The sequence below is a fragment of the Musca domestica genome, unplaced genomic scaffold (assembly GCF_030504385.1).
Source record: "Musca domestica strain aabys unplaced genomic scaffold, Musca_domestica.polishedcontigs.V.1.1 4, whole genome shotgun sequence".
Classification (NCBI taxonomy): domain Eukaryota; kingdom Metazoa; phylum Arthropoda; class Insecta; order Diptera; family Muscidae; genus Musca; species Musca domestica.
Genome location: NW_026712328.1, coordinates 2242576 through 2386754, shown reverse-complemented (window position 1 = coordinate 2386754; position 144179 = coordinate 2242576). Strand labels below are relative to the sequence as shown.

The window sequence follows — 144179 nt, the reverse complement described above, 5'->3', positions numbered from 1 at the left end:
GAAAGGATTTTCCGGGACATCATCAAAGCTGCAGCCGCTCGCTATATACCTGCTGGTCGAATACCCGAAGTAAGACCAAATTTCCCAGCAGAGGCAGCGGGATTAGCGAATGAGCGTGATGAGCTCCGACGTACCAACCCTACTGATCCCAGAGTCAGTGAACTGACAGTGGAAGTCAACCGGTTGGTACAGGATCATAAGCGGAAAAAGTGGCTAGACCATCTGAAGTGTTGCAACATTGGAACCGATTTGAGTAAACTGTAACGGTAAAGTCACTCTCGAACCCTGGAAAAAAGGATGATAGGACAGCAGTCACATTTAACGACGTAACTGTGACTGATCCGAAGAGGTGCGCTGGCTGTTTTAACCGCCAATTTGTCGAGCACCCCGAGAGTGATAGGGCGAGGCGAAGAGTACTACGTCGTATAAGAGCTCTTCCCGCCGAGGATGTACCTCCACAGTTTAGGATGGGTGATGTTGCGAATGTCATCCGAAACGCTAAGTCATCTAAAGCGTTGGGCTCGGACGGAATATCAATGGTAATGTTGAAGCAACTGGATACGCCGGGAGTTGAGTATTTAACCAAAGTCCTTAACTTGTCGTTAGCCACCCACATAGTTCCCGAAGCCTGGAAAATGGGCAGGGTGGTCCCGCTACTGAAGACTGGCAAGGATGCCAGCAAAGGCGAATCATACAGGCCAATTTCGCTTTTGTCGCCAGTAGCAAAGACTCTCGAGGCCTTACTCCTCCTCAGTATCAGAGGAAGCTATTCAGTTGCTAACCATCAATACGGTTTCCGTCCACTACATAGCACTACAACAGCATTGCACGCCATATCCACACATATCAGTCGAGGACTCAACCAGAACAGGCCGTGCCACAGAACAGTAGTGGTGGCTCTCGACCTATCAAAGGCCTTTGATACGGTCAACCATGCCACGCTGTTCGAGGACGTTGAGAACACTACCCTCCGGCCAAGTTTGAAACGTTGGATAGTCAACTATATATGTGGACGCCAGTCGTACGTGGAATTCCGGAATAAGAAGTCCAAGCCTCGTAGAGTGAAACAGGGAGTTCCCCAAGGTGGGGTGATATCTCCGGAACTGTTTAACCTCTACCTTTCCGGAATTCCGCGCCCTCCAGACGGCATCGAGATCGTAACTTATGCGGATGATTGTACGATCATGGCGTCGGGTCCTGTAGTTGATGACATATGTGTCAGGGTGAATAACTATCTCGCGGAGCTTGCCGCCTTCTTCCACGCGAGGAATGTGAAAATATCCGCCACTAAATCGACGGCCACACTATTTACCACATGGACTGCGGAGATGAGAACACAGCTGAATGTGCAGGTCGAGGGGCATATAATTCCGACCACAAATAAAAGGGGATGTTGAATAGTGTGTCATACAAAAATGTTCTACCAAAAAATAACAACAACAATGAAACAATTGCAAACGAAAAAGACAATAAAAGCAAAGCGCAATCGGTACCTGTTTTTCCGATATATGAAAAAATACATTTTTTGTAATAAAGTATTTTGGAATACTAACATATTTCAGGTACTTCTAATGGTCCACCCAAAATTATCACATATCGTGATTATTGACGAAACAATCCAAATTGTCAATTTTTATCAAAAATACCTGTTAAATTTCCTTAATAAAAAAACGGTTTTTGCCTCCAGTACTGAGGTGTAAATGAAAGTGAGAGCTACTTTAATTCACGTAAACAAAACTATATACTTCCATTGTTCTATTCTGTGAATATTATGTTATTGAATGAGTCATATCTGCCCGAATCTAATAATAATAAGAACATTTTTAATTATTGGTTTGGTATTCAATTTTATATTTACGCGGTGTTTGTTACTTCAAAATTGCAGCACACACAAAAACACATCCTCACCGTCGAAAGTAACACACACACACACTCAATTTAAGCACACGTGCACAAATGACACACAATTATGACGACGACATGGTTGGATGTCATCGTCAACACCCTGCATTTATGGAGAACACCATGGAAATATTCGGGTCAGCCATGCCACGATCGAACCTTAGGCAATGGCACACATGAATCAAAATGGGGGAAGTTGTTGGTTGTCATTGCCTATCAAATGTATAGCGCACGATTGAGTAGCCAAAGTCAGTGTGTCGAAAAAAGCATAATTCATACAACTGTGCTGGCCTTTAATTTCGAATTAGCATGGATTGCTCGAATAAAAGTTGCAAAATTACTAATTTTAAAGAACGTTTAGTAACATGTTGGCTATAAATGAAAATTTAAAATGTGCAGGTATCGTGAAAAATATGGTTTACGTTGGGCATGTATTGATTGTAGGCCCTTAGAAATTAATTTTTATACTCATTTCAAGGAGTCTAAAATTAAAGTAGCAGCTTTGAAGAAGGTTTTCGACGAAGCATTTTTAAGCGTCAAAATTTCGAAAAACAGTTTAATAATTTTTAATACATAGATGGATCTCCGAATCAAAAGAAATCCTCAGTTTTTGTACCTGGTGATGATTTGATCCGTTAAAATTCATCAGCTGTGGCTCAGCCCCTGAATGCTGCCAAATCTTTTGGCTCGGACATCCCACCCTCAATTGATTATAAGACTATTGAAATTATTGCAGGATATGCTCCGGTCGAAATGCAATCTTCTAAAACCACCGTATCTATAGCTTCTCAATTTTTAGCGCCTGCAATTGTTGTTAACTCGTCCAGTACAATAGCTTATACCATTCCTCTAATTTCTACCGAAAAGAGAAGGTCCTCTGTCAGCTCAGCCGATTACCAAGCGATCTGTCAATTAAATTTAAATTCGCTGCAACCAAAACAAGCTTCAAAAACATGGTATCATATAAAAAATATATAAAAAACTACTTTAAACAAATTTACATATTAATGTTCCCAAGCGTTGATGCGTGTACCTGTATTCTTTTATCATGCAGCAGAGCTATTTAACATACATTTTCCAATCAAGTTGTCAAAAAATTTATAAAAAAAACATATTCGCCACAAAAGTATTCCTTCAAAGCGAAAATATTTATTTTCGCCTTAAGAATGAATTTTGACATTTCATCTGATAAAATAAATGCTGTTTTTAAATTAATTCGCTCGAAGGAAGCCCTTGGGCCAGCTTGGAACCAAGAAGATCGTCTTGATTGTCAATAATAAATAACTTAATTAAAACCTAATAAAAGTGACCGTATTTGTCCATAGTTTAAAAGTGTTCTGTTTATTTATTCTTGTGTGTCTATTTAATTTTCACCACGTAAATAATTTTTGTATACTTGTGATGTCCTTTCCTGTATTTGCTGTTTTGTTTAAGTTGTTGCATTTAACACCAACAAAAATTTTCAAGGCTCTAAATTACGTCGTAACCAAAGAACAGATCCTTCGTCCATCTATGAAACTGTACATGGTCCTTCGAGCCTTTAAAAAAAAAAATTAGCCGCCTAAATTTGGCATTAATTAAAAAACTACATTATATTTTCATTTTTGTTGAATTCAACCTGCAACAACAAAGTCCAACACAGACATTTGAAACTATTTATGTAAAACTCATTTGTCTTTTATAACGTAATATATTTATTCAGTATATGAAACAAAAAATTAATTTGGGAACACAAACACACCATAAATCAATACATCATTTTGTTTTTATTACTTTTCCAAATAATTTCCGGAAAATAAAGTATTAAAAAACAAATAAATTTAGTAACAATATACTATCAAAGTTAAAAAAACATTTGCTGAGTATAGATGATTAAGCTGTTGCGAAATTGAAGAAAGTAGAAAAATATGAGAATAGGTGGAAAGAATAAAAAGGACCAAATATGAAGTGACAATAATTTGTATTTAACCATTGAAAATTGAAATCTGTAAGCCGCCAATAAAAGGGGATGTTGAATAGTGTGTCATACAAAAATGTTCTACCAGAAAATAACAACAACAATGAAACAATTGCAAACGAAAAAGACAATGAAAGCAAAGCGCAATCGGTACCTGTTTTTCCGATATATGAAAAAATACATTTTTTGTAATAAAGTATTTTGGAATACTAACATATTTCAGGTACTTCTAATGGTCCACCCAAAATTATCACATATCGTGGTTATTGACGAAACAAACCCAATTGTCAATCTTTTTTAAAAATACCTGTTAAATTTTCTTAATAAAAACACGGTTTTTGCCTCCAGTACTGAGGTGTAAATGAAAATGAGAGCTACTTTAATGCACGTAAACAAAACTATATACTTCCATTGTTCTATTCTGTGAATATTATGTTATTGAATGAGTCATATCTGCCCTCATCTAATAATAATAAGAGCATTTTTAATTATTGGTTTGGTATTCAATTTTATATTTACGCGGTGTTTGTTACTTCAAAATTGCAGCACACACAAAACCCCATCCTCACCGTCGAAAGTAACACACACACACACTCTCTCAATTCAAGCACACGTACACAAATGACACACAATTATGATGACGAATTATGATTTCGAATTAACATGGATTGCGCGAATAAAAGTTGCAAAATTACTTATTTTAAAGAACGTTTACTAACATGTTAGCTATGAATGAAAATTTAAAATGTGCAGGTATCGTGAAAAATATGGTTTACGTTGGGCATGTATTGATTGTAGGCCCTTAGAAATTAATTTTTATACTCATTTCAAGGAGTCTAAAATTAAAGTAGCAGCTTTGAAGAAGGTTTTCGACGAAGCATTTTTAAGCGTCAAAATTTCGAAAAACAGTTTAATAATTTTTAATACATAGATGGATCTCCGAATCAAAAGAAATCCTAAGTTTTTGTACCTGGTGATGATTTGATCCGTTAAAATTCATCAGCTGTGGCTCAGCCACTGAATGCTGCCAAATCTTTTGGCTCGGACATCCCACCCTCAATTGAAATTATTGCAGGAAATGCTCCGGTCGAAATGCAATCTTCTAAAACCACCGTACCTATAGCTTCTCAATTCTAAGCGCCTGCAATTGTTAACTCGTCCAGTACAATAGCTTATACCATTCCTCTAATTTCTACCGAAAAGAGAAGGTCCTCTGTCAGCTCAGCCGATTACCAAGCGATCTGTAAATTAAATTTAAATTCGCTGCAACCAAAACAAACTTCAAAAACATGGTATCATATACAAAATATATAAAAATCTGCTTTAAACAAATTTACATATCAATGTTCTATGCGTTGATGCGTTTACCTGTATTCTTTTATCATGCAGCAGCGCTATTTAACATACATTTTCGAATCAAGTTGTTAAAAAATTGATAAAACAAGTAAAAAAGCAGTAAGTTCGGCCGGGCCGAATTTTGAATACCCTCCACCATTTGGAACGAATTAGAAAATTTTCAAAAAAATAAAATCCAATAAAAATTGTTTAAAAATCTTTAAAGTACCTAATATAGGAAGGTGCCGATATATGGGGGGATATACGATATTGTGGACCTATAAAGACAAATCTATGTCTGCGTGTAAAGTACTCACAAGGAACACCTTGTATGGATTTTCAGATAATTCCGTTGAAAAATGTGGGTAAAATCATCAAAATACCGAATATCGGGGGGTACCGTTATATGGGGGCTATACGATACTGTGGACCTATATAGATAATTCTCTGCCGAGGTATAAAGTACCCACAAGGAACTCCTTGTGTGGATTTTCAGCCAATTCCGTTGAAAAATGTGGGTAAAATCATCAAAATACCGAATATCAGGGGGTACCGTTACATGAGGGCTATACGATATCGTGGACCTATATAGATAATTCTCTGCCGTGGTATAAAGTACCCACAAGGAACTCCTTTTGTGGATTTTCATACAATTCCGTTGAAAAGTGTGGGTAAAATCATCAAAATACCGAATATCGGGAGGTACCGTTATATGGGGGATATACGATATCGTGGACCTATATAGACAATTCTTTTTGAGGGGGTAAAATGCCCACAAGGGACTCCTTTTGTGGAATTTCAGACAATTTCATTGAAAAATGTGGATAAAACAATCAAAATACCAAATATCGGGGGTACCGTATACGATATCGTGGATCTATATAGATAATTCTCTGGCGAGGTATAAAGTACCCACAAGGAACTCCTTGTGTGGATTTTCAGACAATTCCGTTCAAAAATGTGGGTAAAATCATCAAAATACCGAATATCGGGGGTACCGTTACATGGGGGCTATACGATATTGTGGACCTATATAGATAATTCTCTTCAGACAATTCCGTTCAAAAATGTGGATAAAATCATCAAAATACCGAATATCGGGGGGTACCGTTATATGGTGGCTATACTATATTGTGGTCCTATATAAATAATTCTCTGCCGAGGTATAAAGTACCCACAAGGAACTCCTTGTGTGGATTTTCAGACAATTCCGTTTAAAAATGTGGGTAAAATCATCAAAATACCGAATATCGGGGGTACCGTTACATGGGGGCTATATGATATCGTGGACCTATATAGACAATTCTCTGCCGAGGTATAAAGTACCAACAAGGAACTCCTTGTGTGGATTTTCTGACAATTCCGTTGAAAATGTGGGTAAAATCATCAAAATACCGAATATCGGGGGGTACCGTTATATGTGGGCTATACGATATCGTGGACCTATATGGACAATTCTCTGCCGAGGTATAAAGTACCCACAAGGAACTCCTTGTGTGGATTTTCAGACAATTCCGTTGAAAAATGTGGGTAAAATCATCAAAATACCGAATATCGGGGGGTACCGTTATATGGGGGCTATACGATATTGTGGACCTATATAGATAATTCTCTGCCGAGGTATAAAGTACTTACAAGGAACACCTTGTGTGGATTTTCAGACAATTCCGTTTAAAAATGTGGGTAAAATCATCAAAATACCGAATATCGAGGGGTACCGTTACATGGGGGCTATACGATATCGTGGACCTATATAGACAATTCTCTGCCGAGGTATAAAGTACCAACAAGGAACTCCTTGTGTGGATTTTCTGACAAATCCGTTGAAAAAAGTGGGTAAAATCATCAAAATACCGAATATCGGGGGGTACCGTTATATGGGGGCTATACGATATCGTGGACCGATATAGCCCATCTTCGAACTTGACCTGCCTGCAGACAAAAGAGAGATCTGTGCAAAATTTTAGCTTCCTATCTTAATTCGTTTAGACTGTGGCGTGATTACAACAGACGGACTGACGGACGGACAGGGCTAAATCGCTGATCAAGAATATATATACTCTGTTGGGTCTAAAATGATTATTTCGATGAGTTACAAACGGAATGTCGAACTTAATATACCCTCCATACCTTTTTTGGTGGAGGGTATAAAAACATATTCGCCACAAAAGTATTCTGTCAAAGCGAAAATATTTATTTTCGTAAGAATGAATTTTGACATTTCCTCTGATAAAATAAATGCTGTTTTTAAATAATTTCGCTCGAAGGAAGCCCTTGGGCCATGTTTGGAACCAAGAAGATCGTCTTGATTGTCAATAATAATTAACTTAATTAAAAACTATAAAAGTGACCGTATTTGTCCATAGTTTAAAAGTGTGCTGTTTATTTATTCTTGTGTGTCTATTTAATTTTCACCACGTAAATAATTTTTGTATACTTGTGGTGTTCTTTCCTGTATTTGCTGTTTTGTTTAAGTTGTTGCATTTAACACCAACAAAAATTTTCAAGGCTCTAAATTACGTCGTAATTAAAAAAACAGATGCTTCGTCCATCTATGAAACTGTACATGGTCCTTCGAGCCTTTAAAAAAAAAATTAGCCTCCTAAATTTGCCATTAATTAAAAAACTACATTATATTTTCATTTTTGTTGAATTCAACCTGCAACAACAAAGTCCAACACAGACATTTGTAAACTATTTATGTAAAACTCATTTTTCTTCTATAACGTAATATATTTATTAAGTGTATGAAACAAAAAATTAATTTGGGAACACAAAAACACCATAATTCAATCTATCATTTTGTTTTTATTACTTTTCCAAATAATTTCCGGACCGACGACTTGTTTTTTTTGATATTAGTGTTGATAAATTAAACAAAAGAATAAAATAAAGTATTAAAAAACAAATAAATTTAGTAATAATATACTATCAAAGTTAAAAAAAACATTTGCTGAGTATAGATGATTAAGCTGTAGATGAGGTGTACAAAACATGGACAAAGAAAAAGTTTAAAACCGCTCGGGATCGATATCAAACAACGAAAGCCAATCTAATGGAAATTTCATAGTTCGGTCATGTATCCACCAACTACGACATTTGATTTGTCTGAGGTGTGCATTAAAGTACCACCATGTCATACGAAAGTCTTCTATGGAAATTACGAACAATGACCCACTTTTAGGGACACGTTTATGGTCATATACGACAATCATCCTAGGTTGACATAAGCGTAGAAATTATACCATCTAAAAAACCAAAGTAAAGGTGAAGCCGGTAGAATCGTTGATTGATTTCCCTTATCAGATCTCAACTTTAATTTAGCATGGGATGCGTTAAAAAAAATTGACGAAAATAAGCGAATGCTACTGGATAATTGTTGTATATGTAAACTCGATATTTACATCACTTTTTTTTATCTGCCAGATGGCAATCCTATTTTCACTAACATTCTCAATTCCGTATTCTTTGGTTATTAGTTCATAGCATGATCCAAGTATAAGGCCCCCCTTCCAGCTCAGCTGATTACCAAACGATCTGTCAATTAAATTTGAATTCGCTGCAACCAATACAAACTTCAAAACTATAGTAGAAGAATACAGGTAGTCGCATCGTATAGCTGCTGGGACAATGAAATGTCAAACCAATTTTTAAATTGAAAATTTTAAATAAAAAGTTAATCAAACTTCCAAAAATTGTTGAAAACTACATATCAACAACCTACGATTGGTGTCGTATAAGAAAATTTATAAAATGTACTTATTTTTGAAAAAAAAAAAAAAACATTTAAAAAAATTTTACAGTATAGCTTTTATACCATGGTAGAAGAATATAGGTAGATGCATTAACGCTTGGGAACATTGATATGTCAAAATTGTTAAAATGTTTTTTTTTTTTTTAATAAGTACATTTTATAAGTTTTCTTATACGGCACCAATCGGAGGTTGTTATGATATGTATTTTTCAACAATTTTTACAAATATCAAAAATTTTTCATTCAACATTTTTAATTTCAAAGTCAGTTTGTCAGTTCATTGTCCAGAAACTGCTTCAATGCGTCAACCTGTATTTTTCCACCATGTGTTATACATACAAAAAATTGACAGCAAACGTATTCGTCACAAAATTCTTCTGTCAAGCATGAGTTTTAATTTAATTCAGTTTATTTCACTAGGAAATCATTAGCCCTTGGGCCATGTTTGGAACCAAGAAGATCGTCTTGATTGTCAATAATAATTAACTTAATTAAAAACTATAAAAAGTGACCGTATTTGTCCATAGTTTAAAAGTGTTCTGTTTATTTATTCTTGTGTGTCTATTTAATTTTCACCACGTAAATAATTTTTGTATACTTGTGGTGTTCTTTCCTGTATTTGCTGTTTTGTTTAAGTTGTTGCATTTAACGCCAACAAAAATTTTCAAGGCTCTAAATTACGTCGTAATTAAAAAAAACATATGCTTCGTCCATCTATGAAACTGTACATGGTCCTTCGAGCCTTTAAAAAAAAAATTAGCCGCCTAAATTTGCCATTAATTAAAAAACTACATTATATTTTCATTTTTGTTGAATTCAACCTGCAACAACAAAGTCCAACACAGACATTTGTAAACTATTTATGTAAAACTCATTTGTCTTCTATAACGTAATATATTTATTAAGTGTATGAAACAAAAAATTAATTTGGGAACACAAAAACACCATAATTCAATCTATCATTTTGTTTTTATTACTTTTCCAAATAATTTCCGGACCGACGACTTGTTTTTTTTGATATTAGTGTTGATAAATTAAACAAAAGAATAAAATATTTATAAGTTTTCTTATACGGCACCAATCGGAGGTTGTTATGATATGTATTTTTCAACAATTTTTACAAATATCAAAAATTTTTCATTCAACATTTTTAATTTCAAAGTCAGTTTGTCAGTTCATTGTCCAGAAACTGCTTCGATGCGTCAACCTGTATTTTTCCACCATGTGTTATACATACAAAAAATTGACAGCAAACGTATTCGTCACAAAATTCTTCTGTCAAGCATGAGTTTTAATTTAATTCAGTTTATTTCACTAGGAAATCATTAATTTTGACATTTCATCTAGTAAACTAACAGCTGTTTTTTGATTAATTCGCTCGAAGGAAGGCCTTATAATTGGGCCATGGTTCATAGTTTACTCTTATACATCACAATCCTTCCTAATTAAATAAACTTAATTAAATTAAAAACTCCAGACTTTGAGTATACAACATTGGTGTCAGAAGGGGACAGGCACGATGAACCGGGAGCAGTTGAATGCAGTTTTTGCTTCCTTGGCGGATGCGATTCGTGCGGCTGTGACGGAGGCTGTTCAAACATCGCGGCCGCAGTCTGTGGCGTCAGAAGACATAAATACAACAAGATCACCACGATTTGCAATAAGCGAATACAAAAGATGGCAGATGGCTCAACGGTTAAAGACTATTTTGACAGATTCGATTGGGCGTTGACATTGAGCAAGATTGCTCAAGAGGATTATCATAATTATGTGCGCGTACATATGGTTGCTGAGCTAAATACGGCTCTCAAAATTCTAATTAGTCCTAGAAGAAATGAAATATGAAGAAATCAAAACAACATTGATAAATCATTTCACCCGAGGGAAAAATATTTATGCGGAAAGTTTCAGATTTCGACAGATACGCCAAGATGTAGGGAAATCGTTGGCAAATTTTTCACTGCGCTTGAAACAAGCTGCGGCTTAGTATGACTATGGGGCATTACTGGATAGGATGCTGATTGAGCAGATGATATTTGGAGTGGAATCCCGCAATATTTGTGACGAAATTATTACCAAGCAACCAAAAAGTTTTGCGGAGGCATATGAGTGTGCCACGGCAAAGGAGTTAACTCAAGTATCAACGGCTGTAGTAACTACAGGTGAGAATATTACTACAGAACTGACATGCAAATTGGGATTTATACCTGTCAAGACGAAAAATCGTGTAAAGCAGAAGTCGAATAAAACTACAGAGGTGAGATGTTATGGTTGCCGTGGTCGACACGTACGGAATGATTGTAAATTCAAGAACGCAAATTGCTTTTCATGCGGCAAGGCAGGCCACATAAGTAAAGTGTGCAAGTCAAATGCAAAGCAGATAGAGGAGTCGTTGTTGTCAGATGAGTGTGAGGAGGCACATACGTCTCAGATTGCAAAAGGGCCATTCAATCGGAAAATGGTCACAATGAAAATAGACGGCCAGAAAGTGACTATGGAACTGGATACCGGTGCTCCTTGCAGTATTATTAGCTTGAAGAATTTAAAGAACATAAAGCAGTCACCAGTGTTAAAGAAAGCGGACCGGCGATTTTCAAGTTATACGGGACACAATATTACAGGCATAGGACGTACCGTGGTGAATTTATCTTTTCGCAGAACCAGTCGTAGGCTGGACTTATACGTAGTTAATGGCGATTTTGACACAATATATGGCCGTGAGCGGATCGCACATTTAGTTTGAGAAATAAATTTTGCCGAATTGTCTCAAGACCCAATAGAAGCATTAACGGGGACGGAGTTGTCAGCAGCTGCAGGAGAGAAGATAACATCTATAGCAGTAAAAAAACCATACTGTCTGAACATCAACGGCAACGGTTACAACTGCTATTAGCCAAACATTAAGATATATTCAGTGATGTTGGGGGTAAGTTCAAAGTTCCTCCTATTAAGGTGCAATTAAAGGTATGCGCTAAGATTGCGGCGGGCTTTTACGAAAGAGTAGAGTATTCAGAATGGGCATCTACTACACATGACGAAGAAGAATAGAGGTATACGTATTACGGGTAACTACAAACCAACCGATAATCCGCAAATTGTAATGGACGAACACCCAATTCCGAAAGCGGAGGATATTTTCAATACGATGGAGAACTCAACGGTGTTTGCCCAATTGGATATTACTGACGCGCATTCACACTTGGTCCTTGATGAGGAATTTGCCCATGTCCTGACGCTGAATACTCCAACACATGGACTAATACGTCCAACTCGAGCAGTTAATGGAGCCGCCAACATTCCGGTCATTTGGCAAAGAACGATAGAAATGACTATACATGTTATTCCTAATAATCGACGATATTCTGGTGTTTGCAACAGATGTTGATGATCTGTTGACAGGTCTTAATATTGCTTTATGCAAGTTGAAGGAATTTGAATTTAAGTTAAACAAAAAGTTAATCACTGAAGCCATTATGCGTGCAACAAAACCAAGCCCGTTGGAGGAGTGACAATTATGGAACAAATCCTACATCCGAGTAAGTCGCTGCCTGTTTTCTGCATATCCCGTATGGCAAACTACGCAGATTTTCTTTCTAATGATTGGCCAAATTAATAAATTACCGGTAAATGCTGAACGAATTGCGCTGGAAACGAGAAAGGATCCACATCTTGGTAAGATTACAAATTTGTTGGAAAGCGGACAGTGTTTGTCAAACGCTGGTTAGAAATCACCTGAAATAAACTACAAAGTGTCGTCAGGTTGCACAGATCATCATTGGGAGTATCCCAAGGCTCCATGGGATAGAGTGCACATAGATTGTGCGGCTCCCTTTGAGGGAATGATGTTACTCATCATTAGCGATGCCTTCTCTAAATGATTGGAGGTAAAGGTTGCCAAGTCAATGACCGCAGCTGCGACGATTACATTGCTGAATGAAGTGTTTGCTACATACGGAGTACCATTAATAGTAGTTTCCGATAATGGAACGATTTTTTCTTCGGCTGAATTCAAGAATTTTATACAGAGAATTGGCGTTAAGTACCACAAATTTAAACAGTTCATGAAGAGCAGCTGTAAATACAGGGAATTGAAAAAGGATCAAAATGTATACTTTCTGTCCCGAAATCCACGCATTAGCAAATGGCTTAAAGGCAAAGTGACCAAACGTTTAGTAGATGTCCACTATCAAATTCTGTTCCAGGGGAAGTATTATAGAAGACATATTCATCAACTTCGTGGTACAGATCAAATTGATATTGACACATGCAGTCGTCGCACACCAGTCAACAATAAGGAAAACTCTGTGAATCGTCCGAATAGCTACAGAGCTGGTTCGAGCATCGTCACCGACGAACAACAAAAATCGGTAATCGAACAACATGAAGAGGACGTGGAGACAACTATCTCAGAGATTGAGCTAGAGCAGACCGAACAATTTTCAACTCCACCCGTCTCAACACATGGGTATGAGGACACCCAAGCTTCTTCGACATCTACTCTATTGCTAGGATTCCCGGAATCGTCCGCATCATCATCTGCTACAAATGTCGAAGAACGGGGACAAGGATTGCGACGATCAACAAGGGTTCGAAGGCCCAGAGCCATATTCTCTCCTTAGAGGGGAAAGATGTTGTATATGTAAACTCGATATTGACATCACTTTTATTTTATCTGCCAGATGGCAACCATATTTTAACTAATATTCTCAATTCCGTATTCTTTAGTTGTTAGTTCATAGTTTACTCTTGTAACTTGTACATCACAATCTTTCCTAATAAAATAAACTGAATTAAATTAAATTGAATCCAGACTTTGAATATACAACAATAATCAAGTTAAACTTCTATTCGAAATTGTGGATGATATCAAAAGGATCCAGTTAACTATAAGCGATCGACTTGCTATTATCAAAACAAACGACATCGGCGTGAATGAGTGGGATCCGATATTAATTTATTTATGTTCTAGTAAGCTCCCGGTCGAAACTCTGACTGTGTGAATAATTAAGTATTGGAACGATTTAATCGCCTAAAAAGTCAATCTGTGCGTCAACATTCCCGATATGATTACAGAACTGCGATGCTTCTCCAGTTCAATTTTAGATACAAATACTTAGACACACATTACTTTAAGTAGTGATTATGTTATGTTGCCAACAGTGGTAGTACATATCAAACATCGAGGACAAATGTCAAATGTAAGAGTTCTTTTAGACTCTGGTTCAAAATGATCATTTTTTACCTTTTTATCAAGGACATGTCGCACCAAAAAAAAATACTTATTTTCTAGAAATAATTTAGAATAAGACATTAAATTACCAGAATTTGAAATGAGAATCAAGATTCAAATTTACTAAAGAAATTAAAAAGTATCAGTCGGGTTCGCCGACAGATGTATACCCTCAGCCAATGTTCAATTATTTAAATGACTGCTGTTATGATTATTCAAATTGTTGACCATCTATGGAGTGTCGGATCTAAAAAATATGATATAAATATTACTACGTGCCAGGTTTGGGGTATATCAGTTACTTCCTTTACTTTATATGACATATGTGATAATTTTTAGGAAATGTAAAAAGGTACCAGATATAGTCGACCGAAATATTTCATTATCATACTACTTCTAATACAGATAAAAATATTGGTATGGTAAAGAAGAAATTTATACCCAATTGTATGTGAAATCATAAATTCCATATTTATCTCAGGTTTTTTGTTGAGTGAAATATTTAGATGTAGCAAGTTGTAAAGAGTCGTTGATTGAATGGCAGTTTCGCAAGTATTGACAATTGTGACTCTGTGTGGGCAATGTTGCCAAATTGTAGGGATTTTTTTGCCAAAATATGGGAAAAAGTACAGATATTTGAATTTTATTGATATGTAGGGACATCTGTATATAATATAAGAAATGGGATCTAAAATGTATATTTACTACGAAGAATAAGATTTAAATTAGCTATTGTTATTTTTTCTCGTTAACTTCACTCCTTTTCTACCCACACTGAGTTCACTCATGCCAAGACTATGAAGAGAGACAGTCGTTGAAAGTAATGTGCCCCTTTGTTTACAAACGATACGTGCAAATTCGTTTCATTTGATGTTTGCATAGTGATTTACGTTAGCCAGAAGGTTACAACCTAATCTTCATTCCCGTCTACGAACTGGCACTAATCTTAACGGCTATGGCTTGCTCATTCGCGCTAAGAAAAATAGTGTTTTTCATTACAAGTGCTTTTTACGAAATCTTCCGCAAAAAAAGCTATCTGTTTTTTATGTTTTAATCTATAAGTTTATCAATTTTTATGGAATTTGAATAACGTGTAAGTATAAATAAAAAGCACGATTCTTAATATATAGAATACAAGTTTTAATGCTTATGTTATCATAGGAAAATGTCTTTATCAGACTTGTCAGACAATGATTCCGAGAACAAAAAATATCGTAAGCAACGATTCCGTCCAAGCTGGCTTCAAATTGCTGATTTTAAGTGCTGGCTCGAAAGAGTCGAAAATTACGTTTTTAAATACAAATGTAAAGCATGTAATAAGATTCTTAAGTGTGGAAAATCAGACTTATTAAAACATGCTGCCACTAGTAACCATAAGGAAAAAGTTGGGGCTGCAAAGATCTCCAAACCATTGTCTTCTTTTTTCGAGAAACCAATTTCTAAAGATACGGAAAATTTTGAAGTTCGTATGAGTATGTTTTTTGCGGAGCATAATGTTGCAATATACCTTATAGATCATTTGATTCTATTACTACTAGAGATTGTACCGGACTCAGAAATAATCAAAAACTGTCAATTAGGACGAACCAAATGCACCCGAATAATAGAAAATATTTTAGCGAAAGTAGAAAAAGAGAAATTGGTTGAGAAACTAAAACACAAAAGATTTTCTGTGCTGAAAGCACTGATATTTCAACTTAAAAACTATGTGTGTCCTCGTGCGTTTTTTTTTTGATGAGATGCAAGAGAGAAGCATCGTACAGTTATTGGATTTGTTGCCTGTAGGAAGCGGTAGTATTTATAAAATATTTAAGCCTTGTATGCTCGGTTACGAAATTCCACTAAGTAACATTACCGGCCTTTACACTGATGGTGCTAATACAATGGTAGGCCAGCACAATTCATTTTTTATCCATACTGTTAGAGGACGTTCCTAATGTGATCACTATTAAATGCATGTGCCATTCAGCAGCCATAATAGCCAATAGTGCGTGCGTAATGCTACCTACAGATCCTCAAGAGTTAATCAGACAAATAGCAATATGTATATCAGGAAGCTCTAAAAGATGTTCCCAGCTTGGAGATTTTCAGAAAATGCTTTATGAAGAAAAGCGAAAGATTTTGAGGCATTTGGACACCAGATGGCTATCATGCCAAAATGTATAGAGAAAATTTTGATAAATTGGAATGCTCTCTCGGAATATTTTAAATTTGCTTTAAATCAGGATAAGTTAAAATCCGCAGAACTTATCTATAATGAACTTTCAAATGATTGCGCTGAGGCATATCTTCTGTTTTTATACCCTCCACCATACTATGGAGAATATATTAATTTTGTCATTCCGTTTGCAACTCCTCGAAATACTCATGTCAGACCCAACAAAGTATATGTATTCTTGATCAGCGTAAAATTCTAAATCTGTCTGTCTGTTGTAATCACGCTATCTTTCGAACGAATTGAGATAGAAGGCTAAAGTTTTGCACACATGTATATTTTGCCAGTAGTTAAGTTCGCAAATGGGTCATGTAGGTCCACGTTATCATATAGCCCACATATAACGGTACCTTGAAGTTCGTAATGGATACTACAGCCTAAGACAGAAAATTGTCTATGCAGGTTCAGATCTTCGTATAGGCCCCATATACCAATACCTCCCTATATTCGGTATTTTGACGAGTTAATGTACAATACCAGCCGAAATTGTTTGAGAGGTCGTATTTGAAGTTAGTAATGGATACTACAGCCTAAGACAGAAAATTGTCTGTGCGATATTTTGATGATTGAATTTGAATATGGTAATGACTTATGACAAACAATGCCTATATAGGTCCACGTCGTACATACACCAATATAACGGCTCTATTCGGTATTTTTGAAATGTTAACAGATTTTTTTAAAGATTTTATTTCCAAATTCGTTCCAAATGATGGGGGGTATTCAAAGTTCGGCCCAGCCGAACTTACTGCTTTTTAACTTTTTTTAACATGTACCTTAAGTAAATGTAAATTTTTTATTTTTTGTTATAAAAAAGAAATGTATTAAATTAAAAAAAACTATTCGGGTCGTTATTTTTATATATGTGGGGTCGAAAATAGGGGATTTAATGTTTTATGTAGGGAAAAATAGAGTTTTTTTTAATAAAGTGGGGATTTATATTTTTTTCGTGTCAACACTGTTGAGGGTGAGGTACCAAACGGGGTTTGCAGATATATATCACCATCAAAACATATCTTGTGTTAGCAAAAATGTTTGGATATAAAAAATTGGAGAGAGTTGAATGCTTTAAGCGTTTTGTTTTCCAAAATCTAGAACCCTATGTGGAGGTGGTACCAGAAGGAATGCTTCAATCTTTACCATCTATATATGGATGCACCAAGTCTGAATGGAGTCGGATGTTAATTTCGCATTTTATCAGTTTCGTTGAAGGAGAAGGAGTGCACTGATATATCCCATCCTTACAGCAAATCTCGTTAGTAAAAATAATGTATGAGAAATATGAAGAGACCCGTATGCTTATTTCGGATTTTATAATCGTTTTGTTTATTCAAACATTGACCCTTTGTGGTGGAGGGACCAGAAAGAATGGGAATGGAAAAAATGGAATGGAATCTACCATCTTTTTGACAATCTTGTGTTGATGGAAATATTGGGATGTACCAAGTCTGAATGGAATCGGATGTTAATTTCCCGGGTATTCGAAATTATGGCCCATTGTGGGGGAGGTACCAGAAGAAGTGGACCGATATACTCTATCTTTACACCAGACTTTGGTTTAATAAAAATATTGTGATGTGCGTAATTTGAAGACAATCACATTATTTTTCACATTTTATAAGAGTTATAATTATTCCAAATTTTTTTACTTGGAGTGGGCCGATATTGTCTATTTTCTTACCTAACCTAGCATTGATCCAAATATTAGGATCATCCATTCTCTGTCTGTTTATATATTTTTTTTAAATTTCGACCTTTTGTAGGGGAGGTACCAGAAGGAGTGGACTGATATTGTCCATCTCCGAACTCTATCTAAATGTGATAATAATATTACGATGTACCAAGTTTGGACCAAATCGGATGCTCCCTTCGAGAGTTATTGTACGGACATCGCTATATCGACTCCAAATGACCTGAAACGGAATCAAAAGACCGTTATTTCGATGAGGCATGTTTTGGCTGCATCTTCGAAAACAAAACACGAAAATGAAAACATATTGCTGCTATTCGATCAGAATCTCAAGAAATCAATAAACAATTTTACAATGGGACATCATACCATCTAACGGATGGAAGGCAAAGAATTAAATTTTACTTTCAAAAAGAAAAATGTTTCAACGAAGATATTAGGCTTAGTACTACAATCGTGCTTACTTTAAACGAGTATATTACAATGCTACGTATCGCTCGAGGTATACCACACTGGAATTACATTAATCCAAACAAAGGAAAATAAATTAATTTCATTGTCATTAAAAATAAATCTTCACAAAAATGATATCTTTTTTTCAAAAATTATTACGCGCATTTGATATTTCGTATCAGAATTTTTTTTATTGAAAGAATAATGACGATTCTATTAAATACTATGGAAATTTAATATGTGGTGTTGTGCTGTGAGTTATTTTTGGCAATAAAAACGTTATTGCAGGTGACCATAGTGTAGTGTGTTGGTCACACTCATCCATAGTTGGTCACATTATTCCAACTATTTAAAATAACAATTTGATTCCTCCAAAATAAAATGTGCAAGCTTAACTCAAGAACGTAAACAACCAATTGCACTGACATACATATTGTATCGTCAAGAATTTGGAAGGAATCAGGTTGCACAAAATTGAATTTGCTGATTTGAAGTTTTGCGATCACACATTTCATAATAACAAATAATATCTATGTACATATATTGTAAGCATAATTATGAATAAAATTTTAGTATAAATAGCGGTAAGAATTGTTGAATAAAATTAGAATCTTTCTTGCAACCAACAAAAGAGTATTCTCATTATTCTAACTGAGCACCTAACAGTGCTTAGAAGAATTAAAACGTGCTGTGGCTAAGCGCAGCATTATAAATCCCTTAGCATCCTGCTTTTACTAAAAATCATACATTATATGGCGATCCTGCCAAACATTCGGTAGACTTTGAAAACTAAAAAACCTGACTTTTTCTTGAACTGACTTTCCGAGTCTCATTTATGGAAGGAAGTCCTTCAAAGGAACAGATAGACACAATTTTTGCGAAATATTACAGTGAGGAGTACATCCCACTGCACCAGTCAACTGCGGCCCAAGCCAATCAGTATAGAAGAATACAAAAGGAGAACACAAAAAAGGACAGAGGTACCAAAAGTAGAAACAAAGAAAAAATCAAAAAGGGGTGGAAAAAAGAAACAACTAAAAAAGAAGAGACAGGAAATAATAAGATTAATAGGATTAACAGAAGAGAAAACTATACCTTGAGCTAAAATCCCTAAATGGGAAATCAAAAATCGAAAACAGAGGAGGTCATCAATATCAACAACAATAGCCCAGAACGAAGTATGGACTTCGGAACAACCATAAAAATAGATGCCTTTTGCATATTATGTCTAGGTGTAATAATATTTTTAGTTTTTAAATTAAATAAATATTTTAAGAGCTATGTACAGAAAAAAGCTGTTGTACAAGTATAAATATAAATAATAATAAACAAAAAATCCCTTTTATCAAGTACCTATAAATTAATATTCTATGGAATCAGCAATAAATAGGTTAGAAAAAATCCTAATAAATTTCAAGAAATCAGGATCAAGGGGATATCAGGAAACAACACTGATAAGTAAGTTAGAAGAAATAGATTTATTAAAGACAGAATTTTATGACGCTATAAATAAAACGTTAAAAAGAGAAGACACAGAAATAAAAACAGAACTATTTGAGAAATATTACAATAGAGCGAAAATTCTTTTCGAACAAGCCCTTTTAACACCCAATGATCAACAACAAAATTTAGTAAGTATGGCAACTTTCAATTTAGAGACCGCTATAAAAATTATTCCTGAATTCAAAGGAAATTATAAAGACTTACAATCATTCCTAACAATAGTGGAACTAATAGAAAAAACTTTAGATAATGCAAATAAAGCAATACTTATATCCTTTGTCTATAATGCTAAACTATCAAACCTAGTACGCACTGCAATAGAAGTGTCTGAACCAAAAACGTTCCAAGAACTGAAAGAATCTTTAATAAATAGATATAGGTCGAAAAGGACTGTTTCTCAAATCCAAACACTGTTAAGCACATTTACCCAGAAGACAATGACTGTGAACACTTATCATGAGAAATTATTAGAACTGGTAACTGAATTGAATGAATTGCGGATTAAAAATATAAAAAATTGCAGTGAAATCCAGGCTGCAACGGTAAAACAAATCAACGATGATTACTCCCTGAACGTATTTAAGAACGGTTTAAAAGGAGAACTTAAACCTACAGTATTTGCATCAAGACCTGAAAACCTAAATGAGGCATTACAATTGGCCTTAGAGCTGGAAAAAGAATTCGTCACTAACACGGAACAAGTTTTGTATTTCTTGATAATGGAAACCGGGGAAATAACCAAAGAAATTTGAACAATAGATATAACAATTTTTTTTAATAATAATAGAAGAAATAATTTTGGTCCTAACAGTTACAGAAATAATTGCAGCACTAATAGGACAAATTACAATAATAATGGGTCAAATAATAAAAACAAATTTAACAATAGTGGTAATAATACTAATACTAGAAATAATAGACCAACAAACTATAGCAACCATTATTCTGGTAATAATTATAATAACCAAAATGGTGTTAGATATAATAATTGTAATAATAATAGTCGAAATCACAATAACGGAAACGTGCACTACGTACAGGAAAACTACGAGGACCCGGACGTGGGACTAAGAACTATACAAACCCACTATCCGGAGGACCAATAATACGATTAAATAATGTTTTCCAAATGTCAAATAACATTACAAATTTCATTGAATTAAACTTAGGCAAAAATTTAAAACTTACATTTTTAATAGACACTGGAGCAGATATCTTTTTGTGTAAAATCAATAAATTAAATGAAGATTCCATACATATCGACAAAGAAAGATCAATTAGCTTTACAGGTATCACTACAGAAAAAATTAAATCTATAGGAACTTCAGAATTAAATTTCACCATAAATGATTTCACCGAACAATATAAATTTCACATCGTTGACGAAGAATTTCCAATACCAACGGACGGAATTTTAGGAAGGGATTTCTTTTCAAGATTCTTATGCAAAATTGACTATGAAACTTTTACGATAACACTTACTTTGGGGAATGAAGAGATTACTGTACCTATGAAATCATGGATAAATAAAAATTATTGCATGAAGGTAGAAAGACGATCTGAAAGTATTCATCCTATAAATTTGGATATATGTGAGGACAGCATTATTCTTAATAAGGAAATCAAACCAGGTATATTTGTAAGTAATACAATAGTACCAGGAAAAGGAAATCACCATGTCAAAATACTGAATACAACAGATAACGACATAATTTTAGAAAACATTGATTTTGAGATACAGTGGTTTCTATTTACCTGCATCAACATTAGCTGCGCATTGGCCTTTGCAGACCAAAAAACTTTTGTTATGCCATATTTTCTGAATTCCTTTATTTGAATTGTATTTAAGTGCCCAATCGATAGCTGCACATTGGACATTCCTGCCTCGAAAATTTGGTATTTTTTTTTTAATTTGGTTACAAAAGTTGTATTTATCTGCACAAGGAAAATTTTTGCAAACTCAAAAAGACACTAAAAACTACCACTTCGTTTTTGTTTTTGTATTCGCGAACACAATAACAACACAAGAAAAGAGCATGCATTAAAAACATATTCTCGCTTCCTCTCCCACACTAAAAGATGGTTATGCTGGATAAAACACCACTGATGCTCAAATACATACGAATAGAAAATTAAAGATACCTGCACTTTTTGTGCACGTAAGTAAAATTAAAGATACCTGCTTCATTGTGCAGATAAGTGCAATGAAGCTACCTGCATTTTGGGCATTGCTGCACAAGATGTCGTGCAATTTTTGATTGTGCAGGTAAGCAAAAAATACTGTAGAACCTCTACGAAACTACACAATAGTACAAAGTACACATAGACCAAGAGAAACAAATTTCAGCAAAGACAGGTTCAGCAAACTAATAGATACTATAAAAATGGACGTTAAGGATGAAAAAGCAAGAACAGAATTGATACAGATTTTCAAGGACTATGAAGACATTTTTCACTTGAAAGGAGAGACATTAACTTCTAATAATTTTTATACACAAAATTTAAAAATCACAGACAATACACCAGTTTATATAAAGAATTATAGATTACCACATACACAACATGATGAAATTAATGATCAAGTACAACAATTATTGGATGAAGACATCATTGAACCATCAACTAGTGCATATAATTCACCATTATTGGTAGTGCCGAAAAAAAGCGAGAGTGGAAAAGAAAAGTGGAGACTAGTCGTAGACTTCCGACAACTCAACAAAAAGATAGTAAATGATAAATTCCCATTAACAAGACTAGAGGATGTATTAGACCGTTTAGGAAGAGCAAAATATTTTTCAACTCTAGATATGACCAGCTCATTTCATCAAATAAATCTAGACGAGGATTCTAGACATCTAACGGCATTTTCAACTAGGAATGGTCATTATCAATTTAAACGTTTACCATTTGGTTTGAAGATTTCTTCCAATAGTTTTCAAAGGATGTTAACAGTAGCATTAAGTGGCTTAGACTCCAAAGCATTTTTATACGTTGACGATATTATTGTATTTGGATGTAGTTTAAAACATCAAAACGAAAACTTGGTGAGAGTATTCGAACGTTTGTCAAAATATAACTTAAAATTAAATGCATCAAAATGTGTATTTTTGAAATCCGAAGTGATTTATTTAGGACATCAAATAACGAAAGACGGTATACGAACAGACCCTTCAAAACATAAAGTAATAGAACAATACCCGATTCCAAAAGACAAAGAAGAAGTTAAGAGATTCGTAGCATTCTGTAATTATTATAGACGTTTCATAAAAAATTTCGCTGAAATTACAAAATGTTTAAATGACCAAACCAAAAAGGGTAAGGAATTTGAATGGACAGAAAATTGTCAACAGGCTTTTGACTTATTGCAGACAAAATTGATCAGTGCACCGATATTAAGGTATCCAGATTTCGAACAACCCTTTATATTGACTACTGATGCATCGAATTATGCATTAGGAGCTGTCTTATCACAGGGGAAAATAGGAGAAGATTTGCCAATTTCTTATGCAAGCAAAACCTTAGGAAAGCATGATTTAAATAAACCAGTGATTGAGAAAGAACTACTCGCGATCCACTGGGGTATACAATTCTTCAGACCATATTTGTATGGTAGAAAGTTTATTGTCGTAACGGATCACAGACCACTTGTTTCACTTTTTTCACATAAAAACCCTTCATCTAAATTGACTCGAATACGAATAGATTTGTCGGATTATGATTTTGAAATTGTTTATAAAAAAGGAAAAATAAATACAAACGCAGACGCTTTGTCAAGAATAAAATTAGATTCTGAGATGTTAAGGAATATGATACCTGTAGAAGAACACAGAAGCAAACCATCAAAAATTTTAGTAACAACACGTGGAATGAAAGCAAAGGAAAATAATGAAAATGTGGAAATAAATAATAAGAATGACATATCCCTTGGCCAACATAAGAATCATATGTGGCAATGTACATCTTTACAAGATATAAAGAATATTCATGAATTAAAATTTAATATTATAAAAACCGGTATAGAAAATATGAAGAATAGACCCAAGGATGGTACCATAGAAAATAAAGATAATAGCTTTGTAATGAATGTTAATGAAGATCTAGCAAAATACGTTTTGTCACTAGAGCAGTTAATGATTTATATGCATAAGCAAAATATAAAAAATCTCGCTTTATCATGCGAAGATAATATTTTTGAGCTCATATCAGATAGATATTTGAACATAATTTATAATGAGGTATACCAGAAATTATTGAAATCGAACAAATATAGAAACTTTGAATTAAATATTATATTATATAAACCTTTGCAACACATTACGAACAAAAGAACGCAAATGAAAATTATAGAAGAATTCCACAATTCGCCAATATCAGGACATTTTGGTATAAGAAAAACAGTCCTAAAATTAAAACAACGTTACGTATGGAAAAATATGAGAAAGATGGTTAGAGATTATATTAACAAGTGCGATAAAAGTTTAAGAAATAAACAAACAAAGCATATTAAAAAAGAAATGATCATAACAGAAAGTCCTAACACTGGTTTCGAGACAATAGAAATAGATACTGTTTGACCTTTAAGAATATCTAATGGTTACAGGTATATATTAACCATGCAATGTGAATTAACGAAATATGTAATAGCACACCCAATTGAAACAAAAGATGCTAAAAATATTGCTAAAGCATTGGTTGAACAGTTTATTCTAAGGTATGGATGTTTTAAAAATCTAAAATCTGATAGAGGTACTGAATTTAATAACGAATTGTTGAAAGAAATTTGTAACCTATTAAATATTAACCAAAAATTTTCAGCACCTTATCACCATCAGTCAATAGGTTCTATAGAGCGAAACCATCGTGTATTAAATGAATATTTGTTAAATTTTGTTGATGATCATGAATGGGAAAAATGGATACCATACTTTACATTTGCTTATAACACGACACCACATATTGACACTCACTATTCACCTTACGAATTGATTTACGGTAGACTAGCAGCATTACCAACAGACAAAATACAAAACACAAGTAAATGCTATGACATAGAAAATTACGCAAATGAAATAAAAATAAGATTAAACAGATCATTGGAAAATGCTAAAAAATTAATAGATATAGCAAAACAAAAATCAAAAGAAATGTATGACAAAAATACAAACATTAGTAATTTTAATACAGGAGATTTGGTATTAATAAAATTGGAATCTCGAAAAAAGAATCAGAGCCCATACAAGGGACCATATAAAATAATAAAAAGGTTGGGAATGAATTCATTACTAAAGGTTGATAAAAAAAAAATTTACCATAATAATATCCTTAAATTGTATAAACGTAAGCAATTAAAAGACAATTTATAATAGTTTCTAGAGCAATCAAAAATTATTTATATTAACTATTTCAAATTTAAATACACATATTGCTAAATGTAATATTACATACATTATATGGAATTTTAAAACTAATTTATTTATTATGTTTTAAACATATTTTTAAATTTAATTCACTTCATTTCAATCATGAATTCAATCTTGAGGATGGAGGTGTAGTGTGTTGGTCACACTCATCCATAGTTGGTCACATTATTCCAACTATTTAAAATAACAATTTGATTCCTCCAAAATAAAATGTGCAAGCTTAACTCAAGAACGTAAACAACCAATTGCACTGACATACATATTGTATCGTCAAGAATTTGGAAGGAATCAGGTTGCACAAAATTGAATTTGCTGATTTGAAGTTTTGCGATCACACATTTCATAATAACAAATAATATCTATGTACATATATTGTAAGCATAATTATGAATAAAATTTTAGTATAAATAGCTGTAAGAATTGTTGAATAAAATTAGAATCTTTCTTGCAACCAACAAAAGAGTATTCTCATTATTCTAATTGAGCACCTAACAGTGCTTAGAAGAATTAAAACGTGCTGTGGCTAAGCGCAGCATTATAAATCCCTTAGCATCCTGCTTTTACTAAAAATCATACATTACAATAGAATGGAAAATTGATCGGCCGCCAGCAGCAAATATAAATCGGAAAGGTATATATGTTAATGACACTCTAGCAGACGGTCAAACTATATATTTATTGCTAAAGGCGCTAAAATGTATAATAAAAATGAGCCAATCAAACGGATTTCCGTTGAAGAAAACAATTTTTAGTTTTTTATATCAGTACTCCTTGCATAAGGAATTGGCTTACAAGGTATTTACGGGGAAATCGTACGGATTTCCGTTGAAGAAATGAAAGGTCAATTTGGTGCTTAACATATATAGTATTTTCAAATTAAATGCACCCTCTTGCAAGTGAAATGAAACCTTTTGCAGTGGAAATGAAAACTTTTGCATTTGAAATGAAACCTTTTGCAACCAAAATGATAATTTTTGCAAACCAAATGAAACCTTTATGTTTAAAGAAAGGAACATAACAAAATATTTTAATTTGTAGTAGCTTTAACATGAAATCAACAATTATAGCTAATATATTGTGCATATAGTGTCAAATAGACTTTTAAATATGCAACAGTTGGTTTTGCTTATTTTTCATTTTTTAACAAAATTCTTATATTGGGGAAAATCCGCGAAAGAAGAATGGAATTTTTGGGTTGTTCCACAAGATGGAATCTAAGATAGTAGGACGAAGAATATGTTTAAAGATACTTACAAAGTTAGTCAATAGAATGTACTATTATTTTAAAATCCGATTCCATTGATTTTTTTTTCGATTTTTTCCCGATTTGAGAATTTTTGCAATGAGATCTCTTTTTCGTGATTTTTTAGCTATTTTGGAAAAGAAATTATATTCTAACTTTGGTGTGACCGCGTTAACTTATTCCGATAACATCTATTCCGCTTCGCCACCATATTCGGTACAAAAAACAGTAAACACTAAAAAACACAAAATACACTACAAGTGTACATTAGAAAAAAGTAAGTCAAAATATTTATAATATATATATATATATATATATATATATATATATATATATATATATATATATATATATATATATATATATATATATATATATATATATATATATATATATATGTTTTATTTTGCATGTTTTTTTTTCATTTTGACTATATGATATTTATATATATATATGATAGAAAGTTGTGTTAGTTACTATGCTAATAACTTAAGAACCCCTGGACTCATTTTAACGATACATACAAAATCGCGTAAAAATGTGATATATTAACATTTTCATTTTGACTTTTGAAATGTACAATAGTAATGTTTTATTTTCCATGATTTTTTCCATTTTGATTTATTTTTTTCTAATGTACAGCTCCAATTTAACAGCACCTCCTTATATACGATATTTTGGTGATTTTAGCTACATTATTCACCGTTTATTTCACACAGCTCCAATTTAACGGCACCTCCTTATATACGATATTTTGGTGATTTTAGCTACATTATTCACCGTTTATTTTAAGTTTCGAATTTCAATATGGTAATGGCTTATGACGAACAATGCCTATGTATGTCCACGTCGTATAGACCCCAATATAATGGCTATATTCCGTATTTTTAAAATTTTAACAAAATTTTTTAAGGATTTTATTTTTTGAAAATTTCCAAATTCGTTGCATATGTTGGAGGGTATTAAAAGTTCGGCCGGGCCGAACTTACTGCTTTTTAACTTGTTATATTTTATTTTTGAATTCGAATATTAATACCAATTTATTTAATTGACTTGATTTCTTGAGAACTGAATTTGATGGCGGGTTACATGGAAGTGTAGTACCGAATGTGGTGGCGAAACGGAATAGATGATATCGAAATAAGTTAACGCGGTCACACCAAAGTTAAAAGAAAATTTCTTTTTCAAAATCGCTAAAAAATCACGAAAAACAGATCTCATTGCAAAAATTCTCAAATCGGGAAAAAATCGATTCCATTGATTTTAAAATAATAGTACATTCTATTGACAAACTCTGTAAGGATCTTTAAACATGTGCTGTCAAAAATCAGCGAACAAGTTGAAGATTTTTTCAATTTGTTATTCTACTTTTGTCAATTTATTTCAATTTGTATTATCATGTTGAATTCAAACACAAAATAAAGAATAATTTTTCACTATATACAGTTTTTCACCAAAAAAATTAAATAAGTGCGAAATAGGATGTTACTGACATCTACCTTTCAACTCCAGGGACTCATTTCAAATCCGTCCAATGAGAGCTCGAAATGCAACATTCTTTGGGAGTACAATCAGTAAAATACCAAATTTAAAGAATGCAAAATAGTAGAGCGAATGGGACTTTTAGTAAGAAAAGAATTTCTATCCTTACAGAAATTCTTCCCAAACATTCAAGATACTTTAAATCGCTTTTGCAGATCATGATATCGATCATTACTCACGGATAAGGGTACAACCCGATTTCATATTTATATAACCATCGTATGATTTAAGTTATTTTTGGAGTCTTGGCCACTTTTTCATATTTTGGCCCTTATTTGGCATCTTTGTTTCTAAGGGTGTAGAGAACTTCTTCGCATAAAAGGCGAAATTTTCAGAGTAGGACCCGTTTTGGTCTTGACCACATTCATCAATTGATTTGGCTAAAAATTGTATTTATGCCACCCTGGGGTAGGGAACCATCCTACATATAATTGCCACATAGGAATTCATTTAAGTAAAGTCCTCACAGTGAAGTATGCCCAAGTCTACTTTCACATCTAATGTGTGGTCAGAAAAGAAAATTTTGTATTCTATTGAATTTGTAACCTCCAAGAGAGTATTGGTTGGGCCACGTTTTTGTATAACCCTCGAATGAATGTATCCCTGATTTCAGCTATGACCGTGGTCTTGGCCACATTTTTCAACTGATTTGGCCATTATTTGACATCTTGGCTTTTCGATTTCGAGGGTCTTTACCACATTTTCCAGTCGATTTGCTTTATTTAGGCTACTATGTGAGTAGAGAACTATCTTACAGAAAAATGTCAAATATAAATAAAATATTATTATTATATATTTTGGTACAGTCCCCATATATTCCCCAGGGCCGCCGATCTATGGCAATTTGAGGTGCTAAGGTAATGGGTGTAAAAGCCTATTCAGAAATTATTTTGCCCGTCTTCCATTGGTATTTATTTCTATTTAGTTGGATCAATATTTATATTAAAGACTAAAAGTACGTGCCGGCAACGTGGAGCAGGCCAGCTAATATATATATATATATATATATATATATGCCGGCGGCCATTTCAAATGCAAAAGCTTTCATTTTCACTGCAAAAGGTTTCATTTCCACTGCCAAAGGTTTCATTTCAGTTGCAAAAAGTTTCATTTCACTTGCAAGAGGGTTCTTTTAATTTGAAAATGCTATATATGTTAAGCACCAAATTGACCTTTCATTTCATCAACGGAAATCCGTACGATTTCCCCGTTAATACCTTGTAAGCCAATTCCTTATGCAAGGAGTACTGATATAAAAAAACTGAAAATTGTTTTCTTCAACGGAAATCCGTTTGATCGCCTCATTTATGTTATACATTTTAGCGCCTTTAGCAATAAATATATAGTTTGACCGTCTGCTAGAGTGTCATTAACATACATATATACCTTTCCGATTTATATTTGCTGCTGGCGGCCGATCAATTTTCCATTCTATGGAACAACACCACATATTAAATTTGCATAGTATTTAATAGAATCGTCATTATTCTTTCGATCAAAAAAAATTCTGATACGAAATATCAGATCCGCGTTATAATTTTTGACAAAAACATATAATTTTTGTGAAGATTTATTTTTAATGATAATGAAATCCATTTATTTTCCTTTGTTTGGTTTAATGTATACTGCAATATACTCGTTTAAAGTAAGCACGATTGCAGTACTGAGGCTAATATCTTCGTTGAAACATTTTTCTTTTTGAAAGTAAAATTTAATTCTTTGCCTTTCATCCGTTAGATGGTATGATGTCCCATTGTAAAATCGTTTACTGATTTCTTGAGATTCTGATCGAATAGCAACAATTTGTTTTAATTTTCGTGTTTTGTTTTCGAAGATGTATTAACTGGCCCCAAGTATCTACTTTCGTATGTTATTGGTCTGTAAATATACCAACCATAAATCGAACTTTGTGCTATCACATTTCCCAGAACAATTAGCATGTCTATTTGCGCTAATACCGCAAATCCTGGATCAGCAAAGTGTATATCACTCACATCATATCACTTAAATCTGAAGTCGTAAGTGATCTTGTTTGTGTCATACTATTCAGATTTTGAATTAGTAGAACAAATCGATTTCAAAGTTTTTTTCTTATTTATGTCGGCACACATTGTTTCCTTACATGAGCGAAATACTTGGAGCTCAGCCTTTTTATACCCTCAGCCATTTGACTGATGCAGCCAAAACGTGCCTCATCGAAATAACGGTCTTTTGACTCCGTTTCAGGTCATTTGGAGTCGATATAGCGATGTCCGTACAATAACTCTAGAAGGGAGCATCCGATTTGGTCCAAACTTGGTACATCGTAATATTATTATCACACTTAGATCGAGTTCGGAGATGGACAATATCGGTCCACTCCTTCTGTTAACCCCCCCCCCCCCTTCCAAAAAAGTTGAAATTTAAAAAAAAATTAGACAGACAGATAATGGATGATCCTAATATTTGCATCAACGCTAGGCTAGGTACAAAAATGGACAATATCGGGCCACTGCATCAAGTACCTTCCCCACAACGAGTCAAAGTTTGGAATAATTATAATTCTTATAAAATGTGAAAAAGGAATGTGATTGATTTCAAATTACGCACATCACAATATTTTTATTAAACCAAAGTCTGATGTGCAGATAGAATATATCGGTCCACTTCTTGTGGTACCTTCCCCACAATGGGCCATAATTTCGAATACCCATGAAGCTCATAAAACGGGAAATTAACATCCGATTCCATTCAGACTTGGTACATCCCAATATTTCCATCAACACAAGATTGTCAAAAAGATGGTAGAGATCGGACCATTCTTTCTGGTACATCCCCCACAAAGGATCTAAGTTTTGAATAAACAAAACGATTGTAAAATCCGAAATAAGCATCCGGGTCTCTTCATATTTTTCATACATTATTTTTACTAACACAAGATCTGCTGTGAAGATAGGATATATCAGTGCACTCCTTTTAGCACCTCCCCTACAGAGGGTTTTTTTATACCCTCCACCATACTATGGAGGGTATATTAACTTTGTCATTCCGTTTGTAACTCCTCGAAATACTCATGTCAGACCCAACAAAGTATATATATTCTTGATCAGCGTAAAATTCTAAGTCGATTTAGCGATGTCCGTCTGCCTGTTCGTCTGTCTGTCTGTCCGTCTGTCTGTTGTAATCACGCTATCTTTCGAATGAATTGAGATAGATGGCTAAAATTTTGCACACATGTTTATTTTTCCAGTAGGCAGGTTAAGTTCGTAAATGGGCCATGTAGGTCCACGTTTTCATATAGCCCCCATATAACGGTACCTCCCTATATTCGGTATTTTGATGATTTTAACGACATTATTCACGCGAATTGTTTCAAATTTGGTATTTGAAGTTCGTTATAGGAACTACAGTCTGTGCCAGAAAATTGTCTGTGCGGGTCCAGGTCTTCGTATAGGCCCCGTATATCAGTACCTCCCTATATTCGGTATTTTGATGATTTTAACGACATTATTCACCGGAATTGTTTCAAAATTGGTATTTGAAGTTCGTAATGAATACTACAGTCTAAGATAGAAAATTGTCTGTGCAAGTCCATGTCTTCGTATAGCCCCCATACAACGGTACCTCCCGATATTCGGTATTTTGATGATTTTAACGACATTATTCACGGGAATTGTTTCAAAATTGGTATTTGAAGTTCGTAATGAATACTACAGTCTAAGATAGAAAATTGTCTGTGCAAGTCCATTTTTTCGTATAGCCCCCATATAACGGTACCTCCTGATATTCGGTATTTTGGTGATTTTAACGACATTATTCACGGGAATTGTTTCAAATTTGGTACTTGAAGCTCAAAATGGATACTACAACCTAAGACAGAAAATTGTCTGTGCAGGTCTACGTCTTCGTATAGCCCCCCTATAACGGTACCTCCCTATATTCGGTATTTTGATGATTTTAGCGACATTATTCACCGGAATTGTTTGAAAATTGGTATTTGAAGTTCGTAATGAAAACTACAGTCTGTGACAGAAAATTGTCTGTGCGGGTCCAGGTCTTCGTATAGGCCCCATATATCAGTACCTCCCCATATTCGGTATTTTGACGATTTTAGGTACAATACCCACCGAAATTGTTTGAAATGTGGTATTTGAAGTTCGTAATGGATGCTACAGCCTGTGACAGAAAACTGTCTATGCTGGTCCAGGTCTTTGCACAGCTCCAATTTAACGGCACCTCCTTATATACGATATTTTGATGATTTTAGCTACATTATTTACCGTTTATTTCAAGTTTCCAATTTGAATATGGTAATGGCTTATGACAAGCAATGCCTATGTATGTCCACGTCGTATAGACCCCAATATGACGGCTATATTCGGTATTTTTAAAATTTTAACAGAAGTTTTTAAGGATTTTATTTTTTAAAAATTTCCAAAATCGTTGCAAATGGTGGAGGGTATTAAAAGTTCGGCCCGGCCGAACTTAGTGCTTTTTAACTTGTTCTTATTTATGTCGGCACATATTGTTACCTTACACGTTTCGTTAGCGTTTGCAACTACTGGGCCACATAAGAAAAATACTTGGAGCACAGCCTTTTTATACCCTCAGCCATTTGACTCATACTGCCAAAACGTGCCTCATCGAAATAACGGTCTTTTGACTCCGTTTCAGGACATTTGGAGTCGATATAGCGATATAGTCTCGAAGGTAGCATCGTAATATTATTATCACACTTAGATCGAGTTCGGAGATGGACAATATCGGTCCACAGACAGATAATGGATGATCCTAACATTTCCATCAATGCTAGGTTAGGTACAAAAATGGACAATATCGGCCCACTGCATCAAGTACATTCCTCACAACGAGTCAAAATTTGGAATAATTATAACTCTTATAAAATGTGAAAAAGAATGTGATTGTCTTCAAATTACACACATCACAATATTTTTATTAAATCAAAGTCTGGTGAGAAGATAGAATATATCGGTCCACTTCTTCTGGTACCTCCTCCAGAATGGGCCATAATGGAAAATGGACAATATCGGCCCACTGCATCAAGTACCTTCCCCACAACGAGTCAAAGTTTGGAATAATTATAACTCTTATAAAATGTGAAAAAGAATGTGATTGTCTTCAAATTACACATATCACAATATTTTTATTAAACCACAGTCTGGTGAGAAGATAGAATATATCGGTCCACTTCTTCTGGTACCTCCCCCACAATGGGCCATAATTTCGGATACCCATGAAGCTCATAAAACGGGAAATTAACATCCGATTCCATTCAGACTTGGTACATCCCAATATTTCCATCAACACAAGATTGTCAAAAAGATGGTAGAGATCGGACCATTCTTTCTGGTACATCCCCCACAAAGGGTCAAAATTTTGAATAAAAAAAACGCTTGTAAAATCCGAAATAAGCATCCGGGTCTCTTCATATTTCTCATACATTATTCTTACTAACACAAGATCTGCTGGATATATCAGTGCACTCCTTCTGGTACCTCGCCCACAAAGGATAAACATTTTTGAATATCAACGAACCTGATAAAACGCGAAATTATCATTCGATTCCATTCAGATTTGCTGCATCTCAATATTTCAAGCAACACAAGATCTGTTATATATATGGTAGAGATTGAAGCAATTCTTCAGGTACATCCCCAAAAAAGGGTCAATGTTTGAATAAACAAAACGGTTATAAAATCCGAAGTAGGCGTAGGGGCCTCTTCGTATTTCTCATACATTAATTTTACAAACAAGATCTGCTGTAAAGATGGGATATATAAGTGCACTCCTTCTGGCACCTCCCCTACAGAGGGGTTTTTTTCGTTTCGTTAGCGTTTGCAACTACTGGGCCACATAAGCCAAATACATGGAGCACAGCCTTTTTATACCCTCAGCCATTTGACTCATACAGCCAAAACGTGCCTCATCGAAATAACGGTCTTTTGACTCCGTTTCAGGTCATTTGGAGTCGATATAGCGATGTCCGCACAATAACTCTCGAAGGTAGCATCCGATTTGGTACAAACTTGGCAAATCGTAATATTATTATCACACTTAGATCGAGTTCGGAGATGGACAATATCGGTCCACTCCTTCTGGTACTTCCCCCACAATAGGTCGAAATTTAAAAAAAAATGTAGACAGACAGATAATGGATGATCCTAATATTTGTATCAATGCTAGGTTAGGTACAAAAATGGACAATATCGGTCCACTGCATCAAGTACCTTCCTCACAACGAGTCAAAATTTGGAATAATTATGACTCTTATAAAATGTGAAAAAGAATGTGATTGTCTTCAAATTACACACATCACAATATTTTTATTAAATCAAAGTCTGGTGAGAAGATAGAATATATCGGTCCACTTCTTCTGGTACCTCGCCCACAATGTACCATAATGCTAGGTTAGGTACGAAAATGGACAATATCGGCCCACTGCATCAAGTACCTTCCCCACAACGAGTCAAAATTTGGAATAATTATAATTCTTATAAAATTTGAAAAGGGAATGTGATTGTTTTCAAATTACGCATATCACAATTTTTTTATTAAACCAAAGTCTGGTGTGAAGATAGAATATATCGGTCCACTTCTTCTGGTACCTCCCCCACAATGGGCCATAATTTCGAATACCCATGAAGCTCATAAAACGGGAAATTAACATCCGATTCCATTCAGACTTGGTACATCCCAATATTTCCATCAACACAAGATTGTCAAAAAGATGGTAGAGATCGGACCATTCTTTCTGGTACATCCCCCACAAAGGGTCAAAGTTTTGAATAAACAAAACGATTGTAAAATCCGAAATAAGCATCCGGGTTTCTTCACATTTCTCATACATTATTTTTACTAACACAAGATCTGCTGTGAAGATAGGATATATCAGTGCACTCCTTCTGGTACCTCGCCCACAAAGGGTAAACATTTTTGAATATCAACGAACCTGATAAAACGCGAAATTATCATTCGATTCCATTCAGTCTTGCTGCATCTAAATATTTCAAGCATCTAAATAACACAAGATCTGTTATATAGATGGTAGAGATTGAAGCAATTCTTCTGGAACCTCCCCAAAAAAGGGTCAATGTATATATATATATATATATATATATATATATATATATATATATATATATATATATATATATATTTATTAATGTAAAAATAAACAATATAAAAATAATGCAAAAGTTCTTTCATAAATGTAAAATTAACAAAATTGTTCATTAATGCAATGGCATTTCTTCATTAATACAATGAAAGATATTCATTACAATGAAAAACATTCGTTCATGAAATGAAAAACTTTCATTAATACACTGTAACTTCTACGTTAATGACATGATACGCTTTCATTAGTGCAGTGAGATATCTGCTGAAATGAAACTTCTTCATTAATGGAATAAAACTATTCCTGAAAGCAATGAAAAAAGTTCACAGATTCTAAAAAAGTTCATACAAATTTCTACTTTGGGGAATAAAAACGTTTTTTTTTTCAAATACTTTATTTTATTATTATCAATGTAATGTGTAATTAAAATCTTATTAATTAAAAATTTTGAATTCAGTACATATATCATATAGTTTTTATTTATTTTATATATTGTTATATAACTTTAAATTAAATGTTTCAAAAAAAAATAAATAAAATATTTGAGTAGAAACGCTTTTGAAACGCTTTTCAAATGCATATATATATATATATATATATATATATATATATATATATGCATTTGAAATACAAACTAATTTCTATTCAATTATTTTAAAAATTTGTTTAATAACATATATAACTTATATAACTATTTCATTTCAAATACAAATTAATACTTATGTTATAAAGCTTTTGAAATTAAAGTGTATATATCCTTTTTATAATTAAAATTTGTTATAATTTTATTTATTTTATTATATTTAATTGTATTGTTAATACTTATTATAAATAAAAGATATTGTTCATAAAAATATGAACATGAATCTTTCTTTTATCTTGTCTAGCTTAGAAGAAGTAATAAAATGATTAAGTGTCTTAGTTAAAAAATTGTAATATAGATCTGTCATTAATGTTATTGCTTATTTGCTATGAATTTTATGTACTTAAGATAGAATTTTCAATGTTATCAATTTCCAAGAAGTCATTAAATCCATATGTGAGTTTCCCAGCCATTAAATCCATATGTGTAACCTTCATTGATCATGTACACTGGTGCATACGATAAGTTGTATGATAATAAAGGTTGTGACCCACGCACGCACTTATCTATGCACACAGTAGGTAGAGAAGATCACTGGATTAAGAAGGAAGAGATAAGAATTATTATTAGGTTGCATTAGGCTAAGTTCGAATAACATATGTAGCTCTTAAGGACAATATTTTTTTTAAATAAAATTAGTACTCAACCAACATCCAAGCCGGCAACATCTTTTATTAATACGCGCGTAAACAGTGGTCCTTCGAAAGAGAAAAAAGAATCAGTGACCGGAAAAGTGTGCACATCAAAAAAAAAAATCTAATTTAAGAAAGAATTCTATTTGAAAAAATAATTGTGAAAGTCACATTGAAAAGAATATTATCCAAAAAAAAAAAGAATATATAATTTAAGAATGAATTCTATTTGAAAAAAATAATTGTGAAAGTTACAGTGAAAAGAATATTATACAAAAAAAACAGAGAAAATAGTGAAGAATTAAGAAACAAGGCTATTATCCAATAGAAAAAAAATATTATAGTGAAAAAAAAATCATAAAATTAAAAAGCCAAAGAGGCTAAGAAATTAGAATATAGCGGAAAATTGGAAACAGAAGAGATTTAATCAATAAAGGTAAAACTATTAAAGAATAATAAACTGTAGAAAGAGAAATTAGTCAAAAAGACTTTAAGACGAAATAAATTTAAGAAATCCGAGAGGCCTAAAGGCAAATATTAAAGTAAACCAATTATTAATCCAAAGAAGCAAATAAAAATGTCAGCAGAAAGATATACCTTATATAAAAGCCAAAATCAAATCCTCAAGGAAATATTAGAGATTTCAGAGAAGCTGAAATCGGGAACGACTAGGAAGGTTGCTTTAGAAGCAAATTCAAAGTCGCTGGAGAACAAAATGCAGGAAGCCAGGACAAATCAAGCGAAATTAGAATTATATGAACAAAAAGATGAGCCATATTTTAAAGAGAACATATGGGGCAGAATTGAGAGCTATTACGATGGGAATAGTGGAACAGGGCCGTCGGAAAGTAGAAGCGCTCGAAAATCTTGGGGCAGTAAAGAACCCCGAGAATAACAATGAGGCAATGGAGCAACAATTTCGAGCGTTACAGGAGAGTATGCTAAGCCAGTTTAAATTGCAGCAGGATCAATGGCAAAAACAACAAGAGCAAATGAAGATACAACAGGAACAAATGCAGAAATCTATACAAGAGCAAATGAGGCAGATGCTGCAGTTTCAACATCCATATGGAAATAATAAAGAAGGCGAAGAAGGAGATGGAAAACTAACCATTGTAACCACTCATGCTAGCAGTGATAAGAAAAATGCAGTGCTTTCCCAATTCAGAAGAAAGATCCTGAAGCTTTCAGACTCCATAGAAGAAGATATTTCAGGAGTAAGTAAATATGCTCTGGAAAATATGAAGGTTTCATGGGAAAAGCAATTCGACGACATAAAACGACTGCATTTAGAATTAACAACAGAACATGGAATGGAAGAAGTGGATGATGAATTGGAAGATATTGAAAGGAAAATGAATACGAAAATAAATAATATTATTTTAAAGATAGGTGGCCTAAAAGAAGAATCTCAGGCAGTGGAGTTAAAAAGAATACAGATTCCATGTTTCAATAGAAATATGGAGGAATGGAGTTCCTTCCACGATTTATTTAAGAAATTGGTTGATAGGAACGCTCAACTATCCGAGGTACAAAAGTTATACTACCTCAAAACTAATCTGAGAGGAGAGGCGTTTCGTTTGGTGCAACATTTGCAAGTGACAGAGGCAAACTACAGAGCAGCGTGGGAACTATTAGAAAAACGCTATGACAACAAACGAATTTTATTCACGAAATTGATTGATAAAATTTTGGATCACCCGAATATAAACAGCCTATCTGCAGCAAGCATACGAAATTTGGTAGATAGCGTTAACGAAAGCATACATGCGTTGAGAGCAATGGGTATACCGTTGGAACATGCGGACCCTATAATAGCCAGAATAATAATAAGGAAATTGGATAAAGATGGACTCATTCAATATGAGCACAACGTCAAAAAATCAAAGGAGATCCAAAAACTTGAAGATGTAATGGACTTCTTAGAACAGCAATACCAGGCCTTGGAAGCATCAACGAGCAAAAAATATGCTGTTTCAGCAACGTATTAAAATCAAGATAAATCCGGAGGGTTGGAAAAGAGGCAATGCAGGTTTTGTAAGCTGATTGGACATGAAGTTGCGGCTTGTAGAAAATTTGCGGCACAACCGGCAAACGATAGATTTAGTTGGGTGAAAGCAGCCCAAATGTGCCTCAGATGTATTAAGCACTCGAAAGACAAAAGATGCCTGAGTGATTCCAAATGCCAGAAGTGTGGATTACAGCATAACACATTAGTCCACTTGGAAAAAACAAGCAACACAAAATCCATGACCACACATGCAACAACAAATGTTCTTCTTGCTACAGCTCAAGTTCGAGTCAAATCTTGGTATGGAGAATATATCACTTTAAGAGCCTTGATAGATCAAGGATCACAGATAACTTCTGTATCCGAAGATGCGGCGCAGTTGCTACAATTACCAAGATCAAGGACTGAGGTGAGATTTTTCAGCAACAATAAAATTATAACGGAAGCACTAGTCTTGTCGAAATTAGCATCAGCTCATACCGACAACAATTTCCATTACGACTTGGAGAAATGGAAAAACATAACTCTAGCAGATCCAAATTTTTATAATTCTGAAAGAATCGATCTGGTAATTGGCGCGGACATTTTCCAACAAATATTGGAAGAAGGTGTTCGCCATGAAGAGAAGATAGTGGCACAAAATACAAAACTAGGATGGATTCTTTCCGGAACAATTCAGATGAAATCCGGAGGAAATAACGTGAGATCAGCTGCGACGACGACAATAGAACGGTTTTGGGAAATAGAAGAGATTGAAGATGAAGAAACGATAGCAGAAGATGATTACTGTCTAAAACTATATGAGGAAACAACACGAGTCGATCAAGCGGGAAGATTTGTAGTGCGATTGCCATTTGCTGAAGACAGACGTTTGGGAGAATCATATAAAAGATTAGAAGGATGTCCGAAATTGAAAGCAGAATACATAAAAACAATAGATGATCTAATTACAACTAAACACATGGTGAAAGTAGAAGAGAGAAAACAAGGAAAATATTATATGCCGCATCAAGCAATGATACGTGAAACCAGCTTAACCACAAAAGTAAGAGTGGTGTTTGATGCATCGTCGAAAACATCAAATGGAAAGTCGCTGAATGACATTATGCATACAGGTCCAAAGTTGCAAAAGGACATATTTGATATTATTACCAAATGGAGAACTTGGAGATTTGTCATATCAGCCGATGTAGAAAAAATGTTTAGACAAATAAACATAGACAAAGAAGATCAAGAATACCAATATGTCCTGTGGAGAAATAACAAGAGCGAGCCAGTGCAACAATTCAAACTCACCACAGTGACATTTGGCTGTAAGGACGCTGATAGAAATTGCAAATCGATGCGAGAATCAAGATATAGCCAAAAGAATAAAAGAAGATTTCTACATGGACGATTTACTTACAGGAGCGAATTCAAAACTAGAATGTATGGAAGTACAAGAGAATATAGCTCAGCAACTGGAAATGTATGGGTTCCATTTAAGAAAATGGATAGCAAATTCTTCGGATATATTGAGAGCTGTAAATCGGGCTGAAGAAAATGAAGTATTGCAAATTCAAGAAGATAACTGCTTGAAAACGCTAGGATTGCAATGGAGTCCACTGATGGATTGCTTTACATTCAGTATGGAAGTAAAACAGGACGACAAGGTGACCAAACGAATGGCGTTATCAAGTCTAGCGAAAATATTTGATCCACTGGGTTGGCTGACACCAGTAACCATAACAGCAAAACTATTTATTCAGCAGTTATGGATCCAGCAATTAGATTGGGATATACCGTTGAATGGAAAATTGAGTGATGACTGGAAGAAATTTGCGTATAGTCTCCACGTAATAAAGAACGTGAAGATACCAAGATGGTTTCAAATAGCACCAGTCAGTGGAGTAGAGCTACACGGGTTTGCTGATGCGTCCGAAAAGGCATATGCGGCAGTAGTTTATCTAAAGGTGGATTCTCTAATTGCAATCGTGGCTGCGAAGAGTCAAAGTCAATCCTATTAAAAATACCAAGACCCTCCCAAAATTGGAACTAAGTGCTGCCCACCTCTTGGCGAAACTACTACAAAAAATAAAAAAAGTATTATCATCAGCGGCGGCAATTTATGCTTGGAGTGATTCCATGATTACGTTGGCATGGATAAACAACCCAAAAAATAAAGATAAATTTATTAGAAACAGAGTAGTGGAAATTATGGAACGAATCCCTAAAGCGAAATGGGCTTACGTTAGATCAAAAGAAAATCCAGCAGACTTAGGCTCCAGAAGCGTTGCTCCTGAGATTTTGACCAACTGTCAATTATGGTGGAAAGGGCCGGAATGGCTGATAAAAAATGAAAATGAATGGCCCAAGTTAAATCCGACAGTAGTGGCAGCAGCGACAAGAATTGCGGCAGTAGAAAAAAGCGTCTATGAGCAACTTATGAAGTTGTCATCATTTAAGAAGCAGTTACGAGTCATGGCTTATATACTACGATTTATTAAAAAACTGAGAGGAAATAAGGTAAAAGGTGAGCACTTAACTGCGGAAGAAATAGAAGAGGCCGAAATTGCTTTAATCAAAATGCACCAAGAAATTGAATGGCCGGCGGAAATTAGTCAGCTAAAAACTTCAGGAGCAATAAATCATCTAAGCAATATAGCATCATTGCATCCGCAGCTCGACGAATATGGGGTTATGCGAGTAGGAGGAAGACTGGGTTGGTCAGAGCTAACCTATAACGAAAAGCATCCAATACTGATTCAAAAATCACGATTAGCTGCGAATATTATAAGGAGAGCTCATATGAAAACATTGCATGGAGGAAATCGGCTGATGGAAAATGTTTTAAGGCGCAAATATTGGATAATCGGAGCCAAAAATAGAATAAAACTCTGCGTCAGGTGCTGTCCACGATGTACGCGCTATAGGGGAGAAGTACAAAATCAGTTAATGGGAAATCTACCAATGAGTAGAGTGAATATAAGTCAACCCTTTCAACATTGCGGAATAGACTACGCGGGTCCGTTTCAAATACGATGTTCGAAAACGAGAGGAACCAAGTCTATGAAGGGTTACGTAGCAGTATTTGTGTGCATGGTGACGAAAGCGGTGCATTTAGAGGCAGTTAGCGAGCTTACGGCAGAAGCATTTTTAGCAGCGCTGAGAAGATTCTTCGCAAGGAGAGGAAAATCAAGCGATTTATATTCCGACAACGGAACGAACTTTGTCGGGGCATCAAGGCAGCTAGATAAAGATTATATAGAGGCGATAAAAAGCAACAATACGTTAGCGCCAAATCTGGAGAATGAACAAATAAAATGGCATTTTATCCCCCCGGCAGCTCCTCACTTCGGAGGAATTTGGGAAGCTGCAGTTAAGTCAATGAAATACCATCTTAAAAGAATCATTGGCGAGATAAAATTAACATATGAAGAGATAAGCACGGTTCTAGCTCAAATTGAAGCAGTTTTAAACTCAAGGCCGTTGCATGATCTTGGAAGCGGCACAGACTATATCGACACCTTAACGCCAGGGCATTTCATAGTTGGACGCCCGTTATTAGAAGCTCCGGCGAAGATCGATGAAGGAAGTTTAGCATGTGTGAGCAGGTGGAAACTGCTGCTACGAATAAAAACCCACTTTTGGAGAAAGTGGAAAGAAGAATATTTGACTACTTTGCAAAATCGCCCAAAATGGAGAAAAGAAGATCGCAATCTGGAAGTGGGACAGATCGTGCTGATCAGAAATGAAGAGACTCACCCAGCTCGTTGGCCATTGGCGCGAGTGACTGAGGTACAACCGGGCAAAGATGGAATAGTGAGAGTTGTTACGTTGAAAACACAAAATGGAGAAATAAAAAGACCAGTACATAAATTATGCCCATTAGAGCACGAAGATGAGAGACCTGAAGAGGAAAAGGTAGAAGATACGCAGAAAAAGGAGGTCGAAGTGAACTCAACAAAGAAGTTACCAAGATTAACAGCAAATTCCTTTATGATATGGACTATGATGATAAATCTTTGTCTGATTATGACGACTAAGGCCTCATCAGTAAAAGAATTAAATAGTTCGACGGCAATATATCTTGATCCAATCTCTCAAATCCACATGGCCTCGTCTTCATGGAACATGATTGTATATTTTGAAATGAAAACGTACTTAGAAACACTGGATCTTGCATCCACATTGCTCAACGCCTCTAAAGAAATATGTCCAAGGCTCCAAACATTTGAAGACCAGTGCTGGTCGGTAATAAACAATATGGAATATAAAGTAAATAAAATCAAGGCGAATAATCGGCTTTTCATGAGGGATGATAAACGGCAAAGAAGAGGAGCCCCATTGAAGTTCATAGGGTCTTTTCAACATTGGGCATTTGGTGTGATGGACGACGATGATCGTGTGGCGATGGAAAATAATATGAGAAATCTGTTAGCCAACCAGTACGACTTAAAAGAATTGTCAAAAAAGCAGATATCGATAGTTGATTCCACGGTCAATCTGCTAAAAAGAACAACGGAGGAAGTCAATTCGCACTTTGTGGAGGTAAAGTGCAAAATTGATAACATAACCGCCACCATGAACGAAAATTACTTCGTTTATAGAGAATCTATTCGTTTCTTTATTATAACTAAAGAAATCCATGAATACATAGACGAATGTGACGAGGTGCTAAAGGAAGTCATTAACCTGTTACTGGACATCAATAATGGTCATATACACCCTGTGCTCATAAGTCCGGAGAAATTGCAGTCGGAAATATTTAAAATTCGAAATGAGCTGCCCACGAACTATGTTTTACCCGGAAAATCTTCTGGTACAGAACTTAAGGAGGTTTTACATTTGATGAGGGGACGTGGAATGTACATCGGCACACAATTGGTGATCGACTTGAAGATACCTCTTTTCAACAGACAGTCATCGCAGTTCTATAGAGTAATCCAGATTCCATTTGAACATGACGGTGCGGTATTGATAGCAAGGATAAGGTCGCCATACATCGTGTACAATTTTGAATTGAATTCGTTCCACTATCTGACACAAGTCATGTTGAACGAATGTAAAAACACATTGGGAGATAAAATTGTATGCGAAGAAAATTTTCCCTGGCGAGATGCGTCGACCAACAATTGCGAACTGTCACCCCTGAGGCCGCGCATCGAGATAAACTGCAGGTACGATGAAGTTGAAAACAGTCCCTATTGGATACAGCTGAGGCAAAAGGGAAATTGGCTTTTTAAGACGTTTAAGAATGCAACGGCTCATATTAAGTGTTCCGAAAAGCAGCAATCCATCATAGAACTTCCACAACAAGGTATTCTAGACCTTGATACAGATTGCACGGCTAGAATTGACAAAGTGACTCTAGTGGCGGTCCATCGGGTAAGAAATGAAATGTCAACTCAATTTCACTCTATTCTTTTAAAGGACGTAAGTGAAGCCGACAAAGAAGCCATAAAACCCCTTGGAAACGTATTGGTGAAACATCACAATGAGATCAGCCAGCTAAAGACGCTCGTGGACGATTTGAAGAAGCAGAAACTAAATTTAAGAGGTTTAGAATTTAATAATTGGTCTGGTCACATGTCATTTATTTTAGTTACCATAGTAGTTATAATGTTGCTAACTCAGTTTATAAGGAAAATAATAATAAGGAGACGGATAGCAGCAATTCAGTTCCAAGGAAGGCCGAATGTTTAATAAAGTATCTGCCGGCCGGGAGAAGGTTAATAAAAATATGAACATGAATCTTTCTTTTATCTTGTCTAGCTTAGAAGAAGTAATAAAATAATTAAGTGTCTTAGATAATAAATTGTAATGTAGATCTGTCATAAATGTTATTGCTTATTTGCTATGAATTTTATGTACTTAAGATAGAATTTTCAATGTTATCAATTTCCAAGAAGTCATTAAATCCATATGTGAGTTTCCCAGCCATTAAATCCATATGTGAGTTTCCCAGCCATTAAATCCATATGTGTAACCTTCATTGATCATGTACACTGGTGCATACGATAAGTTTTATGATAATAAAGGTTGTGACCCACGCACGCACTTATCTATGCACACAGTAGGTAGAGAAGATCACTGGATTAAGAAGGAAGAGATAAGAATTATTATTAGGTTGCATTAGGCTAAGTTCGAATAACATATGTAGCTCTTAAGAACAATATTTTTTAAATAAAATTAGTACTCAACCAACATCCAAGCCGGCAACATCTTTTATTAATACGCGCGTAAACAGATATCTCACCGATTTTCTCACCGATAAAGGTATTTTTTAAAATCATGGTTACAAAATGTTTAATAATATTCCTTTCAACAGATGAAAACATTAGCATGACAGTTTTAAAGTTAATGTCTCATGAAGATTTATATGACCTACTTCCGAAATTGAAATTTGGGGATAGAGTCATCTTTAAACACAATTTTCAAAAATGGAGAGATGAAATTGAATCTCCAATAAGCAGTTCCAGAATTGAATCGATTTCGCAATCCGCACCGATATCTATTCCAAGTAAATCGCCATCAGATTGTACAGAAAACATTATAATTTCATTTATTTTATTAATTTGTCATTCCACTCAATTAAGGATGATCCGTATTTATTAAGTCGATGTCAACCTGAAGAGAAAAAAAAAACAATATAAAGCTATATCAGCGCACCTTCTATTTATACAAATGAAAATGTTAGCTTACCAATTGACAGCCGTCCGGCATTTATATTGTGACCACTTTTTTAAAATATCAGCTATATTTTTACTTTCATCTATAATTTGCCTCAATTTGAACTTCGATGAAACTCTCCACGCTTTGTTAAATTGCTCAGGCGTTAAATTGTCATATTTGACACTTGTTATGTAAGCAAAAACGGTTTCATCTGCAAATAGAAAGGATGTTTTTTTTTTACAATTTATTTAACATATTAAGCTGTATTCTTAGTACATACCTTCATCTTCTTGTGGTGTATTAGTTGTTTCTGGTACTTAGGGGAATGGACAATTTTGATGTAATTTGTATAGCTGTTTTTTTTAGATAAATTTTTCGACGCTTGTCTGTCCGATAGTATTCCATTTTTCTGTGGGAAAAAATGTATAATTTCCTTTTCGAGCCGGTAACTATCTTGTAAAGTCATATTCAATTGTTTGCTGTGGAAATTATGAACTATTAAGTCAATAATAATAGTTCTTTCCTTGTCGGATATTTGTTCCGTTTTCCTATAATTTTTCATAATGCTGTCACCGACTTTATGATCCTTCAATATGTCCAGTACAGTGGTTTGTATAATGTTTTCTGTACAATCTGATGGCGATTTACTTGGAATAGATCTCGGTGCGGATTGCGAAAACGATTCAATTCTGGAACTGCTTATTGGAGATTCAATTTCATCTCTCCATTTTCGAAAATTGTGTTTAAAGATGACTCTATACCCAAATTTCTTTCATTATCTTTAAAACTGCCATGCTAATATTTTCATCTGTTGGAAAGAATATTATTAAACATTTTGTAATCATGATTTTAAAAAATACCTTTATAAAAATCGGTGAGATGTACTAAATTTCAAAAATTTAATAGATCGTGGATTGAACTATTAGTGGCTGGTACATCTATAAAAGAAAAAAATAAAAAAAATGTTCATGCAGTTAGCGCGTTTCTTGTACACGAAGCATAAATTTTGCTCGTGCTGTTTTCAAAGGGGTTATTGGAGGCCCTACTAATGAATCCGTAGTAAGTACGTGAAAGTCTCCCAGGTCACTAGGATCAATTTGAAATGCAGTATAATGCTTTAAATATTTAAAATTGTTAACTATTTGAACAAATAACGCTATAGAATTGTCAAATACAATAATATTAACGATTTTAAATAATTCATAATCAAAATTTCTGGTGGCTACAAAAAAAAATATTTTTTGAATAAATTTTTTATACAATACTTTTTCATACAAGGACAATAAATGACATATAATTTTTGAAGCTATTAGTTGTGGAAATATCATTTTTAGAGCATTGAATATTTGGACTTTCAGTTTGTGAAAGCAAATAATTGGCAAAATAAAGGTTGTATTTTTTGCTATTGAAATGCTTAAATTCCGCCTGGAAGTAGTTGCATGAGTATATAGTTTGATAATACGGTGTTTGGCTTCATAATGCAAGCTCCAAAATTTACGAACCGGACTGCATGCAGCCATTACTTCAGGGAAATGAGTTAGCATATGAAATTTAGGCTTTAAATTATCTTTGAAGAGACGTAGGTACCTTTTGTTATGTTCTTCGATATCAGTTTTAAATGACTCGATAGATAATTCGCATATTTCGAAAAGTAATATTGAATCTATTATATTTATAAGTTTATGAATAAATTGCCAAACTTCGTCATCTTCAGGGACCATATCAACGACCATTATTGGAAAATAAAGAACAAACATTAACATTTCACGAGCAGATATTCGTAACCGATTTCGTTTTAAGTGATTTATGGATATATCTTGAAAAATGTTCCCTATTTCTACTTCACCATATTCAAACTTTTTTTTTATATTGTTTCAAATTTCGAATGTAAAGTATTTCTTTTCATTTATAAAATACAAAATAGATTTACACATATCGTAGTGACAAATACCTTCTAGAAAATCGTGCATAGCATCGACGCTTAAATTATCGATCACGTTGAACGAACGTATTCGATTGAAAAAACATTTCTGCACAATACCAGTTTCTTTGGGATTTTCTTGGTCAAGTTGTTCATTGTAATTATCCTTGGTACGACGCAATAAAAGTAAATCTGTGGGTGAAGTTTCACTTAAAGTTTTACTTATTGAACAAAAACGGCAAAATGTCCAATTAAATGTCGTATTACATCCCATCAAACTGTTAAGATTATCTCCCAAAATTAGAACAGGAATGAAATGGGGGTTATATTTTTGACCGTCAGATAAATTAATTTCCAATCCATTAACTTCTAATGTAATCATCTGATTAATAATTGGTGCTAAACACGCCTTTTTTCTTGTTTTCAGGTCATCAGTTTTTATTGCAAAGATTAAGAAAATATTTTGCAATTGGGTGTCGTTAGATAAGCATGGAAAATAATAGTAAAACTTACAAATAAGATTTGAAGAGTTACATTGGTTAAATGTTGAAGGTGTTGTTCGTTTTCCATGAAACTAATCATTTCTAAAGCTTCGTACCATAAATGAATTCCTACGTTCCGTCAATGAAATTTGTTATTGATTTTGAACCAATGTAGAGATTTATTAAATAAATGAAAAAATGTTCATTGAGTTTCATTAATGTAAAATTAACAAAATTGTTCATTAATATAATGAAAATTCTTTATTGATTTAGTGAAACAAATTCATTAATGCAATGGCATTTCTTCATTAATATAATGAAAGATATTCATTAATGCAGCGAAAAACATCCATTAACAAAATGAAAAACTTTCGTATTGCAATGAAAAACATTCGTTCATGAAATGAAAAACTTTCATGAATACAGTGAAACTTCAACATTACTGACATTACACGCTTTCATTAGTGCAGTGAAATATCTGCTTAAATGAAATGAAACTTCTTCATTAATGGAATAAAACTATTCCTGAAAGCAATGATTCTCACAGATTCTAAAAATGTTCATACAAATTTCTAGTTTGGGGATTAAAAAACCTTTTTTTTTTCAAATACTTTATTTTATTATTAGTATAAATGTAATGTGTGATTAAAATCTTATTAATTAAAAATTTTGAATTCAGTACATATATGGTATAGTTTTTATTTATTTTATATATTGTTATATAACTTTAAATTAAATGTTTCAATTAAAAAAATCCTTAAAAATAATTAAATAGAAACGAATTTGCTTTTCAAATGCATATAAATATAAATATATATATATATATATATATATATATATATATTTATATATATATATATATATATATATATATATATATATATATATATATATATATATATATATATATATATATATATATATATATATATATATATATATATATATATATATATATATATATATATATATATATATATATGTATATATATATATATATATATATATATAAATCAATAAAGAATTTTCATTATATTAATGAACAATTTTGTTAATTTTACAATAATGAAACTCAATGAAAATTTTTTCATTTATTTAATAAATCTCTACGTTGGTTCAAAATCAATAACAAATGAAACCTTTTGCAACTGAAGTGAAATTTTTGCAGCGGAAATCAAAACTTTTGCAGTGGGAATGATACGTTTTGCAACCGAAATTAAACCTTTTACAACCGAAATGAAACTTTAAGATTTGTAGAACGAAAAATAACAAACCATTTATATTTGTTAGTAGGTTTAAAATTACATCAATGTGAGGATGATTTTTTATTGTTTATTAGACTCTATGTTTTTATAATATAATTTCTTAAATTTTCAGCTTCCATAAAACGCAAGTGTAGATGCAGAAAGATAAAAAAAGTTTTTCAAGGTTCAATTTGAAATGAAACTGCAGCGGAAATGAAAACTTTTGCAGTGGAAATGAAACCTCTTGCAGTGGAAATGAAACCTTTTGCAGCGAAAATGAAACCTTTTGCAAAGCTGAAAATTTAAGAAATAATATATATAGATATTAATAAGCGATAAAAATTCCACTTTAACTATATATTAATTATAATTAGTTGAATGACTTTAACTATATATTAATTATAATTAGTTGATTTAATTTTAAACCTACTAAAAATAAAACTGTTTTGTAATTTTTCCTTCAATAAATGTAAAAGTTTCATTTGATTTGTTTCATGTTATATGAATATATATATATATATATATATATATATATATATATATATATATATATATATATATATATATATATATATATATATATATATATATATATATATATATATATATATAACAGTGCTATGGGAAAACATGTTTGACACATGTTCACATTCATAAAATATATTTTCCCCATGAAATTGTTTAATCAAACTCTGAGGAAACATAAGTTTATTTGGCCGAGAGAAATAGACAGAGAGAGTGGAAGAGAGACATAAATAAAAAGAGTTTCGGGTGTAATTTATTTTGGAGAAGGGAAACAAAAGACCGGCTGTTGTGAAATAAATGCCTTGCCAGAACAACTTTTTTTTGCATTTTTGTATATTTATATGCACGCGTATAAGTATGCATATAAATCATGGTGCATAAAATTCATAGTAGAGTAGTATGCTGTTGTGTTCAATTATTGGGCTATTCCAGAACCTGCAAGAATCGACTAGTTTTGCAATTTTCTTCGATATCATAAAGGCAAAATCGGTTGTCGTAGTAAAAATATTTACATTCATGCAATTCTGGAACAACCATATATTAACATTTTATATATAAATATATATAGATATAGAAAATTATTCTGAGAAGAAATCTGGACCTACTACTCACTTTGGTGGGCTTTGTTAATTAATTCAAAAATACCAAACCAACAAAACTACTTATTGCATTTGTTTGTCATTATATTCATTAAACATCATGTTACAAATGCTTCTTTTCTTAAAGAAAAATGGTGCGACAATGTTTTAAACCGATATTTTTCCTTGTTTGACCTTACAAAACATTTGCAACGTCAAATAAATGTTTGACAAAAAATGAGGAAAATAATTGTAATTAATAATAATGGACACACTGGTCAAATTTTTGTTTCCCGGCAAATAACTTTGTTTTCCCAAAATCAGCTGTTTTTGTATTTGCCGTCAAATAATATTTGTTGGTCAGATTGTGACAAAGAAATATTTGACATTTTTCGTCAAATATTTGCCCAATGTGACCTTACCTTAAAATGCAGCGCACAAAAGAAATATAAAGTTGTTTACAAACTAATGGATCCAAGAATTCTTTACTCCAAACTTTTTTATGCTTTATTAATAGTCAAAGAAATATGCTCTCGGAAGTCAAGTCTATGATCCAAATAGATTCCAAAATCATTCATACATGTTACAGAGTCGATTAGACAATTATTAAAATAGTAACTCGACGCGATCTTCTTAACTCTAAAAAATGACACATGTTTGCATTTTTTAATGTTTAATTCCAAAAGATTATCTATACACCACTGGTAAAAGTTGTTGAGATCGGACTGTAAAAGCTGTTGATTCGATTCAGCACTAAATGGAAGAAATATTTCTACGTCATCCGCATACATTAGGACTTTAGAATGGCATATTACGTTAGGTAAGTCGTTTATAAATAGTGTAAAGAGAACAGCTTCCCTGTGGTACACCAGAACTTAAATTAATTTTATTCGAAATTATGTTGCCATATTTCACCCTTTGTGGTCTTCCTGTTAAATAAGATTTTATCCAATCTAATAATGAGGCACTAAAACCCATGTTATGCAACTTAAATAACAATAAATTATGGTTTACTTTATCGAATGCCTTACTGAAATCAGTATAAACACAGTCTGTTTGGCATTTCATTCAAATCCTTCATTTACAACAGTAGTAAGTTCCAAAATGTTTGTAACAGTTGAGCGATGCTTTCTAAAACCATGCTAAAATTTTGATACAATAGACGATACTTGAAATTATATTATATCAGTAACTAACTTTTCAAAAAGTTTTAGTATGGCATTAAGCTTTGCAATACCTCAGTAATTTGTGACATCAATTCTATTACCTGATTCAAAAGGGCACAATATAGGATTCCTTCCACAATTCAAGAAAATAACTAGAACCTAACGATTTATTAAACAACATACAGAGAGGCAATGCTAAATTTTCGGCACAAGTTTTTAGTATACATGCTGGAATTCCATCAGGGCCGGGAACAGTCGTACTTTTGAGCACCTTTAAGTTATTTAACACAGTCTGTACTTTGAAACTGGGAACATGAATTGATGAAAATTCTGAAACTAAGTAATGTATAGGAAATTATCGTTGTGCGATTTCGTGGAATATGTAGTTTCAAAAAAAGGTGCCAAAATATTTGAGATTTCAATATCATCCTCTGCAATGTGACAAAATTTTAACGTTTTTGGAAATCCATTATATCGGCGCTTATTATTTATAAAACCGTAGGAGGATTTGGGATTTGAAAGCATTTCATTCCACGGAGGACCAACATTCTTAAAAGCTGCGGTTTTTGGAATATTTTGTGATATAGATGATTCTAAGTTATGATAAAACATGGTCCCATCTAAAGACCTAAGTGAAAACAACGTAGGCCAATCTAATAATGTGAATTTAGGTGTACATAATTCGTCTTTGAGAAGCAAAAGGTTTCATTTCCGCTGCAAAAATTGTTATAGTTAAAGAGGAATTTTAATTGATTACTAATATCTATATTGCTATAAAAACGCTATAAAACGCAAGTGTAGATTCGGAAGGAAAAATTATATATATATATATATATATATATATATATATATATATATATATATATATATATATATATATATATATATATATATATATATATATATATATATGATATATATATATATGAAATGAACAAACCAAATGAAACTTTTACATTTATTGAAGGAAAAATTACAAAACATTTTTATTTTAGTGTTTGATTTCTCTTTCGAGACGAGCTTAATGATCTGAAATTCGCAGTGAAAAGGTTTAAAATTAAATCAACTAATTATAATTAATATATAGTTAAAGTCATTTAACTAATTATAATTAATATATAGTTAAAGTGAAATTTTTTATCGCTTATTAATATCTATGTTTTTATAATATTATTTCTTACATTTTCAGCTTTGCAAAAGGTTTCATTTTCGCTGCAAAAGGTTTCATTTCCACTGCAAGAGGTTTCATTTCCGCTGCAAAAATTTTCATTTCAAATTGAACCTTGAAAAACTTTTTTTATCTTTCTGCATCTACACTTGCGTTCAATGGAAGCTGAAAATTTAAGAAATAATATTATAAAAACATAGAGACTAATAAACAATAAAAAATCCTCCCTAATTATACATTAGTTATAACTAACTGATGTAATTTTAAACCTACTAAAAAATAAAAATGGTTTGTTATTTTTCGTTCTACAAATCTTAAAGTTTCATTTCGGTTGTAAAATGTTTAATTTCGGTTGCAAAACGTTTAATTTCCGCTGCAAAAGGTTTCATTTCCCCTCCAAAGGTTTCATTCCCACTGCAAAAGGTTTGATTTCCGCTGCAAAAATTTCACTTCAGTTGCAAAAGGTTTCATTTAATCAGAAAATGCTATAGTTAAAGAGGAATTTTAATTGATTACTAATATCTATATTTTTATAATAATATTTCTTTAATTTGCAGTGTATCACACGATGCTATAAAACGCAAGTGTAGATTCGGAAAAATTAAAAGAATGTTTATTCAAGGTCTTTTCTCCTAAAGACCCGAATTTTATACCTTGTTATAACCTCCTTTATGAAAAGGCGGGTATATTAAATTTGTCATTCCGTTTGTAACACCTCTAAATATTCATCATAGATCCCAAAATGTATGTACAATCATGATCTAAGTTGATTTAATAATGTTCAGCTGTCTGTTTGTCGTATTTACGATATTTATATGAAATTTGATGTATAGATTTGAAATTTGGCACAATATTGTATTGTGTCTAAAATGTTTGGTATTGAATATGATATCGGGATTTTCAACAGGGTGTTACATTGTGTACGTGATGAAGCGAACCATCCAATAGCCCACATAACAAGACTGCTCTATCTCCATAATGGATCTGCTGTTAAAAGTCAAACAAGTTGCGAATCGGGAATCCTTTAGGTGAGATTATTAAAATATGTATAACTGTAAAACTTTATAGTAATGCTTAAATTTACATTTCAGTCCTGCCCATACAATTTAGTAATAAAGGCCAACATTTGTTTCAATTTCTCTTCTTAACGTTAAGTATTAAGAATATATAATATGGAAATATTTTATATCAAATCAATAAAGGGCAATTTGTAATTACAATAATTGAAAATTTCAGAAATAATAAAAGATATAGATTTTTATTATCAATAAAAATTCCTCATTAACTCTATATTAGTTATAATTACTTGATTTAATTTAGAACCTACTAAAAATAAAAAAGGTTTGTTATATTTATTTCTATAAATCTAAAAGTTTCATTTGATTTGCAAAAAGTTTCATTTCGGTTACAAACGGTTTCACATAAAATGCAAAAGGTTTCATTTCCGTTGCAAAAGGTAATGAAACCTTTTGCAAATCAAATGAAACAATTATATTTATAGAAAGAAACATAACAATACATTTCTATTTTTAGTAGGTATTAAATTAAATCAACTAATCATTAATAATATATAGTTAAAGAGGAATTGTTATAGATTATTAACATCTATATTTTCGTAATATTATTTCTTAAATTTTCAATTAATGTAATAGTAAATTGCTCTTTATTGATTTGATATAAAATATTTCTATATTAATATGCCAAATACTTAACACCAAAAAGTGAAATTGAAATAAATTTTGGCCTTTATTACTATAAATTGTGTGAGCAGGACTGAAGTACGAAATGAAGATTTACTATAATGTTCAATAGTTAAAGTACCACCCTGGAAAGGGGGCATATTTAATGTGTCATTTCGTATGTAACACCTCTAAGTATTCGTCGTAGACCCCATAAAGTATATCCAACCATGATCAAAGTTGATTCAATGATGTCTAGCTGTCTGTCTACCGAAGTCACAATATTGAGATGGGACGGGACGTTTCAACAAGGCATTAAATTGTGCACGTGATAAAGCCATTCAATAGCCTACAAAACTAGACTGCTCTATCTCTATAATGGATCTGCTGTTAAAAATTAAACAAGCTGCAAAGCGTTAATCCTTTAGGTAAGATTAATAGGTTTGTTATGTTCCATCTATAAAAATAAAAGTTTCTATTGATTTGAAAAAGTTTCACTTCGGTCGCAAATGGTTTCACTTCAAATGCAAATAGTTTCATTTCCACTGCAAAATGTTTCATTTCTATTGCAAAAAATTTCATTTCATTGAAATTAAACTTTTTGCAACAGATATGAATTCTTTTGCAGTGGAAATGAAAATAAAGCCTGTTTGATTTCAAACTTAATTTTCATTGAATTGCGTTATTACATATTTGTAACACGGGTGAATTTTCTCCTTTTTGGTAATGTCTACTACCTCCTAATACGACTTTGCACTTCGTACATAATGTCAAAGGTAATGACATTTCCTAAGGAGTGACGTCTTGTAATATTCTACCGACTCTACTAGTACTAACATGCATAGGATTACGTCCTACAACCAAAAACCCTTTGAACAGTCCACTGCTCAGAGGGAAAAAATATTACTTGATTGTGTTTTTATTTTTTTCCATTTCTTTTATTTTCTTTTTGCTCCGCAAACATTGGTCCTTCGAGCCGGATTTGCGATCTGTCTTCTTCCTTCACGAGGAAAAACAATAGAGAAACGACTGTTTCACAACAAAACCTTGGATTCTACGACCCGTCTCTTTGCTCACTGAGGATACAACGACAACGTCGTCAACAACAACGGGATTATCGATCACCACCATCACATCTAATTAATTATTTTACATTTTAATTAGCCGCGACAACAGAGGTATGTATACTGTGAATTACGTTTAAAGTGACATACAAAACATAGTTATTGTTGTGTTAATAAAACAAAACAAAGCCTTGGGTCGTTTTCTACAAGTTTTTTTGTCCGTCTGTCTCCTATGTAAACCTTTTGCAAATCAAATGAAACAATTTTATTTATAAAAAGACACATAACAATACATTTCTATTTTTAGTAGGTATTAAATTAAATCAACTAATCATTAATAATATACAGTTAAAGAGGAATTGTTATAGATTATTAACATCCATATTTTCGTAATATTCTTTCTTAAATTTTCAATTAATGTAATAGTAAATTGCTCTTTATTGATTTGATATAAAATATTTCTATATTAATATGCCAAATATTTAACACCAAAAAGTGAAATTGGAACAAATTTTGGCCTTTATTAATATAAATTGTGGGAGCAGGACTGAAGTACTAAATGAAGATTTACTATAATGTTCAATAGTTAAAGTACCACCATGGAAATGGTATATCCAACCATGATCAAAGTTGATTCAATGATGTCACAATATCCATCTCAATATTGTGACATCATTGAATTGACGGGACGTTTCAACAAGGCATTAAATTGTGCACGTGATAAAGCCATTCAATAGCCTACAAAACTAGACTGCTCTATCTCTATAATGGATCTGCTGTTAAAAATTAAACAAGCTGCAAAGCGTTAATCCTTTAGGTAAGATTAATAGTTTTGTTATGTTCCATCTATAAAAATAAAAGTTTCATTTGATTTGAAGAAGTTTCACTTCGGTCGCAAAAGGTTTCACTTCAAATGCAAATAGTTTCATTTCCACTGCAAAATGTTTCATTTCAATTGCAAAAATTTTCATTTCATTGAAATGAAACTTTTTGCAACAGAAATGAATTCTTTTGCAGTGGAAATGAAAATAAAGCCTGTTTAATTTCAAACTTAATTTTCATTGAATTGCGTTATTACATATTTGTCACACGGGTGAATTTTTTCCTCCTTAGGTAATGTCTACTACCTCTTAATACGACTTTGTACTTCGTACATAATGTCACAGGTAATGACATTTCCTAAGGATTGACGTCTTGTAATTATCGCCATTACAGTATTCTACCGACTGTACTAGTACTAACATACATATGATTACGTCCTACTGTCAAAAACCCTTTGAGCAGTCCACTGCTCAGAGGGAAAAATATTACTTAATTGTGTTTTTATTTTTTTCCATTTCTTTTATTTTCTTTTTGCTCCGCAAACATTGGTCCTTCGAGCAGGATTTTGCGATCTGTCTTCTTCCTTCACGAGGAAAACCAATAGAGAAACGACTGTTTCACAACAAAGCTTTGGATTCTACGACACGTCTCTTTGCTCACTGAGGATACAACGACAACGTCGTCAACAACAACGGGATTATCGATCACCACCATCACATCTAATTAATTATTTTACATTTTAATTAGCCGCGACAACAGAGGCATGTATACTGTGTATTACGTTTAAAGTGACATACAAAACATAGTTATTGTTGTGTTAATTAAACAAAACAAAGCCTTGGGTCGTTTTCAACAAGTTTTTTTGTCCGTCCGTCTCCTATGTAAACCTTTTGCAAATCAAATGAAACAATTTTATTTATAAAAAGACACATAACAATACATTTCTATTTTAGTAGGTATTAAATTAAATCAACTAATCATTAATAATATATAGTTAAAGAGGAATTGTTATAGATTATTAACATCCATATTTTCGTAATATTCTTTCTTAAATTTTCAATTAATGTAATAGTAAATTGCTCTTTATTGATTTGATATAAAATATTTCTATATTAATATGCCAAATATTTAACACCAAAAAGTGAAATTGGAACAAATTTTGGCATTTATTAATATAAATTGTGGGAGCAGGACTGAAGTACGAAATGAAGATTTACTATAATGTTCAATAGTTAAAGTACCAATGGGGCATATTTAATGTGTCATTTCGTGTGTAACACCTCTAAGTATTCGTCGTAGACCCCTTAAAGTATATCCAACCATGATCAAAGTTGATTCAATGATGTCACAATATTGAGATGGGACGGGACGTTTCAACAAGGCATTAAATTGTGCACGTGATAAAGCCATTCAATAGCCTACAAAACTAGACTGCTCTATCTCTATAATGGATCTGCTGTTAAAAATTAAACAAGCTGCAAAGCGTTAATCCTTTAGGTAAGATTAATAGTTTTGTTATGTTCCATCTATAAAAATAAAAGTTTCATTTGATTTGAAGAAGTTTCACTTCGGTCGCAAAAGGTTTCACTTCAAATGCAAATAGTTTCATTTCCACTGCAAAATGTTTCATTTCAATTGCAAAAATTTTCATTTCATTGAAATAAAAACTTTTTGCAACAGAAATGAATTCTTTTGCAGTGGAAATGAAAATAAAGCCTGTTTAATTTCAAACTTAATTTTCATTGAATTGCGTTATTACATATTTGTCACACGGGTGAATTTTTTCCTCCTTAGGTAATGTCTACTACCTCTTAATACGACTTTGTACTTCGTACATAATGTCACAGGTAATGACATTTCCTAAGGATTGACGTCTTGTGATTATCGCCATTACAGTATTCTACCGACTGTACAAGTACTAACATACATAGGATTACGTCCTACTTCCAAAAACCCTTTGAACAGTCCACTGCTCAGAGGGAAAAAATATTACTTGATTGTGTTTTTATTTTTTTCCATTTCTTTTATTTTCTTTTTGCTCCGCAAACATTGGTCCTTCGAGCCGGATTTGCGATCTGTCTTCTTCCTTCACGAGGAAACACAATAGAGAAACGACTGTTTCACAGCAAAACTTTGGATTCTACGATCCGTCTCTTTGCTCACTGAGGATACAACGACTACGTCGTCAACAACAACGGGATTATCGATCACCACCATCACATCTAATTAATTATTTTACATTTTAATTAGCCGCCACAACAGAGGTATGTATACTGTGAATTACGTTTGAACATAGTTATTGTTGTGTTAATAAAACAAAACAAAGCCTTGGGTCGTTTTCAACAAGTGTTTATGTCCGTCCGTCTCCTATGGGATTGCGGTCGGCATTTATCGCAACAACAAAATAGTGTCAAAGTGATTTTTGTTTCCAACAAAATACACTCACGACCACAATCACAGAATTGCATACTTTCTCATTGCCTATTTATATTTTTGGCATAGTTCTTTATATTTCTAATTTCTTTTCTCGTTGCGCTTTTTGTGTTTTACATCTTCATGTAAGTAGTAAAACATAACAACAATAACAGAAAGGAATATTTGTTGTCATCGCCGCTGATTGTTGGTTCCGCTTTGTATACATATTCGTGTAAATTACAATAGTGACACTCACTGTTAAATGATAGACAATCACATACAATAGGTGTGTTCACGACCATTTATCAAAATTTTATTTATTGAAAAATTGAAAGTGCCAACTTCAATTAAATTTTTTGTTGTTTCTATTGGATATCAACTACTGTTAATGAATTTCACAGTCTCCGACATTATCACCCTACATTCGGTATACACATACATATATGTGCGTGGTAATATTTTATTAAATAACGTTTAATACAAATATTGCTATTTATTTCTGCGAACTCTTTCTAGAAAACTGTTTTGTTTCTTGTTTTACGCTGAACGACATACGATTTGTGCACCCTACAATCGGCTTTATTGATTTATCATATTTTTGGGTTTTTCGACTCTATTACAATTGTTGTTTGAAAATTCTTGTCGGCAAGTGTTACTTACGATACATTGCGACAAATTACGTGTATTTTACGATACATTGTACATAACTTTCAGAATTTTTTAAATACACTGTGAGAAAAGTTTGAACAATTTCTTCATTTATATTTTTTTCTTGTGGTTTAATCACGTTTAATCTCAACTGACACTGCGAGGAGTCCATGACTATCTACAATCAGTGTATTTTCATTAAATAAACATTGATTTCATTGACATTACGTGTCTTATTAAAAATATTTCAAGTATTTTCGTGCAAATTTCATTACAATTTCACTAATTTCTTATTTCATTTTCTTCGACTGCATTTGTTTTCCAAACAAGACATTACGTGTCATAAAAAACATTATTAATTTGTTTTGCTTCCGATTTGCATTTAAAATGCCACTCACTCCTTTGGATTTATTCATCCGAGCTACTAAAAATGTTCTAGCGTCCATTAATAGAAAGTTAGGTGTGCTACGGGCTCCGCCTAAGTCACGAACTGTAATTTCACCAAAATCTCATATAGGTAACACTTCAATACCTCGTTCCGAGGAGAGAGCGACCGAATCGAATTTTCCGCAGCGATCCGAAACTTCTGTAAAACTTTATAGTAATGCTTAAATTCACATTTCAGTCCTGCCCATACAATTTAGTAATAAAGGCCAACATTTGTTTCAATTTCTCTTCTTAACGTTAAGTATTAAGAATATATAATATGGAAATATTTTATATCAAATCAATAAAGGGCAATTTGTAATTACAATAATTGAAAATTTCAGAAATAATAAAAAATATAGATTTTTATTATCAATAAAAATTCCTCATTAACTCTATATTAGTTATAATTACTTGATTTAATTTAGAACCTACTGTACAAGTTCCGAAACGGTCGAAAGGACTTGTAGGGATTCTAATTCTACTGAGTAGATTTAGAATCGAAGATTATTGTTGAACAGGACGGACAACAATATAAATTTGCAAACTACAACAACACAACAAGTATTCTGACGATACTTACGTTTGTTGTCTGCAAATAAAAACACAAAAAATAAACTTTCAAATTCAAACGTTTGACGCTGGCGGTCAATTTATTTGTAATTAATTTATTATTTGTTATTGATCTGGCGATCGACACTATGGGTTTTAAAAACTTCAAGAAGAAGAGTGGTTTTTTTATTGTTGGTGGTGATGGGACCTCATCGATTAATTATTTATCCAGGTCGATGAGGTCCATTTCGATATCATCATCCAAGGGGTTGGGAAGATTCCCAACATGCCGGGCCCCTTGCACTGGTGCAACTCATAGTGCAGTCGCTATCCTCTCCAGCACATCTAAGACTCTATCCAATCTAACCGGTTGTTGTTGAGCTTCCGAACTGTTGTGATCTTGCTCAGTTTGTTGTTGCTGATTTTTATTCTCTTTTTTGGATAGTTGACGTTTCGAATGTGGATTTTTGTTGGCTGTCTGTTCTTTGCCTCGATTTTTCTGCATTTGGCCTTGTTTCAGAATTATTTTAGCTTGTTTTTGTAAATCTTTCGCCTTCTTTTGTAGTTTTTTGGCTTCCTGTTGAAGTCTTTTTGCTTCTTGTTGCGGATTCGTTGAATTTCTTATCTGAATACCACTAAGTATTTCTTGTTGTTGTCGTCGTTGTACGTCTCTCTGATTGGCGTATGGGTGAAATCTGGTTGCCGGTAGGTTTCCAATAATTAAGCGATTGCCATTTTCTATTTTTGTTGGTTGCGATGAATGGTGAAGCATGGTGTTGTGGCGAGCACCACACAGTCTACAATTGCCTGACCATAAACAATTGCGGACAAAATGATTTGCCCCCAAGCAATTAATGCAGTACTTGTGAGAAAGTACTACGCCTTCTCTCTGCTCTACAGACATCATCTTGAAGGCTACATTGTTCTATCTAGCCCATGTTCATGATTATACAACTGCAATTAATGTTAAGAGAAAAATAATATAGACGAAAAGGATGCCATTTAAGGCATGACATGTTAATCAAAGTTACATCTTTTCGAAACACACACACTACTTTCTACTAACAACCATTGACTGGAAGTACACACAGTTTAACAATTGGACGAGATATGATACCTGTTGTAGTTTTAACATCAACTACTCTTACGTGGTCATCATGCCCTTCATACACTTTTAAAACTCGCCCCATTTTCCAGTCATTCGATGGCAAAAGTTCATCTTTTATCAAAACCATGTCGTTTTCCTTCAGACTCCGTTGGGGATACTACCATTTATATCGTTTATGCAGCTCTTGGATATATTCATTTTTCCATCTCTTGCTGAACATGTAATGAAGAGCTTTAACCTTTTCCCATCGATTTATAAGTGATAAATCTTCTGTTGGCATTTCTGGAGCAAATATCAGTGACCCACCTCTCAGAAAGTGTGCTGGTGTTAAAGCTTCTAAATCATCTGGATCTTCGGATAACGGTGTTAACGGTCTCGTATTTAAGACACTTTCAATTCTGACTAAAATCATTGAAAATTCCTCAAAATTGAATTTTCTATCTTTCATTATCTTTTGGAAATGAGATTTAAAACTTTTAAACCTGCTTCCCATAATCCTCCCATATGTGGAGCACTGGGAGGGATAAATTTCCATTCGAAGCCATTGACTATGTACTTTTCACATACTTCTTTGGAGCATTTTTTAAGAAATTCTTGATATTCTCTCATAAGTATACTATTCGCCCCTACAAAATTTGTTCCATTATCAGACATTAAACATCTGGGCAAACCTCGTCTACCTATGAATCTCGTAAATGTCGCAAGAAAAGCATCACTTGATAATGCTGAGCAAGCTTCGAGGTGAATCGCCTTTGTCGAAAAGCATACAAATATACAAACATACGACTTTTGGTAAGGGGAATTTCTTAAAGAACCTGCCTTGATCTGAAATGGGCCTGCGAAATCTGCTCCAACATATGTAAAAGGAAGAGTGAAAGCCGTTCGTTCCAAAGGTAGTGCTGCCATTATCTGGGATTTAACCTTATGTTTATATCTTGTACAAATCAAGCACTCATGAACAATTTTCTTTATTGTCCGTCTTAAACTTGGAATGTAAAACTGGCTTCGAACGGTTGACATCATTAACGATATGTCTGCGTGCAGCATAGTTTTATGGATGAATTCTAAAAATATTTTACAGAAATGCGACGAATTTGGCAATATTATTGGGAATCGTTCATCATAGGAAATGTTAGCGTTCGCTAATAGACCATTAACTCTTATTATGCCATCTTTATCCAAAAACAGATTTAGTGCGCGCAATGAGCTTTGACGTGAAATGTCTTTCGAATTTCTTAAATCATTATACTCTTGCGGATAATGAAACATTTGGGTTGTTCGGACAAGAACCAATTTTGCATGATTTAACTCTTCGTGAGACAGAATCTTACCATTGGTCAACTCAGACTTTTCATTTTTTTCTTTACGCTTCTTCATACGAAATATGTATCCTACAACCCACAATGCTTTGTTGTAAGAAGAAAACTTGTTTATTATCAAATTATCTTTATCAATAATTGGTGCACAATGAACAACTATTTTTCGTTGTTCTGGTGGATTTTGTAAAATTATACTTGATTTTGGCCAATTATTTTCAGGACTAAGTAACCATATTGGACCATTCCACCATAGCGAATTACTACACAAATCTTCAGTACTGGAACCTCTAGTTCCAAGATCTGCTGGATTACACTTTGTAGAAACGTGTCTCCATTTACCATTTTCAACATTCTGAAATATTAATGCAGTTCTGTTTGCAACATACGTATTCCATGTGGATGGATGTTTTTGCAACCATCCCAATACAATTGTTGAATCTGTCCATAAATGAACAGAACAATTTTTAATAGTCAAATTTGAGACAACATATTTTACCAAAGATGAGAGCAATACGGCACCACAAAGCTCTAGTCTTGGTAAACTTATTTTTTTCAATGGCGCAACTTTGCTCTTAGCCATCAATAATTTTACAGTTGTGCTGTTCTCTGTATTCGTACGAATATATATTGTAGCGCAATAGGCTTTCTCAGATGCATCACAAAACCCATGTATTTGAATTGTGCCCTCTAGGCAAAAATTAATCCATCTTGGGATTTGTATTGAATCAATTTTTGAAAATTGTTCCACAAAATTTTTCCATTTAATCAATGTGGATGATGACACTTTATCATCCCAATTAATGCCTTCTAACCAAAGGTCTTGCAACAAAATTTTAGCTTGTACGATTAAAGGCGTTAACCACCCTGCTGGGTCAAATAATTTCGAAACTGTTGACAAGATTTTCATTTTAGTTATTTGGCCAGTCACCTCTAGTGACTTCATACTATAAGAAAATGAGTCGGTAATGGCATTCCACCGAATACCTAATGTTTTTGTTGAACTCATATCTTCAATTCTCAAAAATTCTTCATTCAATAAATCCTCCGATCGGACGTTTGAAAGCAAACTCGGATGATTTGCCGTTATCTTTTTTAACGGAAAGCCTGCCGAATGCAATGTATCAATAAGTTGTTCTTGCGCCTCTAGCGCTGAAACAATGGTATGACCTCCAGTCAAAACATCATCAACATATAGCTCATTTTTTATTATTTTAGACGCAATTGGACTTTTTTCACTTGACTCTTCTGCCAATTGCAACAATGTGCGAATCGCCAAATACGGAGCACAATTTATACCAAAGGTAACTGTGCATAACTCATAATCTTTAACTTCTTCATTAACATCTTTTCTGAATAATATTCTTTGATACTGCCGATCAGAAGGATGCACATAGATCTGTCGGTACATTTTCTCAATGTCACCGTTAAACACATACTTATACAAGCGCCAATTTAAAATTACAGATACTAAATCATTTTGTAATATTGGCCCTGTATGCAAAACATCATTTAAGGAATACGAGCTTTTCGTTTTACTCGATCCATTAAAGACCACTTATTTTAAAATTTGCCTTTTCTGTGCAAAGTCCAATTCTTTTTACAATTTTCTGGGTTATAAATGTTCGCTTAGAAGCAGAGTCAATGAGCGCTCTAACAGTAAATAGTTCCCCAGCATGTTTAACTTTTACTAATGCTGTTGGCAACATAATGTCATCATGACACACTGAAACATGTGTTTCCACATTGGAAGCTTGAACTATCGAACTAGATGAACAAGGCATTTCATCAACAGTATTGTCAGTGGTAACAAGAGTATTTGTTTGACGCCCATTTGCTGAACGGACAGGTGCTTGGTTATCCCTTGTTACATTTCTTGGTTGTATAGATCTCTCCTGCCCATTACTTTGTAGGTGCAATTTAGTATGATGTTTCTTTTTGCAAAACATACACCTATGCACACTCACGCATTCCTGCGAAATATGTCCACTTGTTAGACAATTATTACACAACCTCTTTTCTCTTGCGAACTCTATTCTCTGATTAACAGTCATATTATTAAATCTCATACAATTTTTCAAAATATAGTTCTTATAACACATGACACATCTGTTTGATTGTGTCAAATGAGCATTTTGATGCGATATATGATCATTGCTAAATGAAGTTGAAGCTGTTTGACTTCTGAGACCATCTATTCGCTCTAGAACCCGATGTCTGTTCTTAAGAAAATCTTCCATTTGCGACCATTTGGGTAGCTCTGAATGTGATTCGAGCGATTGTTCCCATAGGGTCAGTGTATCAACCGGAAGCTTAGTTGAACATAAATATATTAAAATTGGATCCCATTGATCCACCTTTACACTATGAGCTCTCAATATAGCCAAGCAGTCACTAACTGTCGATTGAATTCTTTTAATATCTTTGCTAGATTCAACCGTTGCTGCAGAAAGATTGAATAATATCTTCAGTTGGTTATCAACTAGTACCCTAACATTTTCGTATCGCACCGATAATGCTTCCCATGCTAACGAAAAATTTTGATCAGATAAAGGGTACCGATCTACAATTCTACCAGCCTCACCTTTAGTTTTATTACGCAAATGATAAAGCTTTTGCGCTGGTGTGAGTCTGGGATGATTTCCATAAATAGCCGTAAACATATCTCTAAATGTTGGCCATTCTTCATAACTTCCATAGAAGTCTTGAGTGTCACAAGGTGGCACTTTAATACAAATCTCAGACATGTCAAACGTTGTACCCGGAGGATAAACAGCTGAGCTGTGAAACAACGATGGATTTGTAACTTCGCCTCTAGCGTTATTACTTTGGCTCTGCGCCTTTCGATTTTTTAATATTTCCAATAATGTAGCTTTAGTCACTTGGTAATTATCTCTGACTGACTCATAATATTTTTTTATCTTTATTTTATATTGTTTATCTTCCTCATCTTCTGTACCCGCAAAAAATACACTCTCAAACGCACTACGTAAATTTTGCCAATCTTCATCAAGCGATTCTAATTTTGTTTCTATTAAAGAATCGCTTAAATCCTTTTCTGGCATATTTCTCAATTTTTTGCATTCTTCCAAAAGGTTGTCAGCTTCATACTCGAACTTAGCACAACTTACTGACTCCATTTTTGATTATTTTATTGTTATCTTTTTTTTCAAAATGTTATCTAATTTTTTTTTTTTTATTTATGAATTTTATTAATTTATGAGTATCTATTTTTAAACGTTTTATGGTAGTTATATCGTATTTGCTTATACTTGTTGTTATTTATATTACACTTTCAAACTTTAACGTTCAATTTATTTACTAAATAATAAATAAATGAAGTTATTCCACATAGATTTCAAAATGTTTGAAGTATAATTATATTCGTTTCTCAATAAATATTTAATATATAAAAATTTATTGAAAATTTATTAATATGTTTTAAATTTAGTTTTTAATTAAATATATATATTTTTTTATTTTTTAATTTATTATTTTTATTGTATTTATTCTTGTATTTTATTGTTATTATTAGTTTTATTTCTATTCAATATCAATTTATGATACGTTCAGTACTTGTGCTACGTTAAGATACGTTTACGACAACCTTTCGTTACGTTTCACTAACTTGCTCACTTTCCTGAACACTTCCTAAAATAATCGATGGTCAGTATGACAGCTGACAGATCGATGTAAACAACAAGGAACAGGTGATAATTACTTGTTCGATGTTGTAAAATGGCAGATGATCAAAACGACGAGCAAATGCCAAAATGATGGAAAAAACAAGTTAAAAAGCAGTAAGTTCGGCCGGGCCGAAGTTTTAATACCCTCCACCATTTACAACGAATTTGGAAATTTTCAAAAAATAAAATCCTTAACAAATTCTGTTAAAATTTTAAAAATACCGAATATAGCCGTTATATTGGGGTCTATACGACGTGGACATACATATGCATTGTTTGTCATAAGCCATTACCATATTCAAATTCGAAACTGGACCCGCACCGACAATTTTCTGTCACAGACTGTAGTTCCCATAACGAACTTCAAATACCAAATTTTAAACAATTCCGGTTAATAATGTCGCTAAAATCATCAAAATACCGAATATAGCGAGGTGCCGTTATATGGGGGCTATACGAAGACGTGGACCTGCACAAACAATTTTCTGTCTTAGGGTGTAGTATCCATTTGGAACTTCAAATACCAAATTTGAAACAATTCCAGTGAATAATGTCGCTAAAATCATCAAAATACCGAATATAGGGAGGTACCGTTATATTGGGGCTATACGAAGACGTGGACCTGCAAAGACAATTTTCTGTCTTAGGGTGTAGTATCCATTTGGAACTTCAAATACCAGATTAGAAACAATTCCCGTGAAAAATGTCGCTAAAATCATCAAAATACCGAATATCGGGAGGTACCGTTATATGGGGGCTATACGAAGACATAGACTTGCACAGACAATTTTCTATCTTAGGGTGTAGTATCCATTTGGAACTTCAAATACCAATTTTGAAACAATTCCGGTGAATAACGTCGCTAAAATCATCAAAATACCGAATATCCGGAGGTACCGTTATATGGGAGCTATATGAAAACGTGGACCTACATGGCCCATTTACGAACTTAACCTGCCTACTGGAAAAATAAACATGTGTGCAAAATTTTAGTCATCTATCTCAATTTATTCGAAAGATAGCGTGATTACAACAGACAGACAGACGGACGGACTTCGCTAAATCGACTTAGAATTTTACGCTGATCAAGAATATATATACTTTGTTGGGTCTGACATGAGTATTTCGAGGAGTTACAAACGGAATGACAAAGTTAATATACCCTCCATAGTATGGTGGAGGGTATAATAAATGCAGTGAGAGTGATCTTTATAAATGTGTTAGTGTATATGTGTTATTTTAAAGCGTGTTAAATGTAATAAGAACACCGCTTTCAATGTATTTCACAAATTACTTCAATTTGTTGTATGTATTAGTGACAACAAACAACACAAAAGCCGCCACTTTCAAATGCAAATTACAAAACAACAACACTTCTCACTACTTTACAATTAATTTTAAATTATTATTTTTTTTTTTGTGATTTTGTTGGCAAATCAGCCGATTCTTATTTTTTGGACTCGAAGGACCATGTACAAGTTCCGATACGGTCGAAAGGACTTGTAGGGATTCTAATTCTACTGAGTAGATTTAGAATCGAAGATTATTGTTGAACAGGACGGACAACAATATAAATTTGCAAACTACAACAACACAACAAGTATTCTGACGATACTTACGTTTGTTGTCTGCAAATAAAAACACAAAAAATAAACTTTCAAATTCAAACGTTTGACGCTGGCGGTCAATTTATTTGTAATTAATTTATTATTTGTTATTGATCTGGCGATCGACACTATGGGTTTTAAAAACTTCAAGAAGAAGAGTGGTTTTTTTATTGTTGGTGGTGATGGGACCTCATCGATTAATTATTTATCCAGGTCGATGAGGTCCATTTCGATATCATCATCCAAGGGGTTGGGAAGATTCCCAACATCTACTAAAAATAAAAAAGGTTTGTTATATTTCTTTCTATAAATCTAAAAGTTTCATTTGATTTGCAAAAAGTTTCATTTCGGTTACAAACGGTTTCACATAAAATGCAAAAGGTTTCATTTCCGTTGCAAAAGGTAATGAAACCTTTTGCAAATCAAATGAAACAATTATATTTATAGAAAGAAACATAACAATACATTTCTATTTTTAGTAGGTATTAAATTAAATCAACTAATCATTAATAATATATAGTTAAAGAGGAATTGTTATAGATTATTAACATCTATATTTTCGTAATATTATTTCTTAAATTTTCAATTAATGTAATAGTAAATTGCTCTTTATTGATTTGATATAAAATATTTCTATATTAATATGCCAAATACTTAACACCAAAAAGTGAAATTAAAACAAAATTTTGGCCTTTATTACTATAAATTGTGGGAGCAGGACTGAAGTACGAAATGAAGATTTACTATAATGTTCAAAAGTTAAAGTACCACCATGGGAAGGGGGCATATTTAATGTGTCATTTCGTATGTAACACCTCTAAGTATTCGTCGTAGACCCCATAAAGTATATCCAACCATGATCAAAGTTGATTCAATGATGAAAAAGTTTCAATTCGGTCGCAAAAGGTTTCACTTCAAATGCAAATAATTTCATTTCCACTGCACAATGTTTCATTTCAATTGCAAAATTTTTCATTTCATTGAAATGAAACTTTTTGCAACAGAAATGAATTCTTTTGCAGTGGAAATGAAAATAAAGCCTATTTAATTTCAAACTTAATTTTCATTGAATTGCGTTATTACATATTTGTCACACGGGTGAATATTCTCCTCCTTAGGTAATGTCTACTACCTCTTAATACGACTTTGTACTTCGTACATAATGTCACAGGTAATGACATTTCCTAAGGATTGACGTCTTGTAATTATCGCCATTACAGTATTCTACCGACTGTACTAGTACTAACATGCATAGGATTACGTCCTACTGCCAAAAACCCTTTGAACAGTCCACTGCTCAGGGGGGAAAATATTACTTGATTGTGTTTTTATTTTTTTTTCCATTTCTTTTATTTTCTTTTTGCTCCCCAAACATTGGTCCTTCGCGCAGGATTTTGCTATCTGTCTTCTTCCTTCACGAGGAAAAACAATAGAGAAACGACTGTTTCACAACAAAACTTTGGATTCTACGACCCGTCTCTTTGCTCACTGAGGATACAACGACAACGTCGTCAACATCAACGGGATTATCGATCACCACCATCACATCTAATTATTTATTTTACATTTTAATTAGCCGCGACAACAGAGGTATGTATACTGTGAATTACGTTTAAAGTGACATACAAAACATAGTTATTGTTGTGTTAATAAAACAAAACAAAGCCTTGGGTCGTTTTCAACAAGTTTTTTTGTCCGTCTGTCTCCTATGTAAACCTTTTGCAAATCAAATGAAACAATTTTATTTATAAAAAGACACATAACAATACATTTCTATTTTTAGTAGGTATTAAATTAAATCAACTAATCATTAATAATATATAGTTAAAGAGGAATTGTTATAGATTATTAACATCCATATTTTCGTAATATTCTTTCTTAAATTTTCAATTAATGTAATAGTAAATTGCTCTTTATTGATTTGATATAAAATATTTCTATATTAATATGCCAAATATTTAACACCAAAAAGTGAAATTGGAACAAATTTTGGCCTTTATTAATATAAATTGTGGGGGAAGTACGAAATGAAGATTTACTATAATGTTCAATAGTTAAAGTACCACCATGGAAATGGTATATCCAACCATGATCAAAGTTGATTCAATGATGTCACAATATCCATCTCAATATTGTGACATCATTGAATTGACGGGACGTTTCAACAAGGCATTAAATTGTGCACGTGATAAAGCCATTCAATAGCCTACAAAACTAGACTGCTCTATCTCTATAATGGATCTGCTGTTAAAAATTAAACAAGCTGCAAAGCGTTAATCCTTTAGGTAAGATTAATAGTTTTGTTATGTTCCATCTATAAAAATAAAAGTTTCATTTGATTTGAAGAAGTTTCACTTCGGTCGCAAAAGTTTTCACTTCAAATGCAAATAGTTTCATTTCCACTGCAAAATGTTTCATTTCAATTGCAAAAATTTTCATTTCATTGAAATAAAAACTTTTTGCAACAGAAATGAATTCTTTTGCAGTGGAAATGAAAATAAAGCCTGTTTAATTTCAAACTTAATTTTCATTGAATTGTGTTATTACATATTTGTCACACGGGTGAATTTTTTCCTCCTTAGGTAATGTCTACTACCTCTTAATACGACATTGTACTTCGTACATAATGTCACAGGTAATGACATTTCCTAAGGATTGACGTCTTGTAATTATCGCCATTACAGTATTCTACCGACTGTACTAGTACTAACATACATAGGATTACGTCCTACTGCCAAAAACCCTTTGAACAGTCCACTGCTCAGAGGGAAAAATATTACTTGATTGTGTTTTTATTTTTTTCCATTTCTTTAATTTTCTTTTTGCTCCGCAAACATTGGTCCTTCGAGCAGGATTTTGCGATCTGTCTTCTTCCTTCACGAGGAAAAACAATAGAGAAACGACTGTTTCACAACAAAACTTTGGATTCTACGACACGTCTCTTTGCTCACTGAGAATACAACGACAACGTCGTCAACAACAACGGGATTATCGATCGCCACCATCACATCTAATTAATTATTTTACATTTTAATTAGCCGCGACAACAGAGGTATGTATACTGTGAATTACGTTTAAAGTGACATACAAAACATAGTTATTGTTGTGTTAATAAAACAAAACAAAGCCTTGGGTCGTTTTCAACAAGTTTTTTTGTCCGTCCGTCTCCTATATAAACCTTTTGCAAATCAAATGAAACAATTTTATTTATAAAAAGACACATAACAATACATTTCTATTTTAGTAGGTATTAAATTAAATCAACTAATCATTAATAATATATAGTTAAAGAGGAATTGTTATAGATTATTAACATCCATATTTTCGTAATATTTTTTCTTAAATTTTCAATTAATGTAATAGTAAATTTCTCTTTATTTATTCTCTTTATATTTCTCTTTATATTTTTTTCCATTTCTTTTATTTTCTTTTTGCTCCGCAAACATTGGTCCTTCGAGCCGGATTTTGCGATCTGTCATCTTCCTTCACGAGAAAAAAAAACAATAGATGAACGACTGTTTCACAGCAAAACTTTGGATTCTACGATCCGTCTCTTTGCTCACTGAGGATACAACGACAACGTCGTCAACAACAACGGGATTATCGATCACCACCATCACATCTAATTAATTATTTTACATTTTAATTAGCCGCCACAACAGAGGTATGTATACTGTGAATTACGTTTAAAGTGACATACAAAACATAGTTATTGTTGTGTTAATAAAACAAAACAAAGCCTTGGGTCGTTTTCAACAAGTGTTTATTCCGTCCGTCTCCTATGGGATTGCCGTCGGCATTTATCGCAACAACAAAATAGTGTCAAAGTGATTTTTGTTTCCAACAAAATACACTCACGACCACAATCACAGAATTGCATACTTTCTCATTGCCTATTTATATTTTCTCGTTGCGCTTTTTGTGTTTTACATCTTCATGTAAGTAGTAAAACATAATAACAATAACAGAAAAGAATATTTGTTGTCATCGCCGCTGATTGTTGGTTCCGCTTTGTATACATATTCGTGTAAATTACAATAGTGACACTCACTGTTAAATGATAGACAATCACATACAATAGGTGTGTTCACGACCATTTATCAAAATTTTATTTATTGAAAAATTGAAAGTGCCAACTTCAATTAAATTTTTTGTTGTTTCTATTGGATATCAACTACTGTTAATGAATTTCGCAGTCTCCGACGTTATCACCCTACATTCGGTATACACATACATATATGTGCGTGGTAATATTTTATTAAATAACGTTTAATACTAATATTGCTATTTATTTCTGCGAACTCTTTCTAGAAAACTGTTTTGTTTCTTGTTTCTTGTTTTACGCTGAACGACTTACGATTTGTGCACCCTACAATCGGCTTTATTGATTTATCATATTTTTGGGTTTTTCGACTCTATTACAATTGTTGTTTGAAAAATTTTGTCGGCAAGTGTTACTTACGATACATTGTACATAACTTTCAGAAAGTTTGAACAATTTCTTCATTTATATTTTTTTCTTGTGGTTTAATCACGTTTAATCTCAACTGACACTGCGAGGAGTCCATGACTATCTGCAATCAGTGTATTTTCATTAAATAAACATTGATTTCATTGACATTACGTGTCTTATTAAAAATATTTCAAGCATTTTCGTGCAAATTTCATTACAATTTCACTAATTTCTTATTTCATTTTCGGGGCAGTTCTAAATTCTTCGACTGCATTTGTTTTCCAAACAAGGCATTACGTGTCATAAAAAACATTATTAACTTGTTTTGCTTCCGATTTGCATTTAAAATGCCACTCACTCCTTTGGATTTATTCATCCGAGCTACTAAAAATGTTCTAGCGTCCATTAATAGAAAGTTAGGTGTGCTACGGGCTCCGCCTAAGTCACGAACTGTAATTTCACCAAAATCTCATATAGGTAACACTTCAATACCTCGTTCCGAGGAGAGAGCGACAGAATCGAATGTTCCGCAGCGATCCGAAACTTCTGTAAAACTTTATAGTAATGCTTAAATTTACATTTCAGTCCTGCCCATACAATTTAGTAATAAAGGCCAACATTTGTTTCAATTTCTCTTTTTAACGTTAAGTATTAAGAATATATAATATGGAAATATTTTATATCAAATCAATAAAGGGCAATTTGTAATTACAATAATTGAAAATTTCAGAAATAATAAAAACTATAGATTTTTATTATCAATAAAAATTCCTCATTAACTCTATATTAGTTATAATTACTTGATTTAATCTAGAACCTACTAAAAATAAAAAAGGTTTGTTATATTTCTTTCTATAAATCTAAAAGTTTCATTTGATTTGCAAAAAGTTTCATTTCGGTTACAAACGGTTTCACATAAAATGCAAAAGGTTTCATTTCCGTTGCAAAAGGTAATGAAACCTTTTGCAAATCAAATGAAACAATTATATTTATAGAAAGAAACATAACAATACATTTCTATTTTTAGTAGGTATTAAATTAAATCAACTAATCATTAATAATATATAGTTAAAGAGGAATTGTTATAGATTATTAACATCTATATTTTCGTAATATTATTTCTTAAATTTTCAATTAATGTAATAGTAAATTGCTCTTTATTGATTTGATATAAAATATTTCTATATTAATATGCCAAATACTTAACACCAAAAAGTGAAATTGAAAAAAATTTTGGCCTTTATTACTATAAATTGTGTGAGCAGGACTGAAGTACGAAATGAAGATTTACTATAATGTTCAATAGTTAAAGTACCACCCTGGAAAGGGGGCATTTCGTATGTAACACCTCTAAGTATTCGTCGTAGACCCCATAAAGTATATCCAACCATGATCAAAGTTGATTCAATGATGTCTAGCTGTCTGTCTATTGAAGTCACAATATTGAGATGGGACGGGACGTTTCAACAAGGCATTAAATTGTGCACGTGATAAAGCCATTCAATAGCCTACAAAACTAGACTGCTCTATCTCTATAATGGATCTGCTGTTAAAAATTAAACAAGCTGCAAAGCGTTAATCCTTTAGGTAAGATTAATAGGTTTGTTATGTTCCATCTATAAAAATAAAAGTTTCTATTGATTTACAAAAGTTTCACTTCGGTCGCAAATGGTTTCACTTCAAATGCAAATAGTTTCATTTCCACTGCAAAATGTTTCATTTCAATTGCAAAAATTTTCATTTCATTGAAATGAAACTATTTGCAACAGATATGAATTCTTTTGCAGTGGAAATGAAAATAAAGCCTGTTTGATTTCAAACTTAATTTTCATTGAATTGCGTTATTACATATTTGTAACACGGGTGAATTTTCTCCTTTTTGGTAATGTCTACTACCTCCTAATACGACTTTGTACTTCGTACATAATGTCAAAGGTAATGACATTTCCTAAGGTGTGACGTCTTGTAATATTCTACCGACTCTACTAGTACTAACATGCATAGGATTACGTCCTACTACCAAAAACCCTTTGAACAGTCCACTGCTCAGAGGGAAAAAATATTACATGATTGTGTTTTTATTTTTTTCCATTTCTTTTATTTTCTTTTTGCTCCGCAAACATTGGTCCTTCGAGCCGGATTTGCGATCTGTCTTCTTCCTTCACGAGGAAAAACAATAGAGAAACGACTGTTTCACAGCAAAACTTTGGATTCTACGATCCGTCTCTTTGCTCACTGAGGATACAACGACTACGTCGTCAACAACAACGGGATTATCGATCACCACCATCACATCTAATTAATTATTTTACATTTTAATTAGCCGCCACAACAGAGGTATGTATACTGTGAATTACGTTTAAACATAGTTATTGTTGTGTTAATAAAACAAAACAAAGCCTTGGGTCGTTTTCAACAGGTGTTTATGTCCGTCCGTCTCCTATGGGATTGCCGTCGGCATTTATCGCAACAACAAAATAGTGTCAAAGTGATTTTTGTTTCCAACAAAATACACTCACGACCACAATCACAGAATTGCATACTTTCTCATTGCCTATTTATATTTTTGGATAGTTCTTTATATTTCTAATTTCTTTTCTCGTTGCGCTTTTTGTGTTTTACATCTTCATGTAAGTAGTAAAACATAACAACAATAACAGAAAATAATATTTGTTGTCATCGCCGCTGATTGTTGGTTCCGCTTTGTATACATATTCGTGTAAATTACAATAGTGACACTCACTGTTAAATGATAGACAATCACATACAATAGGTGTGTTCACGACCATTTATTTAAAAATTGAAAGTGCCAACTTCAATTAAATTTTTTGTTGTTTCTATTGGATATCAACTACTGTTAATGAATTTCGCAGTCTCCGACATTATCACCCTACATTCGGTATACACATACATATATGTGCGTGGTAATATTTTATTAAATAACGTTTAATACAAATATTGCTATTTATTTCTGCGAACTCTTCCTAGAAAACTGTTTTGTTTCTTGTTTTACGCTGAACGACATACGATTTGTGCACCCTACAATCGGCTTTATTGATTTATCATATTTTTGGGTTTTTCGACTCTATTACAATTGTTGTTTGAAAATTTTTGTCGGCAAGTGTTACTTACGATACATTGCGACAAATTACGTGTATTTTACGATACATTGTACATAACTTTCAGAATTTTTTAAATACACTGTGAGAAAAGTTTGAACAATTTCTTCATTTATATTTTTTTCTTGTGGTTTAATCACGTTTAATCTCAACTGACACTGCGAGGAGTCCATGACTATCTGCAATCAGTGTATTTTCATTAAATAAACATTGATTTCATTGACATTACGTGTCTTATTAAAAATATTTCAAGCATTTTCGTGCAAATTTCATTACAATTTCACTAATTTCTTATTTCATTTTCCTCGACTGCATTTGTTTTCCAAACAAGACATTACGTGTCATAAAAAACATTATTAATTTGTTTTGCTTCCGATTTGCATTTAAAATGCCACTCACTCCTTTGGATTTATTCATCCGAGCTACTAAAAATGTTCTAGCGTCCATTAATAGAAAGTTAGGTGTGCTAAGGGCTCCGCCTAAGTCACGAACTGTAATTTCACCAAAATCTCATATAGGTAACACTTCAATACCTCGTTCCGAGGAGAGAGCGACAGAATCGAATGTTCCGCAGCGATCCGAAACTTCTGTAAAACTTTATAGTAATGCTTAAATTCACATTTCAGTCCTGCCCATACAATTTAGTAATAAAGGCCAACATTTGTTTCAATTTCTCTTCTTAACGTTAAGTATTAAGAATATATAATATGGAAATATTTTATATCAAATCAATAAAGGGCAATTTGTAATTACAATAATTGAAAATTTCAGAAATAATAAAAAATATAGATTTTTATTATCAATAAAAATTCCTCATAAACTCTGTATTAGTTATAATTACTTGATTTAATTTAGAACCTACTAAAAATAAAAAAGGTTTGTTATATTTCTTTCTATAAATCTAAAAGTTTCATTTGATTTGCAAAAAGTTTCATTTTGGTTACAAACGGTTTCACATAAAATGCAAAAGGTTTCATTTCCGTTGCAAAAGGTAATGAAACCTTTTGCAAATCAAATGAAACAATTATATTTATAGAAAGAAACATAACAATACATTTCTATTTTTAGTAGGTATTAAATTAAATCAACTAATCATTAATAATATATAGTTAAAGAGGAATTGTTATAAATTATATTTCGTAATATTATTTCTTAAATTTTTAATTAATGTAATAGTAAATTGCTCTTTATTGATTTTATATAAAATATTTCTATATTAATATGCCAAATACTTAACACCAAAAAGTGAAATTGAAACAAATTTTGGATTTTATTACTATAAATTGTGTGAGCAGGACTGAAGTACGAAATGAAGATTTACTATAATGTTTAATAGTTAAAGTACCACCATGGAAAGGGGGCATATTTAATGTGTCATTTCGTATGTAACACCTCTAAGTATTCGTCGTAGACCCCATAAAGTATATTGAAGTCACAATATTGAGATGGGACGGGACGTTTCAACAAGGCATTAAATTGTGCACGTGATAAAGCCATTCAATAGCCTACAAAACTAGACTGATCTATCTCTATAATGGATCTGCTGTTAAAAATTAAACAAGATGCAAAGCGTTAATCCTTTAGGTAAGATTAATAGTTTTGTTATGTTCCATCTATAAAAATAAAATTTTCATTTGATTTGAAAAAGTTTCATTTCGGTCGCAAATGGCTTCACTTCAAATGCAAATAGTTTCATTTCCACTGCAAAGTGTTTCATTTCAATTGCAAAAATTTTCATTTCATTGAAATGAAACTTTTTTCAACAGATATGAATTCTTTTGCAGTGGAAATAAAAATAAAGCCTGTTTAATTTCAAACTTAATTTTCATTGAATTGCGTTATTACATATTTGTCACACGGGTGAATTTTCTCCTCCTTAGGTAATGTCTACTACCTCTTAATACGACTTTGTACTACGTACATAATGTCAAAGGTAATGACATTTCCTAAGGAGTGACGTCTTGTAATTATCGTCATTACAGTATTCTAAAGACTCTACTAGTACTAACATGCATAGGATTTCGTCCTACTGCCAAAAACCCTTTGAACAGTCCACTGCTCAGGGGAAAAAATATTACTTGATTGTGTTTTTATTTTTTTCAATTTCTTTTATTTTCTTTTTGCTCCGCAAACATTGGTCCTTCGAGCCGGATTTTGCGATCTGCCTTCTTCCTTCACGAGGAAAAACAATAGATAAACGACTGTTTCACAGCAAAACTTTGGATTCTACGATCCGTCTCTTTGCTCACTGAGGATACAACGACAACGTCGTCAACAACAACGGGATTATCGATCACCACCATCACATCGAATTAATTATTTTACATTTTAATTAGCCGCCACAACAGAGGTATGTATACTGTGAATTACGTTTAAAGTGACATACAAAACATAGTTATTGTTGTGTTAATAAAACAAAACAAAGACTTGGGTCGTTTTCAACAAGTGTTTATGTCCGTCCGTCTCCTATGGGATTGCCGTCGGCATTTATCGCAACAACAAAATAGTGTCAAAGTGATTTTTGTTTCCAACAAAATACACTCACGACCACAATCACAGAATTGCATACTTTCTCATTGCCTATTTATATTTTGGGCATAGTTCTTTATATTTCTAATTTCTTTTCTCCTTGCGCTTTTTGTGTTTTACATCTTCATGTAAGTAGTAAAACATAACGACAATAACAGAAAAGAATATTTGTTGTCATCGCCGCTGATTGTTGGTTCCGCTTTGTATACATATTCGTGTAAATTACAATAGTGACACTCACTGTTAAATGATAGACAATCACATACAATAGGTGTGTTCACGACCATTTATCAAAATTTTATTTATTGAAAAATTGAAAGTGCCAACTTCAATTAAATTTTTTGTTGTTTCTATTGGATATCAACTATTGTTAATGAATTTCGCAGGCTCCGACATTATCACCCTACGTTCGGTATACACATACATATATGTGCGTGGTAATATTTTATTAAATAACGTTCAATACAAATATTGCTATTTATTTCTGCGAACTCTTTCTAGAAAACTGTTTTGTTTCTTGTTTTACGCTGAACGACTTACGATTTGTGCACCCTACAATCGGCTTTATTGATTTATCATACTTTTGGGTTTTTCGACTCTATTACCATTTTTGTTTAAATTGTTGTCGGCAAGTGTTATTTACGATGCATTGCGACAAATTACGTGTATTTTACGATACATTGTACATAATTTTCAGAATTTTTTAAAAACACTCTGTGAAAAGTTTGACAATTTCTTCATTTATATTTTTTTCTTGTGGTTTAATTACGTTTAATCTCAACTGACACTGCGAGGAGTCCATGACTATCTGCAATCAGTGTATTTTCATTAAATAAACATTGATTTCATTGACATTACGTGTCTTATTAAAAATATTTCAAGCATTTTCGTGCAAATTTCATTACAATTTCACTAATTTCTTATTTCATTTTCGGGGCAGTTCTAAATTCTTCGACTGCATTTGTTTTCCAAACAAGGCATTACGTGTCATAAAAAACATTATTAATTTGTTTTGCTTCCGATTTGCATTTAAAATGCCACTCACTTCTTTGGATTTATTCATCCGAGCTACTAAAAATGTTCTAGCGTCCATTAATAGAAAGTTAGGTGTGCTATGGGCTCCGCCTAAGTCACGAACTGTAATTTCACCAAAATCTCATATAGGTAACACTTCAATACCTCGTTCCGAGGAGACAGCGACCGAATTTTCCCAAAATTCATCTTTCACATCCTGTGGAAATTAAAATTCCGGTCACAAGTTAAATTTGCCATCATGTGACATTGAAGCATTCAATGACGATTTTCTTTCCTGGCCTATGTTCAGGGACTTATTTTCTGCCATATATATAAATAATAGCGGCATGAGCGATATCGAGCGGTTGTGCCATTTAAATAATAAAACTAGTGGTGATGCCCATGAAATTGTGTCTAAGTTTTCGCTTACACACAAAAACTTTAATATAGCATGGAGTCGAATTTTGGTGAACTACTAACTTAAGTTCCTCTTTGACATTCCAGCTTTAGACAATCAAACTAGTGCAGAGTTAAAGAAACTACAATGAAATATAAACGGGTGTATTTCATCCATGTCTTATTATGATGTGTCGACAAATGACTTGGATTTTATTCTAGTTTTCCTGTGTCTGCGTGATGCTTTGGGAACAAAGCATAAAGAACAAATCTACTTTGTTTTGTGGAAAGATTTGGATTACTTTCTTACAGAAAGGATCCAAACTCTGACCTGCATACGTAACATTAGGGGAATCGATTACGTCTAACCTCTAAACAATGATAAACATTCCGTTTCTACGAATGGTGCAACGAATACATCAAATTCCGTCACGGCCCGAAGTGTCCCTCATTTCTCAAGGTTACCTCGTACATTCTCGCGTAAATCACATGTGCTTTGTTCACGATAAAGTCATCATCTACGAGTTTGTCATAAATTCCTTAGACTTTCAGTTCCTGGAAGAATCAGCACAGTTAAGAAACACTTTTGTTGTCTTAATTGTTTGTATCACGGACATGAAACTTCAAAATGCAACAGCATTTACAAGCGCACTATATGCAATAAACGGCATCACACGCTGTTATACATTGAGGCCACGCCTCATTCGTCTCCGACGACTTCAAATGTTAGAAGTCCAGATCAGGTGATTCTACCTAGTACTTCTACCAATATTATATCAGGGTCTTCAAACCGACAGGTATTTCATACCACTCAGAGCAGAAAAATGTTGTTAGGCACAGCTATGGTGCATATTGTGCACAAAGGTACTATGTACCCAGCTAGAGTCTTAATAGATCCTGCTTCAGAAGTATATTTTCTTTCTGAACGTATACAATATTGGGAATAGGTGCGAATAACGTTCAAGCTTCAATCTCGGGGGTTAGTGGGTCCGTTTCACAAATTTCCCGTAAGCAATGTCCCATTCGTATCAGTTCTACATTGGATGCTACGCATACAATGGAAACTAATGCTCTGGTTCTGCCGACCATTTTCCACTAGACGTGACACCATTCCACAATTGCCAAATCTTCGTTTGGCCAACCCTGATCCCTTTTCTTCTTGTCCTGTTGACCTTCAAGTAGGTGCAGATCTTTATCCAAAGATTCTGCCACAGGGTACACGTACCAACGTATTAGGTGCATTGATAGCGCAGAGCACCGTCTTCGGCTGGATCATTACTGGTCCAATGTCAAACTCCCCTCTACAACCATTCTGTTTTGGGATTTTCCTCAGATTAGAGTAAAAGACTGGGTACTTTGAGTAACTTTTGCTCACATCTTTCCCTACGGACGCTTTTTCCATACATGATTAAGGTTTAGGTATAAGGTATATATTTTCCCACGGAAAATGCAAAGATTCCATCACCTACACTTCGTCCTCCTACTTGCTATGCAAATATTGGTCAACGACCATCTGTATAGACTACGTCTTTTTTTTTCATTTGTCACGCAAATTAATTCAATCCGCATAAACGATGGTTATACGGCCGTCTGTACTTAATTTTCAGAGAGGCATCCCATATTGTTCATCTCGTATCTTTTGAATGACAAATATTAAAGCAGATGCTACGCATCTATAATTATTTATATTGCTGGATCACCGAACCATAATTCACATAAATGTTGCCGAATGTGAGGAGCGGAATATAATACAGAAAGCGGCACATTCGTCCGACGGCGATTTCCAATCATATGTCACTCATACGGAGTTAGTTATAGTCGATGTTTCGCGTCGTCCAGGCGTTATCAGTGGTTTCGCAACGCATTGGACTCGACGAGTTCAACCCTTAACAGATCAGAACCTTGACGAGGCATTGTACAATCTTGCTCTACGAGCACATTCTTTCAGTTTTCATGATACAATCGGTTCCTTTTAGGCCATTGCACGATCGTGCTCTATGAGCTCGCATGAAAAATCGAAAACCACCTTTTTTATTTTGTCCATTATTTTCATGATACGATCAGTTCCTCCTCGAGGTATAGCACGATCGTGCTCCACGAGCTCACATGAAAATAACTAACATTAACGTAAAATTTGCAACATGGTGAATTGTTTCAAAGACCGGCGGAGTGTTTAATTTTTAACTTAATTTTCATTGAATTGCGTTAATATTACATATTTGTAACACGGGCTACTTTTCTCCTCCTTAGGTAATGTCTACTACCTCTTAATACGACTTTGTACTTTGTACATCATGTCAAAGGTAATGATATATCGTACGGAGTGACGTTTTGTAATTGCCGCCTTTACAGTATTTTACCGACTTTACGAGTACTAACAAGCATAGGATTACGTCCTACTGCCAAAAACCTTTTGTACAAAGGTAATATTGTTCCACGAACAACCACCCTATAAAAAATATACAGTCCACTGCTCAGTGGGAAAAAATATTAATAGACTGCGTTTTTATATTTTTCCTTTTATTTTCTTTTTGCTCCGCAAACCAAACCTTTTGCAGTGGAAATGAAAACTTTTGCAATAACAATTTGTTATTTCAATGAATGAAAAATTAAACAAGGATTGATTTGACAAATAAATACATAAATTCTGATAGTCAGAGTATTTTAATTAAAAAAAGTGATTTATTGAAGCCTTAACCACCAGTGCCTTATTAGTAACACGTAAGTATCGCCTGTATACTTGTTGTGTTGTCTAATATTCATAGCTTTGTTGTTCGTCTTTGTGTAACAAATAATACACTTTCGGCTCTAAATATACTCTGTAGATTTAGGCGCCTTTGTTTTTGTTGCCAAATAATCAACAGAGTCATTTTAAAGAGAAAAACTCTTTTGTATGTATGTTTGTTTTAACTTAACACTATTAAAATTAACACATACGTTAACACCATAAAAAACACCACTCTCACTTTGCTGCATCATTTTGTTACATTTGTTTTGCTTACATTCGTGAACAACAAATATAACAAGCTTTTATCATCTGTTTTATTGTTATGTGTGATCGATCTGTCATCTACCATTGTTCGATTATAGATCAGCTGGTGTGGTGAAAAAGAGTTGTGTAGTTAGTGTGGCGAGTAACGTGACGTACAAAGAAAAGTACATACATTGAATACCACAATAATAATAAACAAACAATTGAAATATTTCTCTCAAGGTTTAGAAAATAAACGTTTATTGAGAAATGAAGAATATACACAACAAACACATTTGTATTTTGTATAACTTTATTTTGTATAACTTCATTTATTTCTAAATTTATAAATAAATTGATAGTTGAAGTGTTTGTATATTCAAGAATAATACAACTCATAAATAATAAAAATAATTTTAAAAACATCAATTAATATCATAAATATATAAAAACTAATTAAATAAATTACATAAATAAAATAAATTAATATTACAAAATGGTTTCTTGTATGCTAGATTTGAATACGAGACTGAAAACCTCATGCAAACTTGCATTAAGATAGGAGGCACAGGAGAGAATGAGCTGTCTGATTCTTTAATAGAAACAAAATTAGAATCCATGGATGAGATTGGCACAATGTACGCAGAGCGTTTGAAAGTTTCTATTTTAATGAGGGAGATCAAGATTACAAATTAAGAGCCAGAGATATGTTTGCGTCCGCCAGAGACAATTATCAAACGACAAAGGCCAATTTGTTGGAAGTATTGAAAAACAGAAAAACTAAAAGAAATAATGACGCTAGAGGCGACATGACAAACTCTACAATGTTCAATAGTTCAAATACCGCATTTGACATGTCGGATTTTTGTATGAATGTGACACCCGAGACTTCTATGGAAGTTATTAAGAATGGCCTACATTCCGAGATATGTTTACGGCCATTTATGGGAACCATCCCAGACTTACACTAGCGCAAAAACTTTATCATTTGCGTAATAAAACAAAGGGTGAGACTGGTAGAATTGTAGATCGGTACCCATTATCTGATCAAAATTTTTCGTTAGCATGGGAAGCGTTATCAGTGCGATTCGAAAATGTGAAGGTACTGGTAGATAATTAATTGAAGATTTTATTCAATCTTTCGGCAGCAAAGACTGAATCCAGCAGAGACAATAAAAGAATTCAATCAACAGTTAGCGACTGTCTAGCATTACTAGAAACTCATAAGGTAGAAGTTAACCAATGGGACCCTATTTTAATATATTTGTGTTCAACAAAGCTTCCTCTTGAAACTTTGATCCTTTGGGAACAATTGCTCGAATGACATTCAGAGCTACACAAATGGAGGATTTCTACAAAACAGACATCGAGTCCTAGAAAGAATAGATTGTCTTAGAAATATAGCAACTTCACCTGGGTTTAATCATGAATTTCACGCGCATCAAAGAATTGTTCAAGATTTAATAGTATGATTATCAATACGAGAGTTGAATTCATACGAGATCTAGGTTTATGTAATAATTGTTTGAAGAGTGGACATAACACAAGAAAATGTTTCAGTGCGCATAGATGTTTATATTGTAAGAAAAAACCTCACACAAGGTTGCACATAGGAAACACAGAAACCCTACCAAGAAGTCCTACACATTCAAATATATCACATAGAACCTCTGAGCCGATTATTTAAAGAATAAATCATGTCACGACAGACGACATGCCCCGTACTTCATTCTACCTTCCGAAGCTCTAATACACAAACAAATTTATCAGTCAGTGATGATGATGTTTTGTTAACAACTGCGCTTGTAAGAATCAAATGCAATGGTAAAATGTACACAGCAAGAGCTTTATTAGATACTGGATCGAAACGATCATTTATAATATTCTAATATTCATAGCTTTGTTGTTCGTTTTTGTGCAACAAATAATGCACTTTCGGCTCAAAATCTACTCTGTAGATTTAGAACCCCTACAAGTCCATACGCCTGTATCGGAACTTGTACAATAATTCAGGTAAATAATGTCGCTAAAATCCTCCAAATACCGAATATCGGGAGGTACCGTTATATGGGGGATATACGAAGACGTGGACCTACATGACCGATTTTCTGTCTTAGGCTGTGGTATCCATTACGAACTCAAATGCCAAATTTGAAACAATTGCGGTAAATAATGTCTCTAAAATCATGCAAATACCGAATATCAGGGGGTACCGTTATATGGGTGATATACGAAGACGTGGACCTACATGGCTCATTTTCTGTCTTAGGCTGTGGTATCCATTACGAACTCAAATGCCAAATTTGAAACAATTGCGGTAAATAATGTCTCTAAAATCATCCAAATACCGAATATCAGGGGGTACCGTTATATGGGTGCTATACGGAGACGTGGACCTGCACAGACAATTTTCTGTCATAGGCTGTAGTATCCATTACGAACTTCAAATACCAAATTTGAAACAATACCGATAAATATTCTCGCTAAAATCATCAAAATACCGAATATCGGGGTACCGTTATATGGGAGCTATACGAAGACGTGGCTTATTTTCTGGCTGAGGCTGTAGTATCTATTGCGAACCTCAAATACCAAATTTGAAACAATTGCGGTAAATAAAGTCTCTAAAATCATCTAAATACCGAATATAGAGTTGTACAGTTATATGGGGGTTATATGCAGCCGTGGACCTACATAGCCCATTTTCAATACCAAAAGTCCTTCAGACATAAAACACATTTAAGTTAATTGTTATCAACTTACTTCATTTCGTTCGGAAGCTGGAGTGATTTCCACAGACGGACAGAAGGATAGACGGACAGACCGTCATTGATCATGAATATATAAACTTTGTGGAGTCTAAAATGTATATTTGGAGGTATTACAAACGGAATGACAAACACAATATACCCTCCATACTATGGTGGAGGGTATAAAAATAATATTAGTAAATATAAAATATTCCCATATTAAATATTCTTAATACTATACGCTAAAAAGATAAATTAAAACAAATTTTGGCTTTTATAATAATTTGAATTGGCAGATCTGAAATGTTTTGGAGGAAATAACTTGGAAATTTTTAATTGTTCTGCATCTACAATAAAATATTGTGCAATATTGTGATGGATCGAGCCATTTAACTGCCTATACAAGACTGGTCTATGTACATAATGCAGGTTGCGTTAAAAATCACACAATCCCCTAAGTGGGAACCTCTTCATTAGGTAGTATGAAGAATTTGATATAACTATAAAATATTATATCATAATAATCTTCCAGAGATAAAACGCGTTGTTTATTTTTTATAAAAGTTTTATTAATTAGAGAACAAATTTGAAAAAAGGAATGTACACGAAGGATATTCAAATTTGAAGTCAAGTTAAAATATTTTCTACAAAAAAAGTATTCAACAAAAAATGCAAACGTATGTGATTGAAACAATATTAAAAAAACTGAGCTATTAAAAACAATTGTAATATTCAGAATATTACAACAACCCCTCTCACCATGATCTAGAGATCCAGAAGATTTGGAAGCTTTAACGCCAGCGCACCTTCAGAGAGTTGGTTCACTAATATTTGCTCCAGAAATGCCAACAAAATATTTATCCCTTATAAATCGATGGGATAAAGTTAAAGTTTTTCATCACACGTTTAGCAAGAGCGGGAAAACCGAATATATTCGGGAACTGCATAAGCGGTATAAATGGCAGTATCTTCAGCGGAGTCTTAAGAAAAACAACATGGTGTTGATAAAAGATGAACTTCTGTCACCGAATGACTGGAAGATGGGACGAGTTTTAGAAGAAGTTTCTGCCCTGCCTTTAATGTGATGAATATTGAGGAAACTACACTCTCGTTTGCATAAACTGTCTCGGAAGAAATCACTTCGCCAGAGCCTGCACGTGGAGGGGTAGTTGTAGAATGTGCTCGGCACAATACTTTGCTCCACCGGGATGTAACGACTTTATGCGGGGGAAACATGTTTGAAGTAGTTGTTAGGGGCAACCGAGGAACATCAACAATAACAAACACTTATTAATCTCCAGAAAAAAGCAACAGCATCATCACTCAAACAAAAAGCAGAAGAACTTAAAAACGAAACAAAACAACAAGAAATTAGACAACATACCGAAAACAAAAAGGCTGCATCACCAAAGATAAGGGAAAAACAAACACAAAACATCTGAACAAAAATATTCGACATACAAATGAACGTCAAACCAACAAAAACTATAGCCAAAATTCCATCAATCGAGTGGCTCAGGTAAACACCATAACTTCTTTAGAACCAGACACTTAGAAAATGAATATGTTGCTAAATGCGCTGGAAAGGATTACCACTGCATTAACTTTTGCACCAGTGCAAGGGGCCCGGCATGTTGGGAATATGCCCAACCCTATCGATGATGACATCGACCGCCACGACCTCGATCCTTAGCATTCGATGAGGTCCCATCACCCAAAACAAAAAAAAACTACTCTTCTTCTTGAAGTCAAAAAAGGAAAGTGTCGATCGTCAGATCAATTAAAAATAGTAGGTGAGTTATAAATAAATTTTAAAGTTTATTTTATTTGCTGACAACAACGTAAGTATCGTCAGAATACTTGTTGTGTTGTTGTAGTTTTCAAATTTATATTGTTGTCCGCCTTGTTCAACAATAATTTTCCATTCTAAATCTACTCAGTAGAATTAGAATCCCTACAAGTCCTTTCGACCGTATCGGAAATTGTACAAGTATTAAGAATATTAATTATGGAAATAGTTTATATGTGACAGGTAGCGACTCCGAATCCAAGTATTCTTACTACTATAGTTAATACAAATTAGGTTAGGTTAAAGGACGCGCGGTTGCCATTTGGTAACCGCTCCACTCTGAGACCTACTGGTCCATTGTGTTCATCCCAGAAAGAATAGTAAAAGAAAGTAATAGGTGATGGAAGAGAGTGAAGATAGAAGATACAAGTATAGAATGTGATCTACGGCTAAAGAAGTTGCCGTGTCGTCTTTAGCCACTTGAATCTTCTAGCTAATTGAGGGTCAGTGTTAGAAAAAGAAGGCAGATCATGCGATACTAGTTCCACCACCAACATGTGTCTCACGTTAATGAATGCTGGGCAGTAGCAGAGCAAATGTTCGACTGTCTCAATTTCTTCATCTTGACAGAATACAAATTAAATTTAAATAATATCAATTTCTATGGAAAAGGTTTCATTTTAATTACAAAGGGTTTCGTTTAAAATGTAAAAGTGTTCATTTCAATTGCAAAAAGTTTCATGTAACTTGGAAATGCTATACATTTGTTTTTAGTAGATAAAATACACGCCTGTTTTAAACTTTTTTGCTGTTTTCTTAAGAATAGCAATGTCGTTTGTTCACCAAACCGTATGCTACATCGTCCCAGTGCTGGTAATTAGACATAATATCTCTCTCGACGTCACTGCTTGATCGCAGACCTCGACGCACAAACCTCAACTCTGACGATAGAGTCCAAAAATTTGAATTGGAAAAGTGATTGTGTGCCAATGCCAAAATATAACAATTAGATAAACATAAAAAATAATATTTTTTCCAACTGTTTTTGGTAGTAGACGAATGATAATGCGGGTATTCTCATTCACGACCTAGTCGACAGACAGCAACACATGTAGAGAGAGCAGCAGAATGAACTGCGATGCTTCTCCAGTTCAATTTTTGTGTAGTGATGATGTTATATTGCTAACAGTGGTAGTACATATCAAACATCGAGGACAAATGTCAAATGTAAGAGCTCTTTTAGACTCTGGTTTCAAACGATCATTTAACGAGTGATACAGTAAATAGCCTCAACATTAAAGCAAACTAGAAATACGTCATCATCATACCTTGAACCTTCCAGTTGAATGACACACCCATAAAAAATCATTACAAATCTGGTTACCAACCCTTTTTTTATCAAGGACATATCGCACCAAAAAATTACTTATTTTTTAGAGATACTTTATATTGAGACATTAAATTGCCAGAATTCGGAATGAGAATCAATATTCAAATCTACTAAAGAAATTAAAAAGCATCAGTCGGGCTCTACGAAAGATGTATACCCTTAGCCAACGTTAAATTATTTAAATATATTTTAACTTCAGTTATGAAGTAGCGGATCTAAAAAAATTTTACATAAATATTGCTACGTGCCAAGTTTGTAGTATATCAGTTACTTACTTCACTTTATATGACATATTTTTAAAAATGTTAAAAAGTGTGTGAGGTACCAGATATAGTCGAAACATTCCATTTTCATACTTCATCTAATACAGATAAGAATATTTGTATGGGAAAGAAGAAATTTATACACAATTTTATGTGAAATCATAAATTCCATATTCATCTCAGATTTAAGATTTAGATATAGATATAGTAACGAATCGTTAACTGAATCGCAGTTTCGCAAGTATTGACAATTTTGACTCTTTATGGGTGAAGTACCAGATATATATCACCTTCAAAACAGATCTTGTGTTAGCAAAAATGTTTGTATATGTAAAATTTGAAGAGAGCTGGAAGCTTTGAGCGTTTTGTTTGTCAAAATTTTGAACCCTATGTGGGGGAGGTACCAGAAGGAATGCTTCAATCTCTACCATCTATATAACAGATCTTGTGTTGATGGAAATATTTAGATGCACCAAGTCTGAATGGAATCGTATGTTAATTCCGCGTTTTTTTCAGGTTCGTTGATATTCAACATTTTTATTCTTTGTGGGGAGGTACCAGAAGGAGGGCCAAAGATCCGATCTCTGCTATCTTTATGACAATCTTGTGTTGATAAAAATATTGAGATGTACAAAGTCTGAATGGAATCGGATGTTAATTTCGCGTTTTATGAGCTTCATGGGTATTCGAATTTATCACCCATTATGGGGAGGTACTGGTTCCCTTGTATTACATTAATCAAAACAATGAAAAATAAATGGATTTCATTATCATAAAGACAAAACTTCACGAAAATGATATGTTGTACCGAATGAAACCTTTTGAAGTGGAAATGTAACCTTTTGCATCGAATATGAAACCTTTTGATGGGGAAATGAAAATTTATGCATTTTAAACGAAACCTTTTGTAACTAAAATGAAAATTTTTGCAAACCAAATGAAACTTTTACATTTATAGGAAGGAACATAATAAAATATTTTAATTTTTAGTAGCTTAAAAGTGGAATCAACAAATTATAGCTAATATATAGTTTTACTGATTATTAATATCTATATTTAGAAATTATAAATTTGTTTTTTAATTTTTGACAGCAGATCTATTATGGAGATAAACCGATCTTGATGTGTAGGTTTGTAAATGGTTTGCTCCATTACGTACACAATATAATGCCTTTTAGAAACGTCTCCGTATTATTTTTAATACAAACCATCTTACACACAACTACAACAAATTTCGCATTTCAGTCCTGCCCATTACATTTATAGTAATAGGGATATATTTTATTTAATATGGAAATATTTTATTTGAAATCAATAATGAACAATTTGTTATTACAAAAGTCTCATTTAATTTGCAAAAAGTTTCATTTATGTTGCAATAGGTTTCTGTTGCAGAAGGTTTCATTTCCGCTGCAAAAGGTTTTATATCCTTTGCAAAAAATTTCATTTCAATCACGGCAACTCTGTGCTGGAGTCTTATAGTGTCAAATCGACTTTTAAATATGCAACAGTTGGTTTCACATGATGGCAATAGAATTAAAAAATGTTTTTTTTCAAGGTCTTACCTCCAAAAGACCCGAACTAGATACGACCTAGTCGACAGACAGCAACACATTTAGTTATTGAAGAGCAGCAGAAGAACAAATACTTAGACACACATTACTTTGAGTAGTAATGATGTTATGTTGCCAACAGTGCTACCTCATATCAAACATCGAGGACAAATATCAAATGTTAGAGCTCTTTTAGAATCTGGTTCAAAACGATCATTTTTAACGAGTGATATAGTAAATAGCCGCAACATAAAAACAAACTAGAAGTTCGTCATCTTCATACCTTGAACCTTTTAGTTGGAAAATGACACACCCATAAAAAAACATTGCAAATCTTGTTACCAACCCTATTTATCAAGGATATATCGTACCAAAAAATTACTTATTTTCTAGAGATACTTTGGATTAAGGACATTCAATTGCCAGAATTCGGAATGAGAATCAAGATTCAAAGTTACTAAAGAAATTTGAAAAGCATCAGTCGGTTCGCCGACAGATGTATACCTTAACTAATGCTCAATTATTTAAATATATTTTGAATTCTGTTATGATTATTCAAATTGTTGGTCCTCTAATGAGTATCGGATTGTAGTGTATCAGCGATGAGGTTAGGCCGATGATACCTAACCCTTGAGAAATGAAATGAAACACGTTGTTTCTTCGACTATCTGATAACTACTATTAGAATCTCCATTTTATTAATTCCTAAAATATTTATGTTAATATGCAATGAAGAATGTAGTTGTGGGTTATAGCACTCACAAATAATAATATCATTTTACACTGTTGCATTAAGTATTTCACTGTTTAAACAAAGAGTACTAATACAGATAATTTTAACGATTAGTACAATTTGTAATATATAATATTTACAAAATACCACAATACCCCCTGTTAGGTTTTACGTTAATAATAAATATTAGGAAATTTCACGCGTCTTCCCGACCATGTAGACTTTACTGGAGGTTTTTGGTGTTGTTCTGGTCTTTGACGCTCTCATTTGCATCTCTCTTTAATTGGCTCAGTGGAGTTGTGTTGTGTATTCTCACCTTTTGGTGTATCTTCTAGAAAAACGCGTGCTGGTTTAAGTCGATCTATAGATATATTTTCCTTATTTCGTCCTTTTTTATATAATTTTTTTAATACTGTACGCAAATCACACATAACTTACCGAAGTTTCTTGACGAACTCAATTTGGCTCTCTTCCAGCCTACTCTGTCCAAAAATCTTGCCTGGCAATCGTAGTTGTGTTCCATAAAGCATTTCGGCTGGGCTGGCACTAATATCAGGTTTCACTGTTGTCCGAAGTCCGAGCAGAACGAGTGAAAAAACGAAACACCAATAATTTGTTGCGTAGCATTTGATGGCACTCTTCAGTTTTCGATGCCATCTCTCAATCAGACCATTCGCTTGCGGGTGGTAAGCCGTTGAGCGCAAATGACGTATGCCAAACGTTTTTGTTAGCTGTTCAAACAGAGGCGATTCAAACTGCCGACCAAGATCTGTAGTGATTTTCTCTGGAACACGGTGTAAAGACACCCAACCGTTGACAAAAGCTTTTGCAACCGTATGCGCAGAAATATCGGGGATTGGAATACCTGTAGCTTCCTCAGAACCAATTGTCGTTGACTAGGTGGAACGTATGATCGAACCCGTTGACCATTGACATTGAAATACATGGATTTATCTGTATTTGGGAGTTGCAACAAAGTTAAATTAAGCGAAGAGGTCTTACCAGGCTCCAAAAGAGACTTCAACTCTTCGTCGTGCCCTTGTTCGGCAGCCATTATTCCAAAATTAACTTCATTTGTCGTGAGCGTTTTGATTCGAGACAACCAATCCGCAACATTGTTGTCTGCTCCACGAATATGTTGGATGTCGGTGGAGTACTGGCTTATATAATCGAATTGACGCACTCTCCTCGGCGAAGCTTTTTCACAACTTTGCTCAAATGCGAATATAAGTGAAATAAGAAATTCTCGCCCCTCCAACATATGTTTGAAATGCTCAACATCTTGATAGACTGCAGTAATCTCTGTCGTAGGCACTATAATTTCGTTGTGCATCGGTCAGTCGTTTGGAATAAAAACAAAGGGGTTTTGCTCTGCTATCGACGATTTGATGAAGCACCGCTCCCACCGCACCCACTGCTGTGTCTGAAGCGTCGACTGTTAGGGTTAATTTACCTTCAGGTGCCAAGTAGTATAATAATGCCGTGTTGTATATTTCAGACTTACAATCTTTAATGGCCTCTTCGTCTTCCGCAGATCAACTAATTCTGGTTGTGTCGCACTTTTGTTACCACTGACCAACTGTTGTAACACATACTGGTGTTTTGTAGCCTGTGGCAAAAATGGACCGTAGACGTTAATCATTCCCAAAAACCTTTTTAAATCTTTCGCTATCGCTGGTTTCCCGAAATTCAATATGACTTCTACCTTTTCCTTCGTAGACTTGAGACCGTCGATAGTGATTGTATGACCTAAAAATTTCAGTTCGGATTGGCCGATTTTGCACTTGCTGGCGTTGATGGACAAATTTTCTTTGCGCAAACGGTCGAATACTTCACGCAAGTTACGCTCGTGTTGCTCCTCGCTATTTGATGCAACCAAAATATCGTCGATATAGGCAAATGTACAATCTAAGCCACGCAAAAGCTCATCAATGTATGGCTAAAATGTTTGGGCTGCATTCCTTAATTCGAACGTCATATACACAAACTCGAATAGGCCCAAAGGTGTTGATATGGCGTATCAATATGGGTATCAAATAAAGGGGCTTGACAAGAATAATACAGTTCACTATACAACCTCAATATTTAAGATGGGCGCAGCCACTAAATGGTGTATAATAATAAGATTTAAATGTAGAAATTGCGTCTGTAATTTAGGTATCTGATTAATCAAGCCTGAATCTACCACCAAGTCAAGATTTTGTATCGTGTTGAGGACTGTGTGGCGTTAGAGTGGTAAGGTTAAAACGTGCCGAGAACTATATGGCATTAGGGTGGATAAAAATGATATGTCGTTAGAGTTTTCACCTCAAGACTCAGGCGCAACTTGTTGTACATAGCCTTTAGGAATGTCGTCTGGTTCGATTGGGGGTGGTAAGCCCGCTGTAGATCGAGGGTCGAAAATACCCGCCAACCATGAAGAATGTTTGTAACGTTGTGGTTGAATGGAATTAGGTACCGATCTGATACCGTCTGTGCGTTGAGTGCTCGATAATCTTCACACGGCCTCCTTTCCCCATTCGCTTTCTTTACATGATAAAGTGGACTCGCCCATTGACTTTTAGAAGGTCTGCAAATGCCCTTCTCCATTAAAAATTGAAACTCTGTCTTCGTTGCTTCTAGTCGTTCTCCTACCGGTCGTCTTGGGCGAGCACACACTGGTAACCTGAAGTCGTGATGAAATGAGGTGTTGGATTCTATGGGTTTTCTGTCGGAATTTAATACAATTAAATTACCATACTCACGTAAAATGTGCGAAAACCTGGAATCACTTGAATGTGTTAGAATTGTAATGGAATTTTGCTGAACAAAATTCCCTTTGCTTTCTAACATTGTTTTGCGATCAATTAATTTACCTCTCTTAATGTCAACAAGCAGATCATATGTTTTTAAAAAGTCGGAGCCGATGATTGCACAATTGACTTCGGCAAGATAAAAATTCCACACGAAACTCCTGCGCAAACCAAGTGACATACGCTATACGTTTGCAGAATAGAAGTTCGTAGACAGGTGTTTTTTGCCCTTGTCGGCTGAAGAGGGTAGAATTACTGACACGTCTGCGCCGGTGTCTATTAGAAACTTGATGCTGGTATTGTGGTCACAAATGACGAGGTGAGCGATTTGCAAAAATTAATTAGTTTTAAGAATGTTTTGTTGTATAAGAACACGGGGCCGACATTTTTGAGCGTCGTTACCAAATATCCTATTATACCAACACTGTTGTGGGAAATCACTAGTAGGCTTACTTGCGGACCGTCCGTCCGTGCTCTTTAAGCTGAGTCTATTGGATCTACTGCGAGGACGCCTCCTAATAAAGATAACAAGTTAGTTCAACTGTTCTTCGATTCGATGAATACGGACGCTGAAGTCCCCATCAGGTGGGCTGTGTGCGATCGCGGCCACATTTCGGTACACAAATACTTCAATAATTTTATCAGCGAGCTTTACTAACTCGGTCAATTCTGCGTTAGAGGCATGTAGAATTGCACACGTTTAAGCCTATAACCTCTGCAACTAAAGAGTTTTAAGAAAATCATCATTAATTTTACCTTTTGCCAAACTTTTGAGCTCGTTTAGCAGTTGCGTCGACCTCCGAAATTAATTTTTGGATTTTCTTTTGCTCACTATCGCAGTAGCGTTCAATGATACATGATATCAGGTGGCTGTACATATTTGTTTCTGGCGGGTTGAGGATTGCATCCGATATCTGGGCTAAATCTCCACTTTCAACAGCTGCAACGACTGTGTTGAACTTGGACAATTCGCTGTTTATGATAGCAATGCCAAATTGAGCCTCGACTTGGGCAAACCATATTTCTGGAAAGGAGGTATCTTGACAGATAATCTGTTAACGATGGTGCTGCGACTCCAAATCTCCAGAAACGGTTTTTGTCCAACCAGATCTAGGGTCTAAAACCGTTATTTCGATTAAACAGGTTTTGGTCGTATCAGCCAAATGGCTGAGGACATAAAAAGGCTGAGTTGCAAATATGTGGCTTATGTGGCACAGTAGTTGTAAATGTTAACGGAACGTGTAAGGTAACACTATGTGCCGACAAAAAAAAATTGAAATCGATTTAAATGTTCTAGTAGTTCAAAATCTCACTAGTATGACACAAACAAGATCACTTACGAATTCAGATTTAAGTGATGTGAACGATATGTAGCATTTTTGGATTAAATGAAACCTTTTGTAATTGAAATGAAACGTTTTGCAGTGGAATTGAAACCTTTTGCAGTGGAAATGAAACTATTTGCAAATAAAATGAAACTTTTTATTTTATTTACAGAAATATGGTTTGCCCAAGTCGAGGCTCAATTTGGCATTGCTATCATAAACAGCGAATTGTCCAAATTCAACACAGTCGTTGCAGCTGTTGAAAGTGGAGATTAAAGAGCACGGACGGACGGTCCGCAAGTAAGCCTACTAGTGATTTCCCACAACAGTGTTGGTATAATAGGATATTTGGTAACGACGCTCAAAAATGTCGGCCCCGTGTTCTTATACAACAAAACATTCATAAAACTAATTAATTTTTGCAAATCGCTCACCTCGTCATTTGTGACCACAATACCAGCATCATGTTTCTAATAGACACCGGCGCAGACGTGTCAGTAATTCTACCCTCTTCAGCCGACAAGGGCAAAAAACACCTGTCTACGAACTTCTATTCTGCAAACGTATAGCGTATGTCACTTGGTTTGCGCAGGAGTTTCGTGTGGAATTTTTATCTTGCCGAAATCAAAATCCTTCAAGCAGTTCTTGAGTTATAAGTGTAGTAACTAACAAAAAATATGGTAAAAAATTTATTTATTTTGTATATTCTTAGTATAGTTCGACTTACCACATAAATAAATATAATCTATAAATAACAGTTTTGTCCTTTGTCGCTTTATACCACAAAACAAAAAAAATCACATCATATTAGCATTCAAAAAAACACTACGAATATACATTTGAAAATAGTAAGTCAAAATGAACAAAAATTATACAAAATAAAACATTACTATTGTACATTTCAAAACTCAAAATGCAAAACTTAGAATCTTTCATTTTTAAGCGATGAAATGTGACATTAAGCATTGCTATAAAGTCTTAGAGTTATACATATTATTAATCTCACCTAAAGGATTCCCGATTCGCAACTTGTTTGATATCCATTTAGATCCATTATGGAGATAGAGCAGTCTTGTTATGTGGGCTAATGGATGGGTCGCTTTATCACGTACGCAATGTAACACCCTGTTGAAACATCCCGTTATCATTTTCAATACCAAACATCCTAGACACAATGCAATATTGTGCCAAATTTCAAATCTCTACATCAAATTTCATATCAATATCGTAAATACAACAGGCAGACAGCTGGACACCATTAAATCAACTTAGATCATGATTGTATATACCTTTTGGGATCTATTATGAATATTTAGAAGTGTTAAAATGGAATGACAAATTTAATATACCCGCCTTTCCATGGAGGAGGTTATAAAAAGGTATTAAATTCGGGTCTTTTGGAGAAAAAAACCTTGCAAAAACGTTCTTATAATTTTTCCGAATCTTAACTTGCGTTTTATGGCATCGTGTGATACACTGCAAATTTAGGAAAAATTATTATAAAAGATATAGATGTTAGTAATCAATTAAAATTCCTCTTTAACTATAGCATTTTCAGATTAAATGAAACCTTTTGCAGTGGAAATGAACCATTTTACAGGGGATTTGAAACTTCTTGCAACAAAAGTGAAACTTTTTGCAATTATATGATTGATTTCCACTGCAAGAAGTTTCATTTCCACTGCAAAAGGATTCATTTCCGCTGCAAAAAGTTTAATTTGAATTGCAAAAGGTTTCATTTAATCTGAAATGTTTCATTTGATTTGCAAAAAGTTTCATTTTGGTTGCAAGAGGTTTCATTTCCCCTGCAAAATGGTTCATTTCCACTGCAAAAAGTTTCATTTCCACTGCAAAAGGTTTCATTTAATCTGAAAATGCTATAGTTAAAGAGGAATTTTAATTGATTACTAACATCTATATCTTTTATAATAATTTTTCCTAAATTTGCAGTGTATCACACGATGTCATAAAACGCAAGTGTAGATTCGGAAAAATTATAAGAACGTTTTTGCAAGGTTTTTTCTCCAAAAGACCCGAATTTAATACCTTTTTATAACCTCCTCCATGGAAAGGCGGGTATATTAAATTTGTCATTCCATTTGTAACACCTCTAAATATTCATCATAGATCCCAAAAGGTATATACAATCATGATCTAAGTTGATTTAATGGTGTCCAGCTGTCTGCCTGTTGTATTTACGATATTGATATGAAATTTGATGAAGAGATTTGAAATTTGGCACAATATTGTATTGTGTCTAGGATGTTTGGTATTGAAAATGATACCGGGATGTTTTAACAGGGTGTTACATTGTGTACGTGATAAAGCGAACCATCCATTAGCCCACATAACAAGACTGCTCTATCTCCATAATGGATCTAGATGGATATCAAACAAGTTGCGAATCGGGAATCCTTTAGGTGAGATTAATAATATGTATAACTCTAAGACTTTATAGCAATGCTTAATGTCACATTTCAGTCCTGCCCATACAATCTATATATGTAAAGGAAAGTTGTGTTAGTTACTACGCTTATATCCAAGAACAGCAGGTCTGATTTTAACGAATTGTCTCTTGAAAATCGCTTAAAAATGAAAGATTCTAAGTTTTGCATTTTGACTTTTGAAATGTACAATAGTAATGTTTTATTTTGTATAATTTTTGTTCATTTTGACTTACTATTTTCAAATGTATATTCGTAGTGTTTTTTGTGAATGCTAATATGATGTGTATTTTTTTGTGGTATAAAGCGACAAAGACAAAACTGTTATTTATAGATTTTATTTATTTATGTGGTAAGTCGAACTATACTAAGAATATGCAAAATAAATATTTTTTTTACCATATTTTTTGTTAGTTACTACACTTATAACTCAAGAACTGCTTGAAGGATTTTGACAATTAAACAAACAAAAATGATCGGCAAAGCGTTATGGGGCTCATTTCAAAACGGGCACCTACTTCTTTCATATGAATAAAATCCGCGCAATGAGAACTCTAAATGCAAAAATTCATTGGGACTGCAATCAGTGAAATACCGAATATAAAGGGTTTAAAAATAGTAGAGCTAATTGGTCATTTAGTAAGAAAACACACACATTTTAACCATACTTTTCATACTTATTTCGGCAAATGTTGGTGATTTGAGAAAAAACCATCCTTTTGAAAAACTGATCACTTTTTGGTGTAACCAACATTGTTTTCATTTCTTGGTCCTTATTTGGCATCATTGTTCTTAAAGTGTTAGAAAACCTCTTCCATAAAATGCTAAATTTTCGGAGTAGAGCCCATCTTGTTCTTGACCACATTCATCCAAAATGTATTTAGGTAGATAACCATCTTAAAGGTAACTGTTTATTTATTTAAATATAGTCCCCACATTAAGTGTACCCGCAAGTCCTTTTCCAAACCAATGTTTGGTTAGAAAAGAAAGTTGAGCATTCTATTGAATTTGTAACCCTCAAAGGAATACTGGTTTTGAATGTAGATTTGGAATGTATGAAATATATTCCGAAATGTCAAACTGGGACTCATTCAGTCGAAAATTGTGGCAGAAACATGGAAAGTTATGAATATTAGAAACTAGTAGAAGACCGAACATTTGTTTAATCATCATTGAATTAAACTATAATAAAAAATATGGACTTTATGAGGTCTACGAAGCACAATTTAAATGACACAAAATTTGTAATTATCTTTGACTATTCTGAAATGGTTCTGCCCTAAATTATGAGGTGGACAAAACTAAATACTACGCTGCACGTTTTTCTAAACGTTGGATATACAAATTCCAAATTAAAGCTAATTTTAATGGAAAATGTTGCTAAGCTCATTAAAATACCAAAAATTGAGCTGAGTTTTCACATAAGGCTATTAAAGATGTTCTATATCATAAAGGTTTATAACACTCAAAGTAAAGCCTGTGGCTGAAAAATAAGATCAGCCTATTCAAAATATCTAAAACCGACGGTATTATAATTTTGCCATACATTTTTATTTCTATTTATAAATTACTATGAAGTCATTACTTATAATAAATAAGTCAGATCTGTGATTTATTATACTTTAACAAATATGCAATAAAAACTAAAAGTACGGGCCGGCTACGCGGACCGAGTCAGATAGTTTAGAAATAAAGGCCAACATTTGTTTCAATTTCTCTTTTTAACGTTAAGTATTAAGAATATATAATATGGAAATATTTTATATCAAATCAATAAAGAGCAATTTGTTATTACAATAATTGAAAATTTTACAAATAATATAAAAATATAGATATGAATAATCAATAAAAATTCCTCATAAACTCTATATTAGTTATAATTACTTGATTTAATTTTGAACCTAATAAAATAAAAAAGGTTTGTTATGTTTATTTCTATATATCGAAAAGTTTCATTTGTAAACGGTTTTACTTCAAATTCAAAAGGTTTCATTTCCGCCAATCCGGTATCATTTTCAATAGCAAACATCCTAGCCACAATACAATGTTGTGCCAAATTTCAGAACTCTACATCAAATTTAATTTCAATATCGTGATTTCAATAGACAGACAGGTGGACATAATTAAATCAACTTTGATCATGATTGTATATACTTTATGGGGTCTACGGCGAATATTTAAGGATGTTACAATCGGAATGACAAAGTTAATATACCCTCCTTTCCAAGGTGAAGGATATAAAAAGGGTCCATTGTGGAAGTCGGCAAAATTAAAACTGTAAAATTGAAATTATAATTCTATAAAACTATGTCGTATATAGTAAATAGGGTTGCCACCACATTTTTCAACATTTATATTTATCTGGACGCCTTCATATAAACATTTGATGTCCGCTGGAATTTAAGGTCAAATATGTAGACAAACATCGAAGCCTAATGCCTTACGTTTGTAGTATACGAATATAAGGCAAATATGTGAAGATTATTGTAATCTAATTCTGATTACATGTGATACAATCAACCTTAAATCGGTTGAAAGGGACATCTCTAGCTTAGTAAAAGCTCTTTTGATTTACCCTGATTCCAGGAAGGTACTTTTTTGGGAATGGACCAGACACCCAGATGTTTGGCCCGAATTTCCGGATTAGTGTATGTACTGTTTAAAAGCTTATGAAAAAAGATTATGATAAAGTCAAAAAAGAGTCCATTATGGAAGTCTGCAAAATTAAAATTTTGTTTTCATTAAAATTATGTTTTCAATAAAAAAAAACTTATTTTGTTTGTATGTAGATGGCTTTCGGCCGGCGATTTTCACAGACTAATACGAAAGAAAGTTTTTTAAATTTGATACTTTTTGTAAGTGGATCCGGACTTTCCTCTTTGAGTATGTCCCGCACCGTATAAAATTGTCTATATAGGCTTCCGTTTAAGCATGGTCGCCATATAACGGCTCCAACCATACTCCTACCAATCTTTCTCGAGTTAGTGGTTTAAAGTCCAACACGTTTGAATTCAGATGCTTCCCTCATCCTTCACTGTACCTTTGCAACACTGCGGCTTGAGGTACTGTATTTGCTTCTAGCCATTTTTAAAATTTTTTTGGGCAGTACTTAAAAAAAGAAAAGAAAAACACATACTGTTGTAAAAAACTTCTCAAAAAGGATTTATGACAAGCGAAATTGTCGAAGGAAGAAAAAAGCGATAAATATCACAGTAAAAACAACTGAAATTGCAGCGGATATATGAATGTACAACAGAGTTGCTTGAGTTGTTGTTAGCGGAATCAGTTGAAAACGGCTGGATCGATTTGCATTATTTTTTGTACAAACGTTTGTCATACCCCGAGTTAGGTTTTTAAAGAAAAAAATATTACCCACGCCTCCTTTTACGCCCACTATTTCGATTTATCTAAAATCCTTATATTCCCCAAATAAACAAGATTAAAAATTAAAAATTATTACACGAGATACTGTTGACCTTCCCTCCAACCCAAAATAGTTGTTTGGGGGCTGAGGAACTGACCACGCATACTTTTTAATCTATCTATACATTTATATATATAAATGAAAGTTGTGTTATTTACTACGCTTATAACTTAAGAACCGCTGAACTGATTTTAATGATTCATACAAATTCGGAATTGTCTCTTATCCGAAAAGGATAATATCCAACAAAAAAAAAAAAAAAAAAAATCGCGTAAAAATGTGATATGTTAACATTTTCATTTTGACTTTTGAAATGTACAATCGTAATGTTTTATTTCGCATGATTTTTTCCATTTTGACTTACTTTTTTCTAATGTACATTTGTAGTGTTTTTTATATTTTATTTTTGAATTCGAATATTAATACCAATTTATTTAATTGACTTGATTTCTTGAGAACTGAAATTGATGGCGGGTTTCATGGAAGTGTAGTACCGAATTATGTGGTGGCGAAACGGAATAGATGATACCGAAATAATTTAATGCGGTCACACCAAAGTTAAAAGAAAATTTCTTTTTCAAAATCGCTAAAAAATCACGAAAAAAGAGATCTCATTGCAACAATTCTGAAAACGGGAAAATATCGAAAAAAATTTCCAATGGAATTTAATTTTAAAATAAAAGTATATTCTATTGACAAACTTTGTAAGAATCTTTAAACAGTTACTGTAAAAAATCAGCGAACAAGTTGAAGATTTTTTCAATTTGTTATTCTTCTTTTGTCAATTTTTTTCAATTAACTGACATCTACCTTTCAACTCCAGGGCCTACTTCGTGCTTCAGCTGGAAGATGCGAACACATTTAAACAAACAAAAATGACCGAAAAAGCCTAATGGGCTTATTTCAAAGCGTGGCCCTACGTCTTTCATGTGGCAATAATCCGTACAATGAGAACTCAAAATGCATTTTTTTGGGAGTACAATCAGTAAAGTACCAAATATAAAGGGTGCAAAATAGTAGAGCGGATGGGACTTTTAGTAACAAAAGGATGTCTATCCTTCCAGAAATTCTTCCCGAACATTCAAGATACCTTAAATCGCTTTTGCAGGTCATGATATCGATCATAAATAACCATCGTATGATTTAAGCCATTTTTGGAGTCTTCGCCACTTTCTTCTATTTTTGGCCCTTTTTTGGCACCTTTATTTCTAAGGGACCGAATATTAGTTCCCATATTACGGTAATGGGTGCAAAATAGTAATTATATTTGACTATTCTGAAATCAGTCTGACCTCAATTATGAGGTGGATAAAACTATTTTTACTTATTTAAATCACGTGATTTTTTTTCAGTTTGACATTCTATGTTGTTCTGCTATATTTTCGATTTGGCCTCTATTTGTCATCTTGGATTATAAGGGGTGAAGAAAGTTTTCAATGTAGGTCGATGTTTCACATTTCACCATATTTCAAAGGATTTGGCTAAAAATGTGAATTTGGGGGTGAAAATCTTACACAAAAATGTCAACATATCTACAAGTTTTAGAATTTTCTCCATGTAATAGTACCCCCTCAAGTCCACCTTTTGGCGGACAAACAGACCGACTTGGTTAGGGGGACTTATTAGGACTCTAATGCACAATCTGAGGTGCTAATGGTCATATATATATATGTGACAAAGTCAAACAATTAAAAAAAAACCTTAAGTTCGGCCGGGCCAAACTTTTAATACCCTCCACCTTATGGTAAGGGAAACATTAGAAAAATGTGGCAAAAACCATTCAAATACCGATTATCGGGAGGTACCGTTATATGGGGGCTATACCAAATCGAGCTAGAACCCATTATGACCTACAAATAGCAATTTCCAGACAAATCCCTGAAAAAATGTGGCTAAAGTCATCAAATTACCGAATATTGTAATTATCTTTGACTATTCTGAAATGGTTCTGCCCTAAATTATGAGGTGGACAAAACTAAATACTACGCTGCACGTTTTTCTAAACGTTGGATATACAAATTCCAAATTAAAGCTAATTTTAATGGAAAATGTTGCTAAGCTCATTAAAATACCAAAAATTGAGCTGAGTTTTCACATAAGGCTATTAAAGATGTTCTATATCATAAAGGTTTATAACACTCAAAGTAAAGCCTGTGGCTGAAAAATAAGATCAGCCTATTCAAAATATCTAAAACCGACGGTATTATAATTTTGCCATACATTTTTATTTCTATTTATAAATTACTATGAAGTCATTACTTATAATAAATAAGTCAGATCTGTGATTTATTATACTTTAACAAATATGCAATAAAAACTAAAAGTACGGGCCGGCTACGCGTACCGAGTCAGATAGTTTAGAAATAAAGGCCAACATTTGTTTCAATTTCTCTTTTTAACGTTAAGTATTAAGAATATATAATATGGAAATATTTTATATCAAATCAATAAAGAGCAATTTGTTATTACAATAATTGAAAATTTTACAAATAATATAAAAATATAGATATGAATAATCAATAAAAATTCCTCATAAACTCTATATTAGTTATAATTACTTGATTTAATTTTGAACCTAATAAAATAAAAAAGGTTTGTTATGTTTATTTCTATATATCGAAAAGTTTCATTTGTAAACGGTTTTACTTCAAATTCAAAAGGTTTCATTTCCGCCAATCCGGTATCATTTTCAATAGCAAACATCCTAGCCACAATACAATGTTGTGCCAAATTTCAGAACTCTACATCAAATTTCATTTCAATATCGTGATTTCAATAGACAGACAGGTGGACATCATTAAATCAACTTTGATCATGATTGTATATACTTTATGGGGTCTACGGCGAATATTTAAGGATGTTACAATCGGAATGACAAAGTTAATATACCCTCCTTTCCAAGGTGAAGGATATAAAAAGGGTCCATTGTGGAAGTCGGCAAAATTAAAACTGTAAAATTGAAATTATAATTCTATAAAACTATGTCGTATATAGTAAATAGGGTTGCCACCACATTTTTCAACATTTATATTTATCTGGACGCCTTCATATAAACATTTGATGTCCGCTGGAATTTAAGGTCAAATATGTAGACAAACATCGAAGCCTAATGCCTTACGTTTGTAGTATACGAATATAAGGCAAATATGTGAAGATTATTGTAATCTAATTCTGATTACATGTGATACAATCAACCTTAAATCGGTTGAAAGGGACATCTCTAGCTTAGTAAAAGCTCTTTTGATTTACCCTGATTCCAGGAAGGTACTTTTTTGGGAATGGACCAGACACCCAGATGTTTGGCCCGAATTTCCGGATTAGTGTATGTACTGTTTAAAAGCTTATGAAAAAAGATTATGATAAAGTCAAAAAAGAGTCCATTATGGAAGTCTGCAAAATTAAAATTTTGTTTTCATTAAAATTATGTTTTCAATAAAAAAAAAACTTATTTTGTTTGTATGTAGATGGCTTTCGGCCGGCGATTTTCACAGACTAATACGAAAGAAAGTTTTTTAAATTTGATACTTTTTGTAAGTGGATCCGGACTTTCCTCTTTGAGTATGTCCCGCACCGTATAAAATTGTCTATATAGGCTTCCGTTTAAGCATGGTCGCCATATAACGGCTCCAACCATACTCCTACCGATCTTTCTCGAGTTAGTGGTTTAAAGTCCAACACGTTTGAATTCAGATGCTTCCCTCATCCTTCACTGTACCTTTGCAACACTGCGGCTTGAGGTACTGTATTTGCTTCTAGCCATTTTTAAAATTTTTTTGGGCAGTACTTAAAAAAAGAAAAGAAAAACACATACTGTTGTAAAAAACTTCTCAAAAAGGATTTATGACAAGCGAAATTGTCGAAGGAAGAAAAAAGCGATAAATATCACAGTAAAAACAACTGAAATTGCAGCGGATATATGAATGTACAACAGAGTTGCTTGAGTTGTTGTTAGCGGAATCAGTTGAAAACGGCTGGATCGATTTGCATTATTTTTTGTACAAACGTTTGTCATACCCCGAGTTAGGTTTTTAAAGAAAAAAATATTACCCACGCCTCCTTTTACGCCCACTATTTCGATTTATCTAAAATCCTTATATTCCCCAAATAAACAAGATTAAAAATTATTACACGAGATACTGTTGACCTTCCCTCCAACCCAAAATAGTTGTTTGGGGGCTGAGGAACTGACCACGCATACTTTTTAATCTATCTATACATTTATATATATAAATGAAAGTTGTGTTATTTACTACGCTTATAACTTAAGAACCGCTGAACTGATTTTAATGATTCATACAAATTCGGAATTGTCTCTTATCCGAAAAGGATAATATCCAACAAAAAAAAAAAAAAAAAAAAAACCAGTAAGGAAAGCTCAAAAGTCGGGCGGGGCCGACTATATGATACCCTACACCACTATGCATATTTAGTAGAGCTCTCGTAAAAAGGTTTATACAGGGAATTTCAGAGCTCTATGAGATATTTGGTACAAAATCAAAATCTATCTAATTCTATCTAATTCTATAGCTATCTCTGAACCGGGTTTCTCCAAATTTTACATATTAGCTTCTAGACTGAATTCGGTCTTATGTACGAAAATTCAGGTGATTTGGGCTGATATTGACCATTTAGTGCACATTTAACCCGAAATCGGATGAAGATATATATGGGAGCTATATCCAAATCTGAACCGATTTCGATAAAATTTAAAACAGCTGTTCCTGTGCTCCATCTAATACCTGGTACCAAATATCACGGTTGTGGAGTGAATATTAAGAATGTATGGGACTAAAACACTAAATCGGATGAAACATATATATGGTTGCTATATCTATATCTGAACCGATTTTCACTAAATTTGATATACTTGCTTCTAGGCTGAATTTGGTCCGATGTACTAAAATTCAGTCCATTTGGACTTATATCGGCCATTTGGTGCACAATTAACCCAAAATCGGATGAAGATATATATGGGAGCTATATCCAAATCTGAACCGATTTCGATAAAATTACAAACAGCTATTTCTGGGCTGTATCTTATATCTGGTACCAAATATCATTCTTGTGGAGTGCATATTACGAATGTGAGAGGCTTAAACACCAAATCGGATAAAACATATATATGGGAGCTATAGCTGTTTCTGAACCGATTTTCTCCAAATTTGTTGTATTTGCTTTAAGGCTAATCTCGGTCACATGTGCCAAAATTCGGGCCATTTGGGCTGATATTGGCCATTTGGTGGTCAATTAACCCGAAATCGGATGAAGATATATATGGGAGCTATATCCAAATCTGAACCGATTTCGATAAAATTTAAAACAGCTATTTCTGTGCTCCATTTAATACCTGGTACCAAATATCACGGTTGTGGAGTGCATAGTAGGAATGTTAGGGACTTAAAGATCAAATCGGATGAAAGATATATATGGGAGCTATAGCTATATCTGAACCGATTTTCTCCAAATTTGATATACTTGCTTCTAGGCCGAACTCGGTTGGGTGTGCCAAAATTCAGGTAATTTGGACTGATAGTGGACTTTTGGTGCTCATTTAACCCGAAATCGGATGAAGATATATATGGGAGCTATATCTAAATTTGATCCGATTCTCACCAATTTCAATAGGGTTCGTCCTTGGGCCAAAAAAAGATTGTTTGGAAAATTTCATCTCAATCGGATAATAAATGCGACCTGCATTTTGTTCACAAGAATACATGGACAGACGGACGGACGGACGGACGGACGGACGGACAGACGGACGGACATGCATAAATCGACTCAGAAAGTGATTCTATGAAGGTTCTCAAAAGTAACTATGGGTCTATCTCGTTTCCTTCTCCATGTTACAAACAAATGCACAAAGACATAATACCCTTACCACTATGTGGTGTAGGGTATAAAAATCGCGTAAAAATGTGATATGTTAACATTTTCATTTTGACTTTTGAAATGTACAATCGTAATGTTTTATTTCGCATGATTTTTTCCATTTTGACTTACTTTTTTCTAATGTACATTTGTAGTGTTTTTTATATTTTATTTTTGAATTCGAATATTAATACCAATTTATTTAATTGACTTGATTTCTTGAGAACTGAAATTGATGGCGGGTTTCATGGAAGTGTAGTACCGAATTATGTGGTGGCGAAACGGAATAGATGATACCGAAATAATTTAATGCGGTCACACCAAAGTTAAAAGAAAATTTCTTTTTCAAAATCGCTAAAAAATCACGAAAAAAGAGATCTCATTGCAACAATTCTGAAAACGGGAAAATATCGAAAAAAATTTCCAATGGAATTTAATTTTAAAATAAAAGTATATTCTATTGACAAACTTTGTAAGAATCTTTAAACAGTTACTGTAAAAAATCAGCGAACAAGTTGAAGATTTTTTCAATTTGTTATTCTTCTTTTGTCAATTTTTTTCAATTAACTGACATCTACCTTTCAACTCCAGGGCCTACTTCGTGCTTCAGCTGGAAGATGCGAACACATTTAAACAAACAAAAATGACCGAAAAAGCCTAATGGGCTTATTTCAAAGCGTGGCCCTACGTCTTTCATGTGGCAATAATCCGTACAATGAGAACTCAAAATGCATTTTTTTGGGAGTACAATCAGTAAAGTACCAAATATAAAGGGTGCAAAATAGTAGAGCGGATGGGACTTTTAGTAACAAAAGGATGTCTATCCTTCCAGAAATTCTTCCCGAACATTCAAGATACCTTAAATCGCTTTTGCAGGTCATGATATCGATCATAAATAACCATCGTATGATTTAAGCCATTTTTGGAGTCTTCGCCACTTTCTTCTATTTTTGGCCCTTTTTTGGCACCTTTATTTCTAAGGGACCGAATATTAGTTCCCATATTACGGTAATGGGTGCAAAATAGTAATTATATTTGACTATTCTGAAATCAGTCTGACCTCAATTATGAGGTGGATAAAACTATTTTTACTTATTTAAATCACGTGATTTTTTTTCAGTTTGACATTCTATGTTGTTCTGCTATATTTTCGATTTGGCCTCTATTTGTCATCTTGGATTATAAGGGGTGAAGAAAGTTTTCAATGTAGGTCGATGTTTCACATTTCACCATATTTCAAAGGATTTGGCTAAAAATGTGAATTTGGGGGTGAAAATCTTACACAAAAATGTCAACATATCTACAAGTTTTAGAATTTTCTCCATGTAATAGTACCCCCTCAAGTCCACCTTTTGGCGGACAAACAGACCGACTTGGTTAGGGGGACTTATTAGGACTCTAATGCACAATCTGAGGTGCTAATGGTCATATATATATATGTGACAAAGTCAAACAATTAAAAAAAACCTTAAGTTCGGCCGGGCCAAACTTTTAATACCCTCCACCTTATGGTAAGGGAAACATTAGAAAAATGTGGCAAAAACCATTCAAATACCGATTATCGGGAGGTACCGTTATATGGGGGCTATACCAAATCGAGCTAGAACCCATTATGACCTACAAATAGCAATTTCCAGACAAATCCCTGAAAAAATGTGGCTAAAGTCATCAAATTACCGAATATTGGGTGGTACCGTTATATGGCGACAATACCAAAACGTGGACCTATACACACAATGTTTCGCCACACGAACTAGGACCCATTATGATTTACAGATATTAATTTTTAGACAAATCAGTGAAAAAATGTGACAAAAACCATCAAAATACCGAATATCGGGAGGCACCGTTATATAGTATTTTTTGCTTACCTGCACAATCAAAAATTGCACGACATCTTGTGCAGCAATGCCCAAAATGCAGGTAGCTTCATTGCATTTATCTGCACAATAAAGCAGGTATCTTTAATTTTACTAACGTGCACAAAAAGTGCAGGTATCTTTAATTTTCTATTCGTGCACAACAAAGCAGCAATCTTTTTTTTACTTACGTACGTGTAATAGCCAGCCAAAATCAATGGGGAATCTTTTAAAGTTTATAATACATTTATTAAGTGGTTTAATTATATTAAACGCAACAATTTAACATAAAATAAATAATTCATAAAGTAACAAAACATAACAATTCATTAATTAAAAAATAATATTTGTACTTTCAAAGACAAATAAGGAACTGAAATTTGGTTATACATATGTATTCAAATTATAAAAATGGTATTGAAATCTTTTACACACAACATATGTATTTGGGCATCAGTGGTGTTTTATCCAGCATAACCATCTTTTAGTGTGGGAGAGGAAGCGAGAATATGTTTTTAATGCATGCTCTTTTCTTGTGTTGTTATTGTTTTTGCGAATACAAAAACAAAAACGAAGTTGTAGTTTTTAGTGTCTTTTTTGAGTTTGCAAAAAAATTTTCTTGTGCAGAAAAAATACAACTTTTGTAACCAAATTAAAATAAAAATACTACATTTTCGAGGCAGGAATGTCCAATGTGCAGCTATAGATTGGGCACTTAAATACAATTCAAATAAAGGGATTCAGAAAAAAATGGCATAAAAAAAGTTTTTTGGTCTGCAAAGGCCAATGCGCAGCTAATGTTGATGCAGGTGAATAGAAACCACTGTATAGGGGCTATACCAAATCGTGGACCCATACTTGCAATCTTTGACCAACAAATATGACCAATAAATACCTAGACACAATACAAATTGTTCTGCTTAATTTTGGCGCTCTACGTCAAATAATGTATCGTGATTTCAACAGACAGACGGACATCGTTAAATCGACTTAGAATTTTATGCTGATTATGAATATACATATACTTTATGGGTCTACGACGAATATTTAAGTATGTTACAAACGGAATGACAAAGTAAATATACCCTTCTTTCCAAGGAGGAGGGTATAAAAAGGGTCCATTGTGGAAGTCTGCAAAATTAAAACTATAAAATTGAAATTATAATTCTATAAAATTATGTCGTATATAGTAAATAGGGTTGCCACCACATTTTTCAACATTTATATTTTTCTGGACGCCTTTATATAGACATTTGATGTCCGCTGGAATTTAAGGTCATATATCATGGCAGAAGAATACAGGTAGATGCACCAACGCTTGGGAGCATTGATATGTCAAAAAAATTTAAATGTTCTTTCAAATATAAGTAGATTTTTATATGTTTTCTTATATTGCGTCATACGGAGGATATTATAATTCGCGTTTTTCAACAATTCTTACAAATTTAAATAATTTTTCATTCAACATTTTTGACATTGACATTTTGACAGTTCACTGTCCCAGCAGCTGTGTCGACGCGTCTACCTATATTCTTCTACCATGTCATATATATAGACAAACATCGAAGCCTAATGCCATACGTTACGTTTGTAATATACGAATATAAGGCAAATATGTGAAGATTATTGTAATCTAATGCTGATTACATGTGATACAATCAACCTTAAATCGGTTGAAAGGAACATCTCTAGCTTAGTAAAAGCTCTTCGATTTTTCGAAGGGTTTCCCAGGTGTAGGTATATTTACCCTGAATCCAGGAAGGTACTTTTTTGGGGATGGACCAGACACCCAGATTTTTGGCCCGAATTTCCGGAATCAAAATCCGGATTAGTGTATGTATCGTTTAAAAGCTTATGAAAAAGGATTATGATAAAGTCAAAAAAGGGTCCATTATGGAAGTCTGCAAAATTAAAATTGTGTTTTCATCAAAATTATGTTTTCAATAAAAAATACTTATTTTTTTTGTGTGTAGATGGCTTTCGGCCGGGGATTTTCACAGACTAATACTAAAGAAAGTTTTCTAAATTTGATACTTTTTGTAAGTGGAAAGTGGAACGAAAGTCTAACAAAACGAGTCTAACAGAGTTTTAGCACATGTGCTATGTATGTGGAAGTGTCGTCACAATATCTTTAGACTTAACGGTGGTCTTCTATATAAAATGACCAAGACATTCAATATCTGAAAGGCGCAGACAAAGACGGCGGTGCAAAGATCCCGGAACATAGGCCAAGACATAAAGTCGCCAGCAAAGACTTCGATATTAATAGGTGGCAAGGGGTGGATCTGAACAACTATTAGTAATGGAAAATTCTAAGCAAACTCTAATGGTCGAAATAGCAGACTGCACAGCAACCGGGTCCACAAATTTGTCCGTAAGTAGCCTAGAAGGTGGCGCTAACGAGGTACCCCTGAAAAGTTCACTATGTGATATTCGACTATTAGATTGCGTAGGGGATGGTTCAGTTAAGAAGCTATAGCTGACTGGAAATTTCCAGGTGATTTGAGCATGGACAGGCGGATTAATAGTGGTTAAAACCCGATTATATTCTAATTATTGTATTTTTCCTCAATGGCATCAAAATTATCCGGATGTGAAATCTCCAATGTCATGAGGTGAAATTCCAGATTGAAGACAGTTGGATTCGTGCTAAATGAAGCATGTTATTCGAATGTAGTGCCCGAACATTTTTAAATTCTAAAGGTAAGGTCACATTGAGCAAATATTTGACCCAAACATGTTTTATCATATTTTCCCAAAAAAATGTACAGAGTTGATTTTGTGTTCACATTGCTCACATTTATTTGACAAATTTTGTTTGTTCAAACACCCATCAAATAGTGGCAAATAAAGCAATGACAAAACAGGTTTGACGTGCGGTCACATTTGAAAAATATATTTGAATAAAAAGCATTTTGATCAAACTGTCAAAAAACAAAAAATTGTTTGGTCGAAATATTTAAAAGAAGTTATGTAGTAGGAAGAGGCGCTTTTTATTTTATGTTGTGGTGCAGCATTATATATTGCCGTCAAAGAGGACGAATCCATGAAAAATAGAAAGAAAAGACCATGGGTTCGAGAATGGTTGCGTCAAAGAAAAGAGGAAGGATGTTGCGTAAAATTGCTGACTCAACTGCGGGCTGAAACACCATCGCTCTATAAAAGTTTCTTGAGGATGAACGCGGCAGATTTTGACAATTTGGTTCCTTCACTAGAGCAATGAGTTTAAAAATATCTTCCTCTGCCCACTCCTTTGCAACCTTTGGCTTTCCCCGAGATTTCTTCTGCGGCACTTCATATTTGATTTCCCTTTTATTTATTAATTTTTTTGGAATTACTTCTCACTTCAACTTTCTATTATTCCTTTTTGTCTTTTTGTAGGTAAACGTTTATCTGCACAGCTGTTTTACATGTCAATGTTGTATATGAAATAAAAACGCTTTTAGCGATCAACGTCTCTTGGGATTTTAATATACAACTTTTCAGTTGTAAATCGAGTAATTTTGGTTTTAATTGGTAACATTCCATTTGTAATTCGAGAAATACATTTGTAATTCAAATTATTGCATTTATAATTTGAATATGTCTAGTTGAATTGAATTTCAATCCAGTTGTAAATTGAGAATTCTATTTTTAATTCGAATAATTCCATTTGCAGTTCGAATAAAACTAAATAGCATTGCAATTGGAATTCTCAATTTAAAAAAGTAAATTATTTGAATTACAAACATATTGCTCAAATTACATATAAAATGTTACGAATTAAAACTAAAATAATTCCTTTACAACTGAAAAGGAACAAAAAGATATTTGTATGTTGTTGTTGTTATCTGAAATGCATTTGCGGTATTAATATAATAATATAATGTGTAAATATCAAATTGCTTGAGAAAAGTGATTTTTAAATATAAAAAGCTGACAACAGCTGTTATTTCTCACTGTTTTCTCATACAAAACCATTGTAAGGTCAAATAAATGTTTACTCTAAATAGAGAAAAATATTTGATTAAAGGTGTTCACATTGTGGCCACATTGATCAAAAATTTTCTTTGCAGAGAAATAACTTTGTTTTCTCGAAATCAGCTGTTTTTGTGTTTGCCCTACAAAAATATTTTGTGGTCAGATTGTGGCAAAGAAATATTTGAACTTTTTCGTCAAATATTTGCTCAATGTGACCTTACCTTAAAACGCGCAACAAATTTTTTTGATTGGTATCAGTAAGGAGTAAACCAAAATTTAATAATTTCTTCAACATTTTATTATTGCGGTAAGAAATATGTTGCGTTATATACCGAATATAGGGTGCATTCTTAAACAAAAAATAACCAAACCTTCGGAGACTCAAAATAGTACAAACACTTATTAATGAATTGCCAAAAATAATTGTAAAATAACTACGAACAGTTTTAACTAAATTATGTTGCTAGAATATGTGCAAGGAATGACGAATGTAGAACGGATTTGTCAAAAAAATTGCATAAACCTTGCTATAAGTCAAAAAATTTTCACAAAATTAAAAAAAAAGAATTTAAATAAATTGCAAAAATTTCACAAGTTGTACTGTTTTATACTACTGTGCCGAACCAGCAACGGAGGAATAAGACACAAGCGACGTTGGCAGAGAAATAATAGTATATTACAACAAATTCAAGTATGGTTGGTTTGTGATTATGAAGGCAGAATAAGCCAAGCGACAATTAGGTGTACTTTTATAACAAATGATTTATATATACTCTATCAATAGGTAGAGGGGGTATAACGACAACGAGAGAGAAACTGAACGACTTAAGAGTTTGGCAGATAGAAAACGTTGTGTCTGTTGTGGCAACATATTTGACTGACAGCTGATTTAGTTGCGTATATGTTAATGAAGAATGTCACATTCACAACTTGTTCGTTGCCGTAACAGATTAAAGTTGATCTACTCTAAACTTTTGACATGCAGCAAGTCCGGTACAGAAATTAGCTGATCTTTTTAAGGACAGAGGACGAGCAAGATAGAATTAAAGTCAAATTGCTCAACTTTGCCTGAAGTTTAAACAATGAATGAACTTTAAACAATGTGCTTCCTTCAGTTTTTATTGTTTTTAGTATACTGAAATGAATTATTTATATATTTTAGTATAATAAAATATAAAAAAATACTAAATGTTTCATATATTATTTCATCTGTATTTTTATTTAAAAAATATGAAGTTACTGCCGGGAAAATTGGTAGGGATGACAACAAAATCCTTTATCGGCTCACCAAAATGCTAAAAGTATTTTCAATTACCCTACGAGCCCCTTTCAGGCGACAATTTACTTCCTTAAAAAAATTATATAAAATGGAGGAGGAAAATATAAATTGCTCATGCAAACCTGGATAAGGTATAATTAAAAACGGTTTTAATGGGAACGCGGCATCTACAACAAAATTGTGCGGGAAATTTTTATTTGTACCGGTTAGTACTTCCTCTTTTGGCAGATCCAATTGGCGCTTATACAACTGTTGACCAAATTTTGAGTTCCACATAACTCCACCGTTACTTGGGAACCATATGCATCAATGTCCACGGAAGTAAATGTGTAGTTAGCATCACAATCTGAGAAAAACTCCCATTTTAAAGTCAGCAGAAAATATCTGCTTACATCCGTCATGAGCCAAATATCTTAAATGTTTTATGGAAGTAAGAATGTTAATCGGACTCATACGATTATATGTATATCCATATGTATAAGAACTGACGCAAGGGTCATGAAAAGTTGACATTCCGGGGAAATTGATGGGCTATTGGAGTGCCTCTTTCACGAAAGTCAGAAGGAGATTGAATGTGTTCTTCTCCATCCTTATGGTTTTCTAGACTTCATTTGGAAACAAAATATGGTGGCGAAAAATCCATGCGTGTCGCGATTTTTGGAACAACTCTAGTTTAGTAAAAACTCTTCGATTTTTTCGAAATTTTTCCCAGAGGTAGGTATTGTTACCCTGATTCCGGGACGGACCCCCAAAGCCCGGGTTCAAGACCCGGATCCAATTACCCGATATAGACAATATCGTCATATGTCAAATGATCGATTTTTTGGTCCCATGATGGGGTAAGTGATCAAGGTTCGGAAGTTATAGTCAAATGATCGATTTTTTGGACCCGAATTTTTTATAAAGCCTCCAAAAATTCCAAAAAGAGCCCAATATGGGGGTCAACAAAATTGATGCCAAATTGTAGCTAACACTCTTACCTTTCCAAAATGCTACACTTTGTGCTAACACCTTTTTCGGGTCCAGAGATATGGCTCCTTCCATCCGCATAACCCGATTCTAACCAGTTCATTAAAATTATGTTTTCAGTAAAAAAACGTTTATTTCGCGTAGCCGTCGTTGGAGTTACAAACGATACCTATAACGTTCATTGTGAGCTGTCCATTTTCAAATAACAGAAAATGCTGTGTTTACTCAAACTGAACTTTACTACCAATGCAAATCTGCTGTTTTCTTTTGTACGGCGTCGGATTTGTTGTGATGAGTTTATACTTTTTGTACGTCACGTCAGTAAAATACGTTGCCGCAATGGACACAACGTATTCTATCTGACAGAACCTTTATGATACGATCAACACTTGTTGTGTATTACAATCTAGCAAACCCATTAAATCCTCATAAAGAATGAGAATTACTAAAGCAAACGAATGAAGTAGTAACAATAACAACGTCAAATATTTTTGGTGTGATCAACGCAACATAGGGCGACCTATACAACGTATGCAGTTTTATGCGACAAAATAAACTGCATTTAAGGTGATGTTGAGAATCAAAGTAGCAATAACACGCGCGAAGGGTGATTGAAGTTTGACAATAATTATTATTTTACACGCTAACCACCGCGGGTAGCTCACTAATTTGGGGTAGCATCAGAGGCCTGATTATAACCGTGAAAAAGAGGTTAGCGCGCGACAAGTGAACACTTCGGCCAAAAAACGACAAGAGCAGGCCGAGGTCCATGTAATCACAGAGGATCGCAGTGATCGCCGAGAATCTTTGTCGATTACTACTACTAACAAATATTACAATAAGAGAAAGGTAAAGCGAGGAGAACAAACTCAACAACCAGCGTCCGTTGGCATCTGCGCTCTACGGTCTCCGCCGATATCAATCAGCATCCGTGATTGACTGGACTCGAGAAGTTAAGGTGGAACGTATTAAACTTATACATGGTCTATGGCACAATACAAGGTGTTCCAGCCAATTTTTAAATAGTTGGCCTTGAGATGGTTTCTCTCCCTAAAGCAGAAAAAAATTGTGCAAACTCATTTTTTGATGTCACACGAATTGGAGCGAGTACGTTTTCCTCGTTTTTGAGTGGGAGCAAAATTTGTTCAAAATCGAGCAGATTGAACACAAGTAGAGCAAAACATTCTGCTGTATTTTTTTTTTTTTTTTTTTTTTTTTTTTTTTGATTTTGTACACTATCAATCTGAACCCCTGCTTCTCTCCATCTATAGTTCACAGTAACATCAAAACTGGTTTGCTGTTGCACACAGAAATCACAAAAAAAAAAAAAAAAACAAAATAAATACATAGAGAAATGTTCCACTCATTTTCACTCTAAGGGCAAACTATCGATCTATTTTGACACACAAAACAACAGAGTGAAGTGTAGACTCCGTAAAGAAAACAAAAACAACTCTTTTCACACTCCTGCTCGCGAGCAATTTTTCGCTTCCGAGTGAAAATGAACAAATCTGAGCTTTGGTTATTATCCAAGACACAATTTAGTACGAACACATTCACTTAACAGAGCTCTGTTGAGGACTTAACACAATACTAAATAAATACTATACACCAGGAAATCAAAATCTAAAGATAGAAGGAATCATCTCTTAATATCAGTTTTTGTTTAATATGAATCACTGCGAAAAAGCTATAGCTGCGCGTATCAAACTAGGCTTATATGAAAGGTACCTGCCTTAATCTTAGGCAGTACTAATGCATCTGCGTCTACAATTATAGAGGCATTTTTAGAGAAAAAAAACTTTAGAGGACAAATATCTCTTGGTATAACCGATGTCAATTCATTCGGAACTATTTTAACAACATTTGGGAAATGAAGTATAAACAATAACAGTTCCCAAGAACACATTATTTTGATTGGTGTTAGGAAACTGGATATTCGATTTATTTCTAGCAGAAGATGGGTGCGATTTGAACTTCGAATCTCGCCTTTTGGCTGTAGAAAAACCGGATAAATGTTTTTTAGATTTCAAAGCGAGTGTTTTCGAAAACAAGAAAGATTCACGATTTTTAAAATTGGTAGATGCCAGAGGTTGTTTAGAGCAAGGTGCTCGAACAAAACTTCTAGTTTGTGGCCGATGAACATTGCTATGATGATTTGCCTGCAAGAATTGCAACAATTACAGTTTTAACGACATGGCCGGTAGACAAACTAATGCAAGGACTATTCCCTTTAACAATGGATAAATTTTCCTCAAACGAAAGTCTAACAAAACTAGGGCAGAGTCGTAGTACATGGCTCAGGTTACGACAAACAGAACAAGAGGTGCTCGAAAGTGAATCGTTAGACCGAGGAGGAAGCGCTGTGTTTGAAGGAGGTATCGATAACAATCTGTTGGCGGGGAGAGATATATTTAAATGGTCAGATGTCAACAATTTTGGGTGTGAACTTCCCTTTGGCAACAACATCGATTTAGGTGGAGAATGGAAATTTCCGAAAACTGTTTTTTTTTTTTGAAAGACGGGAGATTGGGTAAATGCTTAATGTAGTTCATCACAATAATGCGTTTTTTGTTACCACGTTGTATGTACGCATCCAACAAAGCTTTCCACGCTAAAGACAAAATATGATTGGTAAGTGGAAATCTCGACACAATTTCTTCTGCATAAAATGACCGAGACCTTCAATATCTGAAAGCCGCAAGTTATTGACAAAAACGGTCTTGAAAAGATCCTGACGTAGGCCAAGACATAAAATCGCCAGCAAAGATTTCGATAATAATAGGTGGCAAGGATGGTCTTGATCAACTATTAGTAATAGAAGATTCTAAGCAAACACCAACGGTTGGAACAGCAGACTGCACAACAACCTGGTGCACAGAATTGTGCATAGGTGGTATTCGACTATTAGATTGCGTAGGAGATGGTTTAGTTGAGAAGCAATAGCAGACTGGAAATTTCAAGGTGATATGCGAATTACTAAAGCAAAGGAATGGAGAAGTAACAATAACAACGTCAAATATTTTTGGTGTGATCAACGCAACGTAGGGTGATCTATATAACGAATGCAGATTTATGCGACAAAGTATACTGCATTTAATGTGATGTTGAGAATCAAAGTAGCAATAACACGCACGAAGAGTGATTGAAGTTCGTCAAAATTAATTATTTTTATAAACAACTGAGGGTAGCTCACTAATTTGGGGCAACGTCAGAGGCCTGGTTATAACCGTGAAGGAGGCGTTAGCGCGCGACATAGTACCCTTCGACCACAAAACGGCAAGGGCAGGCCGAGGTCCATGTAATCACACAGGATCGCAGTGATCACCGAGAATTTTTGTCGATTACTACTACTAACAAATATTGCAGTAAGAGAAAGGTAAAGTGAGGAGAACGAACTCAACAACCAGCGTCCGTTGGCATCTGCGCTTTACGGTCTCCACCGATGGAAGTTTGCCAAGGAGATGCATGTGATGTCAATCAGCATCCGTGATTGGTTAGACTCGGAAATTTAAGGTGAAACGTTTAATTAAACTTATATATGTTCAAACACAAGTATCGCAATACATTCTGCTGGTTTTTTTCTTTGATTTTGTACACGATCAATCTGAACCCCCTGCCTCGCTCCCTTTAAAGTTCACAGCAACATCAAAATCGGTTTGCTGTTGCACACACAAATCTCCAAACAAAAAAATGTCTTTTCTACTCATTTTTACTGTAAGAGTATTTTGAGTGATTCTGCTCCCATTCTAATTTTTCCAAACAGTTGTGACTTAGGAGTGCTTCCACACAAAACAACAGAGTTAAGAGCAGACTCAGTAAAAAAACGCCCACTCTATTCGCAATCCTGCTCGCGTGCAAGTTTCGCTTCCGAGTGAAAATGAGCAAATCTGAGCTCTGGCTATTATCCAGGACACAATTTAGTAAGAACACGTTCACTTAACAGAGCTCTGTTGAGGACTTAACAACGATGTGTTAACAGAAAATAAAATGTTAACAAATTAAATGATCTTTTTACTCTAAAACAAAAATTTTTTATTTTAGTAATAAGAATGGCTTAAAACAATAAAAAATAAATACTACACACCACCAAATCAAAATCTAAACACACACTAAAAATATACACATCAAGCGGACCGGGAGAATGTACAAAATACTTTGTACATACTTTTGAGTGCGGTTGAGGCGCTGGGAAATTCCAACAATTAAAAATGAAGATTCCAAAATATCACTTTCCCAGCAGCGTTAAAATATTACATGTGTAGAATTTAGTGATCTTGTGCGCTGCCGCATATGAAAATGTGTAAAATAATAAAGGACATGACCCACATACTCACAGATATCGATGCGCCAGTAGGTAGCCAAGACCACTTGAATGAAGGGACAAGCAGCCATGTAATAAAAATAGATATGATAGGTTAAGTTAGATTAGTTTGAGTAGTACGTAAGGAATATAATTTTAAAATATATATTTTTCTCATTTACAGGCTATGATGATTTGCCTGCAAGAATTGCAACAATGTTTGCCTTTACAATTTTTAACAACATGTGAAATTTCCTTTGGCAACAATGAAAAATTAGGGGAATCAATATTTGGCAACATCGATTAAGGTGGAGGATGGATATTTCCGGTAACTGTTTATTTTTTAAAAGGCGGGAGATTGGGTAAATTCTTAATGCAGTAAATCACAAGAATGCGCTTGTTGTATCCACGTTGTATGTACGCATCCAACAAAGCTTTCCACGCTAAAGAGAAATTACGATTGCTAAGTGGAAATCTCGACACAATTTCTTCTGCATAAAATGACCAAGAGACTCAATATCTGAAAGGCGCAAGTTATTGACAAAAACGGTGGTGAAAAGATCCCGACGTAGGCTAAAACATAAAATCGCCAGCAAAGATTTCGATAATAATAATACAACGAATGCAAATTTATGCGACAAAGTAAACTTCAATTAATGTGATGTTGAATATCAAAGTAGCAATAACACGCGCGAAGAGTGATTGAAGTTCGACAAAATTAATTATTTTTATAAACAACCGCAGGTAGCTCACTAATTTGGGGTAGCGTCAGAAGCCTGGTTATAACCGTGAAGGAAGGGCTAGCGCGCGACAAATGTACACTTCGACCACAAAACGACAAGGGCACGCCGAGGTTCATGTAATCACAGAGGATCGTAGAGAATCTTTTCGATTATTACTACTAACAAATATTGCAATAAGAGAAACGTAAAGTGAGGAAAACGAGCTCAACAGCCAGCGTCCGTTGGCATCTGCACTCTACGGTCTTCGCCGATGAAAGTTTAATAAGAACACATTCACTTAACAGAGCTCTGTTGACGATTTAAGAGAGATTTGTTAATAGAAAAGAAAATGTTAACAAATTAAAGAAAAACGAGCTCAACAACCAGCGTCCGTTGGCATCTGCGCTCTACGGTTCCGCCGATGGAAGTTTAATAAGAACACATTCACTTAACAGAGCTCTGTTGACGATTTAAGAGAGATTTGTTAATAGAAAAGAAAATGTTAACAAATTAAATGATATTTTTACTCTAAAATAACAATTTATTATTTTAGTAATAAGAATGGCTTAAAACAATACAAAATAAATACTATACACCACCAAATCAAAATCTAAAGATAGAAGGAATCATCTCTTAATATCAGTTTTTGTTTAATATGAACCACTGCGCAAAGGCTATAGCTGCGCGTATCAAACCAGGCTTATATGAAAGGTCCCTGCCTTAATCTTAGGCAGTACTAATGCATTTGTTTCTACAATCATAGAGGTATTTTTAGGGGAAAAACTTTAGAGGACAAATATCTCTTGGTATAACCGATTTCAATTCGTTCGAAACTGTTTTAACAACATTAGGGAAACGAGGTAAAACCAATAACAGTTCCCAAGAACACATTATTTTGAATAGTGTTAGCAGACGGAATATTCGATTTATTTCTAGCAGAAGATGTGTGCGATTTGAACTTCGAATCTAGACTTTTGGCTGTAGAAAAACCGGGGACTGTTTTTTAGATTTCAAAACGAGTGTTTTCGAAAACAAGAAAGATTCACGATTTTTAAAATTGGTAGATGCCAGAGGTTGTTTAGAGCAAGGTGCTCGAACAAAACTTATAGTTTGTGGCCGATGAAGAAGGCTATGATGCCTTTGCCTGCAAGAATTGCAAAAATGTTTTCTATCACAATTTTTAACGACATGGCCAATAGACAGACTATTAATCCAACGACTATTCCTTTTCTACAATGGAGATTTTTTCCTCAAACAAAAGTCTAACAAAACTAGGGCAGAGTCGTAGTACATGGCTTACAACAAAGTGAATCGTTAGGCCACATTGTTTAATTATTATTTTTTTTTTTTTTTGAAATTTCGGGAAACTGTTTATTTTTTGAAAGGCGGAAGATTGAGTAAATGCTTTATATAATTCTTCACAATAATGCGCTTGTTGTCATACGCATCTAACAAAGCTTTTCACGCTAAAGAGAAAATACGATTGGTAAGTGGAAATCTCGACACAATTTCTTTAGCCTCAACGGTGGTTTTCTGTATAAAATAACCGAGACATTCAATATCTGAAAGGCGCAAGTTACTGACAAAGACGCTGGCGAAAAGATCCCGAAACGTAGGCCAAGACATAAAATCGCCTGTAAGGACTTCGATGTTAATAGTTGGGAAGGGGAGGATTGGAACAACTATTAGTAATGAAATATTCTAACTAATGGTTGGAATAGCAGACTGCACAGCAACCGGGTGCACTGAATTGTCCGAAATTAACGAGGTACTATTAAAAAGCGCATTAGGTGATATTCGACTATTAGATTGCGTAGGAGATATTTCAGTTGAGAAGCTATAGCAGACTGTATGCCGATTAATAGTGTCTAAACACCGATTATATGCTATAAACGATTCATTTTATTTTTTTCCTCAATGACATCAAAATTATCCGGATGTGAAATCTCCAATGTCATGAGGTATGATTTACATATGTGCGATTGACCTTATTCCACATTTCCCGAAACTCTGAACTGTGAATTTCCAGATTGAAGACAGTATACTTGGATTCGTGCTAAATGTAGGATGTTATTCGAATGGAGTGCCAGAAAATTTCTAAATTCTAAAACGCGCAACCAACTTGTGTCAATAAGTGATTGGTATCAATAAGGAATAAACCAAAATTTATTAATTTCTTCAAATTTTTTATTATTGAGTTAAGGAATATGTTGTGATATATGTCGACTATAGGGTGCATAGGGTAAGTGTACCAGTAGTCGGCACTTTTAGGATTTTGGATTTTTTAATCTGAGTGAAATATTTCAATTGCTAAAAAATAAAATTGTTCAGTTTCCAAATTTTGTTTAGTTTTCGAAATTATAAACAAAAATTTAATTTGTTTTTATTAAATTGGCAAAATTTGCAGTTTTACTAAAATAGTAGTTTTTTTTGCCAGTAGTCGGCACCATTTTCCAATGCACGGCATGTCCCGTTGCAAGTAGTATTTCATTAAAAAAGATATATTATTTTGTATATATTTTTTTTATTTCAAATAGTGCTTTATTTAATTATCATTACCTTCGGTAACGTATAGATTTTCAATTAAAATAAAAATGTGATTAAGTAAAAAAAGGAAAAAGTACCTTTCTTATATTTGGAATGTGTGAATTGATCTTTTTCTTTTAGATAGCCAACAATTTTTTTAAATGCCACCGCGATCTGAGAGCAGAGAACACGGCTGACGTTTTTTGCAAACATTTCATTATTTGTTCAATTCTATTCTTAGTTATTTAAGTTTAAATTTCAAAACTGCCGACTACTGGGACATGCTGAACTTAAGCACACTTACCCTACTTCCAAAAAAAAAAAAAAAAAAAAAAAATACCGTAGCCTACGGAGATAGTACAAACAATTGTTAATGAATTGCCAAAACCAATTGCAAAATATCCACAACAACGAACAGTTTCAATTAAAATATGTTGCTGGGATATGTGCAAGGAATGCCGAATGTAGGGTGAATTTGTCAAAAATTGCATAAAACGTACAACAAATTAAAAACATTTCACAAAATTAACGAAATTTTATTTTTAAATAAATTGCCAAAAAATCACAATTTGTACTGTTTTACCCCACTGTGCCGAACCAACAACGGATGTCGCACAAAGAGGAATAAGACACAAGCGACGTTGGTAGAGAAATAATTATATGTATGCATCTCCAACAGTGAGAGTTGCAAATCAAAAATTTGTTGGTGATTTAAATAAAAATCAGCCGACGCTAAAAAGGGTGTGTGGAATGACAACAAATTCAAGTATGGTTGGTTGGTGAATATGACGGTACAATAAACCAAACGGCAATTAGGTTTTCTGTTGTAACAAATAATTTTGGAATATATCAATAGGTGGAGGGTTTGTAACGACAACGAGGGAGAAACAAAACAACTTATGATATGATCAACACTTGTTGTGTGTTACAATCCAGCAAACCCGAGCGAAATGGTTACCGTAAATCCTCACAAATAATGAGTATTTTTAAAGCAAACGAATGGAGTAGTAACAATAAAAATGTCAAATATTTTTGGTGTGATCAACGCAACGTAGGCAATTTTAGGCGACAAAGTAAACAGCATTTAAGGTGATGCTGATGCTCGTGGGGTGATTGAAGTTCGACCAAATTATGTTTACACAAACAAACGCGGGTAGCTCCCTTCAAATAAAATCTGAATTTACGTACCTACTTGTTAGATGTTGATTATGATGATGGGAGATGATCCAACAAATTTTCCTTGCTCATAAAGGGAGCGACGATAAACAAGAGGAAACTGGCTTCTATCATACTCGAAGGATCATTGTTTAACTCAGGGGAGTTGAAGAATGACATACATCGGCAACAACAACAAAAACTCCCCAGAGTTATTATGCGATGTGAGAGGTGATGGTTATTCGCGTGTATGGTGAAGGCGGCGAAGGTAAGAAAATACGAAAAGAAATGAAACACAAGTAGTTATCAGTATTAAACTGTGAACGAGTGGTTAGCGCGCGACAAGTGTCACTTCGACCACTGAATGACAAGTGCACGCCGAGATTTATGCAATCACAGAGAATCGCAGTGATCGCCGTGTTTGTCGGTTACTACAACTAACAAATATTACAATAAGAGAAAGGTAAAGAGAGGAGAACAAACTCAACAACCATCATCCGTTGGTATTTGTGCTGTGTGGTATCCGCCGAGGGAAGTTTGCGAGGAAATTCCCGTAGTGTCAATCAGCATCCGTGAAACTTATACACAATATAATGCTAGGAACACAATTGGAGCGAACGACGAATTTTTTCGCGGCGTATGTTCGTCGTCAAAAATAACCAGTAAGGAAAGCTCAAAAGTCGGGCGGGGCCGACTATATGATACCCTACACCACTATGCATATTTAGTAGAGCTCTCGTTAAAAGGTTTATACAGTGCATTTCAGAGCTCTATGAGATATTTGGTACAAAATCAAAATCTATCTAATTCTATCTAATTCTATAGCTATCTCTGAACCGGGGTTCTCCAAATTTTACGTATTAGCTTCTAGACTGAATTCGGTCTTATGTACGAAAATTCAGGTGATTTGGGCTGATATTGACCATTTAGTGCACATTTAACCCTAAATCGGATGAAGATATATATGGGAGCTATATTCAAATCTGAACCGATTTCGATAAAATTTAAAACAGCTATTCCTGTGCTCCATCTAATACCTGGTACCAAATATCACGGTTGTGGAGTGAATATTACGAATGTATGGGACTAAAACTCTAAATCGGATGAAACATATATATGGTTGCTATATCTATATCTGAACCGATTTTCACTAAATTTGATATACTTGCTTTTAGGCTGAATTTGGTCCGATGTACTAAAATTCAGTCCATTTGGACTTATATCGGCCATTTGGTGCCCAATTAACCCGAAATCGGATGAAGATATATATGGGAGCTATATCCAAATCTGAACCGATTTCGATAAAATTACAAACAGCTATTTCTGGGCTGTATCTTATATCTGGTACCAAATATCATTATTGTGGAGTGCATATTACGAATGTGAGAGGCTTAAACACCAAATCGGATAAAACATATATATGGGAGCTATAGCTGTTCCTGAACCGATTTTCTTCAAATTTGTTGTATTTGCTTTAAGGCTAATCTCGGTCACATGTGCCAAAATTCGGGCCATTTGGGCTGATATTGGCCATTTGGTGGTCAATTAACCCGAAATCGGATGAAGATATATATGGGAGCTATATTCAAATCTGAACCGATTTCGATAAAATTTAAAACAGCTATTCCTGTGCTCCATCTAATACCTGGTACCAAATATCACGGTTGTGGAGTGAATATTACGAATGTATGGGACTAAAACTCTAAATCGGATGAAACATATATATGGTTGCTATATCTATATCTGAACCGATTTTCACTAAATTTGATATACTTGCTTTTAGGCTGAATTTGGTCCGATGTACTAAAATTCAGTCCATTTGGACTTATATCGGCCATTTGGTGCCCAATTAACCCGAAATCGGATGAAGATATATATGGGAGCTATATCCAAATCTGAACCGATTTCGATAAAATTACAAACAGCTATTTCTGGGCTGTATCTTATATCTGGTACCAAATATCATTATTGTGGAGTGCATATTACGAATGTGAGAGGCTTAAACACCAAATCGGATAAAACATATATATGGGAGCTATAGCTGTTCCTGAACCGATTTTCTTCAAATTTGTTGTATTTGCTTTAAGGCTAATCTCGGTCACATGTGCCAAAATTCGGGCCATTTGGGCTGATATTGGCCATTTGGTGGTCAATTAACCCGAAATCGGATGAAGATATATATGGGAGCTATATCCAAATCTGAACCGATTTCGATAAAATTTAAAACAGCTATTTCTGTGCTCCATCTAATACCTGGTACCAAATATCACGGTTGTGGAGTGCATAGTAGGAATGTTAGGGACTTAAAGATCAAATCGGATGAAAGATATATATGGGAGCTATAGCTATATCTGAACCGATTTTCTCCAAATTTGATATACTTGCTTCTAGGCCGAACTCGGTTGGGTGTGCCAAAATTCAGGTAATTTGGACTGATAGTGGACATTTGGTACACATTTAACCCGAAATCGGATGAAGATATATATGGGAGCTATATCTAAATTTGATCCGATTCTCACCAATTTCAATAGGGTTCGTCCTTGGGCCAAAAAAATATTGTTTGGAAAATTTCATCTCAATCGGATAATAAATGCGACCTGCATTTTGTTCACAAGAATACATGGACAGACGGACGGACGGACGGACGGACGGACGGACGGACAGACGGACGGACATGCATAAATCGACTCAGAAAGTGATTCTATGAAGGTTCTCAAAAGTAACTATGGGTCTAACTCGTTTCCTTCTCCATGTTACAAACAAATGCACAAAGACATAATACCCTTACCACTATGTGGTGTAGGGTATAAAAACCATATGTGTATATGGAAGTGCACACAATCACGGCGACGGCGAAAATTTCGTCGGTCGCCGCGAACTCAATTAGCTTTATTTCTATTTCATACGCCGGCGAACGGCGACAAAACAGTACAAGGTGGCCATACTTGTACGAATTTTATGTGTTTTAGTAAATAAAGTTACTTTTTACTTAAAAATTTGTTATGGTCACTCTACTATCTGTTATTCGTATAAAAAAACATAAATAATTTGTTTATTTATTTGTGCACTTGCGCCTGAGTGAAGATGGATATCAGTGAATTTATAATAGAGAAGATGGACATAACTGAAATTATAAAGAATTATGAGTTCTTGTATAATTTTCATTGTAGTCAACAAATGAGCAAAAAGTAAACAACTTCATCAGCTGTTTTATAATTTCGTCGGTATTGTGTTCCATACGACGAATTTTCGCGGCTCATTTTGTCGCCGCGTAGGGCGAAATTCGTCGTTCGCTCCAATTGTGTTCCTAGCATAAGGATAGGTTTATGGCACAATATAAGGTGTTCCAGCAAATTTTTAAAAACGTATTTAATTTTTGGCTATTTCTTACTTTTTGTATTGCAACTTCAACCACATTAATACATATTGAAATTTTATTTGGCAAGTAGGCCTTGAGATGGTTGCGCTCCTGGGAGCAGAAGAAAATTGAGCAACCTCATTTTTTCGATGTCACCCGAATTGGAGTGAGCATGTTTTCCTCGTTCTTGATCTACTCTTGGCGAGCAAAGAGTAGTGTTTGTATGTGAGTGTTTTTTTTTGCACCCACCAGTTGCAAACGTAAAAAAAGTAAAATCAAACTCAAGCATCGCAATACATTCCGTTGTGTTTTTCTTTGATTTTGTACACGATCAATCTGAACCCGCTCCCTCCCTCCCATTAAAGTTCACAGCAACATCAAAACCGGTTTGCTGTTGCACACACAAATCACCAAACAAAAAATTTCCAATCATTTTCACTATTAGAGCAAGCTATTGATCTATTTTGAGTGATTTTGCTCCCACTTAAATATTTCAAACACTAGTGACTCAGGAATGCTCCCACACTAAACAAAAGAGTGAAGAGTAGACTCCGGAAAAAAACTTCCAATCTTTCAGCAAGTTTCGCTCCCCGAGTGAAAATCTGAGCTCAGGCTATTTCCCAAGGCACATTAGTAAAGACACATTAGCTTAACAGAGCAGGACTTAACATTGATTTGTTAATAAAAATGAAATTTTAAGAAATACAATTATCTTTCATTTTATATAATGATTTATTGTTTTTCCAGGTACAGTTAGTCCACTTTATTATTTTTTATACCCTACAAAACTATGTGTTGGGGGGATTATAAGTTTGATTGGGCTAACAATGATGTAACACCTCTGTTAATAAAACTCGGACCTAGTGGGATTCAGTTCAAACACTTAAATTTGAACTGGAACTTATAATCCTTAAAAATCTCCTTGCAAGCACATAAACTTGAAGGATATACGATGTTTAGGAATTAAACACAAATTGGTTCTGGTTGCTTCGTGAAAGACAACTGACTAACTCTTTTTATTATTTACATTATTTAATTCAAATAATTTCTTAGCATGATTGATGAATTACATAAAGTAAAACTAGGTAAATATTATTCATACAAAAGTGACGAAATGACGAAATATTGCAAATAATCAATGAACCTAAATAAATATGTCACATTAACGATAAAATGATTTACTATTCGTTAATAAATGAGTTATATAAAAATGCTGAATTAACAATTTGAACAACTGGAATAAAACTGTACAGGTGTCACAACTAAAATACCACTTAAATATAAATATGTATGTTAAATATATGTGTAAATACGTATGTTTTAACATTCTCCTCCGTGTTGACAGTGTTCAAATAGCAGAAACGGAGCCATTTGTTGCTGATTGGTGAGTTCTTACAGCTGGAGTAGGTGTAAATTGAGTTGGTTTCTTTAACCTTGAATGCATTCGCCAACTCAGCAGACCAAGCAGAATAATAATGCAGAAGCAAAATGAGGTGTAGCTAACTGCATGATGGTGAAGACTGATGGAGTAGATAAGTTGTGGCAAATGCTTAAGAGTTTATTCATTCAACTGCCGTTGTATATTATCCAATACTTCCAGATGAACCTTTTAAGAAGTAGTGTTCGTGCGCATTAAAATCTTTTCTATTTCTTGTTGTGGACTTATAGAACGGATGTCTTTCAATCTTACATAAGAAGTGTGTATGCTGTTTGAGGCTTCAAAATGTCTTTGTATGGTGACAAAATCGTTCTTCATGGCACAGTTGAAACCCATCTCCATTATGATTATAAGATTTGTTTCCGTACCGCATACAATAGAAGATTCAACGTCGACAGTAGTAGCGAAAATCCATTTATTTTGATGATGCAATTGTCTCCAAACTGTAGATCCAATAATCCGACTGATCTGACTTAATGGCGATTAGAGTGTCATTCCTTACTGTTGAAATGGGTTCTACCTTAAATAGTTCAAAGAACTGTTGATTGACTAAAGGCATCTTGACCTCGAAGATGACTTCATGTTTTGTCACTGCACCCTTGACGCTCATAAGTTTATAGAACTCAATCAATTCCTCTTCGTCTGTTGGTAAAGCATGCAAAATGGGAAGACAAACTGGATAACGTTAATTTCTTCTCTCAATTGATGAGGAGGCAGTAAAAGTGGGCTTAATTTGTACCGGTAAGTACGCTAAAAATTTCTGCCTTTATTATCAGCAGGTACGTTGACAATAGTCCGAAAAGCTGTGAGTTTCTTATCTGGGAAGATTCCTTAACCACATCATTATTTATTTTCTCAGCCATTTGTGAGACCTCTTGTCTTTTTTGTTGATTGCCGATCTCATCCTGTTTTATGACATTAATGGTAGAGTCAACTATTGAAGTTTGGGCTTTCAACAGACTTGTCATGTGCTCGTGCTCGGTTCTTGCTTACTGATGGTTTTAGACACTTCTTCCGCATAATCTGCATCAAGGACACCAAAAAGTGAACGGGCAATATTGCCAACTATGTTGAATGGAGATCTTTTAAGCCGTCTGTAGGTAAATAACTAATTTTCCTGTAGTAGTTCATTTTTTATTTGTTTGAGATTGCTCACGAACATGTCACATATCTCGTGTTGCTGAATTACAGGACACATCTGCTGCAGCGATTGTAAGCTGATTGAAAGCAACTTTATTTCTGATGCAAAAGGCATTAAATCGTAATATACCAACATTTTCCATTCTGCCGTGTTAATTTCACTGTTCCTAAGCCTTCAAAGTATAATCCTGGATCACTGTGAAATTACGTTAATTTCAGCATGTCGCATAGGACCACTGGCATTTAAAGCAATACTAATAATACTGATAGCCTTAGCGGGCCATTTGCGATCTTCATTCTTTTCCTCGGAATGGTATCTTTCCTATTTTCCTTCTGCCTTGATGAAACGTTGTCACCCTGCGTTGTCTTGTCTGTGGATAATTCATTATGCTCTTCTGGAAACAGTGGAGCCAGCCTCTGAATGGCCCGTTTGTATACTCCAGTTGATGTTTTCACATCAGCAACTCGTACAGCTCCATCCTCGCCAGCAAACACATTGAAAATTCTTCCCAATGGCCACTTCATCGGCGGTAAATTATCTTCCTTGATGATGGCCACCTTTCCAAAGATTCGTGAAGGTATTCATCCGACTATCTTCTACAGAACTACTGTTTGATATGTGAGAGCAGCTTCCAATGAGATGTGCTGGAGATCTAACAGATTCTGCTCTGCTGTCTACTTGCGTAGTTAAAGCCTCCACGATTAAAAAATGTCCTGGTGTCAGTGCTTCAAGACAATCTGGATCGTTTGACAAAGGCGTGAGCGGCCGGGAATTTAGGATTGTTTCTATCTCGATTATGACTTCACTGCTGTTTCCCATAAACGTCCGAAATGCGTTGCTCGTAGTGGGATGAAATGAAAGTGAATGCGCCTGAGGTTGAAATAATCGATTCCTGCGCCTGGTTATAACCGTGAAGGAAGGGCTAGCGCGCGACAAATGTACACTTCGACCACAAAACGACAAGGTCATGCCGAGGTTCATGCAATCACAGAGGATCGCAGAGAATCTTTTCGATTATTACTACTAACAAATATTGCAATAAGAGAAAGGTAAAGTGAGGAAAACGAGCTCAACAACCAGCGTCCGTTGGCATCTGCGCTCTACGGTCTCCGCCGATGGAAGTTTAATAAGAACACATTCACTTAACAGAGCTCTGTTGACGATTTAAGAGAGATTTGTTAATAGAAAAGAAAATGTTAACATGATCTTTTTGATCTTTTTACTCTAAAATAACAATTTATTATTTTAGTAACAAGAATGGCTTAAAACAATACAAAATAAATACTATACACCACCAAATCAAAATCTAAAGATAGAAGGAATCATCTCTTAATATCAGTTTTTGTTTAATATGAACCACTGCGCAAAGGCTATAGCTGCGCGTATCAAACTAGGCTTATATGAAAGGTCCCTGCCTTAATCTTAGGCAGTACTAATGCATTTGTTTCTACAATCATAGAGGTATTTTTAGGGGAAAAACTTTAGAGGACAAATATCTCTTGGTATAACCGATTTCAATTCGTTCGAAACTGTTTTAACAACATTAGGGAAACGAGGTAAAACCAATAACAGTTCCCAAGAACACATTATTTTGAATAGTGTTAGCAGACGGAATATTCGATTTATTTCTAGCAGAAGATGTGTGCGATTTGAACTTCGAATCTAGACTTTTGGCTGTAGAAAAACCGGGGACTGTTTTTTAGATTTCAAAACGAGTGTTTTCGAAAACAAGAAAGATTCACGATTTTTAAAATTGGTAGATGCCAGAGGTTGTTTAGAGCAAGGTGCTCGAACAAAACTTATAGTTTGTGGCCGATGAAGAAGGCTATGATGCCTTTGCCTGCAAGAATTGCAAAAATGTTTTCTATCACAATTTTTAACGACATGGCCAATAGACAGACTATTAATCCAACGACTATTCCTTTTCTACAATGGAGATTTTTTCCTCAAACAAAAGTCTAACAAAACTAGGGCAGAGTCGTAGTACATGGCTTACAACAAAGTGAATCGTTAGGCCACATTGTTTAATTATTATTTTTTTTTTTTTGAAATTTCGGGAAACTGTTTATTTTTTGAAAGGCGGAAGATTGAGTAAATGCTTTATATAATTCTTCACAATAATGCGCTTGTTGTCATACGCATCTAACAAAGCTTTTCACGCTAAAGAGAAAATACGATTGGTAAGTGGAAATCTCGACACAATTTCTTTAGCCTCAACGGTGGTTTTCTGTATAAAATAACCGAGACATTCAATATCTGAAAGGCGCAAGTTACTGACAAAGACGCTGGCGAAAAGATCCCGAAACGTAGGCCAAGACATAAAATCGCCTGTAAGGACTTCGATGTTAATAGTTGGGAAGGGGAGGATTGGAACAACTATTAGTAATGAAATATTCTAACTAATGGTTGGAATAGCAGACTGCACAGCAACCGGGTGCACTGAATTGTCCGAAATTAACGAGGTGCTATTAAAAAGCGCATTAGGTGATATTCGACTATTAGATTGCGTAGGAGATATTTCAGTTGAGAAGCTATAGCAGACTGTATGCCGATTAATAGTGTCTAAACACCGATTATATGCTATAAACGATTCATTTTATTTTTTTCCTCAATGACATCAAAATTATCCGGATGTGAAATCTCCAATGTCATGAGGTATGATTTACATATGTGCGATTGACCTTATTCCACATTTCCCGAAACTCTGAACTGTGAATTTCCAGATTGAAGACAGTATACTTGGATTCGTGCTAAATGTAGGATGTTATTCGAATGGAGTGCCAGAAAATTTCTAAATTCTAAAACGCGCAACCAACTTGTGTCAATAAGTGATTGGTATCAATAAGGAATAAACCAAAATTTATTAATTTCTTCAAATTTTTTATTATTGAGTTAAGGAATATGTTGTGATATATGTCGACTATAGGGTGCATAGGGTAAGTGCACCAGTAGTCGGCACTTTTAGGATTTTGGATTTTTTAATCTGAGTGAAATATTTCAATTGCTAAAAAATAAAATTGTTCAGTTTCCAAATTTTGTTTAGTTTTCGAAATTATAAACAAAAATTTAATTTGTTTTTATTAAATTGGCAAAATTTGCAGTTTTACTAAAATAGTAGTTTTTTTTTGCCAGTAGTCGGCACCATTTTCCAATGCACGGCATGTCCCGTTGCAAGTAGTATTTCAGTAAAAAAAATATATTATTTTGTATATATTTTTTTATTTCAAATAGTGCTTTATTTAATTATCATTACCTTCGGTAACGTATAGATTTTCAATTAAAATAAAAATGTGATTAAGTAAAAAAAGGAAAAAGTACCTTTCTTATATTTGGAATGTGTGAATTGATCTTTTTCTTTTAGATAGCCAACAATTTTTTTAAATGCCACCGCGATCTGAGAGCAGAGAACACGGCTGACGTTTTTTGCAAACATTTCATTATTTGTTCAATTCTATTCTTAGTTATTTAAGTTTAAATTTCAAAACTGCCGACTACTGGGACATGCTGAACTTAAGCACACTTACCCTACTTCCAAAAAAAAAAAAAAAATACCGTAGCCTACGGAGATAGTACAAACAATTGTTAATGAATTGCCAAAACCAATTGCAAAATATCCACAACAACGAACAGTTTCAATTAAAATATGTTGCTGGGATATGTGCAAGGAATGCCGAATGTAGGGTGAATTTGTCAAAAATTGCATAAAACGTACAACAAATTAAAAACATTTCACAAAATTAACGAAATTTTATTTTTAAATAAATTGCCAAAAAATCACAATTTGTACTGTTTTACCCCACTGTGCCGAACCAACAACGGATGTCGCACAAAGAGGAATAAGACACAAGCGACGTTGGTAGAGAAATAATTATATGTATGCATCTCCAACAGTGAGAGTTGCAAATCAAAAATTTGTTGGTGATTTAAATAAAAATCAGCCGACGCTAAAAAGGGTGTGTGGAATGACAACAAATTCAAGTATGGTTGGTTGGTGAATATGACGGTACAATAAACCAAACGGCAATTAGGTTTTCTGTTGTAACAAATAATTTTGGAATATATCAATAGGTGGAGGGTTTGTAACGACAACGAGGGAGAAACAAAACAACTTATGATATGATCAACACTTGTTGTGTGTTACAATCCAGCAAACCCGAGCGAAATGGTTACCGTAAATCCTCACAAATAATGAGTATTTTTAAAGCAAACGAATGGAGTAGTAACAATAAAAATGTCAAATATTTTTGGTGTGATCAACGCAACGTAGGCAATTTTAGGCGACAAAGTAAACAGCATTTAAGGTGATGCTGAGAATCAAAGTAGCAATAACTTGCTCGTGGGGTGATTGAAGTTCGACCAAATTATGTTTACACAAACAAACGCGGGTAGCTCCCTTCAAATAAAATCTGAATTTACGTACCTACTTGTTAGATGTTGATTATGATGATGGGAGATGATCCAACAAATTTTCCTTGCTCATAAAGGGAGCGACGATAAACAAGAGGAAACTGGCTTCTATCATACTCGAAGGATCAATGTTTAACTCAGGGGAGTTGAAGAATGACATACATCGGCAACAACAACAAAAAACTCCCCAGAGTTATTATGCGATGTGAGAGGTGATGGTTATTCGCGTGTATGGTGAAGGCGGCGAAGGTAAGAAAATACGAAAAGAAATGAAACACAAGTAGTTATCAGTATTAAACTGTGAACGAGTGGTTAGCGCGCGACAAGTGTCACTTCGACCACTGAATGACAAGTGCACGCCGAGATTTATGCAATCACAGAGAATCGCAGTGATCGCCGTGTTTGTCGATTACTACAACTAACAAATATTACAATAAGAGAAAGGTAAAGAGAGGAGAACAAACTCAACAACCATCATCCGTTGGTATTTGTGCTGTGTGGTATCCGCCGAGGGAAGTTTGCGAGGAAATTCCCGTAGTGTCAATCAGCATCCGTGATTGACTGGACTCGGGACGTTGAGGTGGAACGTATCAAACTTATACACAATATAAGGATAGGTTTATGGCACAATATAAGGTGTTCCAGCAAATTTTTAAAAACGTATTTAATTTTTGGCTATTTCTTACTTTTTGTATTGCAACTTCAACCACATTAATACATATTGAAATTTTATTTGGCAAGTAGGCCTTGAGATGGTTGCGCTCCTGGGAGCAGAAGAAAATTGAGCAACCTCATTTTTTCGATGTCACCCGAATTGGAGTGAGCATGTTTTCCTCGTTCTTGATCTACTCTTGGCGAGCAAAGAGTAGTGTTTGTATGTGAGTGTTTTTTTTTGCAGTTGCAAACGTAAAGAAAGTAAAATCAAACTCAAGCATCGCAATACATTCCGTTGTGTTTTTCTTTGATTTTGTACACGATCAATCTGAACCCGCTCCCTCCCTCCCATTAAAGTTCACAGCAACATCAAAACCGGTTTGCTGTTGCACACACAAATCACCAAACAAAAAATTTCCAATCATTTTCACTATTAGAGCAAGCTATTGATCTATTTTGAGTGATTTTGCTCCCACTTAAATATTTCAAACACTAGTGACTCAGGAATGCTCCCACACTAAACAAAAGAGTGAAGAGTAGACTCCGGAAAAAAACTTCCAATCTTTCAGCAAGTTTCGCTCCCCGAGTGAAAATCTGAGCTCAGGCTATTTCCCAAGGCACATTAGTAAAGACACATTAGCTTAACAGAGCAGGACTTAACATTGATTTGTTAATAAAAATGAAATTTTAAGAAATACAATTATCTTTCATTTTATATAATGATTTATTGTTTTTCCAGGTACAGTTAGTCCACTTTATTATTTTTTATACCCTACAAAACTATGTGTTGGGGGGATTATAAGTTTGATTGGGCTAACAATGATGTAACACCTCTGTTAATAAAACTCGGACCTAGTGGGATTCAGTTCAAACACTTAAATTTGAACTGGAACTTATAATCCTTAAAAATCTCCTTGCAAGCACATAAACTTGAAGGATATACGATGTTTAGGAATTAAACACAAATTGGTTCTGGTTGCTTCGTGAAAGACAACTGACTAACTCTTTTTATTATTTACATTATTTAATTCAAATAATTTCTTAGCATGATTGATGAATTACATAAAGTAAAACTAGGTAAATATTATTCATACAAAAGTGACGAAATGACGAAATATTGCAAATAGTCAATGAACCTAAATAAATATGTCACATTAACGATAAAATGATTTACTATTCGTTAATAAATGAGTTATATAAAAATGCTGAATTAACAATTTGAACAACTGGAATAAAACTGTACAGGTGTCACAACTAAAATACCACTTAAATATAAATATGTATGTTAAATATATGTGTAAATACGTATGTTTTAACATTCTCCTCCGTGTTGACAGTGTTCAAATAGCAGAAACGGAGCCATTTGTTGCTGATTGGTGAGTTCTTACAGCTGGAGTAGGTGTAAATTGAGTTGGTTTCTTTAACCTTGAATGCATTCGCCAACTCAGCAGACCAAGCAGAATAATAATGCAGAAGCAAAATGAGGTGTAGCTAACTGCATGATGGTGAAGACTGATGGAGTAGATAAGTTGTGGCAAATGCTTAAGAGTTTATTCATTCAACTGCCGTTGTATATTATCCAATACTTCCAGATGAACCTTTTAAGAAGTAGTGTTCGTGCGCATTAAAATCTTTTCTATTTCTTGTTGTGGACTTATAGAACGGATGTCTTTCAATCTTACATAAGAAGTGTGTATGCTGTTTGAGGCTTCAAAATGTCTTTGTATGGTGACAAAATCGTTCTTCATGGCAAAGTTGAAACCCATCTCCATTATGATTATAAGATTTGTTTCCGTACCGCATACAATAGAAGATTCAACATCGACAGTAGTAGCGAAAATCCATTTATTTTGATGATGCAATTGTCTCCAAACTGTAGATCCAATAATCCGACTGATCTGACTTAATGGCGATTAGAGTGTCATTCCTTACTGTTGAAATGGGTTCTACCTTAAATAGTTCAAAGAACTGTTGATTGACTAAGGGCATCTTGACCTCGAAGATGACTTCATGTTTTGTCACTGCACCCTTGACGCTCATAAGTTTATAGAACTCAATCAATTCCTCTTCGTCTGTTGGTAAAGCATGCAAAATGGGAAGACAAACTGGATAACGTTAATTTCTTCTCTCAATTGATGAGGAGGCAGTAAAAGTGGGCTTAATTTGTACCGGTAAGTACGCTAAAAATTTCTGCCTTTATTATCAGCAGGTACGTTGACAATAGTCCGAAAAGCTGTGAGTTTCTTATCTGGGAAGATTCCTTAACCACATCATTATTTATTTTCTCAGCCATTTGTGAGACCTCTTGTCTTTTTTGTTGATTGCCGATCTCATCCTGTTTTATGACATTAATGGTAGAGTCAACTATTGAAGTTTGGGCTTTCAACAGACTTGTCATGTGCTCGTGCTCGGTTCTTGCTTACTGATGGTTTTAGACACTTCTTCCGCATAATCTGCATCAAGGACACCAAAAAGTGAACGGGCAATATTGCCAACTATCTTGAATGGAGATCTTTTAAGCCGTCTGTAGGTAAATAACTAATTTTCCTGTAGTAGTTCATTTTTTATTTGTTTGAGATTGCTCACGAACATGTCACATATCTCGTGTTGCTGAATTACAGGACACATCTGCTGCAGCGATTGTAAGCTGATTGAAAGCAACTTTATTTCTGATGCAAAATGCATTAAATCGTAATACACCAACATTTTCCATTCTGCCGTGTTAATTTCACTGTTCCTAAGCCTTCAAAGTATAACCCTGGATCACTGTGAAATTACGTTAATTTCAGCATGTCGCATAGGACCACTGGCATTTAAAGCAATACTAATAATACTGATAGCCTTAGCGGGCCATTTGCGATCTTCATTCTTTTCCTCGGAATGGTATCTTTCCTATTTTCCTTCTGCCTTGATGAAACGTTGTCACCCTGCGTTGTCTTGTCTGTGGATAATTCATTATGCTCTTCTGGAAACAGTGGAGCCAGCCTCTGAATGGCCCGTTTGTATACTCCAGTTGATGTTTTCACATCAGCAACTCGTACAGCTCCATCCTTGCCAGCAAACACATTGAAAATTCTTCCCAATGGCCACTTCATCGGCGGTAAATTATCTTCCTTGATGATGGCCACCTTTCCAAAGATTCGTCTTTCTCCTCCATGTGTTCCGTTGTTGCAGTTCGTGAAGGTATTCATCCGACTATCTTCTACAGAACTACTGTTTGATATGTGAGAGCAGCTTCCAATGAGATGTGCTGGAGATCTAACAGATTCTGCTCTGCTGTCTACTTGCGTAGTTAAAGCCTCCACGATTAAAAAATGTCCTGGTGTCAGTGCTTCAAGACAATCTGGATCGTTTGACAAAGGCGTGAGCGGCCGGGAATTTAGGATTGTTTCTATCTCGATTATGACTTCACTGCTGTTTCCCATAAACGTCCGAAATGCGTTGCTCGTAGTGGGATGAAATGAAAGTGAATGCGCCTGAGGTTGAAATAATCGATTCCTGCGCCTGGTTATAACCGTGAAGGAAGGGCTAGCGCGCGACAAATGTACACTTCGACCACAAAACGACAAGGTCATGCCGAGGTTCATGCAATCACAGAGGATCGCAGAGAATCTTTTCGATTATTACTACTAACAAATATTGCAATAAGAGAAAGGTAAAGTGAGGAAAACGAGCTCAACAACCAGCGTCCGTTGGCATCTGCGCTCTACGGTCTCCGCCGATGGAAGTTTAATAAGAACACATTCACTTAACAGAGCTCTGTTGACGATTTAAGAGACATTTGTTAATAGAAAAGAAAATGTTAACATGATCTTTTTGATCTTTTTACTCTAAAATAACAATTTATTATTTTAGTAACAAGAATGGCTTAAAACAATACAATATAAATACTATACACCACCAAATCAAAATCTAAAGATAGAAGGAATCATCTCTTAATATCAGTTTTTGTTTAATATGAACCACTGCGCAAAGGCTATAGCTGCGCGTATCAAACTAGGCTTATATGAAAGGTCCCTGCCTTAATCTTAGGCAGTACTAATGCATTTGTTTCTACAATCATAGAGGTATTTTTAGGGGAAAAACTTTAGAGGACAAATATCTCTTGGTATAACCGATTTCAATTCGTTCGAAACTGTTTTAACAACATTACGGAAACGAGGTAAAACCAATAACAGTTCCCAAGAACACATTATTTTGAATAGTGTTAGCAGACGGAATATTCGATTTATTTCTAGCAGAAGATGTGTGCGATTTGAACTTCGAATCTAGACTTTTGGCTGTAGAAAAACCGGGGACTGTTTTTTAGATTTCAAAACGAGTGTTTTCGAAAACAAGAAAGATTCACGATTTTTAAAATTGGTAGATGCCAGAGGTTGTTTAGAGCAAGGTGCTCGAACAAAACTTATAGTTTGTGGCCGATGAAGAAGGCTATGATGCCTTTGCCTGCAAGAATTGCAAAAATGTTTTCTATCACAATTTTTAACGACATGGCCAATAGACAGACTATTAATGCAACGACTATTCCTTTTCTACAATGGAGATTTTTTCCTCAAACAAAAGTCTAACAAAACTAGGGCAGAGTCGTAGTACATGGCTTACAACAAAGTGAATCGTTAGACCACATTGTTTAATTATTATTTTTTTTTTTTAAATTTCGGGAAACTGTTTATTTTTTGAAAGGCGGAAGATTGAGTAAATGCTTTATATAATTCTTCACAATAATGCGCTTGTTGTCATACGCATCTAACAAAGCTTTTCACGCTAAAGAGAAAATACGATTGGTAAGTGGAAATCTCGACATAATTTCTTTAGCCTCAACGGTGGTTTTCTGTATAAAATAACCGAGACATTCAATATCTGAAAGGCGCAAGTTACTGACAAAGACGCTGGCGAAAAGATCCCGAAACGTAGGCCAAGACATAAAATCGCCTGTAAGGACTTCGATGTTAATAGTTGGGAAGGGGAGGATTGGAACAACTATTAGTAATGAAATATTCTAACTAACGGCTGGAATAGCAGACTGCACAGCAACCGGGTGCACTGAATTGTCCGAAATTAACGAGGTACTATTCAAAAGTGCATTAGGTGATATTCGACTATTAGATTGCGTAGGAGATATTTCAGTTGAGAAGCTATAGCAGACTTTATGCCGATTAATAGTGTCTAAACACCGATTATATGCTATAAACGATTCATTTTATTTTTTCCTCAATGACATCAAAATTATCCGGATGTGAAATCTCCAATGTCATGAGGTATGATTTACATATGTGCGAATACTGTGAATTTCCAGATTGAAGACAGTATACTTGGATTCGTCCTAAATGTAGGATGTTATTCGAATGGAGTGCCCGAAAATGTCTAAATTCTAAAACGCGCAACCAACTTGTGTCAATAAGTGATTGGTATCAATAAGGAATTAACCAAAATTTATTAATTTCTTCAAATTTTTTATTATTGAGTTAAGGAATATGTTGTGATATATGTCGACTATAGGGTGCATAGGGTAAGTGTACCAGTAGTCGGCACTTTTAGGATTTTGGATTTTTTAATCTGAGTGAAATATTTCAATTGCTAAAAAATAAAATTGTTCAGTTCCAAATTTTGTTTAGTTTTCGAAATTATAAACAAAAATTTAATTTGTTTTTATTAAATTGGCAAAATTTGCAATTTTACTAAAATAGTAGTTTTTTTTGCCAGTAGTCGGCACCATTTTCCAATGCACGGCATGTCCCTTTACAAGTAGTATTTCAGTATTATTATTTTGTATATTATTTTGTATATTTTTTTTATTTCAAATAGTATAAAACAATGCTATATTACTAATCCAGAATTTTAAATTAATTTTGTTTTTAAATAGTGCTTTATTTAATTATCATTACCTTCGGTAACGTATAGATTTTCAATTAAAATAAAAATGTGATTAAGTAAAAAAAGGAAAAAGTACCTTTCTTATATTTGGAATGTGTGAATTGATCTTTTTCTTTTAGATAGCCAACAATTTTTTTAAATGCCACCGCGATCTGAGAGCAGAGAACACGGCTGACGTTTTTTGCAAACATTTCATTATTTGATCAATTCTATTCTTAGTTATTTAAGTTTAAATTTGAAAACTGCAGACTACTGGGACATGCTGAACTTAAGCACACTTACCCTAATTCCAAAAAAAAAAAAAAAAAAAAAAAAAAAATACCCTAGCCTACGGAGACACAAAATAGTACAAACAATTGTTAATGGATTGCCAAAAACAATTGCAAAATATCCACAACAACGAACAGTTTCAATTAAAATATGTGCAAGGAATGCCGAATGTAGGGTGAATTTGTCAAAAATTGCATAAAACGTACAACAAATTAAAAAAATTTCACAAAATTAACGAAATTTTATTTTTAAATAAATTGCCAAAAAATCACAATTTGTATTGTTTTACCCCACTGTGCCGAACCAACAACGGATGTCGCACAAAGAGGAATAAGACACAAGCGACATTGGTAGAGAAATAATTATATGTATGCATCTCCAACAGTGAGAGTTGGAAATCAAAAATTTGTTGGTGATTTAAATAAAAATCAGCCGACGCTAAAAAGGGTGTGTGGAATGACAACAAATTCAAGTATGGTTGGTTGGTGAATATGACGGTACAATAAACCAAACGGCAATTAGGTTTTCTGTTGTAACAAATAATTTTGGAATATATCAATAGGTGGAGGGTTTGTAACGACAACGAGGGAGAAACAAAACAACTTATGATATGATCAACACTTGTTGTGTGTTACAATCCAGCAAACCCGAGCGAAATGGTTACCGTAAATCCTCACAAATAATGAGTATTTTTAAAGCAAACGAATGGAGTAGTAACAATAAAAATGTCAAATATTTTTGGTGTGATCAACGCAGCGTAGGCAAATAAAATCTGAATTTACGTACCTACTTGTTAGATGTTGACTATGATGATGGGAGATGATCCAACAAATTTTCCTTGCTCATAAAGGAAGCAACGATAAACAAGAGGAAACTGGCTTCTATCATACTCGAAGGATCAATGTTTAACTCAGGGGAGTTGAAGAATGACATACATCGGCAACAACAACAAAAAACTCCCCAGAGTTATTATGCGATGTGAGAGGTGATGGTTATTCGCGTGTATGGTGAAGGCGGCGAAGGTAAGAAAATACGAAAAGAAATGAAACACAGTAGTTATCAGTATTAAACTGTGAACGAGTGGTTAGCGCGCGACAAGTGTCACTTCGATCACTGAATGACAAGTGCACGCCGAGATTTATGCAATCACAGAGAATCGCAGTGATCGCCGTGTTTGTCGATTACTACAACTAACAAATATTACAATAAGAGAAAGGTAAAGAGAGGAGAACAAACTCAACAACCATCATCCGTTGGTATTTGTGCTGTGTGGTATCCGCCGAGGGAAGTTTGCGAGGAAATTCCCGTAGTGTCAATCAGCATCCGTGATTGACTGGACTCGGGACGTTGAGGTGGTACGTATCAAACTTATACACAATATAAGGATAGGTTTATGGCACAATATAAGGTGTTCCAGCAAATTTTTAAAAACGTATTTAATTTTTGGCTATTTCTTACTTTTTGTATTGCAGCTTCAACCACATTAATACATATTGAAATTTTATTTGGCAAGTAGGCCTTGAGGTGGTTGCGCTCCTGGGATCAGAAGAAAATTGAGCAACCTCATATTTTCGATGTCACCCAAATTGGAGTGAGCATGTTTTCCTCGTTCTTGATCTACTCTTGGCGAGCAAAGAGTAGTGTTTGTATGTGAGTGTTTTTTTTTTGCACCCACCAGTTGCAAACGTAAAAAAAGTAAAATCAAACTCAAGCATCGCAATACATTCTGTTGTGTTTTTCTTTGATTTTGTACACGATCAATCTGAACCCGCTCCCTCCCTCCCATTAAAGTTCACAGCAACATCAAAACCGGTTTGCTGTTGCACACACAAATCACCAAACAAAAAATTTCCAATCATTTTCACTATTAGAGCAAGCTATTGATCTATTTTGAGTGATTTTGCTCCCACACTAAACAAAAGAGTGAAGAGTAGACTCCGGAAAAAAACTTCCAATCTTTCAGCAAGTTTCGCTCCCCGAGTGAAAATCTGAGCTCAGAATATTTCCCAAGGCACATTAGTAAAGACACATTAGTTTAACAAAGCAGAACTTAACATTGATTTGTTAATAAAAATGAAATTCTAACAAATACAATTATCTTTCATTTTATATAATGATTTATTGTTTTTCCAGGTACAGTTAGTCCACTTTATTATTTTTTATACCCTACAAAACTATGTGTTGGGGGGATTATAAGTTTGATTGGGCTAACAATGATGTAACACCTCTGTTAATAAAACTCGGACCTAGTGGGATTCTGTTCAAACACTTAAATTTGAACTGGCACTTATAATCCTTAAAAATCTCCTTGCAAGCACATAAACTTGAAGGATATACGATGTTTAGGAATTAAACACAAATTGGTTCTGGTTGCTTCGTGAAAGACAACTGACTAACTCTTTTTATTATTTACATTATTTTATTCAAATAATTTCTTAGCATGAATTACACAAAGTAAAACTAGGTAAATATTATTCATACAAAAGTGACGAAATGACGAAATATTGCAAATAGTCAATGAATCTAAATAAATATGTCACATTAACGATAAAATGATTTACTATTCGTTAATAAATGAGTTATATTAAAATGCTGAATTAACAATTTTAACAACTGGAATAAAACTGTACAGGTGTCACAACTAAAATACCACTTAAATATAAATATGTATGTTAAATATATGTGTAAATACGTATGTTTTAACATTCTCCTCCGTGTTGACAGTGTTCAAATAGCAGAAACGGAGCCATTTGTTGCTGATTGGTGAGTTCTTACAGCTGGAGTAGGTGTAAATTGAGTTGGTTTCTTTAACCTTGAATGCATTCGCCAACTCAGCAGACCAAGCAGAATAATAATGCAGAAGCAAAATGAGGTGTAGCTAACTGCATGATGGTGAAGACTGAGTTTAGGTATTCATCCGACTGTCTTCTACAGAACTACTGTTTGATATGTGAGAGCAGCTTCCAATGAGATGTGCTGGAGATCTAACAGATTCTGCTCTGCTGTCTACTTGCGTAGTTAAAGCCTCCACGATTAAAAAATGTCCTGGTGTCAGTGCTTCCAGACAATCTGGATCGTTTGACAAAGGCGTGAGCGGCCGGGAATTTAGGATTGTTTCTATCTCAATTATGACTTCACTGCTGTTTCCCATAAACTTCCGAAATGCGTTGCTCGTAGTGGGAATGCGCCTGAGGTTGAAATAATCGATTCCTGCGCCTGGTTATAACCGTGAAGGAAGGGCTAGCGCGCGACAAATGTACACTTCGACCAAAAAACGACAAGGGCACGCCGAGGTTCATGCAATCACAGAGGATCGCAGAGAATCTTTTCGATTATTACTACTAACAAATATTGCAATAAGAGAAAGTTAAAGTGAGGAAAACGAGCTCAACAACCAGCGTCCGTTGGCATCTGCGCTCTACGGTCTCCGCCGATGGAAGTTTAATAAGAACACATTCACTTAACAGAGCTCTGTTGATGATTTAAGAGAGATTTGTTAATAGAAAAGAAAATGTTAACAAATTAAATGATCTTTTTACTCTAAAATAACAATTTATTATTTTAGTAACAAGAATGGCTTAAAACAATACAAAATAAATACTATACACCACCAAATCAAAATCTAAAGATAGAAGGAATCATCTCTTAATATCAGTTTTTGTTTAATATGAACCACTGGGCTTATATGAAAGGTCCCTGCCTTAATCTTAGGCAGTACTAATGCATTTGTTTCTACAATCATA

General features: G+C 34.0%; 1 protein-coding gene and 3 long non-coding RNA genes across 15 annotated transcripts; 2 read left to right on the top strand and 2 right to left on the bottom strand.

Moving 5' to 3' along the window:
* The first annotated feature begins 36137 nt into the window (after nucleotides 1-36137).
* On the top strand, nucleotides 36138-120911 carry LOC109612007 (uncharacterized). Of its 8 annotated transcripts, none has more exons than XR_009343006.1 (10): nucleotides 36142-37072; nucleotides 53293-53413; nucleotides 54273-54492; nucleotides 55041-55242; nucleotides 56512-58214; nucleotides 69099-69298; nucleotides 70561-70760; nucleotides 71216-74498; nucleotides 77428-77630; nucleotides 94958-95706. It is a non-coding gene; the product is annotated as an uncharacterized LOC109612007 (long non-coding RNA). The 8 variants fall into 8 exon arrangements; XR_009343011.1 differs by having other exon boundaries at nucleotides 36147-37072; nucleotides 54273-55242; nucleotides 71216-71372; nucleotides 74297-74498; XR_009343008.1 differs by adding an exon at nucleotides 97267-97649 and having other exon boundaries at nucleotides 36184-37072; nucleotides 54273-55242; nucleotides 94958-97205.
* On the top strand, nucleotides 37066-46329 carry LOC131804242 (uncharacterized). Of its 5 annotated transcripts, none has more exons than XM_059126821.1 (2): nucleotides 37066-44905; nucleotides 46208-46329. In XM_059126821.1, exon 1 carries the CDS (start codon nucleotides 38763-38765, stop codon nucleotides 40182-40184), a length of 1422 nt encoding a protein of 473 aa, XP_058982804.1. In that variant the 5' UTR covers nucleotides 37066-38762; the 3' UTR covers nucleotides 40185-44905; nucleotides 46208-46329. The 5 variants fall into 4 exon arrangements, with proteins under 5 accessions (XP_058982804.1, XP_058982805.1, XP_058982803.1 ...); XM_059126820.1 differs by having other exon boundaries at nucleotides 39561-44868; XM_059126818.1 differs by having other exon boundaries at nucleotides 39561-44905.
* Nucleotides 45118-46102, bottom strand: LOC109612009 (uncharacterized). The gene is made up of 3 exons (XR_009343013.1): nucleotides 45582-46102; nucleotides 45332-45512; nucleotides 45118-45256 (listed from the first exon to the last, which is right to left on the bottom strand). It is a non-coding gene; the product is annotated as an uncharacterized LOC109612009 (long non-coding RNA).
* Nucleotides 90442-94116, bottom strand: LOC131804243 (uncharacterized). The gene is made up of 3 exons (XR_009343004.1): nucleotides 93413-94116; nucleotides 91107-93333; nucleotides 90442-91029 (listed from the first exon to the last, which is right to left on the bottom strand). It is a non-coding gene; the product is annotated as an uncharacterized LOC131804243 (long non-coding RNA).
* Nucleotides 120912-144179: the final 23268 nt, after the last annotated feature.

Coding starts and splice junctions, on each gene's coding strand:
- LOC131804242 (XM_059126820.1), top strand. CDS start 40,772: ATGATTACGTTGGCATGGATAAACAACCCAAAAAATAAAGATAAATTT.